This window comes from Leucoraja erinacea, chromosome 25 (genome assembly GCF_028641065.1).
Source record: "Leucoraja erinacea ecotype New England chromosome 25, Leri_hhj_1, whole genome shotgun sequence".
NCBI classification, from domain to species: Eukaryota; Metazoa; Chordata; class Chondrichthyes; order Rajiformes; family Rajidae; genus Leucoraja; species Leucoraja erinaceus.
Genome location: NC_073401.1, coordinates 4,539,355 through 4,683,533, shown reverse-complemented (window position 1 = coordinate 4,683,533; position 144,179 = coordinate 4,539,355). Strand labels below are relative to the sequence as shown.

General features: G+C 42.6%; 2 protein-coding genes across 3 annotated transcripts; one reads left to right on the top strand and one right to left on the bottom strand.

Moving 5' to 3' along the window:
• Positions 1-60,275: 60,275 nt before the first annotated feature.
• spring1 (SREBF pathway regulator in golgi 1) lies at positions 60,276-83,852 on the bottom strand. Of its 2 annotated transcripts, none has more exons than XM_055655597.1 (5): positions 83,622-83,852; positions 65,904-66,060; positions 65,523-65,674; positions 63,069-63,182; positions 60,276-61,775 (listed from the first exon to the last, which is right to left on the bottom strand). In XM_055655597.1, exons 1-5 carry the CDS (start codon positions 83,730-83,732, stop codon positions 61,692-61,694), a joined length of 618 nt encoding a protein of 205 aa, XP_055511572.1. In that variant the 5' UTR covers positions 83,733-83,852; the 3' UTR covers positions 60,276-61,691. The 2 variants fall into 2 exon arrangements, with proteins under 2 accessions (XP_055511572.1, XP_055511573.1); XM_055655598.1 differs by lacking the exon at positions 83,622-83,852 and adding an exon at positions 83,495-83,533.
• A 682-nt stretch (positions 83,853-84,534) lies between these two features.
• Positions 84,535-129,857, top strand: rnft2 (ring finger protein, transmembrane 2). The gene is made up of 10 exons (XM_055655596.1): positions 84,535-84,752; positions 84,992-85,073; positions 90,781-91,259; positions 95,131-95,207; positions 97,798-97,898; positions 103,931-104,084; positions 125,671-125,820; positions 126,457-126,522; positions 128,345-128,446; positions 129,423-129,857. The coding sequence occupies exons 1-10, from the start codon at positions 84,740-84,742 to the stop codon at positions 129,555-129,557; spliced, it is 1,359 nt and encodes a 452-aa protein (XP_055511571.1). The 5' UTR covers positions 84,535-84,739; the 3' UTR covers positions 129,558-129,857.
• The last annotated feature ends 14,322 nt before the right edge of the window (positions 129,858-144,179 follow it).

Genomic DNA, 144,179 nt, shown 5'->3' with positions numbered 1-144,179 from the left:
CTCATTGAAATAGGTGTAAGTTGTACACAAATTGTCAACAGTATTGCACATATGTTGTGCATAGTCCTGAGCAGTCCCACCAGCCAATTCATCGACTGCTGCAGAAAGACATTTATTTGTGGTGGTGAAGTGTGCACTGCTAATATGGATCTCTTCTTGAGTGGTTGCATCAAAACCCACAGTCAAATCCTTTGTTGCTAGGATCATCTCTGCTGTCTGCAACTCAGCAATAGCTCCCAATTCTCGGGCCATAACGTCAACTGCACTGTGTCGAGGAACATGATCCGGATTAAGTCCACTCCGCTTGTAGAACTGGCTTATCAGGATTGGAATGTTTTTACAAACAATATGGATAAAGTTATTAACCTCCTTTCATAGAATGTGAATGAGTTGAACCATCCCATTAAGAGGAACATTTTTTTAAAAAGTTCTTCGTAGACTAAATGCTCAGATTATCTTTGTTCAGGAAACTCATGTAAGGAAAGGCGACAATCAACAATTTTTCAAGTTTTGGAGAGGACAGCAGTTTCATTCAAATTCACAGGCTAAGGTGAAAGGAGTCTCTATTTTTATTGACTCCTCAATTTTGTTTGTTCATTATGAAACAATTTCTAATCCATATGGTAGATTTTTGATGATTACTGGTGTTCTTCATAACCAAAAAGTTGTTATGGTGAATGTTTTTGCATCTAATACTGATCACCCTGAGTTTTTTAAACAGTTAATTGTATCCTTTCCTAATTTAAATGAACACCTTTTGATAATGCACCATTGAGTATAGAAGCTGGGATGTAATGTTAAAATTGTACAAGGCATTGCTTCAGATCTAAATCTGGAGTATAAAGGTCAGTACAATTTTGGTCGCCAAATTTATACTGAAGGATGTCAACAAAATAGAGAGAGTACAGAGGAGATTTACTAGAATGTTGCCTGGGTTTCAACAAACTAAGTTACAGAGATAGGTTGAATAAGTTAGGTCTTTATTCTCTGGAGCGCAGATGGTTAAGGGGGGACCTGATAGAGGTCTTTAAAATGATGAGAGGGATAGACAGAGTTGATGTGGACAAGCTTTTCCCTTTGAGAATAGGGAAGATTCAAACAAGAGGACATCAGAATTGACTTCAGAATTAAGGGACAGAAGTTTAGGGGTAATATGAGGGGGAACTTCTTTACGCAGAGAGTGGTGGCGGTGTGGAATGAGCTCCCAGTGGAAGTGGTGGAGGCAGGTTCATTGGTATCATTTAAAAATAAATTGGATAGGCATATGGATGAGAAGGGAATGGAGGGTTATGGTACGAGTGCAGGCAGATGGGACTAAGGGGAAAAAAATTAGTTCGGCATGGACTTGTAGGGCCGAGATGGCCTGTTTCCGTGCTGTAATTGTTATATGGTTATATGGTTAATGGGTGGAGATTGTAACCGCTGTTTGAACCTCTCGATGGACAGATCTGTATCTGATCATGTGCTTCCAAATAAATCAGCTAGTTTTATCAATTCTTTTTTACTTGACTTTGGAATATTAGATGTCTGGAGATTCCTGCACCCTAATGACAAAGAATTTTCTTTTTTCTCTCATGTATATCATAGTCACTCCAGGATTGACCACTTTATAATAGATTCTCGGCTCGTTTCATCGGTCGCTGCGTGTGAGTATGATGCAATTGCTATTTCTGATCATGCACCATTGAAACTATCAATTAAACTTCCTGATTCCAAGTTTAGTACTAAACAATGGCGATTTAATACTACTTTGCTTCAAGATCTAAATTTTGTTAATTTTATTAAAGGTCAGATTGCTTTTTTCTTCTTAACAAACTCTACTGAAGAAATATCCAATGGTGTAATCTGGGATGCTTTTAAGGCATATATTCGTGGACAAATTATTTCATACTCTGCGGGATTAACAAAACAAACTGAAAAAGAAATACGCACATTGGCTGATGGAATTAAAGAAATTGTTAAAAAATATTTAAAAGCTCCTAGCCTAGAACTCTATAAGAATAGAGTTGAACCTCGATTGAGACATGATTTGTTATTAGTATCACCGATTGAGAATCAGTTACTCAAAACCAAAAGTCAATTTTATATACATGGCGATAAATCTGGCAAATTACTCGCCAATCAGTTGAAAGCTGTGTCAGCCAAACATCAGATTATTAAAGTAAGTAAACGGGATGGTACATTGACTGTAGACCATGGTGATATTAATAAATCTTTTCAGGAATTTTATTCCTCCCCATACCAATCAGAATGTCCTACTGATTCCAATATAATGCATGAGTTTTTAAAGAAATTGAACTTGCCAAATTTACCACATAATGAGTCTCTGTTGTTAGATGAACCCATCACAGAGGAAGAAATACAGAAAGCAATCCTCTCGATGAATTCTGGTAAAGCTCCTGGTTTGGATGGGGTTACAGTGGAATATATAAAGTATTGTTCGAGTTTACTGTCCCACTGGCTATGCAAGTTTTTTAAAGAAGCCTTTTTAATGAATAGATTGCCACAATTCTTTTATGAAGCATCTATTTCTTTAATTCTTAAAAAAGATAAAGACCCTACTGAAGTGACATCATATAGACCTATATCACTGTTAAATGTAGATTCCAAAATTCTTTCCAAAATATTAGCTATGAGATTGGAAAATATTTTACCGCAAATTATTTCTGAAGATCAGACAGGTTTTATTAAAAATCGTTACTCATACTGTAATCTTTGGAGATTAATGAATATTGTATATAGTGTCAAATAAAACTTCAGAATTTGTCATTTCACTTGATGCTGAGAAGGCGTTTGATAGAGTAGTATGGGAATACTTATTCAATACACTGGAAAAATTTAAGATTGGTCCAAAATGTATTTCTTGGGTCAAGCTGATATATCATATCCCTCAGGCCTCTGTACTAACAAATAATCAGAGATCCTCTTTTTTCAGGCTCTTTTGGGGTACTAGACAGGGCTGTCCTTTAAGTCCTTTACTGTTTGATGTCGCTTTGGAACCTTTGGCCACCGCTATTAGGGAATCCCCTAATATTTCTGGTATTGTCCGTGGGAATTAGACACATAAGCTATCTCTTTATGCAGATGATCTGTTATTATTCATCTCTAACCCTGAGAAATCTATTCCGGCAATAGTAGCACTACTTAATCAATTTAGTAGTTTTTCTGGTTATAAACTAAATCTTAATAAGAGTGAGCTTTTTCCATTAAGCAATCTAGTTTCGAATTATGAACAGTTTACATTTAGTCTGGCTACCGAATGTTTTATTTATTTAGGCATTAAGATTACCAAGAAACATAAGGATGTATTTAAAGCCAATTTTACGCCTCTAATTGACCATATCAAACATCAGTTTACTAAATGGTCACCAATGTCCTTATCTTTAATCGGCCAAATCAATGCTATTAAAATGTTTATCTTACCTAAATTTTTGTATTTATTTCAGACGATATCAATTTTTATTGATAAATCTTTCTTTGATATTATTGACTCCAAAATGTCTTCATATATATGGCAGAATAAAAATTCCACACTAAGTAAAAAATACTTACATAAATCAAAAAAAGACGGCGGTTTGGCACTGCCGAACCTTAGATTCTATTATTGGGCAGTTAATGTTCGCTATCTAACGTTTTGGACAAAAGATTTAGAAGATACCCAATGCCCAGGATGGATAAATCATGAACGTGAGTTCTATGCAAGGGCTATCACTGACCTCTATTCTAGGGGCCTCTTTACCTTTTACAATTAGGAGATTAGCAGATTATTATGACTAACTCAATAATAACACATACATACCGAATATGGTTTTTTGGATTGAATGATTTTATCTTATCGAGTCCTATCATATATAATTTTTTCTTCCAACCTAGTACTGATCAAGTCTTTCTGTTATGGAAGCGGAAGGGATTAGTAGCTTTTCGTGATTTGTTTTTGGTGGTTGTTTTATGTCTTTTGAACAACTCTCCAATAAACAGAATCTACCTAACTCACATTTCTTTAGATATTTACAAATTAGACATTTTTTTAGGGCTGCTTTACTCTTTTTTCCATTACCACATCAAACCAAAATCTTGGAAACAATTTTACATTTGAACCCTTATCAGAAAGGCTTAATAATGACTATTTATGAGATGAAGGGGGCACCGTCCTGTATGGTATGGCTGCCCAGCCTGCGGCTGTCCGTTTTTTCTCTCTTTTTTTTATTTTTAATTAGTTGAGTTAGATCACCAGTTGTGGAGCTCCAACCGGCGAGGCCTTGTTGGCTTCGGAAGCCGCGGTCTCCGGTAAGGGAAGCGGCCGTTCCAGGTGTCCCAAGCCGCTGTGAGGATTCTCCCGACACCATCACCCGCCGAGAACGGCCTGGAACATCGGGCCTCCATAGCGGCAACTGTGGAGGCCTCAATAGGCCCGACTATGGGTGAACTGGGGATGGGGACTGGACATTGTGCCTTCCCTCATAATGGGAACCATTGTGGGGGGATGTTTTTATGTTTAATTTTTTTAATTACGGTTATGTCTGTATTCTTTCTTTATGTGCTGCATTGGCAAGAAGCATTACACTTCACTACACCTAGGTGTATGTGACCATTAAAATAATAAAATAACCTTTGAACCTTTGATTTTGAAATTACAAATAGATACCTTTGATAAAATTAAGAATGACTGGGAAAGAGAACTCCAAATTTCTCTATCTATAGAGAAATGGGAGAGGATTCTTCAATTAGTTAATACTTCCTCTATGTGTGCAAGACATGCTTTGATACAATTCAAAGTGGTTCACAGAACTCATATGTCAAAAGATAAGTTAGCTCATTTTTATGGTCATATAAATCCTACCTGTGACAGATGTAATTCTGAAGTGGCCTCATTGACTCTGTTTTGGTCCTGCCCACTTTTGGAAAAATACTGGAAATAGATTTTTGATACTATTTCTGTAGTTTTAGGTATTGATTTGCAACCTCATCCTATTACTGCAATTTTTGGGCTTCCAATGTTAGATTCTATTCATCTGTCCCGTTCCGCCCATCGGCTGATTGCTTTTACCGCATTCATTGCCTGCCCCCGGGGGCATGAACATCGAATTCTCCCAATTTTGTTAGTCCTTGCTGTCTCCTCCCCTTCCTCAGCCCCCCTGCTGTCTCCTCCCATCCCCCAGCCTTCTGGCTACTCCTCCTTTTTCCCTTTCCTGTCCCCACCCACCCCCGCCCCCGATCAGTCTGAAGAAGGGTTTCGGCCCGAAACGTTGCCTATTTCCTTCGCTCCATAGATGCTGCTTGCACCCGCTGAGTTTCTCCAGCCTTTTTGTGTAACAATCTATTTTATTTAAATGGAATGACTCTAATCCTCTGACCACACTCCATTGGTACTCTGAAACAATGCCATGTTTAAATTTAGAAAAATATTAGGAGTGACATTTTTGAACCCTTGGTTAAATTTGATAGGGTTTGGGGAAGATTTATTCAACATTTTCATACGACATACATTGTGTCCTCTCCAACTGTTATAATAATTATTTTACCTCACACGGTGGAACGGACTTGACGACAAACAGGGACTTAAATTGTTGAAATTCTTCGCAGCCCAGATTCTGTTTTGCTTTTTTTTTCTAGTTTAGGGGAGTTTTGTTTTTTTCCTTTTTTCTCTTTTTTTCTTTTTTTTCTTTTTATCTTTTTGTTTATATATATATATATATGTTCTCTTTTAAACACTTAACTATATTTACATAGAGACCGGGAGGTCTATATTCAATGTGTATTTTGACATTGGACTCATATTTAGGTTATACCTGTTATTAATGTAATCCTGATCCCTATGTATCAATATTATTGTTATGTTTATCATTATTTTGTTGTTGTTTTGTTTTTGATTTTGAAAAACACAAATAAAAAGATTTTAAAGGAAAGAAAGGATTGGAATGTGGGAGTTTTGTTTACAATACAGTCAAACACATGCATCCTTGTTGTTGAACATTGAAAATTAAATGAAGTACAAGAGTTTCAGGATTTGCACTCAAAGCACTCAAGGGATGTCTTGAATCCAGATACCCAGAGCTGTGAGCTGCTGCACCACTGTGCTTCCCTTGCTTAGTTTAAAGATACAGCATGGAAACAGGCCCTTTGGCCCACTGAGTCCACACTGACTAGCAATCACACATACGACACACTATGTAGTAAATTGTCCCTAGTGTATGTTCTATCCTACACACTAGGGACAATTTATAGAAGCCAATTAACCTACAAAGCTGTAGATCTTTGGAATGCGGGAGGAAACCAGAGCACCCAGAGAAAACCTACACGGTCACTGGGAGAACATACAAACTCCATGCAGACAGTACCCATTGTCAGGTTCAAGCCAGCGTCTCTGGTGCTGTAAGGCAGCAACTCAATTGCTGCGCCACCGCACTGCCCGCTGTTAGTTTTATGAAAATGATCATTTAAAATTCTGGTAAAACCCTAGTCAATTTATCCTAGTGCTCCGTATATTTCACTCCATTTATATTTCATACTACATCCTGAACAACGAAATATTCATTAAAATCTATTCCCCTTCTCCAAATCCTGCTGTGATCAGACTGGTTTATAAAGCCGAACATCCAGGAACAAAGGAAGCTGTCGACCAATGCCCGGTCCATCACAGCTACTGATATCCCCATCCTCTTTGGGATCAACAGGAGGGGCTGCCTCAAAAAGGCAGTTGATATCATCAAAGACCCGCACCGTCCGGGCCATGCTGTCTCATCTTGTTACTACCACCGGGAAGAAGATACAGGAGCCTGAGAACTGTGACCTCCAAGTTCAAGGTCAACTTCCACCGAGCAATGATCAAGCTCTTAATCACTGCACAACCCTAACCATTATCTCAGCAACTAGGATCTTCAATGGACTTTGCACTATGGACATTAGCTCTGCACTATCATGGTCTACTTACCCTGTATTAACTATTACTGATTTAGTGTGTTATTTATTGTACATATTTGTGTGCATTTTGCATTAATGTAGCAAGTAAGAATTTTATTGTTCCATTGCAGTACATAGGACAATTAAACATTCTCGATTCTTAACTCATGAAATATTTTAGCAACCAGTACTTGTCAAAGACAAAACAAAATATTTTACTCACTCTGTGCATAGTTTTCAGCACTTTCAATTCCAAGCACTAGTATAATTGCAGGCATTGATCCAAACCTGATGATGATCCCAACAATAAATGCTATATCTTTAATGTAGAAATATGCACCAGAGCTCCTCACAAACAATCGACTGAGAAAAAAATAGATTTTGATGGAAGGACGTACTCGGGTGGTGAACTAAAGCCTCAGTCATTTCGATTGAGGAAATGATGACTGATCTTTGAGTAAGTAGATTATCAGCAAAAATGCAATGGAGAGGTTGAAAAAGCTGTTGGAGATACCTGGTGGGCCAAAGGGCCTGTTTCCATGCTGTTTCAATCAATCACGAAGGACCTACCTCTGATCAGATTAACAGTGCCTAATTCCCCACAGACCAAAATCAATCAATCTGATGCCTTTCTGCTCAGTATTGTTCAGTCTCAGCCTTGACTTAGGGTTCAGGAAACCTTGCAATGTAATAGAGACTTCTGTAACCCTTATCTTTTATGCAAAAGTTATGTGCCTCCTTCTTTATCGCGATGAAAGCTAAAATGCTTTTATTCAACTTAATTTCCAGTCAGGCCGAAGAGTAATGCATACTTCGATAAATGTAAAACTGAAGGTATTAGGAGGCAGAATTTGTTTTTTTCTGGCTCTCTGCTGCCATCTTCCTGGATTCCTCACTGCACAACCAATGGTTCTAGGGACCAATGTGAAAATTAAAACATATTCCATCCTATCTGCCTTTAATAAAGGCCAGGTATCTCAGCTTACCCTAAGGCATTTTATTCTTTTAATTACTTCACAGAAAAATTCACTTAAAACCGCAAATCATCAGCAGCAGACTGGGACATTTCAGTTTGGAACAGACCGACAACCTATATTACTTATGAATATTGAGTTCTCTAATTCCATCCTAGTCGTCCTACTAGTTTCACTGTCGTCCTGCTTCATTTCACTGTTCCGATCCCCTCGCTATCACCTTTTCCACAGCCAACAATGGACCATTGTTGGCTCCACCTCTCCTTGATCATCGGCGCTGGCTTTGATGTGTTCTTTATTCATTTGTTCTTTGTACCTTTTCACACCTCTAGTTTCTCTCTCCCTGAACTCTCAACCAAAAAGATCACCAATGCCTTCTCTCTAGAGATACTGCCTGACCCACTGAGCGACTCCAGCATTTCGTGTCTGTCTTCGGTGTAAACCAGCAGTTCCTTCCTACACAGAGAATAATAGTTCACAGATATCTTCAAAATTATAAAATGGTTCATCGGTTGGATACGGAGATATGGAGGAGTTTCTCATTTGCAGGCGTGCAAAAGAGGATCACATGAATCTGAGCACATGCCCCAGAGAATCAATAGCATTGATACAAAAGCTCATTTATAAAGCATTAGAAAATGGACTGTATTTTAGTTTAGTTTAGTTTAGAGTTACAGCATGGAAACAGGCCCTTTGGCCCACTGCCACGACCAGCGATCCCAGCACAAATTTACATTTAAACCAAGCCAAATAATCTACAAACCTGTATGTGTTTGGAGCGTGGGATGAAAACAAAGATCTCGGCGAAAACGCACGCGGTCACGGGGAGAACGTACAAACTCCGTACAGACAAGCTCCCGTAGACAGGATCAAACCCAGGTCTCTGGCGCTGTAAGGCTGTAGCTCTACCGCTGTACCACTGTGCTGGCCTTCATCTGACAGTCGTTGAAGGAGCGAGAATTTGGGTGGCATTTCCTTTCAATAAGACAGCTGAAAAATGGGGCCAGTATCTGATGCCATGCAGTTTAAAGTAAATATTCCTGTCAGGTAATGGAAATAATGAAATACTTTAGGTTAAGGTGAGATATCTTGAAGGGGTTGAAGCAGAAAGCATTGGCACATTTAAGGAGGGTAGGTCGGGTGCCAGATGGGAAGTCGCCCAGTCCAGTTAGACAGAAGAGCCAGTTACTATGCTGTGGATTCCTGAAACACTCTCTACCTCTTTGGTGGCCCTCGGACTATCCTTGATGGGACTTTGCTGGCTTTACCTTGCGCTAAATGTTATTCCCTTATTGTGTATCTATACACTATAAATGGATCGATTGTAATCATGTATTGTCTTTCTGCTGACTGGCTAGCACGCAACAAAAGCTTTTCACTGTACCTCGATACATGTGACTGAACTAAACCTGGAAAGACACAAGGCTTATGTTCTATGATTCACTTTGTATAATATTTGATTTGTATTAAAATCCTCATAGCAATTAGTTCAGTAATGTTTAGGCTTAAGCTAAGGTTACTATTGTCACTTGTGAAGAGGTACAGTGAAAAACTTTGTTTTGCACGCTATCCAATCAATTCAGATAATACTAGACGTCATAAAACCAGAAGGCCACAAGACATAGGATGAAATAGGCCATTCGGCCCTTCGAATCTTCTTTGCCATTTGATCATTGCTGATCTATTTTTCCTCTCAACACTATTCTCCTGCCTCCTCCCCGTAACCTTTGACACCCTTGCTAATCAAGAACCTACCAATCTTTGCTTTAAATGTACCCAAATATTCCACAGATTCACCACTCTCTGACTAAAGTAATTCTTTCTCATCTTCATTCTAAAGGTATGTCCTTTTATTCTGAGGCTGTGTCCTCTGGTTCAGAGTCTCCCACTAGTGGAAACATCCCCTCCACATCCACTCTATCCAGGCCTTTCGTTATAAAGTAGGTTGCAGACAACAATAAACTGCCTTAGAGGCTCCGACTCCAGATTTTCTTGAGGTTTACTCCTGGAGCCTTTTCTATGACTGGATATGGCCACAAGACAGTGGTGGTTTTAAATCAGAGTATTCCCTCTCCGAGATGAACTGCCTTCCCAGGCTGACGAGCCCCATCTGCCCGAGACTCGTGGGGGTGGGACTGTCTACCTTCCCGTGCAGGTCTTGGCTTAGACATTAAGGATAATGCCAATGCACTGGTGAAATCGTTGTGTGGTTTTTTTTACACCCACTGATGAGGACAGAGAGTTTAATGCCTTAAAAATTACAACAAATGTTGTCCTTAATTATTATTAAGGGTATTATGCTGATGAATGAAAATGTGTTTTATTACTGAGTGTAACATCAGGTACAACTTTGTCACATTGGTGTACCAAACACTGCTCGTTAGTTGAGAATTACAATCTCCATTAATGCTCTGCCTCTTTTTAACTGATGGTGCTAGCTTTAGTTTAGTTTAGTTTAGTTTAGTTTAGTTTAGTTTAGTTTAGTTTAGTTTAGTTTAGTTTAGTTTAGAGAAACATCACGGAAACATGCCCTTCGGCCCACCGAGTCCACGCCGAAATGCGATCCCCGCACATTTACACTATCCTGCACACACAAGGGACAATTTACACTTATACCAAGCCAATTAATCTACAAACCTGTATGGCTTTGGAGTGTGGGAGGAAACCGAAGATCTCGGAGAAAACCCACATGCTCACAGGGAGAATGGACGAACTCCATACAGACAGCACCCGTAGTCAGGTTGAAACCCGGGTCTCTGGCGCTGCGAGCGCTGTAAGGCAGCAACGCAACCGCTGCGCCACCATGCTGATCCTGCCAATTCTTCTTTGATTTTGTCTCTGCACAATGGGAGGAGCTTTCAAAGGAAATAAATTAATGTGACTTCCCTCTTGTCTTAATTCTTGGACAAAATGTAGCAACCTGTGATAGAATATTGTGAACTGTGGACTCCAACGGAATGTCACCTTTGCACACACATTCGTGCATAAATTACAGCCTGCCGCCTCTTAGACACTAAATTAAAATTCTGACTACCCTGTTGACTAGATGTATGTGATCATCGTGCATTATTTTCAAGAGTTCTTCCCCAGATACTTATCTCTCAAGCCTTATCAAAGCAGAAGGCATCACTTATAGGATGAGGCAAGTTGACCTTGGAGACAATCCTGTTATGACAATTCAGCTTTATTTTTCTCCATTCACCTTGTCCACAAAATAAAAAGCTGATGTGTGCAGTTTGCATGTGTACTAGGCGGGCAGAAAGCAACGATGGAGAGATGAGGGCAGCCCTGCTATAATACTAATTTGGCACCGCATTGTACTATGATTCTGCACCGGAACATCTGCCAACATTCACTCCCCAAAGGACTCTCTCAAAATGAAGATGTGAAAGAATAAATTAGTAAACAAGGATTTTATTATAACACTAGGATCAATACGTCTTTGTGCTCACCCAAACATTGAATTTAATTGCAATTAGCTACTGTCTGGAAACCTGCTGGCAGTGAGAACTGATGGAAGGTTCACGTATCAATATTGGAGGATGTTCAGATTGGGTTTGATCGTGATTCTTCCTCAGTCAAGAAGTCCTTCAAATCATAGAGTGCCAGCTGGCACTGGGCTGGCCAGCGGTGTCCGGACCGGCCACCATTTCCCACCTCCCCATGGTCTCAACCCGAAACGTCACCTATTGCTTTTCTCCAGAGATGCTGCCTGACCCGCTGAGATACTCCAGCTCTTCCTTCACCCAGAACATGAAAGACATGTCTCAAAACAGACTGGGCTCCAGACCACAAGTGTCCCAGACATTGTAACCCCCCCCGACTCACCTTGCAAATACCCCCTGATGAACATTGCTGTTGGCATTAGCTTTTTTAATCATTTTTAAGTCTCTGATAGTCAACGAGATTTGGAAACTGTTCAAATGTAATGCTGAGGCTCTATAAGGCACTGGTCAGGCCGTATTTGGAATATTGTGAGCAATTTTGGGCCACCACATCTGAGGAAGGATGTGCTGGCTTTTGAGAGGGTCCAGAGGAGGTTTACAAGAATAATTCCAATCAGGAATCAGTGGGTTAACATTTGATGAGTGTTTGACGGCACTGGGCCTGTACTCGTTGGAGTTTAGAAGAATGAGGGAGAACCTCATTGAAACGTACAGAACAGTGAAATTGTCCCTAATGTGTAGGGAGTGGATGCAAAAGCAGGACTGGAACTGGAACTGCTCCGTTCGATGGTCGATGGTCAGTATGGACGCGGTGAGTTGAAGGACCTGTTTCCAAGTTGTATCTTCCAATCAATCAAGATAAACTTAGAAACATTAAACTGTCAAAGTCGCTACAGCCAGATATAAAAACAACTTTTTCCCACGAGCAGTAGCTCTACTCAACAGCCAAATGTCTGTAGACTCCTTTTGCCCTGGTATTTTATTTCATTCTTCACATGTTTAAATTATAATGTTTCATTTTTAATCGTCTACTGTATATCTACTGTATGTTACTTGCGAGCAAAACACCAAGGCAGATTCCTTGTATGTATACCTACTTGGCTCATAACATTTATTCAATTTATTCAATTCAATTAAAATCAATTCAATAAAGATTTTTTTTTAATTCAATCACTTGGCTACAGTCAGTGTTTTTCTTAGAGTCAGTCCTCCTGAATGTAAAATCCACTGCCGGGCTCAATGGTGAGTCTTGTGTTAGAATGGACATGGACCATCAGAAAGGGGAGTGGGTAGACAGGACCAGTATTCCCAACACTGCTCTAATACATTAGTGAATGTGGAGTCAGAGAGAATTGCAGCACAGAAACAGGCCCTTTGGCAACCCAGCAGTATGAACATTGACTTCTCCAAACACATAACCGTTGCTTTCCCGCTCTCTACATCCCTCCCCCCTTCCCAGTTCTCCAACCAGTCCGATTGTTCCGCTGATTAAATTTTATCTCCATATGCTTCGTTTTCACCTTCTCCTAGCTAACAATAGTCCATTCTACGTTTTCCTTGATCTACATCCCCTTTGATCTCATTTTCACACCTTACACTTCCTTATCTCTGTATCTCCCTCTACCCTGACTCTCAGTCTGATGGAGGGTCTCAACCCAAAACTTTACCCATTCCTTCTATCCAGAGATGCTGCCTGTCACACTGAGTTACTCCAGTATTTTGTGTCTATCTTCAATGTAAACCAGCATCTGCAGTTCCTTCCTACACCTTTGGCCTACCAACCCCATACTGACCACCAGCCACCCACTTATATGATCTTGTGTTTGATTCTCCCTGTATTCTCATCAACAACCCTGTATTCTACCACTCACTTACACACTGGGGACAATTTACCTGTAAACCTCCTCGTCTTTGAGATGCAGAAGGGAACCAGAGCACCTAGAGGAAACCCACATGATCACAGGGAGAACGTGCCAACTCCACACAGTCAGCACCCCAAGGTTGAACCTGGTTTCGTATCTGGTACTGTGAGCTAATTGCTCTAATGGCTGCATCATTGTGTCTTCAGTCAGGACTACGTCCAAACAAATTATGGGTTCTAGCAAAAGGTTAATCGATGTGAAATATTGCCTGTTCCAACATACACTGCAGATCCATTGAGTAATTCTGTCTGAAGAAGGGTTTCGGCCCGAAACGTTGCCTATTTCCTTCGCTCCATAGATGCTGCTGCACCCGCTGAGTTTCTCCAGCTTTTCTGTGTAACCATTGAGTAATTCTACCTCTTAGAACACAAAATGCTGCACTAACTCAGCAGGTTTGGCAGCATTACTGCAGGGCATGGATATGCGATGTTTCGGGTCAGGACTCTTCTTCAGACTGAAGGAGTCTTCTGAAGAAGTCTGAAGTAGTCACAACTCGAATCAGCGCCTATTTGTATCCACCATAAATGCTGCCTGAGCCGCTGAATTACTCTGGCAGTTTGTATTCTATGTGAAATTCCAACATCTGCAGTCCTTTGTGTGTGTGCGTCTCTCTCTTAATTCTACCACTTTTGACTTTGAACTCAGTTTGAAAGTCAAACGAGGGAAATTTTCAAACATCGCTGCAGCCTGACTATCATGTTCAGCTTTAAGGGATAATGTTTTAAAAATGTTCACAGATATATTCTGAAATTGGGGAATAGAAACCATATTCATTTGAAATACTAATACCAAGGGGCAGTTCCATAATTACAGCTAAACGTGAGTGAAAAAAATGTGTTGCCTATTTTCGAGCAAGGAGTTTGGGAAATGTAATCTTTACATTCTCACATTGGTTTAACACTGCAAAGCGGCAGGAACTCAGAGGCAGCTGTGTTTATGTCATAGATGGATTAGCATTGCCTCTGAATGCCTAATTCTCAACAAACATCTGTGTGTGGTGTGGAACTACTGAACCAAGCATAAATCGCCACCTACCATGTACAACCCACGTTGGAAGAAGATGAACACTTTGGAATGTAAAACACATACTCAAGCTGCCATTTTAATATGAAGTAAGTATGTATATGTTATTAATATAGGCCTATGAACATTTTTTAATTGCACCTATTATGTCTCCCCATTCCCCACTCGGCTGTCAAGTGCACACTACTACACACTAGAAAGGAAAGCTGTTTCTGTCATTAGGCAGCCGTCGAGAATGCAGTAAAACATAATTAACAGACTAAGGAATCATTTCTTTTCACTGCACCATCTACCAGCTAACTCTTGCATGACCTTGCTCAGATATTGAAAGAATGAAGGTCTGACTATCATGTTTTATTATTAATGTCAAAATAGACACGAGGTGGATGTCCATTGCAGAATAATTAAACACAGAAGTTACATTTACATTGCACCTTTCACAATGTCACCATTCTCTACAATGCTCAATAGTCAATTAAGTGCATTTGAAACAAAGTAACTCTTGTAATGTCCAGGAAGGAACTGCAGATGCTGGTTTAAACCGATGATAGACACAAAAAACTGCAGTAACTCAGCATCTCTGGAGAGAAGGAAGGGTGTTATTTCAGATCGAGAACCCAAGTCTGACGAAGGGTCTCGACCCAAAATGTGTCCCATTCCTTCTCTCCAGAGAAGCTGCCTGTCCCGCTGAATTCTTGTGTCTATCTTCTTGTAATGTCTGCTCTGACTTCTGTTAGGGAGGAGATTACCAGAGAAAAAGGTTCAAGGACGTGTTCACAGTTTCCTTGAAAAAATGCTACCTCCCTGGTGACTCCTGGCACCCGTACACCCCTGACTGTTCTAAGTGGAAGAGGAACATTCATGATGGTCGGAAAGCCGCAGGAACTTGGCGAAGTAAGCCTGTGGTTGGAGCTGCAGCTATTGTGACACCAGAGAGGGGATAGAGAGTGTAGGAAGGAACTAAGTTCAAGTTCAAGTTCAAGTGAGTTTATTGTCATGTGTCCCTGATAGGACAATGAAATCCTTGCTTTGCTTCAGCACAACAGAACATAGTAGGCATTGACTACAAAACAGATCAGTGTGTCCATATACCATTATATATAAATATATCCACACATGAATAAATAAACTGATAAAGTGCAAATAACAGATAATGGGTTATTAATGTTCAGAGTTTTGTCCGAGCCAGGTTTAATAGCCTGATGGCTGTGGGGAAGTAGCTATTCCTCAACCTGAACTACCGAAGATAGACACAAAATGCTCAACGGGGCAGGCAGCATCTCTGGGGAGAAGGAACGGGTGATGTTTCGGGTCGAGACTGTTCTACAGACTGAGTTACTCCAGCACGTTGTGTCTATATTCATGATGGTATTCAGCACGTTGAGTCTATGCATTGGGACCACATAGAAACGTGGCTCCCTCCACAACTTCTTGATTCACTCATGCCTTCTCACACAAACCACCCCCTTCCCAGGTACTTTCCACAGCAACTGCAGGAGATGTAACATTTGTTCTTATACCACCTCCCACACCTCCATCCAAGGACCCCAGACTCTCCAGGTGAGACAGATGTCTACATGAACCTCATCTACTGCATTGAGTGTTCCCATTGTGGCCTCCTGTACATCGGCGAGCCCAAGCATAGACTTGGTGACTGTTTCGCTGAACACTTGCACTCGGTCCACCAAGGCCCACTGAATCTTCTGGTTGCTAGCCATTTCAATGCCCATTCCATATTGGGCCTCCTCCATTGCCAAAGTGAGGCAACAGGCTAACTAGCGTAAGAGGACCTCATATTCCACTTGGGTATCTTACAACCCAATGGTCTGAACATTGAATTCCCCAATTTCAGGTCACCTCTAACTAATCCCCCCCACCCCAATCCTCCTCCCTTTCCCTCCCCTGTGCTCCACCTGGAAACCCACCTAATTCTCACCTCCTCCCCCCCCCCCACCCCCCTCACATCACTACCCTCCTACTCCTTTCCCCCCTCTGGATTCACAGCCCACAACTCATCAACCCTGTCTCACACCTTCTGTTCTTATCTCTGGCCTTTGTTCCAACCTTATCGAAAAACACCCTCACCTATGTCGGCCTATTACCTTTTGTCCCGCATCTTCCCTTTTCCAGCTTTCTTCTCCCCACCCTACACTCAGTCTGGTGAAGGGTCTCAACCTGAAGCATTGCTTATCTATGTTCTCCAGACATGCTGCCTGATCTGCTTAGTTACTCCAGCACTTTGTGTCCTGTTATGTAATCTGGCTGCTTGAAATATCAGATTGTTGTTTGCTGTGGATCCATCACCTGGCAAATGTCAACCTGTCCAGGAGATGGCAGGCAATTGAGAGAGATGTGGGTAGAGAAGCTTGTGAAATAATCAGAGATGGAGCATATCATGGGCAGCTGTCTGCCAGAACTGTTAACATAAATCATCACTTTGCAGATCAGAATAAGCTTCCAATGGCTGTTTGTGGGTTTGTTTCCATAATCAGAAATGTGTCCTGGTCTCATCAAAACGAGTAAGATGAAATGGATTCTATTAAAGACTGTAACAACAAAGTGATGGGCAGACATTGACAGCTGAGCGGGGATTCCAAATGGCAAGAAATTCACACCATTGCCAAACAAAGATAACATTATCATTTGATGGATATGGAATGAACTCAATTTAGATTATTTACTAATTTTATGTATGCATTTCAAAGGAAATCTGCTATCTAGCGTGGCACGGTGGCATAGGGGTAGAGCTACTACCTTACAAGCACCAGAGACATGGGTTCAATCCTGACTACAGGTGCTTGTCTGTATGGAGTTTGTATGTTCTCCCCGTGACCTGCCTGGGTTTTCTCCGAGATCTTCGGTTTCCCCCCACATTCCAAAGACGTAGGTTAATTGGCTGGAGGTGAAATGTAAAATTGTCCCTAGTGTGTGTAGGGTAGTGTTAATGTGTGGGGATCGCTGGTTTGCGCGGACTCAGTGGGCCGAAGGATCTCTCTCCACGCGGTATCTCTAAACTAAACTAATCTAAAGCTCAAATGGTAGTCAATAGCAGTGATTATTTAATTGTTGCTTCTCCAGTACACTTTAGTTTCATGGAAGCAATAAGTGGTGTAGATTATTTTAATTTCAGTTTGTTATTGAAACTTTACGATAATATGCAATGAGGCCTTTAACTGCAGCTTCAAAAAACATTTTTCTCCACAATTCACTCAATTGCTGCTTTGATTGCAAAATACACAATTCCCCCTGTGAACCAAGAATATGTCTAGGATGCAGTGTCAGTATATTTATTTTAATCAAAAAGAAACATATTTTGGTTTTACACTTAATACGCATTCTTACTGTTCATTGCACACAGTGGATGGTGATGATGGTGTAGATAGGATTAGTGCAGCAATCTGACCTACTTCACAGCATTAGTGCCATCACATATTGTCCTGGGTTGCCATGCAGCAGATGTTGCATGTAAAATGAATTGTTAAAAATAAAACTGATTATGATCTGAAGACCATGACATCAATGTGTTACAAACTGCCCTCTTCTAAATCAGCTAAAAATAAATAAAGTTGTGTTTTTTATGTTTGTCTTTACCCATCGTCAGGAAGTCAGTGCCAATCGGTGGTTTCTGCTCGGGGAGTGATGGACCATTCCCGTGCATGGTTCCTCCACCTTCCTCAATTACATCGCCACTGTACTTGTGCGAGGCCAAGGAGCTGTGGAAAGAATGTTTCTACTAATGGGGGAATGCAAAAGCAAATGCTGAATGTAGAAATTACACTCAAAGAAATCTAGGGGAAGAAAAAATGTATCTGCTCAACAGATGGGTGACGAGGTCTGAATCACCAAATTGCATGGGGGGGGGGCACCAAGGTGATAGCATCATGCACTATTAAACAGGCCATTTAGCCCAACTTGTCCATACCAAAGAAGTGGCCATCTAAGCTGGTCCTGTTTGTCTGTGTTTGACATATCTCGCTAAATCTTACCAATCCATGTACCTGTCCAATTATCTTTTAAATGTTGTTATTACCTACCACAACCAGAGAACAGTGCTGATCTACTCTCTACCTCTTTGATGGCCTTCAAACTATCCTTGATCGAACTTTACTGGCTTTACCTTGCACTAACAGCTATTCCCTTATCATATATAGATATAGATAGATATGCCATTTATTGTCACTATACATGTACAGTGAAACTGAAAGCTGCTCGTACTCAGTGCATACATACAATTTTACACAAAAAACAAGAAACAGAAAAACAAAACAGAAGGGAGATGGGGGGGGGGGGGGAATAGGTGCACAAATTCTACGGCGCTACATACATATATACATATATACAGATGGAAGTCCGTGTTGGACGGTGTAGTCAGTGCATGTGTGGATTTGAATTTATGGTAGATATAATTCTCGGGAAGCAGCTATTCCTGAGTCTGTTTGTCCTGGATTTGATGCACCTATAGCGCCTTCCAGAGGGCAGTAGGTCGAACAGTCCAAACGCAGGATGGGAGCTGTCTTTGGTGATCTTCTTTGCCCTGCTAAGGCAGCGGGAGGTGTAGATGTCCATCAGGGAGTAGCCTTGTAGCGGCACCCAGTGGCGAGGGTGGGAAGTCAGAACCCTCGTCATTGGTCGGCACTGTCACGTGACCGCGGGGGTTAGTTCCTGGGCTTTTAGCTTCGACAGGAGCTGTACCCGTTAGCTAGATTAGGTACATGGTATTACGAGCTTTTGTTTGTGTTTTGTTAATAAAAACCATTTCGCTCAACCTGCCTGGTCTCACTGCAACCTAATCTTATAGTTCTCTTATGATGCCCTGCAAATGGATACCCTGCAAATGGATCAATTGTAATCATGTATTGGCTTTCCGCTGACTGGTTAACACTAAACAAAAGCTTTTCACTGTGCCTTGGTACACGTGACAATAAAACTAGACTGAAACTGAAACTATTGTACCTGCCTCCATCACATCGCCAGGCAGCACGTTCAATACACGCACAACCATCTGTGTTAAAACGTTATCCTTCAGATTTCAATTAATCCTTTCTCCTCTCACCTTAAACCTACGCCTTCAAGTTCTTGTACCCAGAGAAGAAAACTCTGTGCATTTACCCAATCCATGCCTCTCATGATTTTATCCTCCAAGCCTCTCGTGATTTTATCCTCCAAGAAAGATCACCCCCCCCCACACCGTCCAAGCCTGCCCTTCATATAACTCAGTGCCCCAAGTTCTGGCAACAACCTTGTAAATCTTTACTGCACTCTTTCCAGCTTAATGGCATCTTAACCCTAACAGGGGCTAAGCAGTTCAGCCTTCAATACCATAATACCGAATAAGCTCATCTCTAAACTCCTGGGTCTTGGTCTTGGGGGGCTCCAACTACGACTGGCTTCTGGACTTCCAGACCGGCAGACTTCAGTCAGTTAGAATTAGTCATAACATTCTTCTCACCCTGAACCTCCACATTGGTGTTCCTTAGAGTTGTGTGTTCAGTCCACTGCCCCACTTCTTGTACACCCATGTCAGTGTGGCTAAGTCCAGCGCCATGTTTATCTTTAAGTTGTGTAGGAAGGAACTGCAGATGATGGTTTAAACCAAACATAGACACAAAAGGCTGGAGTAACGCAATGGGTCAGACAGCATCTCTGGAGAAAAGGAATAGGTGATGTTTCGGGTTGAGTCCGAAGAAGGGTCTCGACCCGAAACGTCACCTTGTAGCGGCACCCAGTGGCGAGGGTGGGAAGTCAGAACCCTCGTCAATTGGTCGGCACTGTCACATGACCGCGGGGGTTAGTTCCTGGGCTTTTAGCTTCGACAGGAGCTGTACCCGTTAGCTAGATTAGGTACATGGTATTACGAGCTTTTGTTTGTGTTTTGTTAATAAAAACCATTTCGCTCAACCTGCCTGGTCTCACTGCAACCTAATCTTATAGTTCTCTTATGATATCACTATTGTCGGTGGGATCAATAACAACGATGAGAAGGAGGACACGAAAGAGATCGGGAATCTTGTGTCATGGTGTCAGGACACCAACTTAGCGTTTAATATCAGCAAGATCACACCACATGGTCCACAGCAGCTTAACCCTCAAAATAGAGGAGCATGAGGTGAGGCGCACCCTGCGGGCCATCAATCCGAGGAAGGCTGCTGGACCCGACGGCGTCTCTGGACGCGTGCTGAAGGACTGCGCAGATCAGCTGGCTGGAGTCTTTACGAGGATTTTCAACCAGTCTCTGGCCCAGTCCACTGTCCCACCCTGTCTGAAGTTCTCTACCATAGTCCCCTTGCCCTAAAAAACACACATCTCCAGCCTCAACGACTACCGGCCAGTCGCACTCACACCAGTGGTGATGAAGTGCTTTGAAAAACTGGTCCGGGGTCATATCACATCACTCCTGCCCCGAAGCTTTGACCCCCACCAGTTTGCGTACAGAGCGAATAGATCCACAGAGGACGCTGTAGCCACAGCCCTCCATGCTGCACTGTCCCACCTGGAGCAGCGGGGGAGCTATGTGCGGATGCTCTTTGTGGACTACAGCTCTGCTTTTAACACCATCCTTCCCCCAAACTGCTGGACAAACTGGGGACCTGGACTTCTGGGGGACTTGGGACTTCCACGGGTCGCAGCCAGAGAGTCAGAGTGGGCCATCATACATCCACGGCCCTCAGCCTCAGTACCGGCTCTCCACAGGGCTGCGTGCTGAGCCCCCTGCTTTACAAGTCAAGTCAAGTCAAGTCAAGTTTATTTGTCACATACACATACGAGATGTGCAGTGAAATGAAAGTGGCAATCTACACCATCTACACACATGACTGCACCCCCGCCCACCACAGTAACACCATTGTCAAATTCGCGGATTACACCACGGTGGTGGGGCTCATCTCTGGGGGGGATGAGTACGCCTACAGGGATGAGGTGGAGCAGCTGACAGTGTGGTGTGGAGACAATAACCTGCTCCTCAACACCTTAAAGACCAAGGAGCTCATAATAGACTACAGGAAGAAGAACACGGACATTACACCATTAATCATCAGAGGGGACTGTGTGGAGAGGGTGGCGGATTTCCGCTTCCTGGGAATCCACATTGATTGGAGCGTGAACACCTCTGCGCTGCTGAAAAAGGTCCAGCAGAGACTGCACTTCCTGAGGGTGCTCAGGAAGAACAACATCACTCAGAGACTTCAAGAAGTCTGAAGAAGGGTTTCGGCCCGAAACGTCGCCTATTTCCTTCGCTCCATAGATGCTGCTGCACCCGCTGAGTTTCTCCAGCATTTCTGTGTACCATCACTCAGAGACTGCTGCTGTCCTTTTATCGGTGCTCCATAGAGAGCATCCTAACATACTGTGTATGCGTGTGGTACACCAGCTGCACAGCGGCTCAGAGGAAAGCGCTCCAGAGGGCTATTGACAACGCCCAGAAGGTTGTCGGCTGCCCTCTCCTCACCTTGGAGGACCTACACAGTTCCCACTGTCTCAAGAAATCCCAGAACGTTATAAAGGACATTTCCCACCCCGGACACTCCCTGTTTGAACTGTTGCCGTCGGGCAGACAGTACAGATCAATGAGGACAAGGACAAGTAGACTCAAAAACAGTTTTTATCCCACAGCAATAACTACACTTAATATAGCCACCAAATGAGTGCAGGTGCACTACATACCAAAGGGATTGTGAAATCGACAGAAGAATGTATGGTTCTGTGTTTATGCTTGTTTTTCTTTCATGTTATTTATTTTAGTTGTTTATTTCAGATATTCTTTTTTACGTATCGTTAGCTTTTAGATAATGTGTGAATGGTGCACTGACTGGTTGGCATTTTTAATTTTGTTGTACATGTTTACATGTTATAATGACAATAAAGAACCTATCTAAGATGAAGGAGTTGGCTATTGACCTAAGGAAGCAGGAGAGTGAAGATAACCATCCTAAACAAAGCTGCTGTCAAGATTGGCATCTAGACTGCTTCATGGTCTGTGGCATCCATTACCCCAGCACCTTAACTGAGCCCTTTACAATGATGCAATGATCAAGGAAGCACATCAACAAATGTATTTTCTCAGGCATCTGAGAACATTTGGCCGATCCACAAGCATTCTCTCAAATGCCTACAAAGGCGCTATAGAGAGTATTTTGGCAGGATGATCTCAGCGTGGTATGGCAACTGCTCTGCTCTTGATTACCAGGGAGTGGTGAACACTGCCCAGTCCGTCACATGTTTGTCACTCTCCTCCATCTAGTCCAGCTTTGCGATGGGTTGCATCGGGAAGGCTGGAAGTCTGTCATGGATCCCTGCTACCCTGCACATCCCTTTTTCTATCTTATACCTTCTGGGAGGAGATACAGGAGCTCGCAAGCTTAGACATTCACACTTAAGTACATCTACTCCCGCACTGCTAATGGACTGCTGAACAAAGATCATAGATCACAATGAATGGTGGTGCGGGCTCGAAGGGCCGAATGGCCTCCTCCTGCACCTATATTCTATGTTTTTCTATGATCTTTGCTCCTGAACTACTGTAATCAAGTCTTTCACACCCCCTTCATGGAGGTAGTATCATGTCCTCTTACCCTCAACACTACTATGGAAGTTATATAGAAGAACACTTAATTAAGACATTTATCATAGCCAGCAGGTGTCAGCTATTTTACGTAATCAGACATCAGCTTATGTACTCACATGATTGTTAGCCATTAAATCAGCACTTAATTAAATCATTTATCTAGTAATTAAGGCGCTAAACAAGTTACTTATTTTTACTTTTGCACCTTTGTATTCTTAATAAATATCTTTGTATCTTTGTGTGTAAACTTATAACCTAATATGTAACAGCATAATATGGTGTGTGTAACCTTGGCTTTAGCTGAAACATAATGGTGGCAGGACATAGCTGAGAGATTAAAAGTTAAATTTAAGGGTGGCGAGTGAAGGAGAGATATGAGGGGAAATGTAAAGTTTAACAAGATTGAACCAAGGTCGGAAGTTAATGGTGGCGAGACAGAGAATATTAGAATTGAAGATAGATTGATGCAAAAGGAGTACAGCCATGCAAGATGATGTAGCTGAGATAGGGCTGAAGAACTGTAATAAAAACCTGCTTGGTTCTGTGGATCGGAGAGCAATTGGAGAATGGACAGGTGGTGTCCTCTCTGAATGTTCCAGCCGAATATTTGCAAATAAAGGCTTTCGGCTTCTTGAAGAATTCTTCGTGTCTGTGTCATCTTATCCAACTTTGAGCCTTAAAACCGCGACACTACCTCATTCACTTATTCTGATATTGTATTTCAGTTTTTTTTTTTTGCTCTACTTCAGATTGCAATCTGTTGACTGGCTTTTGCTGGCTTTACCTTGCACTGAATTGTATTCCCTTATCATGTATCTATGCACTGTAAATGGCTCGACTGTAATCAAGTATTGTCATTCTGCTGACTGGATAGCATGCAACAAAAGCTTTTCGCTGTACATGTGGCAATAAATTGCACTGGGAGTTGTATTTATTCATGTATTGATCATTACTAAATGTGGCCTGTGGAGTATTCACTCTGAGAGCTTCATGTCAACAAGGAATTTCATTGCACTCTGGTGCATATGACAAGAAACTGATCTGAATTTGAATCAGACATTTTGAAAATGAAAATGTGAATATTCCTTTAAAGTTGGTGTTATTAATTTTTCAGCTTCTTTTTCACACTAATGATTTTTGTTTAGAATATTCATTATTTCATGTTGGCTGTGTTCATAAACAGGTCTTAACTGCAATGTAAATTTGCATCATGAATTATTCAGAATCATTGAAATGTCTTCAACCACCAAAAATGCAATAAAATTGTTAAGCTGTTAAAATATTTTGATTTCCTGTGATTCCTGAATATTCCATTACAAACACAATCATACCTTTAACTGAAAAAATACACCAGACCATTTAATTTAGAATCTAATGGAAAAATGTATTTGTCCATTCTGGACCTCTGTGGCTTGGATCTAATTCGCAAATATATATTGCATTAATGCGGTAATTGTTGTATCAACACTCATGGAGCATTTCTATAGTTTTGCTCAAACTCTGAAACTTTATTTTGGAAGTGTGTACTTTTAAAGCCTTCTAGTGTAAAGATGCAGTTTTGAGGTTGTTATCAAAGCAGACCGCGCCACTGCCCCCTCCCCGAGCCAATCGTAAGGCCCTCTTGTCTGCAACAAGCGGCAGGGGGCAGGGGTGGTCTACCCAACTATTGCTGTTGTGCTTTGTTCGCCAACGTTATGCATTTCCATAGAACGGCCTGAGAAAAGCTACGCTCCCAAACAATGAACACGGGTGCAAAGTCAATTCTAGGAGATAAAGTGTTTTGCAAGATTCTCATGATCTTCCCTGCAGCTGGTCAATAAGAGATGCCAATTGCCACATCCGCACAGCCTTTTCGTTACCTTATTTAATCCCAACCATAATTAAATACCTGGAGATTTTTAATTTTCTTCCACACACACTGAGACTCAACAGGACGAGTTTGAAGCTGATTGACGCACTGAGTTACTCCAGCACTGTGTGTCTTTTTTATAAACCAGCAGTTCCTTGTGTCTAATTTCAACAGCGGCAGTTTCATCAATGGAGCCCAGTTTAGACAGTTACATACAATTACCCAAATACATGGCAGCATTTACTGCACCAATGGTTCACCGACTCAGCATTGTGATATTCTGGGAACACGTGATATGCAGATCAAATGTTCTCCTGTGGTTTAGTGTGGAAGCCAGAATACAAGCACGATTCCTTGGAAACATGGGTATTCCCATTCCAAATTTGGTAGAAACCCAAAGAGGGCCTTCCTCAAACTTTTGCTTTGACCTGACATGTTGATTAAATAATTTCAGTATATGCCATACAGATAACCCTTGCCACGAAAGGTTGTAAACACTGACTGAAGTGGATCTGCCACAGGTTTGAGGGTGTGACCTGGATGGTCTGGCACTCCAGCTTGGTTCCCTTGCCCTTTGTTGTCTTACATCTGTTCTTACCAGGCTAGACACAGATGATGGATTTTGCTGGCCTGATGGGGGCGCGAGAGGTCACGACTCTCAGTCAGAGCTGTGAATACCACTGAACACATGTCTACTAAACTGTGAGTCCCCTTAATGTGGTTGGTTTGAAAAAGCAAAGTAAATGTGGTAGTGGTGATTGGTTTGAAAAAGCAAAGCAAATGTGGTGGTGTTGGTTGGTTTGAAAAGGCTTAGCAAATGTGGTGGTGCTGATTGGTTTGAAAAAGCATATAATTAAAAGACTAAACTTGACCAATTCCTGTTTGTACTGTATATTGATTTTAGAAAAAATGCTACCACTTACGGGTGATTTTTGGTCATCTTACTCAGAGTCCCCCTCTGCTCATCAGGTGCCGAGGATTTTTCCATCTATTAAAAATAAAAGGGTTATTAGTGTTAAAAAAAATGTTGAGAATATCTTTCCTGTCAATCACGCCATGTAGGCCACGCCCCTTCTGGTGGGAGGGGGAGGGTCTTTAAAACCCGGAAGTGTGGGCGTGGCTCAGTCTCTGCAAGATGGGGAGAGAGAGGTCATGACTAACTGTCTGAGCTGTAAACCAACTGAAAACACTGAATGTCTACTGAACTGTGAATGTGGTTTTTATGTAGTTTTATGTGTTTTTTATGTGTTTTTTATGGTGGTTTCACCCTGTTTGAAATGGTATGAAACTGCATTTGAATTTGGTGGCCTTGCACGCAGATTGGTCTCCTGTCTTGTCATTCACCGTCGGTGCCCTCCTCGCCCAGTGTTGTCCGGCATTGCACGGCCACAGCCACAGCCGCACAGCCAGTTGGCTGGCAGCGGCTGGAGAGGACGGCCACACTCACCTTGTGAAAATAATGATGACAGCAATTGTTGTCATTTCTAACCATTTTCTGATTTAATATAAATAATAAACAGAAAGATATTAAGCAGCCGTACTTCCATGTAAGAGCCACATGAACAATTTGTGTTACTAATGTAATTACTATCAGCCATTAATTTGGATTTTTTCCTATTAAGAAGTTACTGAAACATTAACGTTTATTGAAAATAAAATGTAACTGTTTTCTAATTAGATGGTAGCTTTCCAACCAATATTTTTCAATGCATCTGTTTTGTTTTAATTCCGTGGATGTAATAAAATCTATGAACCCCACCTGAATTTCCCACATTAAAAAACATGAGTCTGAAGAAGGGTTTTGACCCAAAACATCGCCTATTCCTTTTTTCCAGAGATAATGTCTGACCATCTGAATTACTCCAGCTTTTTGTGTCTACCTTTCATGTAGAATGTACTCTGAAATATCAGCTATGTATCAATATGTATATTTTAGTCATTTATACGATGGTTCAGTAAAGCACAATTCTTGTATCACTTTCCATATTGAATTGTTAATTAGGCAACTTTTATTATCTAGGTTTCACTGATGAGGTTTCTTATCACATTGAAACTAAACCAGACTATCATTAACTTAAAGTGCCTTTCTAATTGACATTTTATTTAAATTACATTTGCCAGAATTGACCATTTATTTTGATAATTCCAAAGGATTCCTTTGCTGAATACTAATGATTTTATTTTATTCATTCAGACATTGTATTAATAATACAACTGAAAATGAATAAATGTCAAAAAATCACTTCAAATGTGTTAAATATATCTACACTAGCATTTCAGTGTAACTATCAGTAACATAGCCAAGGAAATGCTGATACTCACACTCTGCTACATGCTTGCTGTTCACAAAGTTACAACGTTTCTACATTGTAGAGGAAGTAGACACAAAATGCTGGAGTAACTCAGCGGGACAGGCAACATCTCTGGACAGAAGGAATTGGTGAAATTTCGAGTTGAGACCCTTCTTCAGATTGAGTATCAGGGGAAAGGGAGACATATTGATATAACGTAGAATAGATCATTGTTAGCTAGGGGAAGGTGACAACACGGCTTATAAAGATACAATTTAATCAGGAGGACAGTCAGACTGGTCGGAGAACTACGATGGGGATGGATGGAGAGAGAGGGAAAGCAAGGGTTACTTGCAGTTAGAGAAGTCAATTATCATACTGCTGGGTTGTAAGCTGCCCAAGCGAAATATGAGATGCTGTTCCTCCAATTATCCAAGCAGCTTAGCTAACATCTTATCAAAACTGTGCCCTAAAATAGAGGATGGCTTGATCACAGTACCAAAGTCAATGGGCACAGAATGTGATATGATATTCCATCATAAATATTGATGCATGTCAACTGACATGAACTTTGCACAGCTTTGTAGAATAGCTAATGTTTAAGGTGGTGTGTAGATAAATTGATCACCAACAAATCAATCTGAAGGTAAATACAATTTTCAGTGAATCCCATACATAGGGAACACCAATGTAAAGTAAAATATTCGTTGGTATAGTGTAGGAATATAGATTAGAATGATTAATGTCGATTTTAACTTTGAGTAATTCTGTATGACAGTTGATAGTGAGTTTGCAGTTCCATTTTACATCTCTGTTTTTTTTTTAATTCTATTGCCATCAGAGGAACTAAAGGCCAGGAGAGATACAAAATGAATGTAGCCTTGTTTTTACCCCTTCAAGATCTACCCCATTGACTAAAGCAAGTAAGTAAGTAAGTAGGTACACAAAAATGCTGGAGAAACTCAGCGGGTGCAGCAGCATCTATGGAGCGAAGGAAATAGGCAATGTTTCAAGCCGAAACCCTTCTTCAGTAAGTAAGTAAGTTTATTGGCCAAGTATTCACATACAAGGAATTTGCCTTGGTGCTCTGCCCACAAGTAACAACATGACATACAGTGACAGTTACGAATGACTCAGAAAACACTAAACATGAATAAGTGTTTGACGCAAGTATTGGCAAAACTCAGTGAGTATTTATTTGCCCTTTCTCCGGCCATTTGTTGTGTGCATTATTGTGAAGTTCCTACCAACAACACAATGATGTCAGTTTATTGTCGCATTGCAAAGGGCATTGGACCCACCGCATGATTATGTTCTGCTCATTTTGTGCTGACAAATTCTGTTTTAATTTGAATCACGTGGTAAATCCTACTCCTTTCAATCAGAAGAAATATGAAACTCCAAAGACAGAGGATGTTATGCGCTGTCCCTTACAAATGTAAACTCAAATCAGAACAAAATCAAGTGTTAATTTATAAATTTGCAGGTCCAAATGGATAAAGATCCTCTTCATTTGCTACAATTGAGTTGGTCCAGCTACACATGGATGCCTGATCAATATGTTTGTGCCTGTGATTGTGCCAGATAACAGGCTCGGGCAAAGACCAATGTCACTTGGGTCCTCTTTAATGCAATGCCTTTGCTGTCACGGTGATGGATGCCCTAGTTTGAGAATGCTGATCCAGTCTGTCCGCTGTGCCATTTTAACATAGCCCGAGCTCTAATAATAGCTTCATCTTCCCTCACCAATTAAAGAAGTTAGTTATGAATTTCAAAGTTCAGTTAAATATCATCTGTTAATTCCGAGAAAATTACATTTGAAATGATAATGTGCTTCATTTTGAGAAACGCAGACATGACAAACAAAAACATGCTGCTGAACAGATTAATCAACAGTATCAAAGAAAGATTCAATTAACCAAAGCCAGCCAACCATTTAATCTCTTCTGACAGAAACTTCATAAAGATGCCATGGATTTTAAAATACAAAATATTGTAATAAAATTATAAATGTTCTTGCTAATATCAAGCCTTTGCAATTTCTTGTTGAGCTCAATGTTTAAGTGATCAGTAACACTGAGCTTCATGATAATTATAGGGCTTTCAACTGCAAATCAGAAGGAAGAGCTAATAAATCAGCTATATGGGTATTTTAGATGCGATGTAAACATTATGAGCTAAATAAACTTTCAGATACTTTTAATGTACATTCTGACTGACATTAACCATTGAGTTCAATGGAAACATAAATGACAAGGGGTGTACAAGGTGCTGCTGCCTCATTTTACCCACTTTTATCAATTAATAACAGCCTTGAGATTATAGCAAAGTCTGTTATTTGTAAATGTATGTGTGCGAATACACTCTCACTTCTTTCAGTACCGTAGGAATTTTGTATTTCCCAATTTATCCCTCTTTATCCAAATGCATTGACCCTTGCCGCGACGTGGCTCCACAAGTGTGAATGCTGTCTCCGCCCCACATCCACTCTCCATGCGTCATTGAGCATTGGCAGGCATTTCCGAGATGAATGGTATCATCAGTAGACTTGATCCTAGACTCACTGACTTGAACACCCGTGGACTTTCCAGCAGAGGTCACTGTACAGCATTAAAGTGTGGAACCTGAACGATCGGCCTCTCTCCCTCTGGAAACAGTCGCTCCGCAGTTGCTGGCACAGTGCTTAGCAGCTAACTTATCGAGCACTATCAAACACAGAACCTTTTAAAACAAGTTTGGGTGAGAAAGAACTGCAGATGCTGGTTTATACAAAGATAGACACAAGAGATGAGACAGACACTTCAGAAGAAGGGTCTTGACCCGAAACGTCACCCATTCAATCTCTCCAGAGATGCTGCCTGTCCTGCTGAGTTACTCCAGCATTTTGTATCTACCTTTTGAAACAAGATCACCCTTACAATGTGGATATTGCAAGCGGGGCTGATATTTATCGTCCATGCCTTTGGAGCGTGTGAAGTGCTTTCTTCCTCAAATACAGCCCTGTGGCAACATTTGTAATGCTGGTGGGAAACTGGGAGAGTGGCACCTGATTGTCACTAAGATTTCACTCAGATTTATGTTAACCAATTAGAATTTAATGTCATCATCAGGTCCTGAGTCGGGAAAGCAAAACACATTTCTCACTAGATTGAGGTTAACGCAGCAGATTCATCATGAAGATAAAACCAAAGAGATCCAAGGAAAAATTACAATTGTATGGAAAACTGTTTGATTGGAAGAAAGCCAAGAAGAATGGCCAACTTGTGTTCGAATGAGTGAAGGACTGAGTGCTATGGGTTCAGGAGCCGTTTCCTCGCTGCGTGCGATATATATTAATGCTTTAATCATGGACCATACAAATATAGTTTGCAGGTGACATTAAAAAAAGGCAGCAAAGTTGACAGTGAGTTGTATGTTCTGGGCTTCATGAAGATACTGATTGAGGTCATAAAATTTTAAGAGATAAAGACAGGATAGATAGTAAGAATCATTTTCCTTTTTCGTGGGTACCAAAAACAAGAGGACGTAGGTTTAAGGTGATAGGAAAGAGTTCATGGAAAAGAAGGGAATCAGAGGGAGAATGTATTTTTTGTGCACGCACACATTCAACACAGTTGGGTTGGTTATGAGGAGAGACCAGATAGGGAGGAGTGTGTGTGTGTGTGTGTGTGTGTGTGTGTGTGTGTGTGTGTGTGTGTGTGTGTGTGTGTGTGTGTGTGTGTGTGTGTGTGTGTGTGTGTGTGTGTGTGTGTGTGTGTGTGTGTGTGTGTGTGTGTGGTTTTTTTTTTTGCTAGAGCAAAGAAGGCTGATGAATGACCTTACAAAAGTTTGTACAATTATGAGAGGCATTGATAGAGTAAAAATATGTTTTTTCCCCATGGTAGGGGTATCAATAACAAGAGCATACATTTATGATGAAAGGTATGAGCTTTGAAGATGATCTGAGAGTTAGTTTTTTTTTCCCCACACAGAATCAGATATTAAACTATGTTTATGAGAAATTTAGACAGTCACCTGGCACAGAAAGGTATTGGTCTAATGGAGGCAAATGGGATTCGTATAAATGAGCAAAATGGGTGAATAGTGGAGGGCCAAAGAGCCTGATTCCGTGCTGTACAATTCTGTGATTCTAGGAAGTGGGTGCAAAAGCAGAAATTGGAATTCAGTCCAAAGTAATGTGAGGTCATGCATCTGGGAAGAGTGAACAAGGCAAACAAATACATGAGAGATGGGAAGATTATGAGGCATGTTCAAAATCTTGCAGTGTATTGCTCAAAGTAATAGGGCAGCTAAGTAAAGTGGTTTGGAAGGCATACGGCCATTTGACTTTTTTCACTAAGGTATAGGGAGATCATGTTGGAAGTGTATGCTTTACTTGTTAATGCAGAGCCAGAGTTTTCTAGTTTCTCCATCCACAGATGCTGCTTAGACCTGCTGAATATTCCAGCATGCACTGTCATATTTCAGGTCCAGTATCTGTACTGTCTTGCTGTAAGAGTCCTTTGGACAAGAGCTTTGCAAGGTTGTTGTCAGAACTGGAAAGGAATATTTATATAGTAGAAAAGTAGAAAATGCTGGGGATACTCAGCACATCAGGCATCACCTTCGGAGAGAGAAACAATTAAATTTCAGGTTAGTGACCATTTAATGCAGGACCATGGACCTGAAATCTTAAAACTGCTTTCCGCAAGAATCAGTGCTGAACCATCACTATTTGCAATCTATTTATAATATGAGGTAGTTGAATGGACAGAGGATTTGTGGATAATACAAAGGTGGGTTAGAGATGGTCACAGAGTGTCTACAAGGGGGTATGAACAGGTCAAGTGAGAGAGTAGACACAAAAAGCTGGAGTAACTCAGTGGGACAGGCGGCATCTCTGGGAAGAAGAAATGGGTGACGTTTCGGGTCGAGGCCCTTCTTCTTCCTTCCTACTCAAGTGAGAGAGTAATTAGTTGGAATAGGGAATTGAAAGTGCGAAAAGGTGAGATTTTAGCAGACAAAAATAGATTTTTTAATATATGGATATGGAGTGAAGGCAGGAACGGGGTACTGATTGGGGATGGTCAGCCATGATCACATTGAATGGCGGTGCTGGCTCGAAGGGCCGAATGGCCTACTCCTGCACCTATTGTCTATTGTGTCCCCGATGTGGCCTCCTTTACATCTGTGACACCAAACATTGACTTGGCGACCACTTCACTGAAACCTGCATTCAGTCCACCAAGGCCTATTGGATCCCCCAGTTGCTAACCATTTTAAAATCCAGTGAGGCTACACGCAAACTGGAGAAATAGCACCTCATTTTCCGCTTGGGTACCTTGCAACTGAATGATATGAACATTGAATTCTCTAATTATGGTAACTATCCTACAAACCTTACCACCATTTTTTCCCCCAACCTTCCTCTCCTCTCTCCTCCCTGTGTCCCACCAGAACATGCACACATTTCAGACTACAGCTAAATCTTGGATAGACAAAAAAAGCTGGAGTAACTCGGCGTCTCTGGAGAAAATGAATATGTGACGTTTCGGGTCAAGATCCTTCTTCAGACTGGTGTTGTAATGGAGGCATTTCGATGAATTTACTGCCCAGTGGATTTTCCCATCCCTCTGGCCCATAAACAGTGGTACAAAGGGATAGGTACATGGTTCCCTGAAAATGGGAACACGGAAAAACAGGGTGGCAAGGAAGGCAAATGACACACTTGCCTTCATCGGCCAAGGCATTGAGTACAAGAATTGGGATTGACAAAAAACATTCACAAGGATGATGCGTGGATTGGAAGACTTGAGTTATCAGGAGAGATGAGATAACTTGGTTTACAGTGAAACAGCCTTAGAATCTGAAGAAGGGTCAGGACCTGAAACGTCATCCATTCCTTCTAACCACAGATGCTGCCTGTCCCGCTAAGTTACTCCAACATTTTGTATCTATCATCGGCGTAAACCAGCATCTCCAATTCCTTCCTACAAAGCAGCCTTAGATGTGATGAGATTGAACTACATCTATCCATCTATATAACTAAAAGTCCACTTTTAGTTGTATGGATATAACTAAATATGGACCACTTCCTGTCTGCGCTGATTTTAGAAAAACACTACCATATATTGCTATGATTTTGGGCCATCTTACTCACAGTCCTCCTCTGCTGAGGCAGCCCCGAGGATTTTTCCGAACAATGGAAAATAAAATAGTTATGAATGTTTAAAATATCTTGAGATTAGCTGATTGTTCCTCACCTGTCAATCACCACGATGAAGGTAACGCCCCTTCCTGGGGCAGGACTATAAAACCCCGGATGCCTGGACGCGAGTTAGTCACTCTGGAAGTTTATGAGGGAGAGGCCACAACTGTGATCTGCTGTGAATCTACTGAACTGTAAGTCTACTGAACTGTGAGTCTACACTTTATGTGCTTTATGTGGTTTATGTGGTTATGTGCTTTACATGGTTAACCCTTAATGTGCTTGCAATAAATGATTTGTTAGCCAGCAATGTGCTTGCAATGATTGATGATTTGTTAACCCTTAATGTGCTTGCAATAAATGATTTGTTAGTCAACAATGTGTTTGCAATGAATGATCATTTGTTAATCCTTAATGAGTTTGCAATAAATTATTTGTTGGCCCTTAACAAAATGAAATGAGTTGTTTGGCCTGCCCTGTGCTTTTGCTTTTACTTTGCATTTGCTTTGCTTGACCTCAGCTGAAATGAAAGCAAATGGATGGTATTGTTGGCTGGTCTTGCCTGTCCTGTGCTTTTGCTTTTGCTTTGCCTTTGCTTTGCTTGAGCTCACCCGAAATGAAAGCAAATGGATTGTATTGTTGGCTGGCCACACCTGCCCTGTGCTTGACTTGATTTGACTTTACTTGAAATGGATTAACTTGACATGAAATGGTTGAAAAGGATTGGTAGAGAGGTGGAATATTGCGTTGGGGGACCAGATCTCCCGTGTGAACCTGGGATCCAACGGGTCCCACTTAGTCTAGTAAAGTAATATAGGGTACAGGGTAGATTGGGCCAGTCTGTTTTCCATGATTGGGGTGTCCAAACCTGGACAGCATAGATGCAAGACTCTTGCCTCTTTTTAGCAGCGAGGATTCCCAAGGCCTGTAAGGCCAAGTCAGTATGCATTGAAAAAGGGAAACACTGAAAGTGAAAGTATGCACCTTCCTTTACAACTGACTCAGACCCTACAGATCCTTCATCATGCTTCAGTTAAAACTAGAAGAGAGTAGGATAAAAAGAAGGGTCTCAACCCAAAATGTCGCCTACTCCTTCACTCCACAGATGCTGCCTCACCCGCTGAGTTTCTCCAGCTTTTTTGTCCACCTAGGATAAAAGGTAAGCTGTGTCCGTTTCATGAGTTTATCTTTTTAAACACCTTGGCTAACCATGCAGGAGTTAAGATTACTGCAATACAGTAAGAAGCCATTTCACCTTTATCATCTGAGCTGGTTCTTCAAAAGAGATCTCTCCCCTGTTGCTTCCCCTTAGTCCTACAAAATGTTTCCTTTCCACATGCTTTTGAATACAAGTAATATTTAGAAAATAAAGACATTGACTACTTCTTCGATTAACAACAGGATGATATAATTCAATAATAAAATGAGGTAGAATTAAACATGTTGAGAGATACCGAGACTAAAACTCTGAATTATTGTGAAGCTCCAGGTCTCAAATAATAACGTAATGAAGCCAAAACATTTTGCTTTAAAAATAACCCTCAGACTGCAAAAAGGTACATATTTGCTAAGGATAGACAGAAAATGCTGGAGTAACCAACCCAGTGGGACAGGCAGCGTCTCCGGAGAGAAGGAATGGATGATGGAAATATCACCGTCCATCTCTCCAGAGATGCTGCCTGTCCCGCTGAGTTACTCCAACATTTTATGTCTATCTTTGGTGCGAATCAGCATCTGCAGTTCCTTCCTATACATATTTGCTAATATTCATTGTTTAAAGTGTTGTAAAATTATAAAGAACTAAAAGTGATTCTCTGCCCATGTCATGGGCATTAATTTGCCCCTTTCTTCATCAGACTGAATGGGAAGAAATGGCTGGTGATTAGATGTAGAGTGGCTGAACATATCTCAACATTTAGCGGTGAGCCATTAACCGTAGCAAAGTGGATTGGTCTGCAACTTTAACCTTCTGGCATCCATCACAAAACCTGCCCATATTTAATTTTGCTCTTACCTCTCCAGTTCCTCTTGACCTTACTGCAGTCCTTGTTTTGTCAAAATGAAGCCTAATCCTGATGAACTATCATCTCCTCCAGATGAATATACATGTCATCCTCACTGACAATTCTATCAAAGATCATCTTCTTCTGTTCTCCTTATTTATTGTTCTTTATAGTGTTTGGTGCATTTTGTTTGGATTAAGCCACATTGTGGCACCTTGGGGATTTTTTAAACATTAAACATATTGCGCAGTGACACGTTGTTGTTCCAAACAAACAAATAGATCGAACGCAAAAAAGGAACAACTCAATTCTCTGAGTATCACCACATACAATATGGAAACAGGCCCTTCATCCCACCGAGTGCACGATGACAATCGATCATCTGTTCACACCAGTTCTACATTATCCCACATCCCCTTCCATTCTGTACACACGGGGCATTGTACAGAAGCCAATTAACCTTCGAACCCAGTGTTTAAGAAGGAACTGCAGATGCTGGAGAATCGAAGGTTACACAAAAAAGCTGGAGAAACTCAGCGGGTGCAGCAGCATCTATGGAGCGAAGGAAATAGGCAATGTTTCGGGCCGAAACCCTTCTTCAGACTGATCGGGGGCGGGGCGGGGGTGGGCGGGGACAAGAAAGGAAAAAGGAGGAGGAGCCTGAAGGCTGGGGGATGGGAGGAGACAGCAGGGGGACTGAGGAAGGGGAGGGGACAGCAAGGACTAACAAAATTGGGAGAATTCGATGTTCATGCCCCCGGGATGCAGACTCCCCAAACGGAATATGAGGTGCTGTTCCTCCAATTTCCGGTGCTGCTCGCTGTGGCCATGGAGTAGACCCAGGACAGAGAGGTCGGAGACGGAGTGGGAGGGGGAGTTGAAGTGCTGAGCCACCAGGAGGTCAGCTTGGTTATTGCGGACCGAGCGGAGGTGTTCGGCGAAACGATCGCCCAACCTCCGCTTGGTCTCACCGATATAGATCTGCTGACATCTAGAGCAGCGGACGCAATAGATGAGGTTGGAAGAGATGCAGGTAAATCTCTGTCGCACCTGGAACGATTGCTTGGGTCCTTGAACGGAGTCGAGGGGGGAGGTAAAGGGACAAGTGTTGCACCTCTTGCGGTTGCAAGGGAAAGTGCCCGGGGAGGGGGTGGTACGAGAGGGAAGGGAAGAATTGACAAGGGAGTTATGGAGGGAGCGGTCTTTGCGGAAGGCAGATATGGGGGGAGATGGGAAGATGTGGCGAGTGGTGGGGTCACGTTGGAGGTGGCGAAACTGACGGAGGATTACTTTTTGTATGTGACCCCTGGACCATGACCCCACTGACGAGCACCAGGCCACCATCTCTAGCACCATCACCGACTTCATCCACTCCAATGCCCTACCCGACCAAGCCTCCAACCTCATCGTTCCCCAGCCCCGCACAGCCCGATTTTACCTTCTCCCTAAAATCCACAAACCTGACTGTCCCGGAAGACCCATTGTCTCTGCCTGTTCGTGCCCCACCGAACTCATTTCCAAATACCTTGACTCCATCCTATCACCCTTGGTTAAATCCCTCCCTACCTATGTTCAAGACACCTCAGACACTCTCCGTCGTCTCCGCGCATTCAATTCTCTAGGCCCTCACCCCCTCATCTTCACCATGGACGTCCAATCACTCTACACCTCCATCCCCCACCACGATGGTCTCATAGCCCTCCGGTTCTTCCTCGACCAGAGAAGCAACCTATACCCAGCCACTGACACTCTCCTCCGCCTAGCGGAGCTGGTCCTTACCCTCAATAACTTCACGTTCGACTCCTCCCATTTCCTCCAAATACAAGGCGTAGCTATGGGCACACGCATGGGCCCCAGCTATGCCTGCCTATTTGTAGGTTACGTCGAGCAATCCTTGTTCAATACATACCAGGGCCCCATCCCCGACCTCTACCTCTGCTACATCGACGACTGCTTTGGTGCCACCTTCTGCACCCGCACACAACTGACTGACTTCATCCACTTCACCACTAACTTCCATCCGGCACTCAAATACACCTGGACCATTTCCGACACTTCCCTACCATTCCTTGACCTCACTATCTCCATTGCAGGTGATAGACTTCTGACCAACATACACTATAAACCCACTGACTCCCATGGCTATCTGGACTACACTTCTTCCCACCCTGCTTCCTGTAAGGACTCCATCCCCTACTCCCAATTCCTCCGTCTACGCCGCATCTGCTCCACGGATGAGGCGTTCCACACCAGGACATCTGAAATGTCCTCATTATTCAGGGAACGGGGGTTCCCCTCCTCCACCATAAATGAGGCTCGCACCAGGGTCTCTTCCATACCCCGCAACACTGCTCTCTCTCCCCATCCCCCCACTCGCAACAAGGGTCGAGTCCCCCTAGTCCTCACCTTTCAGCCCACCAGCCGTCACATACAAAAAGTAATCCTCCGTCAGTTTCGCCACCTCCAACGTGACCCCACCACTCGCCACATCTTCCCATCTCCCCCCATATCTGCCTTCCGCAAAGACCGCTCCCTCCATAACTCCCTTGTCAATTCTTCCCTTCCCTCTCGTACCACCCCCTCCCCGGGCACTTTCCCTTGCAACCGCAAGAGATGCAACACTTGTCCCTTTACCTCCCCCCTCGACTCCGTTCAAGGACCCAAGCAATCGTTCCAGGTGCGACAGAGATTTACCTGCATCTCTTCCAACCTCATCTATTGCGTCCGCTGCTCTAGATGTCAGCAGATCTATATCGGTGAGACCAAGCGGAGGTTGGGCGATCGTTTCGCCGAACACCTCCGCTCGGTCCGCAATAACCAAGCTGACCTCCCGGTGGCTCAGCACTTCAACTCCCCCTCCCACTCCGCCTCCGACCTCTCTGTCCTGGGTCTCCTCCATGGCCACAGCGAGCAGCACCGGAAATTGGAGGAACAGCACCTCATATTCCGTTTGGGGAGTCTGCATCCCGGGGGCATGAACATCGAATTCTCCCAATTTTGTTAGTCCTTGCTGTCTCCTCCCCTTCCTCAGTCCCCCTGCTGTCTCCTCCCATCCCCCAGCCTTCGGGCTCCTCCTCCTTTTTCCTTTCTTGTCCCCGCCCACCCCCGCCCCCGATCAGTCTGAAGAAGGGTTTCGGCCCGAAACGTTGCCTATTTCCTTCGCTCCATAGATGCTGCTGCACCCGCTGAGTTTCTCCAGCTTTTTTGTGTAACCAACCTTCAAACCCACACGTCTTTGGGATGTGGGAGGAAGCAGGACCATCTTGAGGAAACCTACGCAGTCAGAGGGGGGACGTGCAAAATCCACACAGAGGTCAGGATCGAACCCAGGTCTCTGGCGCTATGAGGCAGCAGCTCCACCAGCTGCACCACTATAATTGCAATAGTAATAAATGGAATTAGATTTGCTTTTCATCAAAAAGCTATTAATGATTCAATGGGTGTTTCAATAGCATTAGAGCTTTAAAAAAGACTCAAAAGGGAAACAGTTCTGGAAATAGTGATTCAAGATTCAAGATTCAAGATTCAAGATTCAAGAGAGTTTATTGTCATGTGTCCCAGATAGGACAATTAAATTCTTGCTTTGCTTCAGCACAACAGAATATAGTAGGCATGAATAAATACAGAACAGATCAGTGTGTCCATATACTATTGAATATATATATATATATATATACACACATAAATAATCAGATAAAGTGCAATTTTAATGTTCAGAGTTTTGATTGAGTTGAGTTTAATAGCCTGATGGCTGTGGGGAAGTAGCTATTCCTGAACCTGGATGTTGCAGATTTCAGGCTCCTGTACCTTCTACCTGAAGACAGCTGGGAGATGAGTGAGTGGCCAGGATGGTGTGGATCCTTGATGATGCTAGCATCCTTTTTGAGGCAGCGACTGCGAAAGATCCCCTCGATGATAGGGAGGTCAGAGCTGATGATGAACTGGGCAGTATTTACAACTTTTTGCAGTGTTTTCTGCTCCTGGGCGCTCAAGTTGCCGAACCAAGCCATGATGCAACAGGTCAGCATGCTCTCTACTGTGCACCTGTAGAAGTTCGAGAGAGTCCTCCTTGTCATACTGACTCTCCGTAATCTTCTCAGGAAGTAGAGGCGCTGATGTGCTTTCGTTATAATTGCATCATTGTTCACGGACCAGGAGAGATCTTCAGAGATGTGCACACCCAAGAATTTGAAGCTCTTGACCCTCTCCACCATCGACCCGTTGATATAAACGGGACTATGGGTCCCCATCCTACCCCTTCCAAAGTCCACAATCAATTCCTTGGTTTTGCTGGTGTTGAGGGCCAGGTTATTGTGCTGGCACCATTTGGTCAAACGGTCGATCTCCCTTTTATACTCTGACTCAGTGATACGTCCCACAACAGTGGTGTCGTCGGCGAACTTGATGATGGAGTTCGCACTATGACCGGCTATGCAGTCATGAGTATAGAGTGAGTACAGTAGGGGGCTGAGCACGCAGCCTTGAGGTGCTCCCGTGCTGATTGTTATCGAGGCTGACACATTTCCACCAATACGGGCAGACTGTGGTCTGTGAATGAGGAAGTCGAGGATCCAATTGCAGAGAGACGCGCAGAGACCCAGTTCTGCGAGTTTGGTAACCAGCTTGGAGGTGATGATTGTATTAAATGCCGAGCTGTAGTCAATGAATAACAGCCTGACATATGAGTTTTTGTTGTCCAAGTGGTCCAGAGTGGAGTGGAGAGACAGCGAGATCGCATCCACCGTTGATCTGTTGTGGCGGTAAGCGAACTGCAGTGAGTCCAGGTTTTTGTCCAGGTAGGAGTTGATTTGTGCCATGATCAACCTCTCAAAGCATTTCATCACTGCCGGCGTTAGTGCCACTGGTCGATAGTCATTGAGGCACGTCACCTTGCTCTTCTTGGGCACCGGTATAATTGATGCCCTTTTAAAGCAGGTGGGGACCACAGACCTCAGAAGTGAGAGCTTGAAAATGTCCGTAAAAACTCCAGCTAGTTGGTCCACACAGGTTTTTAGAACACGACCGGGTATACCATCAGGTCCAGGCGCTTTCCAAGGGTTCACCCCTCTGAAGGATTTTCTGACGTCAGCCTCTGTGACTGTGACCGGAATACCATCACAGCGAATGGGGGCTCGTGAAGGCACATCAGTACTCTCCCTATCAAAGCGTGTGTAAAACGCAATGAGCTCGTCAGGGAGTGATGTTTCGCTGACATGTGTGCTGCAAGCACATGTGGAGAGAGAAAAACAGGGTAACGGTATTAGGTTAAAAACAATCTGCTCAAGGAACTCATCGTATCAGGCAGCATCAGTGGAGGGAAATGGACAGTCGATGTTTCAAGTTGAGACTCTTCTGCTGGACTGGCACTGAGACCTCACCCAAACCATCCATTTCCCTCTAGAGATGCTGCCTGACCCGCTGAGTTCCTCCAGCAGCTGATGTTTTGCTAACGATTCTGATCTTATAGAGGTGTATAACAACATGAGAGGAATAGATCGGATAGATGCACAGAGTCTCTTGCCCAGAGTAGGTGAATCGAGGACCAGAGGACATAGGTTTAAGGTGAAGGCGAAAAGATTTAATAGGAATCTGAGGAGTAACATTTTCACACAAAGGCTGGTGGGTGTATGGAACAAGCTGCCAGAGTTTTCAAGAGAGGGTTAGATTTAGCTCTTAGGGCTGAGGGAATCAAGGGATATGGGGAAAAATCCAGAGCATGGTACAGGTACTGATTTGGGATGATCAGCCATGATCATATTGAATGGCGATACTGGCTCGAAGGGTCGAATACCTTACTCCTGCACCTATTTTATACGTTTCTGTAGGAGATAGTTAAACGCAGGGACTATCCCAATGTTTAAGAAACAGTTAGACAGGTATATGGATAGGACAGGTTTGGAGGGATATAGGCCAATAACACAATCTGCATTAAAACATAAGCTGATGGAGGAACCCATCTTACTTCTTATGTTCCTAAAATAAAGTGTAAACCAATACATAAAATAATTAACAATACTTCTAAATAATGAGAAACATTAAACTAAACTCACAATTTATTCAGAGGCCTATATTACCTTGAGCCCACACAGCTGTTTCTCGCCATTCAAATAAACACAGTAGCTTTTCCCGACACGTCTCGATGGATTCCCCAGTTGGTGACTGTGGGTTTGTGCTTCACCATTGGGCTCCATGAGTTTTTAGAAGTGTGTATATTTCATTCCTTCATCAAAGGATTGAACACATAATTCACTTCTGAGAATGTTGCAGTCCGTCAGCAAGAGGAGGCAGAGAGATGCGCAAAGGCAATCTCACAGTCCAAACATGGGCCAGTGGACTACCTGGGAAAACATGGAGCATCGTAAGCTTACCTGGAAGGATCTGTGGGAGATGGAAGGAGCTTCATCATCAGAGCCACCTACGATGTTCTTCCCACACCCAAGAACCTAAACCAGTGGTTTGGAGAAGATCCATCATGTTCTCTCTCTCTGCACCAACCCCACCCCCCCCCCCCCCCCCCCTGTCCCCCGCCTCCTCATTCAAGTGACCTCAGCAGTCTTTCCAGATGCAACAGAGGTTCACCTGCACCTCCTCCAACCTCATCTATTGCATCCGCTGCTCTAGGTGTCAGCTGTTCTACATCGGTGAGACCAAGCGTAGGCTTGGCTATTGCTTCACCCAACACCTCAGCTCGGTTCGCAATAACCAACCTGATCAACCAGTGGCTCAGCACTTCAACTCCACCTCCCATTCTGAATCCGACCTTTCTGTCCTGGGCCTCCTCCATGGCCAGAGTGAGGCCTACCGTAAATTGGAGGAGCAGCACCTCATATTTCGCTTGGGCAGTTTGCACCCCAGCGGTATAAACATTGACTTCCCCAATTTTAGGTAGTCCTTGCTTTCTCCTTCTTTCCACTCCTTTTCCCAGCTCTCCCACAGTCCACTGTCTACGCCTCTTCCTTTCTTCTTCCCGCCCCCCACCCTCACATCAGTCTGAAGAAGGGTCTCGACCCGAAACGTCGCCCATTTCCTTCGCTCCACAGCTGCTGCCTCACCTGCTGAGTTTTTCCAGAATTTTAGTCTACTTACATCATCCCTGTCGATTTACATTAAAATGAACAGAATATTCTCAAATAGATATTGATTTGAATACTGTTTGCTAATGTTTGCGTTTGGCCTTTGGAACGTGTTTATTTTAGGCAATCGGCATGTAAGCAGAAAGCTAACTTTAAGACTCAAATGACCTCAGCCAGACAAGCTGGTCTGGGCCTGGTGCTCCCAGCTCATCAAAATTATTAATTAGTGTGTCAGCTGCAGTCCCTACATGCCTCGATAAACATATCTCTACATTAGTCAACGCTGTTTGGCTGGAAGCTGAAAGAAAGATAATTTGCACCTTTCCCTTAAATTCCTTCTTACAGGCAGCAAATCACAATGAGCAGATTGTTTGCCTGATGCAAAAACAATCTGTCAAATTAATGGGGATTAAAATTTGTCCCAAGTGCACGCTTCTTTATGTAGATTCTGCGCATCTCCTGGTAGTTCCATATCCAATTTGTTTTGACAAACTAGTATGATAGATACCTCCATATATTCAGGTCGTTCTGCAAGCCTGATCTCTGGTCATTTCTTTATCCTATTAACAGAAAAGAAACATTTTAGGTTATGTATCTTCCCCCAAACTATCATTGTATTCTTTTTCAAAGCAAAAAGCTGCCGGTTTTATAGCATTTTTGCCCATATACCCAGAAAATACTATTGAAAAAGATTACATATAACTAAAGAATGCGTTGAATGATAATTTACCACAAGTAGTCTCTAATAGCATTGATTCAAATCAAATTAATTTCTTACGAGGCAAATTAATATTTTCTGTCAAAAACTAGACGATCAATTTTTGAAGATTAGGCAAAAAAGCTCTAATGTTTTGAATGTCCAATACCTAGTTAAAAGACCCAAGAAACATAAGCACACTAAAAAAAGCACAATCCTATTAACTTTTTCGCTGAATTCAGGTTGCTTGAATCATTGGAAATCACAGTCACGGAGAGATCACTGTGAAAGATTGATGAGAATTAGGACTTGAATTATAGAAAATAGGTACAGGAGGAGGCCATTCGGCCCTTCGAGCCAGCGATCGTCCCCAATCAATAACCCGTGCCTGCCTTCTCCCCGTACCCTTGATTCCACTAGCCCCTTGAGCTCTATCTAACTCTCTTAAATCCATCCAGTGATTTGGCCTCCACTGTCCTCTGTGGCAGGAAATTCCACAAATTCACAACTCTCTGGGTGAAAACATTTTTTTCTCACCTCAGTCTTAAATGGCCTCCCCTTTATTCTAAGCCTGTGGCCCCTGGTTCTAAACATTGGGAACATTTTTCCCGCATCTAGCTTGTCCTGTCCTTTTAAAATGTTATATGTTTCTATAAGATTCCCCCTCATCCTTCTAAACTTTAGTGAATACAAGCCTAGTCTCTTCAATCTTTCCTCATATGACAGTCCCGCCATCCCAGGGATCAACCTACGCTGCATTACCTCAATCACAAGGATGTCCTTCCTCAAATTAGGAGACCAAAACTGTACACAATACTCCAGATGTAGTCTTACCAGAGCCCTATACAACTGCAGAAGAACTTCTATACTGAAATCCTCTTGTTATGAAGGACAACATTCCATTAGCTTTCTTCACTGCCTGCTGCACCTGCACGCCAACTTTCAGTGACTGGTGTACAAGGACACCCAGGTCTCGCTGTACTTCCCCCTTACCTAACATAACCCCATTGAGATAATAATGGGAGGTAATTGTAGTAGGTAAATATCTGTATACAATCGTAGAGTCAGTGTGATACAGTATGGAAACAGGCTTTTCAAACCACTGGCCACCAACATCCTATTTATCCTAATCCTGAAATAAACACAAAACGCTGGAGTAACTCAGCGGGACAGGCAGCGTCTTGTGGAGAGAAGGAATGGGTGACGTTTCGGGTCGAGACCCTTCTTCAGACTAAGAGTCAGGGAAAAGGGAAACGAGATATGGAAGGGTACAAAGAGAATGTGAAAAGGACAGATCAAAGCAGACGATGGTCAAGGAAATATAGAATGGTTTATTCAGACCACATTCTAACTAACTCCCTTCAGATTCTACTGCTCACCTATGTACTAGGAGTAAATTACAATGGATAATTAACATACTGACTCTCGTGTTTTGGGGATGTGACAGGAAAGTGGAGCATCCAGAAACAATCCGCACAGTCACAGGTAGAATATGTAAATTCAATACAGACAGCAAAACAGAGAGCACCTGAGGTCAGGTTTGAACCCAGCTGTCTGGTGTAGCAACACTGTGGCTCCACTAGCTGCACACCCTGCTATAATGTTAACCACATCATCTTCATCAAAGGCAATGCAGTTAGTGCCACAGTGCAAATGGGAGAAGACAAATATTAGATTGGGTAAAATATATAACATGGAACTGCTTTATGGATTGGCTTCACTCAAAGTTATTACCGTTAAGTCTTTTTGTCCAAAGGGTATATTATAGGTAGCTGAAGGAAGCCAGATTGTAAATAGCAGAAACTGCAACCACAGTCTTTCCATTGATTCTTATACAATAGTTGTACCAGAGGACTGAATGGCTGCAATGGTACACTTCTGTTGATAAGTTTAGTTTAGAGATACAGCCCGGAAACAGGCCCTTTGGCCCAACGAGTCCACACCGACCAGCGATCCCCACACATTAACACTATCCTACACACACTTGGGATAATTTGCACTTATACCAAGTCAATTAACCTACAAACTGGCACGTCCTTGGAGTATGGAGTATATAGAGAAAACCCATGCGGCCATGGGAAGAGCCTATAAATTCCATACAAACAGCACCCGTAGTCAGGATCAAACCCGGGTCTCTGGCACTGCAAGCGCTGTAAGGTTAGTAAGTTTAGCCATCTCCCATCTGCACGGTGGCCCAGCGGTAGAGATAGCTAAACTTACTAACCATAGCCAGAAAAGTACTAGTGATCAATAGTTACCGGCCAAGTTAATTCCCACCTTGAGAAGCATGGGCCTAGAAGCAGGAGCCACCATTGATGTCTTAAAGACAAATCATTCAACTAACAGATTGATTCCTCAAATGAAGTAGCATAGAGTGCTGATGGGGAAACAAGGAAGTCTCATTAAACTATCTGTTGCTAATTATTCTCAAACTCATTAAGAATATAGTACATAACTCAAGTTAGCACATTATAAGAGGAATGTCTGGAGGGTTTCGAGAAGGTTTTGTGGGGCAACACCAAGGAACGAGCGCTTCAATTTTGTGGGAAGGTTGAAGAGGTTTGATTGACGAGGAATGTTCCCCAGAATAGTTGAGGAAATGTGAGATCAAGAGTCAAGAGTTTTATTGTCATGTGTCCCAGATAGGACAATGAAATTCTTACTTGCTGCAGCACAACAGAATATTTAACATAATACAAAACACAAGATAAAAGTTCAGTGTGTCTATAAACCATAGAGCATATATACACAATAAATAAACCGATATAGTGTAATAATAATAAGAGGACTGTTATTGTTCAGAACTTATTTGATGTTGTATTTAATAGCCTGATGGCTGTAGGGTAGAAGCTGTTCCTGAACCTGGATGTTCCAGATTTCAGTCTCCTGTACCTTCTTTCCGATGGCAACGATGAGATGAGTGTGTGACGAGGTTGGTGTGAGTCTTTGATGATGTTGGCAGCCTTTTTGATGCAGCGACTGCGATAGATCCCTTCAATGGTGGGGAGGTCAGAGCCGGTGATGGACTGGGCAGTGTCACGACTTTCTGCAGTCTTTTCCGCTCCTGGACATTCAATTTGCCGAACCAGGACATGATGCAGCCAGTCAGCATGCTCTCTACTATGTACCTGTAGAGGTTCGAGAGAGTCCTCCTTGACAAACTGACTCTCCGTAATCTTCTCAGGAAGTAGAGGTGCTGATGTGCCTTCTTGATAATTGCATCAGTGTGCTGGGACCAGGAAAGATCTTCGGAAATATGCAAGCCCAGGAATTTGAATTTTTTTACCCTTTCCATCATTGTCCCGTTGATATGGGATTGTGGGTCCCTATCCTACCCCTTCCAAAGTCTACAATCAGTTCCTTGGTTTTACTGGAGTTGAGAGCCAGGTTTTTGTGCTGGCACCATTTGGTCAATCGGTCGATTTCACTTCTATACTCTGACTCATCACCATCTGTGATTCGTCCCACAACAATGGTGTCGTCGGCGAACTTGATGATGGAGATCGCACTATGTCTGGATACACAGTCATGAGTAGAGCCAGGATGTTTAGGTGCTAAAAACTCTGAAATAGGCAGGCAAACAGGCACAATAAAATTACAAAAAAGGCACGAAAAAGGTATAATAAAGCATGTATTTCCACCTTCAAAATATGATTAAAAATGATAATATAATGGTATTCTACATTAAGTGAGCAAAGTTGCCTGGTTGCACATAATTACCAGCATTTTTATCAAAGTGTTAAACTATGCTGTCTGTCAGGCAGGATATGCTTCTGTTGTGAGAAACTTCTTTCTACCGCAGCTGAGGTCACTGGTGCATACCAGAAACAAGCTACCGACTCTATATTCATGTTGATATCTTGTGCATAACAACTACCTTTGAGACTTTAGCTATGCTTTGTATTTCTTCAAGATCTTTGTTAGCTAAATTCACTTTCTCACATTTTCCTTGTACGTCTTTACCTACATCGCCAGGAATTTCACGGATATCGTCAGTTACTTTGTTGAAAACCTGCAAGTTATTCACTAATGTTTCGCCACGTTTCTCAAGGGAAGTGATAGCTTATGGGAAGTTTTCAAAATTGGAAGCAATAAACACAAGATCCCGGTGGAGGGACATTTTCTGCAGGATTTCACTGACGATCCTGACTGCAGCAGATTCTTCTTCTTCAAAACAGTTGACTATTTCTTTTATCTTTTCAAAATTTGCTGCATAATAGAGTACAGCAGGGAGTCATGCGCCTAGTCAAAATGGGCTGAGGAGCTAGTGGAATCTCGGGTGCCATTTCCTTGAACAACTGCACACGTGACAGTGCTTTGAGGAAGATGTTCTTGATATTGGAAACTAGGCGATCGACATTTGGAAACAAGCTACTTATGTGCTTGACAATTTTATGAAGTCCTTGAGCTGAGCATGTCAAATGCAACATTTTGGGGAATAAAACTTTAAGAGCACAAGCAGCTTTTTTCATGTACGGAGCAGCATCAGTCCCAAACAGAAGAACATTCTCGTGTTATGTACCTTCTGGCCAAAGTACAGCAAGCGAAGATGTAAACAACTGAGCAATAGTTCAGCTGTTTGACTTCTCCAATACTTCCGATGTCAACAAATACTCCTTTGATGGTTGACCTGCCTCCAGTGTACCAATGACCACATTGGCAACATATCTCCCCACAGCATTGGTTGTCTCATCTACTGAGATCCATATTTTGTTGCATGCAACTTCATCTCTAATTTTCTGCACAACAATGCTGAAGTTGCTGTCAACATCATTTTTCCGTAATGATGACTCACTTCGATATGTTCCTCTGTGTATTTCTCTAAAAAACCACTGAGTGATTTGTTTTCCAATTTCCACAGTGGAATTCCAGCATCAATGAATGCCTTGCACAGATCACTCAAACTCAGATTTGCGTCTGGAGCCAGCAGTAAATGTAGTGAGGAGACAAGCTTGGGTATTTGGCTTGGGTAGTCTACACCCCAGCGGTATCAACATTGACTTCTCTAATTTTAGATAATCATTGTCTTCTCCCTCACCATACCCAGCTCTCCTTCTAGTCCTACTGTTTCCGCCTCTTCCTTTCTTTTTCCTGCCCCTCCCCCCCACATCCGCCTAAAGAAGGGTCATGACCCGAAACGTCGCCTATTCCTTCTCTCCATAGATGCTGCCTCACCCGCTATCTTTCTCCAGCATTTTGTGTCTACCTTCGATTTTTCCATCATCTGCAGATCTTTCTTAAATATATCTTGGAGAAGGCTGAACCAATGGGCAGCGGCACGAACGAATGAACAACCGACGGTGGCGCACCCGGTTTCGCCCCGGTGGTGGAAGTTTTCTTGTAAGTTATACTATGTTAACACGTTAAATAATAACATTAATATTAACGTATTAACATAGAAAACATCAGTGTAATCACGGTACAATTAGAGAAAATAGCACGACCCTTTAGCAAAACGGCTTAAAAAAAGAGTGATTTTGGCACGATCGTGAAAAAGGCGGTATCTTGGTGAAATTATCAAAAAAAGGCATGAAAAGGCACATGGCATTTATGGCAAAATACTGGCCCTAGTCATGAGTATAGAATGAGTACAGCAGGGGGCTGAGAACGCAGCCTTGAGATGCTCCCGTTCTGATTGTAATCGAGGATGACATATTTCCACCAATACGGACAGACTGTGGTCTGTGGATGAGGAAGTCGAGGATCCAATTGCAGAGGGATGCACAGAGACCCAGATCCGTGAGCTTGGTAACCAGCTTGGAGGGGATGATGGTATTAAACGGCGAGCTGTAGTCTATGAACAACAGCCTGACATACAAGTTTTGTTGTCCAAGTGGTCCAGAGCAGAGTGGAGAGCCAGTGTGATCACATCCACCATTGACCTGTTGTGGCGGTAAGCAAACTGCAGTGGGTTGAGGTAGGAGTTGATATGCGCCATAATCAACCTCTCAAAGCACTTCATCACCACAGGCGTTAGTGCCACTGGTCGATAGTTGTTGAGGCACGTCACCTTGCTCTTCTTGGGCACTGGTATTATTGTTGCCCTTTTACAGCAGGTGGGAACCGCAGACCTCAGAAATGAGAGGTTGAAATTGTCTGCAAAAACTCCAGCCAGTTGGTTTGCACAGATTTTGAGAACACAACCGGGTATACCATCAGGTCCAGGCGCTTTCCGAGGGTTCAACCCTCTGAAGGATCTTCTGACGTCGTCCTCTGTCACTGTAACTGAAATCCCATCAGTGAATGGGGGCTCGGGAAGGCACATCAGTGTTCTCCCTTTTAAAGCGTGCGTAGAATGCATTGAGCTCGTCAGGGAGTGATGCTTCGCTGCCTCCTGATTTCGCATTGTAGGAGGTGATGGCATTCAAGCCCTGCCACAGTTGCCGAACATCCGTCTCATTCTCCAGCTTGGAGCAGACGTCAATTTTCGACTTTTTGATGGACTTACCAAGGTCGTATCTGGACTTCTTGTAGACCTCTGCAACGCCAGACGTGAATGCCCGGGATCTGGTCTTCAGAAGAATGCAGATCTCATGGCTCTTCCAAGGCTTCTGGTTAGGAAACACTCGGAAGGTTTTTGTTGGGCCGCAGTCTTCCACACATTTCTTTACGAAGTCTGTAACGACTGTGGCGTATTCATTCAGGTCTGTTGCCGAGTCCTTGAACATTGCCTAGTCTATAGACTTCAAGCAGTCCTGGAGTTCCTCTGCCTCTTCCGATCAGTTCTGTGCAGTCCACACCTCTGGGGGTGCTCTCTTCAGTTGCTGCCTGTAGGCAGGAAGAAGCAGCACTGCAGTATGGTCGGATTTACCGAAGTGAGGGTGATAGGTATCTTTGATGGTCGTGTAGCAGTGGTCGAAGGTGTTTGGTCCTCTGGTGCTGCAGGGGACATGTTGGTGGAAGTTAAGGAGCGATTTCTTCAGGTTGGCTTTGTTGAAATCCCCGGCAATGGTGGTAAACGCCCCGGGGTTGGCTGTCTGGTGCTTGTTGACCACGGCGTGCAGCTCCACCAGTGCCAGATGGATGTCTGCCTGGGGTGGGATGTAGACAGCGGTCAAGATGATGGAGGTGAATTCCCTCCTTAGGTAGAAGGGGCGGCACTTCACCATCAGATGTTCGAGATGTGGAGAGCAGGAGTTAGATAGGACTGCAGTTATGGTTTGTTTCACTTCAAACAGACGAAAACGCAATAAAATTAGTAATCAAGTAGTAAAATCTTTATTTTGCCAGGGGGGAGCGGTAGTAAATGCATACAGTCTGTAATACACAGACTATGGGTTCACTCTGTCCCCACACAAAGGGGTAATGTTTAATCAGATGTATTTATACCGCAATAATCAGCGATTCAGCAATACTTTATCTCACAGAGCATTGTACAGCCTCTTGCTTCTTAAGATTGACAGGTTCTTCCAAGAGAGGAAAGGTTTGCCCATATATGGTCATGATGAAGAGGCTATTTTTCTGCAGATCAAGCATTTTGTTTTTTTACTTTATTGACGCACATTATAATCTTATAGAGCAAGGGTAGGAGCCAAGCGTCTGAACATTCCCTTGATTGTTTTGCTCTATGTTAGAAACATTCAAGTATGTGCTGTTATCTCGCTGGTGTTATGGAAGAATGGCAAAAACATATTTGTTAGCTTTGCTAGTATAATAGGAGAAAGGTGAAAGCCTTTCTTTGCTTCTAATTTTACAGCTGAATCCATTTTTGTGGCTTTTAAATCTTTTAAACTTTCTCACTGCCACGTCTGAGCACCACGCAGAGTTGACTATGAGGTTGACACCCCCTCCTCTCCCTTTCCCAGTTGCCAGTGTACAGTCTATGCGATGGATGGAGAAACCTTCAGGCTGGACTGTTGAGTCTGGGGAGCTGGGGATGAGCCAGGTCTCTGTGAAACAGAACACAGAGCATCACAGATATAAAAGAGGTTTACAAAATTAGGCGTTTTAATAATGTAGGAAGAAGGTGCTTCCTTGAGCAAATGGTACAGTGGGTTAAAGGACCTGTTTCTGTGTTGTATAACTCTATGACCTGGCCAGTGGAGCTATCCAAATACAATGTCATGCACTGCGCAGTCACGCCTGTGGTATTCCAGATACACCTTTACAGTGCTTAAAGAAAGAATTATTCTAGCTGGAGTCGGAGATAGAGGAGGTTGCCTTATGCCCCTGTCCCACTTAGGAAACCTGAACGGAAACCTCTGGAGACTTTGCGCCCCACCCAAGATTTCCGTGCGGTTCCCGGAGGTTGCAGGTGGTTGCCGGAGGTTGCAGGTAGTGGAAGCAGGTAGGGAGACTGACAAAAACCTCTGGGAACAGCACGGAAACCTTGGGTGGGTGGGGCACAAAGTCTCGGGAGTTAGATGTGGCCCTTGTGGCCAAGGGGATCAGAGGGTATGGAGAAAAGGCAGGTACGGGATACTGAGGTGGATGATCATGGCGGTGCAGGCTCGAAGGGCCGAATGGCCTACTCCTGCACCTAATTTCTATGTTTCTATGTTTCTATGTTTCTCCAGAGGTTTCCGTTCAGGTTTCCTAAGTGCGACAGGGGCATAAGGATACAGAGGGAGTTAAATCTGCTGGAAAGTTGGGAATATTCAATTTAATCCAGACAAGTGAGAGATAACACACTTTGGGAAGTCAAATTCACGAAGCACATGTAGAATAAATGTCAGGGACCTTAGGAGCATTAATGTTCAGTGAGTGCAACTCCACAGCTCGCTAAAAATGACAACACAGATGGATGGTGTAGTGTAGGATTTGGTATGCTTTCCTTCATAGGCCAAAGCATGCAGTACGAGCTGGGACTTCATGTTGCATCTGTACAAAACATTGGTTACACTGCATAGAGTAATGTGCACAATTCTAGTCGTCACACCACTGGAAGATTGTGAAGAAGAGATTTATCGGGATGTTAGAAAAGGAAACAGAAAATTTGAAAAACTCAGCAGGTCAAGCAGCATCTGTGGAGGAACTAGATGGGGAGGGTATGATGGTCAGGCAGAACCAAGTGGGTGATGGGAATGGGAGGGATAACAAAAAAAAGAGAGAAGAAAGCTAAGAGACAAAAAAAAGCTGGAGTAACTCAGCAGGTCAGACAACATCTCTGGAGAAAAGGAATATGTGACGTTTTGGGTCGAGACTATGTCTGAAGAAAGGTCTCAATTGGAACTATCACCCATTTCTTCTCTCCAGAGATGCTGTCTGACCCACTGAATCGAATAGAATAGAATCTTTATTTGCCACACGACCAGGGTTGGTGGTATTTGGGTTTGGTACATGATGGTACACTGCTTTAGTCACATTAACACTAATAACAACACAGATCACAGTAATAAAGTGCATCCATACCACATCACAAATCACAAATCTCACCAACAATACATAGTGCAAAAGAACAGACAAAGACCATAGACAAGACACTGTATACATCAAAAGTCCTTAGTATTGTCTGTTATTGGAGGGAATTGAGTGTTCTTATTGCTGAGGGGAAGAAACTGTTTTTAAAACGGGTGGATTTTGTAGCAAGTGACCTGAGGCGCCTCCCTGAAGGGAGAGACTGGAAAAGGTGGTTTGCTGGATGGGAGGGGTCCGAGATGATCTTTATTGCCCGTTTTGAGGGACGTTGGAGGTAAATGGAATGGATTGAGGGGAGGGGGGAGTTGATGATCCTGGAGGCCTTGGAGATAATGCGCTGTATTCTGTGTAGTGAGTGACTGTCAGTGTTTCCGTACCAGACTGTGATTGAGGAGGTGATGATGCTTTCAATGATGGATTGATAGAAACGCACCAGGAGGTGTTTGTGGACTCTGAACTTACTCCAGCTTTTTGTGTCTATCTTCGGTTTAAATCAGCATCTGCAGTTCCTTCCCTACAAAGAGAACTAGACGGTTTTCACTCCCATACCCTCTGCCAACATGGTTCCACCTGCTCCGCATCCCCTCTCTACCTGTTTCTCCCCATCACCTATCAGCATCCAACCCACTCACCTGTCTCCACCAGGTTTCATCTACTCATCTTCTCCTCTCCACCTGCTTCTACCCATCACCTACTACATCTGTCTCAACCCACCACGTCCTGGTATATACCAGCAATCTTTCCTGTTCGCTTAGTCCTAATGCAGGGTCTTGATCTGAAATGTGGACTTATGCCTCCATAGATGATGCTTGACACAGAGTTCTTCCAACACTCTGTTTGTTGTAGATTCCAGCATCTGCAATCTATTTTGTCTTCATCGGAGATTGCAGTTATAGAGATTAAATCAACTGGATTTATTCTCTCGTTTTCCTTATCCCTAACCAGTCTGAAGAAGGGTCTCGATCCGAAATGTCACCCTTTCCTTCTCACCAGAGATGCTGCCTGTCCCGCTGAGTTACTCCAGCATTTTGTGTCTGAGATGTTATCTTTGCATTAGCACTGTAATTTTATTTGGTGCAAGTGATCAATGTTAAATATTAAATTTGGTTCATGACCAAACTTAAAGTAATAGATCATGGAAATAATTAGGAGTTTCAAAAATACAGGTTTATTAATATTATATAGAGACTACTCCCTGTGGCTTTATTAAATATGATAGTCATATTTCATTCACAAGTAATTTATGCCATCTAAAACTGTGTTAGTAAGATACTAAAAATATATGCACTCCCTGACAAATGCCATGTTATTCATGATCATTAATATTACTCGTGTTAATGGGATGGTGACAAAGTGAATTATACAATTGTTCTTTTAAGATTAACTATGATAGTTAATTTATCCATCTAATGCACTTGACAAGACAGAGGTTAAATTTTAACCAGAGTTCAATCTGGAGAATGGCAACCCAAATTTTGTTTACTTACAAATTAACAACAATATTCCAGCCACTGTCTTCTCCACAGTGGCCATTATTGGGCAGTCAAATCAGCTACTTGTGTCAAACAGTCAGTTCTCATAACTGATTTTGGTGCACAGGCACACTGTTGCGACTGGGACAGAAACTGTGCCTGGTTCATTCAGGTTTATCTGAAGTCACTGCCAAAGAACACCCTAAAGGTAAGTTGTTATTGATTTATAAGAACCAACAGCAGTATCAGAAACATTTGAAAATATGATGCCACCGTCAAGTGGGAGGGAGGCGAGGCAGAGCCCGAGGAATAAAAGCAAAGTGTTCAATTATTTAACTGTACAATAGATACTCCAAAACAAATGACCTAACAGGCAAGAGCAAAAGCTAAAGTATCAACATTAAATAAGTAAACAGATTCAGTAGGTTAAATGTATTAGTTTGAACAATGTAAGTAACTAACATGGTATTAAAATGTTGGATTTCCTTCGCTCCTTAGATGCTGCCTCACCCGCTGTGTTTCTCCAGCATTTTTGTCCACCTTCGATTTTCCAGCATCTACAGTTCCTTCTTAAACATGGTATTAAAGATGATTCAATGAGCATAATAGGTGATAAACAGTATATAAATTTATTATTTAAAAAATGTAGGTGTAGCAGGACTGCAGAATATGGCCATTTATGGATCGTGCAATTGTCCCAGATTTGGACCAAGAAACTGCCTGGACAAGCTCAGGGTCAGATTCATTGAGCTGGAGTCCTAGTTAATGAGGCTCCAAGGTGATAGTGGAACATTTGAGTATTTTATTCCAAATGAGTGATTACGGATGGAAGAAATTGGAGAAGAAAGTTCAAATTTGACCTTCAGAGTAGGAAAAAACAAATAAAAGCATTGCAGATGGTGTACGGGATATCTCAAGTTCAATCACAGCATCAGGATCAGAACATAGGTATCCGTGGTTTATGCTATCGTGTTTTCCAGATCATGAGGTTGTGGAGTCAAATACTGTGTAGGAAGGAACTGCAGATGCTGGTTTGAACCGAAGATTGACACAAAAAAGCTAGAGTAACTCAGCGGGTCAGGCAGCATCTCCGGAGAGAAGGAATAAGTGATGCTCCCATTCCTTTTCCTCAGAGATGCTGTCTGATCTGCTGAGTTACTCCAGCTTTTTTGTGTGTACCTGGAAATACCAATGCCCTGGACTCAAGATAACATTTACTGAACTCTAAACATTCTACATTTGACGTTGCAGTCTTGTAAATTCCAGTGGGATTGTTCAGTTGTCAAGTGGGAAGAAAGAAATGCAATTAGTAGGTCTGCAGGCAATGAAGAGACCAGCTGGGAAGAGTTCCGGTTAATGAGGAGAAAGAAAATGCAGGAACTCATTATAGGGGAAAATGTGGGGTGTGTGCAACAAGCATGTTGTTGGCCATGGATTCAAAGCAGTGTTTGGGAAGCTAAATAGCTTTCTGTTTTGGACCTGCAGTGGGCTGCAGATATCAGATGTGTGACCAGCCTTACCTTGCCCAGCCATTCAGAAACAATTGCATGGAGTCAGTTGGCAGGCAAGATCTTTCACAAAGGGTGAGGCTGCCAGGTGGCAGGGGAGAGAAGTGGGTCTGCAGCTGGTCAGAATAGGCCACTAATGTGTCAAATCTGAAAAGCTTAGGGGGGGGAAAAAAAGCACTTATTCCTTAGAAAACAATACATTTTGGAAGCATTCTGTTGCTTTCTATTTAAGGACTGCCAATTAATTCTCTCAACAGCCAGGTTCCACCATGCATCCTTTATACACATCCCGTTGGAGATGACTTCCAAATTCTGCAGTTATAAAACTGGTGGTCCTGGATGAGCAATCAGTTTCCATCCCAGTTATTCACACACACTTGCTTACATTCAAAGTAACTCCCTTTGCAAATTCTAATCACTTTTTTCAACTGGTTTCCATAATTAAATGGACTCCTGCCTGTTTCGGACATGGCAGGTGTATGCCCGTGAAAGTGGCTACCTGAAAGTTGCTTCAGATGTACAAATCAGATAACATCTTCAATTGCAGACACACATCTTCAAAGTGAAAATGTGCCAATTGCAAATGCTCATTTACTATGCAAATTGCTCTCTAGTTCCAGTCAAAGTATACCATGGTAAATACTACAGACGGAGTCCAACTGACACAATAACGACTGCCAAAAAGTATGTTTATGAGTCACTGAACTACCTATTTCATAATTACCCCCTCTAAGGGCAGCACGGTGGCGCAGCGGTAGAGTTACTGCCTTACAGCACTTGCTACACCAGAGACCCGGGTTCGATCCCGACTAAGAGTGCTTGTTTGTACGGAGTTTGTACGTTCTCCCCATGCCTGCGTGGGTTTTCTCCAAGCTCTTCGGTTTCCTCCCACACTCCAAAGATGTACAGGTTTGTAGGTTAATTGGCTTGGTATAACTGCAAATTGTCCTTTGTGTGTGCCGGATAGTGTTAATGTGTGGGGATCACTGGTCAAAGGACCTGCTTCCACGCTGTATCTGTAAACTAAATTAAACTTACCCACAACTCGGTCACGATAATAGGAGGTGCAAATTCAATTTCATAGGTCTGTATGTAGTAAATGTATGAATGAACAGGGTAACAAGACAATAGTAAAGGGGCTGTCCCAATGCGGCAACCTAATTGGCGAGTTTAGAAGAGTTTAGGAGAGTTTTAAAAAAGTCATGTTGAAGACCTCCTTCAACTATGTAGAAGACCTCCGTCGACCTCCTTCGACTATGTTGAAGACTAACTTCGACTAGCTTCGGGAAAATTGGACACCGAATAGTGGAGAGTGAAGACGACTTCTTTCGATCTCCTTCGACCTCCTTTCGACTATGTTGAAGACTATCTACGATTACCTTTGACTACCTTTGATTACCTTCGACTACCCTCGATTACCTACGAATAACATGCCGACCTACTATGATCTACTTCGACTAAATCTACGAGTAAAAAAATAGCGATTTTTTCCATGGCGACCTTTTTTCACTCGCGGGCAGTTTTCAGCATGTTGAAAAATACGCCGTGACCTAGCTGAGGCCTCGAGTACGCGGGGACTACTCTCGAGCATGAAGGAGAGTTACAAAGACCTCCTAAGACTGAGTGTCGACCATGCTGCGAGTATGAGTCGAGGGCAAACTCGTCGGAACTCGTGGATTAGGTCGCCGCAGTGGGACCGCCCCTTAACACAAAGCCCTCTGCCAGGTGTGATGAAAGCCCAATGTCAGCATCAGCATGCAAATGACTGTGATGTACTCACTCACTTCCCATTGTCTCGCATGTTAATGAATTATTCAGAAGCAAGCTGTTTATGATGTTAAAATAGCTGGCTCAGTCAGCATTTCAGCAGCAAACTTAAACCCTCTACATAACTTGCATTTATCTCAGAAAAAAATTAATGCATAAGTTTAACCACGCAGAAATATCATACAATTTGAGCAAAAATCCTTGCTTGGCCAAATGGCACAAATTCTGAAAGCTTTAACAAATTAGCATTCATACTCTTTCTCTTCTTCCTTCTGTGAAATTACATTTCTCAATTGACACCCAAAGATCTGAACTGAATTCAGAAAGATCATTTCAATTAAAATTTAGGCTTAATGTGAGAACAGTAGGTATGCCTCTGATCCCCTATTCAATAAGATTATGCCTTTCCCACATGTTCATCAAATTCTGACATAAGATTGCTCAAAAATCTATTGACAATGTCTTTTGATTGTTGTTATTGGTTTATTATTGGGCCATATTTCACCCCACTTCAAGTCAATGACCAGCTCCTTCGTTTTGCTGACATTTTGCTGACATTGAAGGAGAGATTATTTTATTGGCACCATGTCAAGTTTATCGTCATGTGCACGTACAGCGAGGTACAGGTACTATTAAAATCTTGCTTGTAGCTGCGTCACAGGCATAGACTCAAGACACACATACAAATTATAAAGAAATATGGTGAAAAAAGTGCAAAAAAAAAGACATCTGTGTAAAATGACACAATTAGAAAACAAGCCCAAAGTAGTATAAGAGGTCATACTTAATGGTCCATTGCTGAGGTAGGATTGGGGCTGCAGTGGTGTGGTCAAGAACTTAACAGCTGCAGGAAAGTGTTCTTGAACTGGGCAGTGGGACTTCAGTCCCTTCTGTCCAAAGCAAGAAGCAGCAAGAAGATGATGTGGCCCAGAGCTACCTTCCTTTACTTCAACTAGTCATGGTTTGAGATCGAGCCCCCTATGGTAGTGCCGCCTGCAAAAATGGAGTTTGAACAGAATTTGTAGAGCTTCCAACGCGGGCGGCGCTGACCGTCATCGTGGAGTCCTGGGGCGCCTTGCAGAGGGTCTCCAGCAGCAGGTCTCCACCCGGCGCGGCCTGCGGACTTTGGAAGCCGCAGACACCGGTAGGAGGGGGCCGACTCTGTGTCCACGCCGCTGAGGACGTCCCGCAGCCCCGACGTCGGACTTGTATCATCCCGGCGAGCGGTCCTGGACATCGGGCCGCCCATAGCTGCAACTGCGGAGGGCTTGGGGAGGCCCTGACCACGGGGAATAGTGGAGGAAGAAGACTGACTTTGGTGCCTTCCCACACAGTGGGAAACTTTGATTCTGCTGTGTGGGGATGTTTTATGTCAAATTCTATAGTGTGTTGAGTCCTGTTTATTTTTTATTGTATGGCTGTATGGGAATTCATTTCACTGTGCCATCTGGCACATGTGACAATTAAATCTATCTTGTATCTTGTATCTTGAATTTAACAGCTCAGCCGTGAGTATACAGGAAATTTAGTAATGGATGAAAATGCAGCATTGTAGGGCACCAGTATTGCGAATTATCATGGACGATGTTTTGTCAACTATCCTAACTGATTGAGGACTATGGGTCAGCAAGCCAAGGATCCAGATGCAATAGGAGGTGTATAGGAAGGAACTGCAGATGCTGGTTTATATCATAGACATAAAATGCTGGAGTAACTCAGCAGGACAGGCAGCATTAGAGAGAAGGAATGGGTGACGTTTCAGGTCGAGACCCGAGTCTGAAGAAGGGTCTCGACCCGAAGTGTCACCCATGCCTTCTCTTCAGAGATGCTGCCAGTTCCGCAATAGTTGAGTTGAGTTGTTGAGTTGTTGGTCATGGAGTTGGCTTGAAATTTATTACTTATGCCATTTAATTCAAAGAAGATAGCAAATAGAAAGCATTTAATTCAAATAGAAAGCATTTTATCAGGACGCATCACAGCTTGGTTTGAGAATAGTTCCATCCAAGACTGCATTAAATTAAATGTTGAAAAAGGCACACCTCCAGATTCAGGTAGTTTCTTCCCAGCTGTTATCAGGCAACTGAATCATCCTACCACAACCATAGAGCGGTCCTGAACTACTATCTACCTGATTGGTGATCCTCGGACTATCCTTGATCGGACTTTGCTGGCTTTACTTTGCACTAAACGTTATTCCCTTATCATGTATCTATACACTGTAAATGGCTCTATGGTAATCATGTTTTGTATTTCAGCTGATTGGATAGCACACAACAAAAGTTTTGCATGGTACATGTGACAATAAACTAAACTGGAACTGAAATGTGCTTAAATTCTAACTTTGTTAATTGAAATTATTGGATAGTGCATTTTTGGTGCAAAAAACAATCAAAACTGCCCTGCACGTCCGTGCAAATTGGACAAACAGCACAATATTTTGTTTGGGCAGTTTACAACCCATGGTGATTTATCTCATGTCAATTAAACCCTGCATCCTCTCTCTCCTCATAATAATCTCCTCCTCTTAAATATTTCATCCTCCTAAATATTTCCTCACAGTGAAATTACTTAAAGGAACAAATTTCACCCCTACCACATTTTTTTTACATTGCTTGGATATGGGTTTGAATAAATAATCTCAACACTGGAGGAAAATGACTACCATTTAGTAAAGCCTGGGAAAATGAAATACATACCTGAACACAGCCTTGAGGGATGCTTATCCATTGCAGATTTCACATTGGTTTGGTAATTTTCACTGTTGACTCTGTGGAGCAAAATAAGACACAATGGAGGCGGTATTCTTCCACCTCTAAGTATTCTACTAGCAAATCTACAAAGGCGGCGAGCGTCATTCATACATTATTTGGTTTTAACTGCTGGACATTCAGTGGATTTTAAAATAAAAACACAATTGACCTTCATTTGGACGTTTAGAGAGCAGAATTTTACTCACTTTTGGAAGAAACCCCTGTATAGTTCTCTCCTGGCCAACATAGGTAGCAATCTAACCAAGAATGTTAGTGGTGAATCATATAATCTTTTCAGATTATGCTGTCTGCCTGAAATCTGAATGGAAGCTACCTGTCTCAGGCGAGTACCTACAATGGAAGTGCACTTTTAAACATTGTAAATGAGGCTGATTTAGAATGGAAGCTTGGAGCAGGAAATGAGGTGAGCGGGTGCGGGTGTAGTCAGTGGGAGATCAAGACACAAAATAATGAGTATGGTTGCAAGTTACTGATGTCAATTCTTACAATTGTCATTTAATTGGACGTTATTCCATTGACATAAAAAAAATGGTTATACATCTTGTAGTTACATTTCCATTTAATCGCATACACTAATTAAATTAGATTACATTAAGTTAATAGAAACCTCAAATAGGAAATATAAAATAGAAGCATATGATTTGTTCTAGCCCTCAGATTGATATTCTCTACATCATACTTCAGACATAAACATATAGAATTGTCTCATTTTAGCGTTTTCTTTTTACTAATCCTTTGTAACCAGCTCATCTGCATAGAGACTCTTTCAAATTTAAAAAAAAATAACCCCTTTCAACCTCAAACAATCAATGAAAATTCATGATTTAAAAAATTGAGATTATTATAACCATAGGACGTTTTATCTATAATTCCAAAGATTTACTTTATTCCAAAGATTGTCAGGAAACTCGAACAGGTTTTTCCCCCCTTTTTTTGTTTTTATCTATATTGTAGAAAATGTCCCTCTAGACTTTTGCTTAGTCTTTCATTGATTAATGGGTTGTCACCTTGGGAGTGCTGACATTATCAGGAACATGGAAAGATTACAAATGATCTTTAGTTTGTGCAAAATGAAGTACAATATCACAGAATAGAAACTTATCCCATGTTGCTCACACTATATGTTGTAATCATACACAAAGAACTCAGCTACTGAAATTCTGTTACATTGACTTCAAATAAATTGAGTATCAGACAGAATTCAATGTGCTTTCATTACCACAATGCAAGCTACCAATACTACCAAACACAAATCTCGAACCCCATGATAATATAGAAGGTATATTGTCAATATACAATATTACCAATAAACATGATATTTATTATATCAATTGGCGATATCCTAATGTCAACAATGCCAGCACTCTCCATAGTTTGCATTCTATACATCACTAAAACATTTCAACTCTGCTGCTGCAAATATCACAGCTCACTTGGCTCCAATAAGCTAGTGTCCTTCATAAATTGGCAAGACTTAGTGACAATCAAGCAAGCAAGACGCCTGAACTGCTCATAAATCAAGTGTTGTGTACATCTTAATTTTGATAAACATATGCATATATTTACATATCTTGCACAGATTAATTTCCAAATATGCAAATAAACTGTAATTAGTGTAGCAGATGATTCTTTATTTACTGGCAGTAGTCTGCTCAGGCTGCAATGTTCAGCACAACACTAATTACAGATTTGGATGGATACTGTTTGGCATTTGGTTGTCTTGATTGCTGCAATCAAGGCAGTTCAAAAGCGACAACAAAATAAATATTAAATACTGATATAGAAAAGAAAGTTATTGTAGTTTCTTATTTTAAGAAAATCTGTATTCCTTCCACAGTGAAAGTTTGCCCAAACAAAATATGCCTTAATTATAACTACCATTTAACATAGATTACAGCGGAAGTAGTTCTGGCAGATCTTCTCCATAGCAATACTTTGCAGCAGGATCTCGGTAGTTATTTTCATGCTGAACGCTCTGCAAGGAGGACAAATACATTAGTTATATTGAAAAGGGAAAGCTTCAAGGCATTGTCATCAAATAATAATCATTGAAGACTATAATAGCAGTGCAGTCCATAACTCCAATTAGTGAAAATGTAAGCAGGTTGTAGGAATTAACATGGAAAGTAAAATAAGTGAAATTGTTTATTCTCACAGGCCTTATTGATATTCAGCCAATGAATTAGTCAACCTTTGATCAGAAACTTTTGGAAACTATTCAAATTACTTCTTTGGTCATTGCTTGGGCTTCAGAATGACCAACTTGCACTCCAACATTTAGAGATGTGCAAGAAATGTGTGCGTGATTTTCTTTAGTAAGGGATAGCCTGGGAAACTAACTACGGCCCTGACGGAACCAAATCTTGGTACACTGGTGGTGAGGTGCAAGATCACTGATGACCAGGCTCTGTTACATGGACTCCTCAGATGCATACATAGATTCACCTTGATTTGCATAACAACTGCACACACACATTCAGACACAGACACTTGCACACTCTTGCTCAAAATTGAGACTGTTCCTCCTCCTTAACCCATCTCTACTTCCATTTTCTCCTCCCTTCCAACCAGCCCCCTCCCCTTTTCTCTCACTCCTTCTCTTCCATCTGCAGTTTCACTTTTCTCTACCGCCCTCAACCACACTCCGTGTCACATAGGTTCTTATAATAGAAACATGTTTTTCTAAGCTGAAGGGGCCTTGTGGTCAAGAGATCTCTTATTGTTTTTCAATATTTTTTGTTGCAACGTCCCTGAATGGTGATATTATCCTCAGTTAGCTCAAAAGGCACTGAATTAGGTAATAGCAAATATAGAGAGGAGGAAATCGTTTCTCTTGGAGAATGTGAATCTTTTGAATTTTCCACCTCAAATATTTGTCTTCCCAGAAGTTGTGGCAGTGGGAAAATTCTGTTAGGTTTCATCAGAAATATCACACTGTTTTCAAGTCTTTGCTATACTTTCAGGTTATTTCTTCAAAATATTTTGCTATATGTGTCGATATAATAAAATTAGAAACTATTCAGTGCATTCAGACTACATAATGTTTCAAAACTAAATGCAGCCCTTTTGAAAGTTAGCCATTTGAATTGTTGTAACGGGAGGATAATTATGCCAAATAAAGATTTTGCTTACAGAATAATGATAAATTTAATTTGACAATGTATAATTATCTAAACAAAAATATAATGGTAATCATAATTAACATAGCAGGCATCTGTAATATGTATTTTTCTGATGTGCAGTCACCAGAATTCAATTAACTACATACCTGAGAAGATGTTCTGCACTTTGCCAGGCAGAGCTCAAAGTGGTCCTCAATTGCTGTAAACAGATTTTGGAAAGCTTCTGCAGCCCTGTTTAGGAAATGTTCCAATAGAGGTTGCTGAAAATGAGGAAACAACCAGATTACAAATGCAATTAGCAAAAAATATTTCAAAAACTTATCCAGAAATTAAACAGCTTTATATTCGTATGGTTAACTCAAGAAGAAATGTTGCACATGACAGAACTTTCCAATAAAGCTCATCAAATTAGCACTGAAGGAAAGAGTTCTTCGTGTAAATTCCCAGCAAAGCCAGATTATTCACTTAATAGATGAACTATTTAAATGAATGAAATATTTCTACTGTCTACTGCAAAAGTTTTAAAGTGCAATTATGATTAAGTTGAAAATCCAAGTACGTTTCAACTATGACATTTACAAAACGATACTATTTACAAAATAAACGCTAACTATTTAGCAAACGTCATTGGGACTAATAAAATAGAAACTGGTCTAATGCATGGACTTGCTGTTTCTCTGCCTCTCTGCACTTACCTGAGCCTGAAGAGTAGTCCTCATTTTTGAGAGGCTTCCAGTGTATTGTGTATAGAGTAGTCCATGGGTAATATAACATAGACATAAAATGCTGGAGTAGCTGAGCAAGACAGGCAGCATCTCTGGAGTGTAGGAACAGGTGACATTTTGGGTCGAGACCATTCTTCAGACCCTGTGTTTATAACCTTTTTTGGTTTAAACCCGCATCTGTAGTTCCTTCATACACCATGGGTAACATAGTCCCCACCCTTCCGCTCTCAAATGGCTTGTCAGCCTTTGACTGCTCACAAGGATGATGCCAGACATTGAGAGCTTGAATTACAACATTAAGACTCGATAGGCTGGGGCTGTTTTTCCTGGAGCGAATCTCAGGGATGACACTATAGAGGATTATTAGGAGAGGCATGGATGAGGTGGATGGTCACAGTCTTCTTCCCAGGGTAGCAGTATATAAAACTAGAGGATAGACACAAAATGCTGGAGAATCTTAGTAGGACAAGCATCATCTCTGGAGAGAAGGAACAAGTGTTGTTTCGGATCGAGACCCTTCTTCAGTCTGAAGAAAGGTCTCGACCCGAAACATCACCTGTTCATTCTCTTCAGAGATGATGCCTGCCCCACTGAGTTACTCCAGTAATTTGTGTCTATCTTCGGTTTAAACTAGCATCTGCAGTTTCTTCCTACATAAAACTAGAGGATATAGGCTCTGGATGAGAGGGGGGAAATATTTGATGGGGGCTTGAGGGGCAACATATTCACACAGAGCAAGGTGGGAATCTGGAACAAACTGCCAAAGAAAGTGATAGAGGCTGGGGTAATCCCAGGAACCCAGGAGTGAGTAGGATGTCATATGATGAGCGTTTGATGGCACTGGGCCTATATTTGCTGGAGTTTAGAAGAATGAGGGGGAACCTCTCTGGAGAGGAAGTTTCCACTAGTGGAAGAGTCTATTACCGGTGATGATAGCCTCAGAATTAAAGGATGCTATTTTAGGAAGGAAATGAGAAGGACTTTCTTTAATCAGAGGGTGATGAATCTGGAATTCTTTTCCACAGAAGTCTGTGGAGGCCAAGTCAGTGGATATATTTAAGGCAGAGATAGATAGATTCTTGATTAGTATAGATGTCAGAGGTTATGGGGAGAAGGCAGGAGAATGGGGTTTGGAGGGAGAGATAGATTAGCCATGATTGAATAGCAGAGTAGACGTGACGCCAAATGGCCTAATTCTACTCCTGCCACTTAATTATATGTATAACGTTTAAAGTCATTGGGACACAGATACATCAACAGGAAGGCTACAAACGGATATGGACCAAACATAGATCAGCTTAGGAAAGCACCTTGGCCAGCATAGATGAGTCGGGCTAAAGGGCCTGATTCCGTGGTGTATAAGTTCAAAGCAAGGCTTCTTCTGCAACCTTTTTTCATATAACCACAAAAGCTAAACTTTACTTCATAACTGATTTTTGAATGCTGAAACATTCAAAGGTTAACTCATAATTAGGGTGGCACGGTGGCTTAGCAGGAGAGCTACTCTGCCTGACAGTGCCGGAGAACCAAGCTCGTTTCCGACTATGGGTACTTATTTGTATGGAGTAGTAAGTTCTCCCTGCATGGGTTTTCTCCGAGATCTTCAGTTTCCTCTCACACTCTATAGGCATACAGGTTTCTATGTAAATTGGCTTGGTATAAATATAAATTGTCCCTAGTGTGTGTAGGATAGTGTTAGAATGTTGGAATCCCTGGTCGGCACGGACTCGGTAGGCTGAAGGGTCTGTTTCCGCGCTGTATCTCCAAACCAAACTAATTGTTTCGAGTTAGGATTTCAATTATATATATACACAACAACATTCAGTATTCACAATCTAACAGATATCTATATCCTGAAATAAAACATTTACTCACCTTATTTGGCTGTAGACAACAAGAAACACAATACTCATACACACTGCAGCAGTCATTAGGCAAGCAGGTGTCACATGCATGCAGTTTTGTGCTTGGTGCATTTATACTGCAGCAGCCATTTACAAGCAAGTTCTTCCTTTCACATACATAACCTACAAAAAAAAGGATAAAAAGTAAACAATGTTAAATCTCTAAACACATTTTTCGGAATGCACAGCTTGTACCAGAAAAAACTTGTTAATATGTTAAGGAATATACATTATTCAGAAGATCAGTGTTTTAAAAAAACATAATCATTCGTGCACTTTCTGGTGTATTTAAGAAAATGAGGAGGTGGACGCGATCAGTCCTTGGAAACCAGGTCCTGACGAGTTGTCTCACCTTGTTCATCTGTAATTAGCAGTTTACCCTGGACAGAATTTCGACATTGCTCATTCTGTCTGCTGCTGTTACCCAAGTTAAAACGCACTTTCCATACAATTCGTCGTTCAGGACCTCGAAGCTGCAACAAATTTCGGTCGAGTACCGTTCTTTCCTCCTGAAGGGAGAAGATACAAAAATGTCATGACACCAATCATCAGGCACGTTGGAAAAAGTGTGATGCTTTTTCCTCTTGAAGTGTCTCAAACCATTGCATCGTAACGAATTTAAATATTTTTGAAGTGTTTTGATCAGTGAAATAACGGGAATGCAAGAGCGAATTTGCGCATATCAATCTCTTTGACGAGATGAATAGTATGAGACAGTATTTTGGATACAAGTGTCAGACAACACACTGGGAGAAGTCCTCTACTCTTTTCCAATAGTCGTAACCATATGAAAGGGTCAAATAGAACTTCAGTTTAATATTTTATTTTGATAAAACAGTTCACTTCATGCTACCATGGAAATAATGAGCATGTCCTGAAGTGGAGCTTGAATCCCTGGTCTAATACAAGAGCACCCATCATTTCCTTTAAATCAATAAAAGAGAACCATATCCATAAGTTGCACCCACTCCCATCACATATGCTAAATTTTCAGCTAACGTTTTTGCGTTGATTTGAACTATTGTACCCATCAATGATAACTTTATGATATATTTTTTAACCAATTCTGTGAATAATTTTGCAATTTGGAATTTTTGTATTATATTACAAATTAAGCTACCATCATTATTTTGGTCAATTTAGTTCTACTTGCTTTAGACAATGAAATGAACTACTCAAAAATACAAAAAAATTAATATGGCTCTTAAGTGGTTGTTTCGCACACCACCAATGTGTTAACAACTCAACTAATTACCTGGACAGGATGTAGAATTTTTAACATCTGTTGCTTGTACAACAGATTATAAAAAATGTCATTATGAGTAAATGACAATTTTAATTAAAAAATCTTTCTTAAATAGATGATTAAAAGACTCATCAACAGCTTTGGCTATTACTGTGATTCATGTTTTACAAATGTTAGAGCATGTGATACATTAATTTTCACAAGTAATCTCAATGAAAGTGAAATTCAGTAAGCAGATATTCACATTTCTGCCAAAATCTTTACTCTCGTGACTCAGTTATTTTAGCTATAAACACTTCATTTTAATATTACCACCTACATTTTAAGTGTACATTATCTACTACATCTTTCATTTCATAAAGGAGAAGCTTATCTACTTTTGATGACGTTGCATTCAAGTAAAAAGCGGCAATAAATCCAATCAAAATTTAGTGACATTAAAAAGCTGGTCTCATGCCGTTTCAAGTTGTTGCTGCAAAAACCAAACATAACTAAAACCTGACTTCTAATTAATTTTACTGACTCCAATGGCTTAATCTTACAACATCCACAGTCCACGATCGTCAATGTCATAATTCCAGCTGACGCTTCCAACCACTCTCATGGCAGCTAACTGGAAATAATACATGAGCTTAAAGAGAAAACTATTTGGCTGCATTATCCTCCCACCCACCTGCAGTCTGTCCCTTTTCACAAGCAGATGTGGCACAATAACAAATGCAAGAGTCTCATTAACAGCATCTATAAAACCATTTCCAACTTTGACTGGATGGGTTAGTTTGCCTGTTTTTTTTTAACTCAGATTTCGCTTTCTGCATTTTCTCCCTGCTGACTATCTCATTAAGAATAATTCCAAAATTATTTATCTTTCTGCAAATCCATTGCTGCCAATTGGTCTGAAATCACTAATTAAAGTTCAAAGTGAATGGATTTGTTCTTCAGACAATGACACCACACAAACTCCATGTCTCATTTCACATAAAATAAACCTTTAATGAGTTCCCTTCCAAGAGTTAGGTTCACTGTTACAAGAGTCTAACTACCTCGGGCCCTTTGGAAAGATCTACTCCATAAATTATTTATTCTATTTGGAGAGGCTAAGCCAAATCTCAGTGTTTCACTATTTTGAGAACATTTGTACCCTAATATAATCAAATAAGTTAAACATCCATCTATTTTCCCATTTTGCAGCAATGTTATTTTGTTCTAGACCCAAACCGACATAATTCAATCTGACACTTCAGTGTAGTTTAGCAGGTCAGACAGCATCTCTGGAGAAAAGAATAGGTGACGTTTTGGGTCGAGACCTTTCTTCAGACATGACCCGAAACATCACCTATTCCTTTTCTCCCGAGGTGCTGCCTGACCCGCTGAGTTACTCCAGCGTTTTGTGTCTATCTTTGGTTTAAACCAGCAGTTCCTTCCGACACACTTCAGTGTTGTTTTGCAGGTGTGCTGCAACACTAGAGATTATTCTTTATACAAGATGTTATGCCTTGGATGCAATCAGATGGATTTTAAAAAAAAACTCCCCCAACATCGGGAACATTTTCCAGTGAATATGCCCAGTCGACCCATTCTTTCATCATGTCAGTCCTGCCATCCCAGGAATTAACCTGGTGAACCTACTGCACTGATTTAACAACAAGAATCTCCTTGTGGAGTCTAATAGTCCCTACATTGCTCAAAATTAATACTGTATTAATATCTTCAAGGGGAAGTTCCAAAAGAGGCTAAGTACAGAATAGCAAATAAGTAAGGAATATCAACAATAAACCAGGTAATTTATTCTTTTTCTGGTTGTTTAGTTCTTCATAATGGCGACATTGGTGGCCTGTCACTAAAACAAATATTGAATGAAAGAAATAATATTAGTGTATGACAGATTTCAAAGAATATATCATAATTTCAAACATTCGAGAAATGTATTTTGACTTTAGACAATGTTTATTTCTCTGCACACTGGCCTTAACACCATTCATAGCCTCGCTGCATTAATATGTGTGTGTGTGTGTGTGTGTGTGTGTGTGTGTGTGTGTGTGTGTGTGTGTGTCATATATTGTGTGACAGGACACCCGGCGCGGCCTGCGGACTTTGGAAGCCGGGTTGGAGGGGGCCGACTCTGGTGTCCACATCGCTGAGGACGTCCCGCAGCCCCGACGTCCGACTTACAACACCCCAGCGAGCGGTCCTGAACATCGGGCCGCCCGTAGCGGCAACTGCGAAGGGCACGGGGAGGCCCTGACCACGGGGAACAATGGAGGAAGAGACTGACTTTGGTGCCTTCCAACACAGTGGGAAACTTTGATTCTGCTGTGTGGGGATGTTTTATGTCAAACCCTATAGTGTGTTGTGTCGCTTTTTTTATTGTATGGGAATTTCATTTCACTGTGCCATCTGGCACATGTGATGAATAAATCTATGTTGTATCTTGTATCTTGTAGGACTATATTTTACAAAGTTTCCATTTGGGACTGGGGATCAGCAACATGGTCAGTATGTAGCCACACCCATTGAATGTAACCTTAATGACTAAATTGTCTAATCTCCTTTATGTCTTAATGTATAAAATTGCTTCATCTAATGCTAATCTTAGCTACTAAATAATTTAGAGGTAATTTTGTGTCATGCTCATCTAAATTTTATAAATCAACAGATGTTAGAACAAACTGAAGGTACACAAAAATGCTGGAGAAACTCAGCGGGTGCAGCAGCATCTATGGAGCGAAGGAAATAGGCGACGTTTCGAGCCGAAACCCTTCTTCAGACTGATATTGCTGTTATTTATCTTATTTTATGACCAGGTAACATGCAACAATTTGTGATAGAAGCAACCCTGGCAGTAGAAGATTTGAAAATAAACATCTGATTCACAGGCGGAGATTATTTAAAAATTCCTATTCAATTATTCTAATTGCATCGTCCCTGGGTGACTGAATTGGTCTGTCAATTTTTTTAAAATGCTATAAACACAGAACGATACAGTTTCAGTGCATTTTTGCTGCAGCATCTGCAAGGGAAGGGGTTAATGACTTGAAAGCATTATTTAACAATGAATTGCAATTTGAAAAATAACGCCAAGATCAAGATTAGGAAGACATGGCAACAAGATTGGAATTGTTAATCATCTGCCAATTGACACCTAAATTACTCGTTATTGCTACGGCCACAGTGTGTTAATGTGAGTGGTAGAAAGATTTACTGTGGCTCACTTCCAAGAGCAACTAGTTTAAAAAATAATAAAATAATAATATTTGGGGAATATGCTTACAAAATCTGGTGGCATAAGAGAGTGGTTGACCATTTAAAAAAATATTTATATCAACTAAATTGCTGTATTTATTAATTTCACTTTTACAGAACAAAATTTTTTATAAGAGAGCATTCAGCTTTTTAAAACACTGCCCCTTTTTGTGGAAGTGTTAACTTTGATATATAGTTCTATTACCACTTCTCTGGCTATTTCTAAAGAACCTTAAGAAATAATTGAGGGTCATCGATTTAACTGTGGGGCTTTTCTATTAGAGAGTTGTTCCCATGATCTCTCCACACCCATACTCAAAATGCCCCGCATATGAATAGTACTTATAACACAGAAAGGGTCTGACATTATATTACAAAGGGGCTGAAGAGGAAGACAAGAAGGACACAGAAGAAAAGAAGGTGATTAAAATCTCAGTTCAAATGCATGCTTTGTGAACACTGATAAAAGAACAAAATATCTAGCCCAGGTTTAGAATGTATGGACGATTGGCTGAATGATGGATTTAAAAAAAAGATGACCATGAAGTAAAAAGCCAGACAGCTTCAGCCATGGTTCCAAGTGTGCAAAATACAGGCAGCAGTTTATTATAGATAAGACACAAAATCCTGGAGTAACTGAGCGGAACAGACAGAATCTCTGGATAGAGGAATGGGTGACGTTTAGGGTGGAAATCCTTCTTCAGATTGAGTGTTAGGGGAGAGCGAGAAACAGAGATAAGGAAGTGTAAAGTGTGAAAACAAGACACCAAAGGGGAAGTTGCTCACGGAAAATGTAGAATAGATCATTGTTAGATAGGAGAAGCTGATAATGAAGCATACAGAGGTAAAATGTAATCAAGGGGACAGTCAGACTGGTCGGAGAACAACAAAGGGGGAGGAATGGAGAGATGGAAAGCAAGGATTACTTGAAGTTAGAGAAGTCAATATTCATACAGCTGGGGTGTAAACTGCCCAAGCGAAATAAAGCAAGTGGGAAGGAACCAGCATCTGCAGTTTCTTAAGCTGGAGGAGCACAATCTGGCTCTACGCTACACATGAGCGGTGTTTGGACCACAACAAGAAGGTAGAGATTTGATAATTGAATGCAGATGGTATTTACCATTAAACACTAATAGGAGATGTTAACAGGGTGTTTTCAAATTGGCTTAGAATTTATTTGCGGTTTATGGGACTCAGTAGATTTACCACCAAATGGAAGTTTGGATAACATCTCAGGAGAGTATGTACGGTTGCCTTTGTCCGTTCTGTTGAAAAGCTCACGTATCAGTTTGTTTCAGTTCCTTCAAATAAATACTTGGCAGGACCATCGAGTATGCAAAAAGATTTATTCAAGCATTTTGGATTGCGTGAGGTGGGGTGGAAGGTATACCATAGCACAGATAGAGAGGGAAACATCATTAACCTGGACTATTCTGACATGAGCCTATTAAAGATGAAAGCGACACATTTCCATCCCACAGCACTTTATAAAGGTTTAGCTTCCTTCATCTCCCACAACAGCAACACCTCTTAATGGTAAACTGATACTTTAATGTCACATGTTCCTAAGTACAGTTAAATGCTTTGTTTTTGCATAAAACCCAGTAAAATCATACAGCAGACCTTACACAAGAACAGTACACAAGAATCGCCCATATCTGCCGCCGACAAAGTTAGAAAACGTTAATCAAACAGCTTTATCTTCTGCTTACCAGACATGAGTACGGTTCTCATATCAGGTGTTGGTAGATTTCCATAGGAGCAGCTATATCAATCACCACCATCCCCATGTTTTTGCTCTTGATCCTTTCAGAACAATGCCCAGGGTGGAAATGTTAAATACTAGATGAGAGGGAAAAATTTAAAGGAGATTTACGAGACAAGTTTTTTTTTTGTAGAGAATTGTAGGTACCTGGAATGTGCTGCCAGGGAAAGTTATGGAAGTAAATACAATAGCAATATTTAAGATGATTTTAGACAGGCACAGAAACAGGCAAATAGAGGGAAGATGGACACAAAACGCTGGAGGAATTCAGTGGGACAGGCAGCATCTCTGGAGAGAAGGAATGGGTGACGTTTCAAGTCAAAACCCTTCTTCAGACTGGGGGTCAGGGGAAAGGGAAACGAGAGATATAAACAGAGATATAGAACAAAAGAATGAAAGATATGCAAAAAAGTTATTTTGATGATAAAGGAAACAGGCCATTATTAGCTGTTTGCTAGGTGAGAACAAGAAGCTGGTGTGACTTAGTGGGGAGGGGTGGAGAGAGGGAATGCAGGGGTTACTTGAAGTTAGAGAAATCAATATTCATACCACTGGGTTGTAAGTTGCCCAAACAAATTATGAGATGCTGTTCCTCCAATTTGCATCTGGCCTCACTCTGAAAATGGAGGTGGTCCAGGACAGGAAGGTCTGTATGGGAATGGGAATTAAAGTGTTTGGCAACCGGGAGATCAGGTTGGTCCAGGCAGACTAAGAAAATGTGTTAAGAGAAATTATCACCCAGTCTACGATTGGTCTCGCTGATGTATAAGAGTCCACACCTTGAACAGCGGATACAGTAGATGAGGTTGGAGGACGTGCAAGTGAACCTCTGCCTAACCTGAAAGGACTGTCAGGGTTCCTGGACAGAGTCGAGGGAGGAGATAAAGGGATAGGTGTTACATCATCCTGTGGTTGCAGGTGAAGGTACCTGGGTAGGGGGTGGTTTGGGTGGGATGGGATGAGTTAACCATGGAGTTGCAGATTGAACAATATCTGTGGAAGGCGGAAAGGTGTGGAGATGGGAAGCTTTGATTACTGGTGGGATCCCTTTGGAGGTGGCTAAAATGTCGGAGGATTATGTGTTGTATGCGACGGCTGATGGGGTGAAAGGTAAGGACTAGGGGGACTGTCCCTATTGCAACTCTGGGGAGGGGGAGCAAGGGTGGAGCTACAGGGTACCGAGGAGACACGTGTGAGGGCCTCATTCTAATGATGGAAGAGGGGAACCCCCGTTCCCTAAAGAAAAAGAACATCTCGGATAGAGGGATCTATACGGCGGCAGGCGCGGGCACACCGCGACGCCCTGTGTCTCCCTTTCAAGGGAGATGCTAAAAATGCATTTCGTTGTCTCTGTACTGTACACTGACAATGACAATAAATTGAATCATTTCATTTCATACCATGTGCTGGCCGATAGGATTAGTTTAAACTGGTTTCATGATTGACACGGACATTGTGGGTTGAAGTGTGTGTTCTGTGCTGAACAGTTCTATGCACTAATACAGGTCTTCTTCTTCTTCTTGCGTATGGCGTGCACAGCCTAAAGTTGTAAGGACAACTTGTTCTATTTGATCTTATTTGATTGTGCACACTAGGTTGATTGCATTCGTCGAAACAGGCGGACCACATGAAGGTTGCAATCTCCCACCCCACTAATACAGATGACATACTGAATCTACTATTCATAAATGCAAAAATCTGCTTATAAATACTAGCGATTATTTAAATTTCCCAACACGTTTGTCAGAGTGAGAAGCTAACATCTCATCTCCAGATAGTTCTCCAGCCTTATCTCCAGCACTGCATCCCCCAGACCCATGCTTGAAACTAGCATAGTGAATGGACTTTGTACAATGCAAACTTTACTTCTTCTTTCTTTTGTTTGTGATATTTTAATATTTACCAATGCATTTAATAATAAAGTAATTAAAAAGTAGATTCAGGCTTTTTGATTAGATGCTGACTTTTCTCAATATTTCTTTTATTTTACCTCTAGGAAAACATCCCAAACCCAGTTGAACCGCCCGAGTAGATTTGAATATTTGCTTTCTTCAAGCAGGTATAAATCACTCTCCTGTGGTGTGAAATCAAACTATTTATTCTTTAGCGCAAAGTTCTGCAGAAATATGGCTCAAACCCGCGAGTACCACATTATTCAAACCCAGACAAAAATTGCTGGAGTAGCTCAGCGGGACAGGCAGGATCTCTGGAGAGAAGGAATGGGTGACGTTTCAAGTCGAGACCCATTTCTGGACATGCCTGCGTCTCCATCTTTTACCTCATGGATTCCAGCTCTGGTTCCAGACATCCCAGTTCACATCCAACCCGGAATTTCTCTCCAGAGATGCTGTCTGTCCCACTGAGTGACTCCAGCATTTTGTGTCTACCTTCAATTTAAACCAGCATCTGCAGTTCTTTCCACCACATTACTCAAACTGAACTGCTGCCATCCTCAAGCAAATTGCTCTCTTTCCCAGCAGCAAGAGAAATAATGTAGGAATTAGATCATCTTGGTGCATGTTGATCATAAACATAATTCTACATTTCCTGCTGCAGCATCGACTGCCTTCAGTAATGCACTATCCTGCATTTCCAATACTTAGACATGCTGGGCTGACTCATGCTGACTGTCATCAGCAGTTCCAGTCAATCCGGCCAAATTCAGCCCCAGCCTTATGAACCCTCAGCCGTCTGGAGGGGTGGAAGATTGCAACCTTCACGTGGTCCGCCCTGTTTCGACTAATGTAATCAACTCGACATGCACAAACGGAAGATCAAATAGAACAAGTTGTCCAACAACTTTAGGCTGTGCACGCCACACGAAAGCAAAAGAAGCCGTCTGGAGAAGGGTCTCGAACCAAAACGTCACCATTCCTTGTCTCCAGAGATGCTGCCTGGCCCGCTGAGTTATTCCAGCATTTTGTGTCTATCTCCAGCCTTATGCAAATGTATAGTGAAATGCGGTGTTCTGGGACTTAGTGACAGATTTTGCCTCCATGCAGCACAACTCTGCCTTGCTAGGATTCCCCAGCATTAAAGGACAAGAGTTATATCTCCACTGATAGCCTTTAGGGCACAGATATGTGAAACACATGGGAAGGTGTCGCTTTTCACAAAAAAAAATTGCTTTTATCTCATATTTGAATTATGTTGAGGTATTCTGCATTTATAATTTACTGTGTTTAATAATGATTTCCTTCTAATTATTTATGTCAAGTTAATCGTTTTTAAATTTCTCTGAATGTTGGCTCAGGCGTGCAGAACAAGCTGCAGTGTGTATAGTACAGCTTTGGTAAGTCCAGGCGTGTAGCAACAGGAGGAGCGATTACAGGCAGCCTTTCTCCAATATTGCTTCAGGCTTATTAATATGGAACCAATGTTCTCAATTTCTCCGACCATATTTTGCTTCCCCGAATTCCCAAAGATCTCAATCATGGCTCCAGACTCACTTTTTCTTAATTAAAAATATGTTCACATCCAAACTCTTTCGATATTTTTAAGGCAGAGATAGATAGAATTTTGATTAGTACCACTGGGTCACGCCGTCAGCGATGGCAGTCTCGCCAACAGTTTGTCTGTCTTTTTTTCGTCTTTTTTGTTATATTTAGTGTGTTTTTAAAAGTTTGTGATAATGTTCTCTGGTTTTATAGGGGGGGTTCTCTGGGGGGGGGGGGGGGGGGGGGGGGAGAACTTTTTTCTTTCCATTCTCTTACCTCCAGTGGCTCTGCAGCCTAACATGATGGAGCTGGTGGCCTTGCTCGAGACTGACTTTGAGCCCCGCCACAGGGCCATGGACGTACCATCGGAGCCTGCGATCCCTTGCCTGGGATCTACGCTCCTGTGAATTTCACCATCGAGGAGCTCGCAGTTTCGAGTAGAGACTGATGTCGGGAAGCTTCAAAGTCGCAGGAGGTTCGACTAACCCCGACCCGGGTTCCGATCGCCCTACGCAGGGGAGCTGAAATTCCCCCCGATGCGGGAGCTTGATCGCCCCAACGTGGAGGGCCCAACCACCAGCTATGGGAGTCAAGATTGTCTCGTCAACGGAATGCTCGAGGCCCCCGACCACGGGAGAAGAAAGAAGGGAAGAGATTGAACTCTTTTTTCACCTTCCATCACAGTGAGGAATGTGGAGGAGTCACTGTGGTGGATGTTTATGTTAAAATGTATTTTGTGTGATTTGTTGCTTTTTATTGGTATGACTGTATAACAAATCAAATTCCTCGTATGTTGCAAAACTTACTTTGCTAATAAAGTATGATTATGATTAGTATAGGTGTCAGAGTTTATGGGGAGAAGGCAGGAGAGAGCGATAGATCAGCCACGATTGAATGGCGGAGTAGTAGACAATGGCCTAATTCTACTATCACATGACCTTATTGAATCCCACTGAATTCAATGGATAATCAGATCACGCTTTAAACATTTTCCTCCACGAACATACCACGCTCACTGGCAGAGTTTATTGATTCATATATCATTTCTCTTTGCACTGCCAGAAATAATTTTTACTATTCTTAAATATAGTTCTGGTCGACAGAAAATATAAAGTGAAATTTCCATCCTCGTTTCTTAAATTATTTTTCTGCAAGGCCTGTACCATAGTACAGTGAAAAGCTTTGCTTTGCATGCCATCCAAACAGAGCAGATGTACTATTATATGTACAATCGTCAAACGTAATTACAGGGGAAGTAATTACAGAATATAGTTCTCAGCATTTTGACCCAAAACAGCAATTATTCCTTTTTCTCCAGGGATGCTACCTGACCCACTGAGTTAGTCCAGCAATTTGTGTCTATCTTGGGCATTAGTTCTATAGACTGCCCAATGTCCACAATGGGGAACTGGTGAATCTGGCCCAGTGTATGGAAGGACCATTCAGAAGCCAAATAACACAGGGGATGATGCTGTTCCTGAGTCTGATCGTTCGCACTTTCAAGCTTTCATACCTTCCGCCGTACGGGGTTTGAAACATTAATGAATTATTTTGCTTCGCATCTTTGATTTTCCCTGATATTAAAACCCTACTCTATATGACTGAGGAATATAATTTTAGTTTTTCAGAAAATTGCTGAATGTAAATTGGCATCCACATTTTCTCTATTAGAATCACGACTACACTGCACAAACAGTACTTTGGCTGTAATAACCAGACGGATTCCTGAATCCTGGTTTAACCAGATTTGCATTTTCATTGAGAAGATTGAATGGCGATCCAATTGAAATTCATGAAATACAGATAGGGCTCAAGAGGCTCTCACCAGGGTCTCCTCTATATCCCGCAGCTCCGCTCTTACTCCCCATCCACCCACTCGTAACAAGGACAGTGGGTGGATGGTCTCCTTTGTCCTCACCTTCCATCCCATCAGCCGTCACATACAACATATAATCCTCTGACATTTTCGCCAACCCCAACGGGATCCTACCGCTGGCCACATCATCCCATCTCCTCCCTTTCTGCTTTCCGCAGAGACCATTCCCTCCGTAACTCCCTGGTCAATTCGTCCCTTCCTACCCAAACCATCTCCTCCCCGGGTACTTTCCCTTGCAACCGCAGGAAATGCTACACTTGTCGCTTTACCTCCCCCTTCCACTCCATCCAAGGACCCAATCAGTCTTTCCAGGTGAGGCAGAGGTTCACCTGCACCTCCTCCAACCTCATCTACTGCATCCGCTGATCCAGGTGTTAAGTTCTCTACATCGGCGAGACCAAGCGCAGGCTCGGCAATCGCTTCATCCAACACCTCCGCTCAGTTCGTACTAACCAACCTGATCTCCCGGTTGCTCAGCACTTCAACTCCCCCTCCCAATCTGACCTTTCTGTCCTGGGCCTCCTCCATGGCCAGAGTGAGGCCCAGCGCAAATTGGAGGAACAGGACCTCATATTTTGCTTGGCTAGTTTACACCCCAGCGGTATGAACATTGACCTCTAATTTTAGATAGCCCTTACTTTCTCCCTTCTTCCCCTCCCCCTTTACAGCCCTCCCATAAACCCACTGTCTAGTTCAAAATTCTAGAGCTGTCAATGTTGACAAAGTATTAAGAATGATGAAAATGAACCATACTTATCCTGAAAGCTGACTTTATCAATCACCTGTGACTGGTCATGCCATACAAACAGAACACCACAAGTAAAACCACCCATCACCTTTTCCTTCGCTCCATAGACGCTGCTACACCCGCTGAGTTTCTCCAGCACTTTTGTCTACCTTTTCCATCCATCTTATCCTAAAACCAAATCACTGTATTACACTCCCCAAACTATACAAATCTAAAGATGCCCCTTTCTGATTGTGTTGGGGGAATCTTAAACCAGCACAGCAAAAGATGGGGCCTTTGGGCCCACAATGTTAGAAACATAGAAAAATAGGTGCAGTGTTAGGCCATTCAGCCCTACAAGCCAGCACCGCCATTCAATAGGATAATGGCTGATCATCTAAAATCAGTACCCCGTTCCTGCTTTTTCCCCATATCCCTCGATTCCTTGAGCCCTACGAGCTAAATCTAACTCTCTCTTGAAAACATCCAGGGAATTGGCCTCCATGCCTTCTGTACCAAACGTGATACCAAGCTAAACTGATCGCATCTGTTTATACATGACCATATCCTTCTATTACCTGCACTTCCATATCAGGGCTCGAAATTAACGGTTGCCCGGGTGCCATTGACCACTCAAAGCACCGCTGGGCAACTAAACACCGAGTAATTTTGCCCGAAGATAGACAAAATAAACTGGAGTAACTCCACGGGTCATGCAGCATCTCTGGAGAAAAGGAACGCAATGTTTTGTGTCGGCGGTGACGGCTGTATTGCATGGGAAAGATACTAGGTGCGGGGTGAGGAAGAGCCGCAGCGAATGACGGGACTCGAACAGCAGCTCCATCTCCTCCTCCTCCCGCCCGCCCTGATAAGGGCCGCTGCTTGCAAACCCGCGGATAAACCCTCCCGCACGCTTTGTATTGAAAGCGCGGGTTTGCAAGCAGCGGCCCTTATCAGGGCGGGTGGGGGGCGGGAGGAGCAGTAGATGAAGCCGCTGTCGCTCGCTGATCAGCGCCCATCATTCGCTCCGACACTTCTGAAGCAGCTGCACCAAAGATACTATAGCTATAGGACCTTTGAGCTGCACCGCTCGGCCCGGTTGGCTGGTGGAGGAGGGAGGCGGTGGCGAGGAGTTCCCAATGGCCAAGGCAGCGGGGCGACGTTGTCCGAGGAGCGCTGACCCTCCTTCCTCCCCACCTCGCCCCCCTTCTCTCTCTCTCTCTCCCTTGTAAGCCCCATCCCCTTAATCCTGGGACCCCTCCTCTTCATCCAGCACTGATCTGCCCATTCAGTCCTCACTGACATCCCCTGTGCTCCCCTCCCCATCTCCCCCCCCCCCCCCATCTATTCATCCTGCGCTGATCACCCTTCTCACCTCGCATTGATTCTCCTGCCACCCCCCCCCCCCCCCCCCCCCCCCCCATCCATCCTGCACTGGTTCCCCAATTCACCCTGTACTTACCCCTTTCCCATCCATCCTGCACTTCTCCTCCATCCATCCTGTACTAATCTCCATCCATCCTGTACTACTCCACACATTCAACCCGTACTGACCCACCCTCCATTTACCCTGCACCGTCCCCTCATTCATCCTGTAGTGATCCCCCATTCATCCTGCACAGACCCTCCGATCCCCACTGTCTTGACCCCCGTTCATCCTGCGCTGATCTCCCCCCCCACCCCCATCCATCCTGTACTGATCCTCCCATTCAAGAAGAATGGGGGGAACAGCCTGAAGAAGGGTCTCGACCCGAAATGTTGCCTATTTCCTTCGCTCCATAGATGCTGCCTCACCCGCTGAGTTTCTCCAGCACTTTTGTCTTTGTCTACCCCCCCCCCCCATTCAACACTACTGGCATCCCCAGTGCTCTCCCCTCACAATTTTACCTACCCCAACAAACACGTACTAATTCACCTGCCTCAATCCATCCATTCTGCACCGACTGCCTTCTAATCCCCCTCCCCCCGCCATCTATCCACCCCGCACTGATTCACACACACCCCCCTCCCTGACCCTATTGTCCTGGAAATGTCTTCAGAGCGAACATTGACTATGTTTGATAACGGAATGCAATCAAATATGTTTTAATTCCCAATGTTATTATTTGTTTTAATCCATAAAGATGGATTAATTATATTGTGAACACGAGAAACATTAAAACCGCAGTGTCCGATTGTCACTGCTACCGTTGACACGTTATTACAGAATTCATTTTAACGGCAAATCAATGCTCTTAATATGGAATATTAATTCTTTAATGAGCAACATTCACAACTGTACGTACGCATATATGTTACCATGGTCCAGGATTTATTGACACAGGTTGATCATACGCTGAATAATTCAACCACATTTTTGTTTGGAAGTGGAAAGAACTAATAGAAATTGCATCAATTACAATGTGTAAAAAGAGTTGAGATACTGCCTTATAATTTTGCTGCATGTCATTGTGGGATACATCATGTCTTGATTGGTGAATGTTTAGTTTGTGACTTTATTTGAAGCAGAAATAATATGTGAATGCTTCAATTCTGACTGGTAACTACGCACTTCATCCGAGCACATTATCGCACGCGTCATGCAAGCCATCTTAACTGTCATTTGGCAACCTAAAAAGATGCCAAGGTTGCCCGGCTGGCAACAGGGAAACAGAGAGCCCTGCATATGCCAATCTAAAAGCTTCTAAAACACCACTATCGTATCTGCCTCTTCCACCACCCTTAGCATTGTGCTCCAGGCCTCTTCATTGTATAAAATACTAGCCCCACAAAACTTACCCCCTCTCACCTTATTGCTCTGCCCTCTAATGCTGGACAGTTCCACCTGGGAAAAAGGTTTTGACTGTCTACCCTATATATGTCACTCATAATTTTATACACTGCTATCAAATCTCCCCTCAACTTCCAACATTCCAGAGAAAACAATCGAAGTCTATCCAATGTCTTCCTGCAGCTGAAACCTTCTAATCCATGCAGCATTCTGATAAACCTTCTCTGCACTCTCTCCAAAGCTTCCACAACTTTCCTGTATTGGGGCAACCAGAACTGCATGCAACATTCCAAATGTGACCTAACCAAAGCCCTATTAAGCTGCATCATGATTTCCCGACTCTTTTATATATATATACTAGCAAGGAAGGCAAACATACCATGCCTTCTTTACCATCCAATCTACTTTAACTTTAGTGAGCTATGAACCTGCACTCTAAGATATTGCACACATTCCAACACTCTTTCTCTCCCTTCTTGCACAACGTGTCCATGGTATCGTGAATGCATTTTGTTAAGCACAGTAGGAATAGTAGTAGACTATTCGGCCTTTCATGAATGCTGCATCATTAAGATCAAGGTTAATCCTCGCATGTTTCATGTTTTCTAATTTATCCCTCAAATCCAATATCTTCCAAAATATCTCCGACTCTAAAATACATTTAAAAAAATGACCATTCAGTTTTCAATAGCCATAGAATTTCAATGGTCTACAATTGTCTGAGTGAAGAAAGTGTTACTGTCTCAGTTCTAAATGGCTAAACCTTTATCTTCAGTCCTCTGTGCTCCCCTCAAGCTACCTGGAGTACTCGAAACACATCCTGCTCCACTGCACCTGGGATTGTTGGAAGCTATGATGAGATAGGATTCACTAAATTCAAAGGTTATCAGCAACGTTATTAATCCTTTAGATTTATTTGAAAGCTATTCTATACAAGACAAGATACACCACCAACGATTTATAAGATAGCACTCAACTGTATCATGAAAACCATAAAAAATAGTCATGACATTTGCAGGCAGCTTTTCATGCGAATGTGAATGTGAAAAACAACATTTTATAATAAGCTCTGGGAGATAGGAAAACCAGTTGTCAATGAAGAATTGCATTTGAACATAACAAACACGTATAGCAGTAAGCCTTACAGCAGATCGAGCATGCTCTGTATTCAGAGCAGGGCAGATCCAAGTTGACCACTGGACCACTCTTCCCTCTCACACCCCAAGACTCCCTCATAAACTGCCTCTTGGTGTAAAGAACTCCAAAGATTCACAATCCTCAGAGAAGTCTTCTGCTCACCTCAATTTGAAATGGGTAATCTCATCTTCTGAAATCATGCTTACTAGTTCTAAATACCCCAGGATGGGAATAAGCTCCTCTGAGGACCAATCCTCGCGATCCGATTACACTGTGTGTTTGTCAATAAGACCACCTATAATTCTTCAATACACAAATGAGTATAGGCCCAAATTGATCAACCTTATTTCAAACAGCAACTAATTCATCCCAAGAATCAATCTACAGAACTTTCTCAGAGATCCCCCCCCCCCCCCCCCCCCCCCGGAAGTCCCACCTAAAATGTGGCGTCTGGGCCGGCTGAGGCCGATGATCTCGACTTCATTGGGACTTCCCCCCACGATCAGTGGATCGGACTAACCCCTGCGGCCGAGGCTCTGGAACTCTGGCCCGGCCGGAGCTGGCAAATCTGTTCCCATAGCCGACTTCCGAGGACGACTTTATGGACCGATATCCCAGAACGTTCCACATTTGCCTAGGCGACCCATTCCAGTACTGTTGGACTCCTGTCTAAAGCTGTGTCCTCTGTTGGTCCATTAAAACAGATAGTCCAGCAAGACTCTGAAACCAAGGATACCGGAAATTTGGAATTGTGGTCCTTCAACCACAATTCATCCACAATTGTTTTGTTACAAATCAAAGACCGCTAGCAAATTTGTCACACAATTTCCCTCTGATAAAACTCCTTATACTTTAAAATGCCCTGTTTTTACCTCCTCAATATTGGATTTTAGCATTTTCCCAGATAGTTGTTAAACTAACTAACTGCTGTTTTCTCTCCCTCCTATGCAACCTCTCCAGAATCCAGGTGGTTTACAACCAACATATCTACCAGTTCACAGCCTCTTCCTTTGAGATCCTAAGATGCAGACCATTAAGGGACTTAGCAACCTTTTAGCCATGTTAGTTTGTCTGGAACCTTCAACATCTCAGCTTCCTGGTACAGATAAAGAAATCATTCTGAGATTCCAAGTGTACATCCCAAATAGCAGCTGTGAGCCATATCAAAAAAAAGTTATATCTTAATGTCATTATTACTACTACTTAGAAAAATATTTCAGTACCAGTTGATTCTTATCTTTCATAAACTGAAGCGCTAAATTAAAAAAATTAGGTCCAAAGGAAACCAATAAGATGATCAGAATCTGGGAGGCACAACACAAAAGGATGGAGGTGGGGAAAGTTGGAAACTTGTGACCACTTGCAGCTCAGATGGTTGAAAGATGACGGGCTGGTTAAACCAAGTAGGGAAGGTACCTCACTTCTCTCTAGATATGCGAGAGGGAGGAACAGTGGCCTCACCTCTCTGGATATATGGGGTGGGGAGGGGATCACCTGGCACTGTGTGGATGGGGGAGGGAGGTTCCGTGGTCTAACCTGTCACTAGACACATGGGGGTGTTATGTGCAGTGGCCTCACATGTCTCTGTACACATTCAGGAGAGAGTTATAGTGGCCTCATATGTCTCTGTACAGATGGGAAAGGCACAGTGGCCTCACCTGTCACTAGACACATGGAGGAGGGAGGTTCTGTGGCCTCACCTGTCACTAGACACATGGGGGTGTTAGGTACATTGGCCTTACCTGTCTCTGTACACATGGGGGAGGGAGGTACATTGGCCTTACCTGTCTCTGTACACATGGGGGAGGGAGGTACAGTGGCCTCACCAGTCTCTGGGTGTATTGGAGGTGTCGGGTGCACTGGCCTCACCTGTCTCAAAGTGCTGCGCAAGAAATAGACGAGCGAGAGACCGAAGACCAGGGCGAGGACCCAGCGTTTCCTCAGCACCTTGCGCCACACCATAGAGATGCAGTGCACCATGAGGCGGCCAATCCCCGAGCGCTGCTACCGGCCCTAACACATCACGTCTCCGGTCAACGATGCACGATAGTCGGCCGCCAGTCCACAGCGCGCCCCCGACAGGCCGCCAGTCCACAGCGCGCCCCCCCGACAGGCCGCGCCCCCGACAGGCCGCCCACAGCGCGCCCCCGACAGGCCGCAGGCCGCGCCCCCGACAGGCCGCCAGTCCACAGCGCGCCCCCGACAGGCCGCACGCCCGCACGCCCACAGCGCGCCCCCGACAGGCCGCCAGTCCACAGCGCGCCCCCGACAGGCCGCCTGCACGCCCACAGCGCGCGCCCCCGACAGGCCGCACGCCCGCCGCCGCCCCACTGCGCGCCCCCGACAGGCCGCCTGCACGCCCACAGCGCGCCCCCCGACAGGCCGCCCGCTCGCCCGCCTCACTGCGCGCCCCCGACAGCGCGCCCCCGACAGGCCCGCGCCCCCACAGCGCGCCCCCGACAGGCCGCACGCCCGCCCACTGCGCGCCCCCGACTCAGCGCGCCCCCGACAGGCCGCACGCCCGCTCACTGCGCGCCCCCGACAGGCCGCACGCCCGCCCGCTCACTGCGCGCCCCCGACTCTGGCTCCGGCAGCAAAACAACCGCGAGCACGCCGCCGGAAGTCCCGCCCCTCCTCCAGCGCCTCTCTGCGATTGGTCCAACCTCCCCACGCCGCTGCACAAACCCCTCGCTCATTGGCGGACCCAGCTGCCGATCAACCCTCGACCGCTCACGCATAAGGCGCGGTGACGTCACGTGCGGGGCATGGGGAAAGGTGAAAGGTCAAACAACAAAGGCAGCCCCCGACAGTCAGGTGGCTACTGCTGCAGGGGATGCATGGGGTTGAATGGAGCAGAGATGCTCCCTGTACCCGGGGCTATCTGTGACAAACCGACCAAATGCAGCATAGCAGCCCCCTCCCCTTTATACAATAACCCCAAAGCCATCGCCAATGAATATTAACAGTTGAACTGGGCGTTTCCACTCATGCTGAGAAAATGTAATAATCAGAATGTTACTGTCTGCAAATTGATGCTTTATTCCAACATGATAGTAAATAGGCCTAAGACAGATGAGAAAAGGTTCAATGTAATGCTATTTGTGAAGTGTAATTTCCAGAGCTGCTCAATTTACTGCTCGTTTTATACAAAATGTTGATTTGAGTATAACATGTTGTTACATCCTTCACTATGATTAACAGCATGATTAACCTGTGTTACAAATTTCCGTTGCATTTAGATTTGTTTTTCCAATTTACGACGGACTGGAAGAAGATGCAAAGAAGGCATAGTAGTAATACAGATAACGTTCCACCGGAGAGGTAAGGCAAATCTACAGTTATTTGATTGGAAATAAGTGGTGGGGAAGGCCAAGTATCATACTTGTCAATCACATCTTAAAAAATATTTAATGAATATTCATGTATTCATTTGTATGTTGCAAATGTGAGTAGTTAGCTTTAATTATTTTACAATGGGGGAAAATTGATTTTTCAGTAACCTACCTGTTTGTAAGATATTGGCATTTGATTAAATTTGGATTTCTGTGTCATTTTAATTCTTGAGAAAGATCACAGAAGATCCACAAGTATAATCATGTTTTAAAAAAAAACATTTACTATTTTCTCAATTTAATGGTGAGCCTTTATAAAACAAAATTAAAAAATTCCTGTAGTTTACATGAACATTGTGTGTCTAAAATACAACTTCAGAGATTTAAGATTTGTAATGGTTTGAATTTGTCTATTTCCTCCACCAATTATCCTATAGTTTCTGAGTACTGCCATATTTGTACGTATGCATTATTTATTCGATCCTTCATCCGTTGAGCTCAAGGGTGGCCATGGTATCACAGGTTGGTTTGAATTCTGTGGGCACGTGGAAGGCTGCTCAGGATCATTTGTGCTTTGAACCGCACGCGGCGCATTGCAAAGGAGATTCTGCTTTGAGTTGCATGATTAACGATGAACGGGTTGCAGTTGTGAGATTATCATTGCTTTCGCTTCTGTTCTACCTTGGTTCATAAGCTCTACATTCATATCGACAGGTGGAAAGGTAAAGAGTAAGGTTCTCCCAGTTCTCTGGCATATATTAAAATGCTTCAAGGGTGATTAAAGAAACTCTTGAAATGTTTATTTTGCCATTAGCGGGAAGGCTTACTGTTCTTTACAACCTTCATTGAAGATCTCCCTTTGGTCAAGGCTTACTGTCCATGAAGATAATTCCTTTTGTTGTGACGTTGAAACTGGCGGTGTCAGGTTAAGGCATGATCAGTATTTAAACCCTTTTCTTATTGAAATAAGTGGGTTGGGGAAGGCCAAGTATCAACTTGTTTTCTAAAGCATCAATATGCAGGAGTAGTTAGCTTTAATTATTTTACATGATTTTTCAGTAACCTACCTGTTTGTAAGATATTGGCATTTGATTTAAATTGGATTTCTGTGTCATTTTAATTCTTGAGAAAGATCACAGAAGATCCACAAGTATAATCATGTTTTAAAAAAAACATTTACTATTTTCTCATTTAATGGTGATTAATGGTGAGCCTTTTAAAACAAAATTAAAAAATTCCTGTAGTTTACATGAACATTGTGTGTCTAAAATACAACTTCAGAGATTTAAGATTTGTAATGGTTTGAATTTGTCTATTTCCTCCACCAATTATCCTATAGTTTCTGAGTACTGCCATATTTGTACGTATGCATTATTTATTCGATCCTTCATCCGTTGAGCTCAAGGGTGGCCATGGTATCACAGGTTGGTTTGAATTCTGTGGGCACGTGGAAGGCTGCTCAGGATCATTTGTGCTTTGAACCGCACGCGGCGCATTGCAAAGGAGATTCTGCTTTGAGTTGCATGATTAACGATGAACGGGTTGCAGTTGTGAGATTATCATTGCTTTCGCTTCTGTTCTACCTTGGTTCATAAGCTCTACATTCACATCGACAGGTGGAAAGGTAAAGAGTAAGGTTCTCCCAGTTCTCTGGCATATATTAAAATGCTTCAAGGGTGATTAAAGAAACTCTTGAAATGTTTATTTTGCCATTAGCGGGAAGGCTTACTGTTCTTTACAACCTGTCATTGAAGATCTCCTTTGTTAGTCACCCATCTGATCAGTATTTAAACCTACCTGTGTTTCAGCATCAATATGCAGGATTTTCTCATGCCATCATATACTTCTCAGCTTCCTCTGACAGCCTATGTGAAACTGGCTCAGCTTTACTGCATGGTTACCAAGAAATTGGATGTCACCCTCCTTTGGCGTGTGAAACATGGGCTGTGTAAAGTGCTAACACCCACTCGGATTTCATAAAATAAATTTAGTGAAGATGTAGTAGGAAGGAACTGCAGATGCTGGTTTACACCAAAGATAGACACAAAATACTGGAGTAACTCAGCGGAACAGGCAGCATTTCTGTATAGAAGGAATGGATGATGTTTCAGGACGAAGCCCTTCACTCTGAGAGTCAGAGAGACACAGGTATAGAAAGGTAAGATGTGAAACAAGGCATCAAAGGAAAATTCAGCTAAAATATTTTTGACGGTAAACAAAAAATGCTGGAGAAATTCAGCGGGTGAGGCAGCATCTATGGAGAGAAGGAATAGGCGATGTTTCGGGTCGAGACCCTTCTTCAGACTGATGTCGGCGGGGGGGGGGGGGGGGGCAGGAAAACAAAAGGAAGAGGTGGAGACAGTAAGACTAATGGCAGAACTGGGAAGCGGGAGGGGAAAAAGCAAGGGCTGTCTAAAATTAGATACCGCTGGGATGTTAACTACCCGTGAACTATGAGGTGCTGTTCCTCCAATTTGCGCTGGGCTTCACTCTGGCAATGGAGGAGGCCCAGGACAGAATGGCCAGTTGACTTCTCTAGTTTTAGATAGCCCTTGCTTTTTCCCTCCTTCCTCTCCCCAGTTCTCCCATTAGTCCTACTGTCTCCGCCTCTTCCTTTCTTTTTCCCACCCCCCCCTCCCAGACATTAGACTGAAGAAGGGTCTCGACCCAAGACGACACCTATTCCTTCTCTCCATAGATGCTGCCTCACCTGCATTTTCTACCTTCCATGATCTACCTTCAATCTTTCCAGCATCTGCAGTTCTTTCTTAAGCATATAGAATATTTTTGAAGCGGCTCCCTCGAATTTTGTAGTCACATACTGAAGGAAGCTGTGTCTGGTTCCCAAAGGAAGAAAGCCACTGTTAAGGAACTCTCCCTGTGCCACACACAGCAAAATGGCAGGGAAGACTGCTTGATGAAAAAGAAAAATGTGAAAAGGGGGAGAGGAGTAGTGGGGGGAGGGGGGTTGGGTGGGGGAGTGGAGGAGGAGGAGGAGGAGGAGGAGGTATGGCATTGCTCCTGTGCATCTGACCAACCCTCGTGGCTTGATCACTTTCTCTGTCATGGATTACACAAAGCCATGGCAAGTTGTTATCCAGTTTATAAGACTTGTGTGAAAGAAGTGGCTTTGAATTTGTGAGACATTGGTACCAGTATTGGGAAAGAAGGGAACTGTTCAGACCGGACGAACTCCACCTGAACCCGACTGGAACCAGTCACCTGGTAAACCGTATAACCAGGGCTGTAGATAGAGCTTTAAACTAAATACGGGGGGGGGGGGGGGGGGGTCAGCAAATTGGAAGTATAAGGATGGAGTTAAATGGAAAAAGAGTGCAGGTAATGCTACAGAAGTCTCCCAAGAAGACGGCAAATTCAAGAAGGGATAAGAGAGTAAGGTCGGGTAAAATTGGGGCCGGTGTGAGAAAGGAGGTGAATATTTGAATGGTGTTGTATTTGAATGCAGGTAGTATAAGAAACAGTGGATGAGCTTGTAGCACAGTTAGAGATTGATAGGTATGATGTTGTGAGAATTAGAGATGTGGCTGCAAGAGGATTGGAGCTGGGAGCTAAATATTCCAGCTTATGTTCCAGGTTATACGTCATATCGGAATGATAGGAAGGTGGGCAGAGGGGATGGGGTAGATCTGTTGGTCAGGAATTAAATTTAGTCCTTAGTGAGGGGTGACATAGGATCAGAAGATGTAGAGTAATTGTGGATAGAGCTGAGAAATTATAAAGATAAAAAGAACGTAATGGGAGTTATTTATAGGCCCCCAAACAGTAACCAGGATATTGGATGCAAGTTACATCGGGGGATAAAATTGGCATGTAAAAAAGGCAATGCTACGGTGGTCATGGGAGATTTCAATATGCAGGTAGACTGGGAAAATCAGGTTGGTACTGGATCCCAAGAAAAGGAATTTGGAGAGTGCCTCCGAGATGGATTCTTAGAGCAGCTCGCCGTGGAGCCTATCAACGAAAAGGCAATTTTGAATTTAATGTTATGTAATGAACCGGATTTGATATGGGAACTCGAGGTAAAGGAACCATTAGGATGTAGCGACCACAACATAAGTTTTAATCTACAATTTGAGAGGGAGAAGGTGAAATCGGATGTGTTGGTATTGCAGCTGGGCAAAGGGGACTACAGAGGCCTGAGGGAGCTGGCCAAAGTTGATGGGAAAGGAACCCTAGTAGGGATGATGGGAATTTCTGGGAATAATCTGGAAGATGTAGGATTTTTTCATTCCAAAGAAAGAGAAAGATTCTAGGGGGAGAAAGAGGCGATCGTGGCTGACAAGAAAAGTCACGGACAGTATAAAGCTAAAAGAGAAGCCGTATAACATAGCAAAGATTAGTGGGAAGCCAGAGGATTGGAAAGCTTTTAAAGAAGCACAGAGGAAGAAAATACGGGGAGAAAAGTAGAAATATGAAGGTAAGCTAGCCAATAATATATGAGATTCTTCAGTTGTATAACAATGGCACGAAAATAGGTGATGGGGCAGGTAGTGCAGAGAAAGCAGGGACTCTGCAGAAGGACTTGGACAGGTTGGGACAGTGGACAGAGAAGTGGCAGATGGAATATAGTGTAGCAAAGTGTGGAGTCATGCATTTTGGTAGCAGGAATAAAGGCATACACTATTTTCTAAATGGTGTGAGAATCCAGAAATCAGAGGTGCAAAGGGACTTGGGTGTGCTGGTGCAGGATTCCTCAAAAAGTTAATCTGCGAGTCGAATTGGTAGTAAAGAAAGCAATGCTAGCATTTATTTCAAGAGGGCTTGTATACAAAAACAAGGATGTAATGTAAGATTGCGTTTGGAATATTGTGAGCAATTTTAGGCACCATATCTGAGGTAAGATGTGCTGGCTCTGGAGAAGGTCCAGAAGAGGTTTACAAGAATGACCCCAGGAATGAGTAGGTCAACCTATGATGAGCATTTGCCGGCACTGGGCCTGTACTCGCTGGAGTTTTGGAAGAATGAGGGGGGGAACCTCATTGAAACATACAGAATAGTGCAAAGCTTGAATAGAATGGATGTGGAAAGGATGTTTCCATTAGTGGGAGAGTCTTAACTAGCGGTCATAGCCTCAAAATTAAAAGACGTTATTTTAGGAACGAGATGAGGAGAAATTTCTTTAGTCAGAGGGTGGTGAACCTGTGGCATTCTTTGCCACGGAAGGCTCTCAGGGCCACGTCAGTGGATATTTTTAAGGCAGAGATAGATTCTTGATTAGTACAGGTGCCAGAGGTTATGGGGAGAAGGCAGGACAATGGGGTTAGGAGGGAGAGGTAGATCAGCCATGATTGAATGGTAGAGTAGACTTAATGGGCCATATGGCCTAATTCTACCTTGCATCCATGTCATGGGTTAGTGATCATACCGTGCAGCTAAGAACTGATTTGCACATTCAGGCTACATTGCATTCTTCAGAACAGACAGCAAAATGGCTTTGTAGATGTTCATTTTTGTTAATTGACTGATGCCTCTGCCCTCCTACATAACTGCATGTAGATTGCCAAAGGCTACATTTATTTTGGTAATTCTGCTGTTGAATTTTTAATCAATGTGAATTGCAAAAGTAAATGAACTTTGGTAGTTGATATATCCAACATGATATATTGCTTGTACGAGTCCAGTTTTAAACTGCAGTGTATTTTCTGAACTTGTTTTTTTTTCTTTCTGTTTTGCAGATTAAGAAGTCAGACAGTTGGTTCAGAGACCAGCGTGGATGAGAATGGTGTTTTTGAAGGGCTCAAACCTGAAAGCCCATCACCTCAGCAGATGTTTGCTGGTTTGACTGGTCTTCAGGCAGGGCCGATAAGTGCAGCTTCATTCCAATCTGGTCTAGTATTGGGATCCTCACTCGGTGCCTCAGTTGGAACTGGAGACGTGTTTATTCAGATGACCCCGCAGGAGGAAGGAGCCATTCGCACAGAGAACATGCAGTACCATCACCGCCACAGGCATCACCATTATCACCACAGCCACCACCGCTCCTCCCTGTTACATGTTTCTGGTGATCGCCATGGCAATGTGGAAGATGGTAGTGATGAGCCTGGAACGCCGGCCCCAGCACTGTCTGAGCTCAAAGCTGCCATTGCATGGCTTCAGAAGGGGCTTCCTTTTATCTTGATATTACTGGCAAAAGTTTGCTTTCAGCATAAGCTTGGTATGGGTATTTTAATGTTTTTCAAACTTACTTCTGCTAATAACAGTTTGTTGAGCTACAAATTCTGTGTTGATTATTACTGATTATTAATTACGCCATGGCAACTTTTGCAGTTAGTCTTCGGATTGCCAGAATGAATACTTGAGAGCTTCTGTGTTCACATCAAGCAATCGGGTCTCCTGTATATCTGCTCTGATTCCATTTGCAACCCTGTTATTCCAGATAGTAAACCAATCGCAGAACATGGTTTGCTTAAGTGCTACAAAGCGCATCAAACGCTCTTATTTTAACAGTCTGTTTTAGTTTAGAGATACAGCGTGGAAACAGGCCCTTTGGCCCACCGAGTCCACACTGACCAGCGATCCCTGCACATTCACACTATCCTACGCAATGTTGGCATTTATACCAAGCCAATTAACCTACAAACTTGTACATGTTTGGAGTGTGGGAGGAAACCAGAGATCCAGGAGAAAACCGGGATGATACTAAACATTCTGAAGGAAGATATCTAGGCCGAATTACATTACATTAAACAACCCTCTCGTCCCATTTAATGCATACAACCATCGTTCCTTCCCACTTGTGCTTATCCATTGTTAATTCATTCTCCCTGCATTCTCATCACCTCTCCCCGAGATTCTACCACTCAGTAACACGAGAGGCAATTTATAGTGGCCTATCAACCCACAAGTTTCTGGGATGTGGGAGGAAACCAGAGCATCTGGAGAAAAGACAGTCATTGGGAGAACACAGGAGGAACTCTTCACTAAAGTAGAGGTTAGGATTGAATTGAGGTCATTGGAGCAGTGAGGCAGCAATTCTACCAGCTTCACCACTGTGCTGTCCTACATCTGTCCTGTTATATGCTTGGGTTTTCCGGTTGTTATTGGATTTCTCCACAGTGCTTCTAACCCTCTGACCCCATCATGGTGCCCACCTGCTTGTATTGAGCTGGTCTAAGAACAGAGGATAAACTAATTAACTCTCTAATCATGAGAGCAAAGTGGAGCAGATAGCAAGAGAGCCACAGTCCTCCGGAAGTGTTACCTTAAAGGGTTTCTTTGAGTCATGCAGACCACCATAGCCATGGACCTTTAGACCACCATAGCCACGCTAACCATTCTACCTATCTATTTTAGGTCATTTTGCCTGCTCTTGGTCCATAGACTTCAATGCCTTGGTGATTCAAGTGCTTGTCATCTTAAATGACGTGAGAACACTTACTTCCATTGTGTCCTTAGAGAGCACTTTCCAGATTACAACCACTCTGTGTGAAAAAAAAATCCCCCCTCAGATCCCCTCCAAACATCCTACCTCTCACTTTATCTGTGCCCCTTTGTTTTAGACAGTCCACCAAGGGAAAAGACTCTTAAGGTCCGTCCCACTGTATGAGGTAATTCAAGAGTTCTCCCGAGTTCTCCCCTGATTCGAGCTCGTGTAATGTACGTAGGAGCTCGTGGATGTCATGTAGCGGCTCGTACGCGTAACGGTAGGTAGTCGGGAAATCCGGTCAACTCGTGACGTTTTTTCAACACTGAAAAATGTCCACGAGTACAAAAATACTCGTGATAAAAAAATGTTTTACCTTTTACTCGTACGAGCCCGTACCCGCAACGTACATTACACAAGCTCGAATCAGGGGAGAACTCGGGAGAACTCTTGAATTACCTCGTACAGTGGGACAGGCCCTTTACTATGTACACTATCTATTCCCTTTTGACAACCCTCGCCTGCCAAAAGCCACTAAACTATTTTTAAATGTCTGATAATCATAAACATTTTGAAACAATTCAATTAGATTTAAATGCAAATAAATGTAATTTTATTAATCACTTTAAATTCCTGAAAATTAATTAAAATTAAATCTAACATTAAGATTAATGTAGTATTTACTTATGGCAATGGTGCCTTTAATTTCCATGGGGTTATGCAACTTGAGTCAGCTACAGCTGGGATAAAATGAAGGGCACAGTTGCAAAGTACATCCAGTCCCTTGACTCAGAACACTGAGACTCTGCCACAGGGCATTTCTCTGGTTTCTGCATTTCCTATGCAAAATTCAGAAATGAGAATCAAATACACCACTGTAGTTCACCAACAGTTCACCATGCAACTACGAGCTGCAGAATACATCATAATATTACTACAAATGAAAACATGGCCTTTTTATAGCTTAAACCTCACCCATTTGTAACATTTGATTAGTTCTGCTTCAATGGGGTTTAAAATGGGTGGCACTCTTATAATTACAGGCCATTAATAGTTCATAGTCATAAAGCAGGAGAAGCTGGGCAGCACGGTGGCGCAGCGGTAGAGTTGCTGCCTTATAGCGCTTGCAGCGTCATAGACCCGGGTTCAAACCTGACTATGGATGCTGTCTGTACGCAGTTTATATGTTCTCCCGTGACCTGCGTGGGTTTTCTCAGAGATCTTCAGTTTCCTCCCACACTCCAAAGACGTACAGGTTTGTAGGTTAATTGGCTTGGTATAAGTGTAAATTGTCGCTAGTGTGTGTAGGATTATGTTAGTGTGATGGGATCGCTGGTTGGTGCGGACTCGGTGGGCCGAAGGGCCTGTTTCCGCGCTGTATCTCTAAACTAAACTAAATTAAAACTGTCTCTTCAACACCGTGTTCATGCTGACTCTCGACTATCTTCATATTTGTCCCAGCTCTTGGATCATAGTCTTCTGTTCCTTGTTGTATCAAGTGCTTGTCTAGACATCTTGTGAGAATACCTGCCTCTAGAATCCAACCAACTTCTATTCAATTAAGGTTGTCCTTGCATTCTCTCTAAACCCTTTATCCTAAAACTATGCACTCTAGTTCTAGAAATATTATATCTATTAAGGGGTCAGGTTTCCTACTGTCTGTCGTATTCATGCCCCTCATAATTTTGCGTACCTCTATAATGCCGTCCCTCTGCCTCCTCCGCTCCAAGGAAACTAACCCAGCCCATCCTGTCTCTTGTTAGTAGAAAACTCTATTTCAGTCTGGTGAATCTCCTCCATACCCTCTCCTCTCCATAGTGTAATGACCAGAAGTGTAATTTACCAAATGTCTACAAAGTCCACACAATATCTGGTCCCACTTAGCAATTGACAAAATGGAAACAAGGAATAAACACTTCTTCACAATGAATGTGTGACATTAAAGTTACCTGAGTTTGCCATTTCAACATCTAATATGTTTAAGCATGCTTTTAAAATAGCATTTTAAATATTAGATTGGCCAATTGTGATGGAAGATTATTGACTTGAAGAGTTAATTTTATTTCTTGTTCTAAGGTTATTGGCTGATCTATTGAATATTTCTATTCTTTACATCAAGGCTGCTTTGCTTATGATTATTGAATTGAAACTGCCTTTCAAACTAGCTTTATTCATTTTTAATTAGAAGCTGCACAGATATGCAAAAACATGTAATTTGAAAATCGGAGATCTGTCAATATTTGTCATGTTGAGTATTATTCAATAATCAATTGAGCAACTATCACTTCAGAAACTGGTTCTGGCAGTTCAATATCACCATCTCCTTGCAGCTATGTTTGAGAATGTTCCCAGTGAAACCACTTATAGGTAATCTACAACTATCCTTCAAATAAGATGATCTTCATCCTGATCAGAAGGCGGATTTGTTTTACTATTGAAACTATGTTGCTAAGTGTGCACCTCGACCATTGCTCAGAATATCTGAATTCATTCGATAAGTAACTGATTCTAATTCTATAAGACTAGGGATGATGACAATGGAGCTGGGTTTTACTAGTCAATTCGCGTATTTGTGAAGGGTTGGAAAACTGGGGTGAAATAATACCCTGAAACGTTATCTTTTGAAACCGCATACAACTGTTTTTGTTTGCATTTAATACAGGGATTGCTGTATGCATTGGAATGGCTAGTACTTTTGCTTATGCAAATTTAACAGTGAAGCACCAAGTTTCTTTGAGAGTAAGTATTTCATCCTTAATAGCATTTCTATTTTTACACCCTTCAACCAGATAGATTTTGTTTTAAAATTCCTCCCCCTTTCCAATTCCAAGTGTGAAGAAGGGTCTCGCCCGAAACGTCACCTATTCCTTCGCTCCATGACAATTAAATGTATCTTGTATCTTGTAGATGCTGCCTCACCCGCTGAGTTTCTCCAGCATTTTCGTCCACATTTGATTTTTCCAGCATCTGCAGTTCCTTCTTAAACATTCCAATTCCTTTTATTTTTTCACTCTTCTGCGGTGTTGTTCTGCAGTTGTAGAAAAACATAACCATGTTCTCCATTCATTCTTTGGACCTTTTGAATCAGTGACAGTGAGGAAGTTATGTATCTGTCCTGCTGTTCTGAACTTTAGGGTTCCTCAGATAAATTCCTTAATTGTGTGACATTATATAAATAGGGCATAGTGAGATCAGCTGGAAGCGAATCCACTTACCACCAAGTTTGTTTGAAAAAACTATATTAGTTTTAACTTTTTAATGATTTATTATCTGATTGCCATTGTATTCATTACTTGACTGCAGCTAGGTTTTGACACTTTATTTTGCCTGGGGTAAGATTGTGTTTAGGAAGGCTTCCTTTTAGTAGCTTACCCATACTGCAGTCCTTATCTGAGCCAAGGCAGTAAGTCTTGACAAGCTGTTCATCTTTTGGAAAGCGCAACAATTGAGTCCACTCTGCCCTCAATCACATCCACTCAAGCAGTTTTCAGCAGGACCACTGGACAGCTATCAAGAGTGGGAACCTTGCCTATTTTGCCTCTCATTTGTAGCTCCCTAGAGCCACGCTGCATGAGATCAACTAATTTGGCACAGACAGACTCTGTATCTCATCACACAGGTTATTACAGTTCACATTCTGTTTAGAGTTCCTACTTCTAACATTTTGCGAGGAAGAAGATTGATCATTTTGCAGTTGATTTCTGTTAATTCCTTACTGATTTATTAGTTGAGAACCTTATAGTTATTTTAACTGAGCGATGAATCCTTTAACAATTGACAGTATCACAAACAAATCGCATAAAACATCCAAGAAAATAATGTCATTCTGATTTTTAAAAAAAGGGTGAAACACAATAACATTGCTTAGTGTTGATGTATTAAAATAAGATTTCAGCACATTTTACAGTGAAGCAATCTTGCTTCCCACGTTGAGATCACTATAAATCAATTCTGATTTTTCTTTTCTCACATTTGAGGCCAGAGTGAGCTCACTGTACTTTAATTCTTCTTAAGTATTTTTGCGTATATAAAATGGAATGTCATTCAATGCATTTGCCATGTTACACTCATTTGGTACTGCACTTTCCAATTAATCTAGAGACCTGACTAATGATGTTAAAAGGAACACTTGACAGTTGACTGCTACTCCACTTATGAGTTCACCTTTGCCTTTAAAACAAAATTGTATTCAGTTGTTCTTTCAATATCCTATAAATTGTGTTTTATTTTCACACACTTAAGCCATTGCTACTTGCATCTGCCCCAGAGATGAATCTTTGGCTCTATCCCTTAGATTCCCTGCCCCTATAATTCCCAGTCCCTTTATGACCTTATATGCACATGTACATTTACAATATGTACTCAATCTCTCCACCTCCCCTCTTCATGTTTCAAGTACAGCTACATGGTTGAACATGTCGACTTGGGTGATTTGGGATTTACTGCAGCTAAGCGGGAAAGGCTAGTTATATCAACTTCAGCATCCAGCAAAAACTCCATTCACTTGTCACTGATTCCAATCTCTCTCTCTCTCTCTCTTTCTGGCTACTGTCTGAGGTTGTATAAGACTATCCGCTGTGTAATAATTATCCTAAATATTTGCTGAGCTTTTGGTCGAATTTCTTCTCCAATGCAAGGAACATTACTGACCACAGAGATGTCCAATTAAGGTTATCTACTATGAAACCCCTCATCATATCTTTAGCAACATAATATTTGACTCTGCAGTAATTTGGCTCACTGTCCTTCATCTGACAACTTTGTTTTATCTAATAATCTAAACCTGCCCCACATCAAACCCGGCCCTTCCATTCTTGTTTCCTTTCAATTCCTTGAATTTAAAATGTTCTCTTCTGATGTCTAAATTCCTTTGTTGCATTATTCAGCCTATTTTGGCAATCTCCCCTAATCCTAAATTTCCTCCGTACCTTCCGACTCATCACTTCTCCATCTTAGCCCTCTCCTGTCCTCACTTCCTTTACTCAAATATTTGGTAAATAGAACTGTGGTCACCTAGTCCTCATGTCTTATATTTCCTGTCTAAACCTTATTTTACACTCCCTGCTCCAGCATTAAATTCACCCTATATCCTTGACAAAGCCACCTCTGCTTAATAACATATAACTTTTGATGATGATTCCTTTTAAAATCGCAATGTAAATGCAGATTCACTCGTGTTTTTGGCAATCGCGTTACAGTAAAATATATAGCTATTTCTTGGAAGCCTGCTAAAGGTAAAGGCATTTTTTTGGAGACTAAAACAACCTCAAGAGCGTTTTTTGTGACAAAGATTCAATGTTTTTAATGTTAGTGTTTTTTATTCCAACAGGAGAAAAGATCAGTACTTACAGCCCTGTGGATATTGGTATTCCTCATAGGGAACACGGTGTTTTTGTATTATACTTTCAGCACCCAAGAGCTCTATAAAAGGTAAGATGTTTAAGTATAATATTTTCCTTTAAATGATATTTATTTAAACGTGTTATTTTGAAGCTTATTTGTTATTGAGAGGTTTTCCTTTTTCAGAATTAATTTTCAAAGTTGCAGAGCATTTGTCAACTTGGTATTTATTGTCCATGTTTTGACCCTTTGAAAGGATGAACTTTCCTTCTTATTATTCGATTATACTTGATAGAACATACAAGGCCACCTCCGTAGGTATTCATGTAGACACTGGTTAATATAAGAATGGTGGGTACGTTTTCCCAATGTCATCAGTTACTAGGCTTAATACTAACTGAGGTGTTAATACCTTGTGCGCATTTTGAATTCTACTTCACTGCAAACACAGACAGGAAAGCATTGATCGGCATTCAGTCATTGTTTATCCAATAATCAAACGCCCAATTAATTGGATATTAAAGATCGATAAAGCTGCAGTTCTAAAATGTAGAACAATGATGGATGTAGAAAAGTGATCCCATCAAGTTGCAATGCATTGACAACATTACTAAAGGAGCAACAATGGAAATACTCCCAAATTTCCTTGCACGAAAGAGTACTAGAGGATTGGAAATACTGCATTATTGTTTAATATTAAGGAGCGAGGTAAACCTGGCGACTTTAGCCGGTTGGCTTAATAACTGTGGTGGGAAACTCAATATTTAATCCAGGTAAATTGAATGGTACTTGAACAAGTATTATTAATATAGACAGTGCACAGATATTAGATAGATTTGCCAAAAAATAAAATCCTGCGGGGTTATGGGGGGACTCGGGTTGGTGGTGTAAAATGGGCTAAGCCATAGAAAGCAGGCAACAGTGGTGAATGGTTGTTTTTGTAGCGGAGAGACCTACGTGCCAGTATTGTTGCCAGTATTTAAGTTTGGGCCGCTGTTCTGTTTACCATCAATTAATGACTTGGACATTAATTACACAGTATACAGCATGGAATTTTAGCAGATAACAGGAACATTAATTCCTTTGATGGACCAGTGGAGGACGAGACGTTACAATATAAAGTAAAGGGGGAGAGAATTAAGAGTGATATGAAGAAAAAATTACACGATGTGTAGTTGTAATCTGAAGGTAGACACAAAATGATGGAGAAACAGCGGAACGGGCATCGTCTCTGGAGAGAAGGAATAGGTGACGTTTCAGGTTGAGACCCTTCTTCAGACTAATCTGAATGCAGGCAAACAGATTCCATTGTAGTCTTCCAGAGGGAATTGTATAGAGAGGAACATTTGTGAGGCTGTGGAGAAAGGGTAGGGTGGGGGTTCCTAGGTTGTTCTCACAGAGCTGGTTCAAACATGAAGGGCCAAGTGGCCTCCTTCTGTGCTGTACTCATTCCATGGTTCTGTTAAATTAGATAGCTGCTTCAGAGCAAGTTCTGCAGCAATTAACTAAATGGCTGCCTTTGCTCTACAATTGCAGGCAAAAATACTGAGCAATTTTACATCACTTTCCTTTGTTTTAGGAGCCGTCCTTTGTACAGATGTGGTTAGAAGAGAATCGCACATTTTTTTTAACACGATTGGAAACTTTATTTGCACAAAATTGTGGTAACCAACTATGAAGCAGAACTAGTTGTGCAGTGCAAACCAGAAGCTTTAAGTGAATGTAAATCAGTAGTCTGAGCTGAGACCAGTGCAAAAAAACCCCACCAGGATTTGGAATTTATAGTTGGAGCATAACCGGTTTGAGAAATTGTACTATTTAGAGAGTCTATTTTTACATGTTTACAGATATGCTAGAATTTTCTCAGCTTGACTGCCCAAGAAAGCTAGGTATATATGAGCACTATAAAATGTGTAGGAAGGAACTGCAGATGCTAGTTTACACCGAAGATAGACACAAAATGCTGGAATATCTCAGCGGGACAGGCCGCTTCTCTGGAGAGAAGGATTGGGTGATGTTTCGAGTCGGGACCCTTCTTCAGAACTTCTGAAGAAGAGTATTGGCCTGAAACATCACCCATTCTTTCTCGCCAGAGATGCTGCTTGTCCCGCTGAGTTACTCCAGCATTTTGTGTCTATCTTCGTTCGGTATGAGCACTATATGCATGCAGGAAAATTAATTTCCTATAATGTTTATCCCTTGGCTTTTAATAATGACAATATCAGTACAAATATTTAGGGTATAAAAAATCTAATGTGTAAGCTGCGTAATGATGTGAATATTACATTCCACTATGTCAATGATTGGGTATTAATTACAGTACAAATTTTTGTTAATTACCTTTCTTTCAATTATGTTCTCATGGAATTATTTTGGTCTTTATTTCACCCCTGCATGGCTTACAAGTTGTCATTTTGTGTTAACATTGGTTTCTTTATAGGTTTCATTTTTACAGTCAGATTTTTGAACGTTAGTTGAGCCAAGTGTTGTGTTAAACTGAATCTCTCATGCAATGTGAGTATTTGATTTTGTTTCCATAATTCATACTTCACTTTTTACTGCTCTATGTAATAGCTAAATACAGACCCAATTTATATTATGATTTTTGAATAGCCTTTGACTGTCAAGAAAACATTTCACATTTCAAAATAATTAATAGGAACAGCATTAGGGCATTCGGCCCATCATATCTATTCCACCATTCAATCATGGGTGATCTGTCTTTTCTCTCTCAACCCCATTCTCTTGCCTTCTATCCATAATCTTTGACACCCTTACTAATCCACAACCTAGCAATCTGCTTTAAAAATACCCAAAGATTTTCTCTCCACGCCTGTCTGTGGTAGTGAATTCCACAGATTCACCACCGTCTGGCTAAAGAAATTCTTCCTGATCTCCTTTCTGAAGGTACGTTCTTTTATTCTGTTTGTTCCCTCTGGTCCTAGACACTCTCACTAGTGGAAGCAACCTCTCCACATCAACTCTATCCAGGCCTTTCATTATTCGGTAAGTTTCAATGAGATCTCCCCTCATCCTTCAAAACTCCTCCGAATATAAGTTCATCCCTGCTTTTATATTCTAGTTCAATTGAATGCAAACATTGCATTTGCCTTCCTTACTACCAATTTATCCCTCAAATTAACCTTTTGGGAATCCTGCACCAGCAAAACTGACATCTCTGAATTATAATTCCTCTCCCCATTTAGAAAATAGTCTATGCTTTTATTCCTATTACCATTGTGCATGACCACACATTCCATCTGCCACTTCTTTGTCCGCTCTCCCAACCTGACCAAGTCCTTCTGCAGACTCCCTGCTTCCTTTACACTACCTGCCCCTTCACCTATCTTTGTATCATCCGCAAACATGGCTACAAAGCCATCAATTCCCTCATCCAAATCATTGATATACGTCATGAAAAGTAGCAGACCCATCATTGTTCCCTGTGGAACACTGCTAGGAAATGGCAGCCAACCAGAAAAAGCCCCCTTCATTCCCACCGTTTGCCTTTTGCCATTCCACCAATCTTATATCCATGAAAGTATCTTCCCTCTCATACTATGAGTTCTCATCATGTTTAACAGCCTCTCGCGCAACATCTTATCAAAGGCCGACTGAAAATCCAAGTAACCAACATCCCCTTACTCTCGTTTCGCTATCCAACTATTTACTTCCTCAACGAATTCCAACAGCTTTGTCAGGCAAGATCACCCCTTCACAAAATCATGCTGGTGCCCATAGCTACGCCTTGGACTTGGAGGATGCTGCCTGTCCCTCTGAGTTACTCCAGCTTTTTGTGTCTATTTTATCATGTCCTTCTAGTACTTAGAAACATTCTTAATAATGGACCCTAAAATGTTACCAACCACTGAAGTCGGGCCAACCAGCCTATAGTTTCCCCTCTTGCCATGCTCGCTTCTTGATCAGTGGAGTAACATTTGCAATTTTCCAGTCCTCTAAGACCACTTCTGTCTCTAGTGATTCATGAAAGATCGCTACTAATGCCTCCACAATCTCTAAAGCTACCTCTTTCAAAACTCTGGGGTGTAGGTCCATCTGTTCCAGGCGACCTATCAACCTTCAGACCTTTCAGCTTGGTGAACACCCAGCATGCCACATTTCTTTTGGAACTGATCCAGTAACCAGAGATTTAAAAACAAGTTTTGTTTTTAATGCAGGATTCTGAAATTGGGAGACATGTCAAGGACAAGAAATCTTATAATTGAAGCCCAAATATTATCACCCTATTTACCCTTATTCCTCCATTGGTAGTATATTCTATTTAGGAACTTCACCGTTTGTCATCCTTTGGCATTTCACAGCGACATGAACAACCAGGATAGTCACCAAAATCATTGTTGAACACGTTAGTATTGGGAAATTAAAAAAAAAAAGGATGGAAGCTGTTTATAGATGAGGGCTTCCTAAAGAGTAAGGTCAAGTCAGCTGAAGGTTCTGCCAGTAAGCAGATATGAAGGGATAATGGGGTACATGAATGTTGAAGAGAAAGAATCAAGTTATTTCCGATGGGCCCGACCAAAATATTCATAGCGTTAGAGGAGGGGAATTAAGTCCTGGGATGGTTGATGAACAAGTTTGTTAAGTTCAGGACAACTTTGAAATAAAATGTATTTATGTTGAGGTTCACAGAGCCTGTGTGAGGAGGAATAACTGGTGAATAAGATTTGTCACAGGTTAGCATGTATGGAGCGGTGATCAGAGGCAGTTAATCCAGTCTATGGTTATAAAAGAAATAGAAGTGTTGAAGTAGAAGGACAAATATTCTGGTGGAAAGTAGGTTTGGGGCTTCGAGATGTCAACTGAGGTCAAAAACAAGGTCACATAGAATCTTACAGCACAGAAACAGGCACTTTGAACCAAGTTACGAGAGAGAGAAAGAGAGAGAGGGATATGGAACTGTGATAAGGAGGCAAAGTTTGCAGGCTTCAGTTGTAGGAAGCAGTGGTTCATCCAGGGCAATATCAGGCAGACTTCCTGGCAGCACAAACGTCTGCAGAGGTGAGCTTATGACGTGGATGGAGTTGTAAAACCTTAAGTAATTTCTGCTAAGAGGCAACATTTAGGGAAGAAAATCAAGGAGAGCATCTCTGATCTTCTCCAGGGTACACAGATAGAAAGGAGGCCATCACTGGAACTATCGTGGTTCCTCTTGGATTGATAAGAATATAATCCAAAGAAGATTTTATGAAACTGAATAATTAGTAGGGACAAGACAAGTAAGGATAGATGTCCTGGAGAGAAAAGAGATGAGTGTCATCATAAGTGATGAGAATATCATTTGTAATTGTGGTTAGAGCTGGCTTGGCATTATGAATGAAAGGCTTTGCCTGGAGAGAAAGGGAGCATTGATATTCTAAATGATACAACCATGAGAATAAATGAATTTATAGGAATATGGCTTTAAATTTTATATTTGACCACAGTATATGCCAACGTAAGTCAGGAAGACCAAATATTGAATAATCTTACCTCATTAATCAATTTTAAATATAGAAATTCTGTGTTTTAATTCATTCTTGCTGTGCTTTTTTAAGTTACTGACATTTTCATGCACAGAAAATAACATTCCTCCTCTATAATACTATATTTTTAAATGTTTGAAAACTGCATCACCAAAATGTAGTCAAGACAAAGGATGGCAGCTGCGTGAGAGCTTGACAGGTAGCTTTTGTGGAGGGAAATGGACAATCAATGTTTTGGGTGGAGATGAAGATTCTGCAGTCTCTTGTGCCTCCATATTCAAAATTTAATTGGGAATCCCCAGAACCATCGGATGTGTCCTCATCCGGTGATACATATCATGTCAGTGACAGTAGTTATCAGGAGGATTTCCCTGCTGTGAAATCTTCCGGGTGGCAGATTGTGGTTGTCACTTTACATTACAAATATGCTGCTTTACCTAACTTCTCTTTTGTTTTCCATTATTTACTCAAACTATAAATGCAAAATTGTTGTACCTCTGTGCGATAACTTGTGATTTATGCCTATTGATTTATGTACGTGATTTATTGCTAAATTATCTGCACGATTGGGTATAATGGTATTTTTGAACATAATTCAAATATTTTACATGTGTCCTTGTGCTCTGTTTTTCTTTTCAGTTTGATATTTCTGAAGACTAGTGTGGAAAGCATGGATTTCTTTGATTTACTTTGGATTGCAGGAATCACAGACTTTGTCCTGAAATACATCACAATTGGTTTCAAGTGTTTGGTCCTTATTCTGCCCAGAATTATCTTAGCTTTCAAGACAAGGGTATGTTGCTCCAACTTCCTGTTCATTCCCATGCAAGGATTATTATTTTTTTTTTTATCAGTGATGCTTTAATTTGACACAATTGTAATTCCATTCTAAATGCTCTCATTTCCAAAGTCTGGACTAAACAACAGTTTGTATTATTTCAAATTGACAGAGGAACGTTTCATGATCAGCAAAATAGTGTCCAATAATCTTATTTATGGAGGCTTGGCTTCAAAATTGCTGCGGCATTGTGCAATATTTTGCACACCTTCCAGTATTATCTTTATAGATCAGGTAGATGTACAGAGTCTCTTGCCCCCGGAGTAGGAGAATCGAGGACCAGAGAAAATAGGTTTAAGGTGAAGGGGGAAACGATTTAATAGGAATCTGAAGGGTAACTTTTTTACACAAAGGGTGATGGGTGTATGGAACAAGCTGTCAGAGAAGGTAGTTGAGGCCGGGACTATCCCAACATTTAAGAAACAGTTAAACAGGTACATGGGTAGGACATGTTTGGAGCGATATGGACCAAACGTGGGAAGGTGGGACTAATGTGACTGGGACATGTTGGCCGGTGTGGGCAAGTTCGGCCGAAGGGCCTGTTTCCACGCTGTATCACTCTGACTCTTTTTTTAAAATTTGACTGTGAAATTTGATCCAATACTTTGCCAACTGCTGTACTGGCTCACCTGCTGCGATTTGACGCAGCTCCATCCAGTTATGATGCGCAGAGGTGTAAATTGCTTCTTTCGATGTCACTCTGGAGCATTGCTCACAAAGGGAGGCTTAATGGGAGGTTTGATGTTTGATAGTTACCCGGACATTGGTACATTGGCCACTGTCATGGTCTCCTTCCCAGTGAGTGCCTTCACTGTTTATAATCTACGCTACCAACCCCTCATCCCTTGCAAACTCATAATCCTTTTATAGAAAGTGCTTCCCCATCTGCCCTCCCCCCCGGCGCCCCACCCAATCATCTTCTCCCCATCCAACCCCCACTCTGTATATAGCCAAATTCAGTTGTATAAAATCTTTTGTACCACATGTGTTGCCTGGGGCTGCTTCAGGCAAATGTGTTGAGATGTTGTGCAAAACTGGATCAATACTGCTTTACCATGCACTTCAAGGCATTTTGCAATATGTAGATGCCTGGTTTTAAATTCACTGGAAAGATTAACTATGCCAGTGGATTGTACGATCACTTATCAGGATTATAATTTGAAATGACCTATTTGCTTGTCTTCTGTTGATGCACTAATCAATATTTGTGGCTGGCCGTGTATATTATGTGCATGGTGTAGCTTTTTTAAATGATTACAGCTTGACGAATGCAATCTGTACTTCAGTATTCTATGAACCTGAAGTTCCTACTTCTTTATTGTTAGTCAAGGAAATTTTATGACATGAAAGGATACCCATTGTCTCTGTGACAATCGGAAAAACCCTATCTAACCTAATTCAACCTTATAGCACCATCTCCGTAACCCCAAACGCCATGGTACAGTTTAAATGTGACCAAGGTTTCTGACTGATTTCTCTCTAAATCCTTCTATCAATTGTGTTCATGCTAAGCCTAGAACACAGAGTGCTGGAGTAACTCTGCGGGTCAGGCAGCATCTCTGGAGAACATGGATAGGAGACGTTTCAGGTTGGGACCCTTCCTGAGGGATCCTAACACAAATCATTGCTTATCCATGTACTCCTGAGATGCTGTCCAAGCTGCTGAGTTACTCCAGTGGTGTGAGCAAGATTGCAGCATCTGGAGTTCCTTGTGTCATCCACTTCTTCTTCATTCCTCTGCCAGGAGAAATAGACCCTTCCTAATTATCTAATCCACTTATAATTTTATATACCCCAATTAAGTCTCACCTTAGTTTCCCCTGTTGCAAAGTGAAACAACCTAGCTCATCCAATCTTTATCAGACCTCGTATCATCTTCGTACATCTTCTCCTACACACTTTGTAGAGCAATTACAGCTTTCCTTTAACATGCTAATCAGAACAATACTCAAGCTGCTACTTCATTATTTTCCGTACAGCTTGAGTGCAAGCTTGAGTCCTGCCCTTGTGTACTGTGCCTTAGCTAATAAAATTAAGTATTCTTTTTAAGGTATACTTTGCTTGTTTAGCTACCTTAAAAAAAATCTGTGGACAGGCACTCCGAGGTCCACCTGTTCCAATACGCCATTTAATTTCTTGTGATTTTTGTTTATTCACTTGCCCTGTTGCCACCAGCAGAACGTATTTTCTGACCATCTATGCGATGCTCCTTGACCATCCCTACCCATATCCCCCATCATCCATGGCTTCTCTGATCTGCAGTGATCCAAGGTAGAAGATGCGGCATGTTTCTTCATGCTTTCCTCAAAATTGGTGGCAAAAAGACCGCAGGCACTCTTTTATCAATAATATAAAAAGGTATCAAGAAAAACATTTTTTGCAAGACATATTTATGTGAAAATTTACTATTATAGAGTGCATGAATGCAACATGGATTAAGGAAGGTCTAAATATTGATTGACATCAACCTATGTACAATACGGCTCCATAGATAATGTTAATTTAAGTAAACATGACAAAGAATAAGTTCTGGATGGATTCCTCAGTTTTGTTAACCTTTTATTAGGCAGATTAAAGTGCAGGGAGAAAACAACAGATTGATGAACAAGTTAGCCATTGCTGAAGATAAATTGAGCTCCCCTAGTGCAGATCTTGCCCTTGTCAGATTGTCAGAATGAGTGGTTAAATTGCTATAAATCTTGCTCAGACATCACCCTTAAATTTGGGTCACTTAAACCAATGCCAGCACCACTGACTCTTGTTTTCTAAGCAGTTACTGAATCGCCCTAGAAGGCCAGTGGAGATTGCTGTGAAGTATGATGTCATTATATGGATTGAAAGATCCTTTCATGCCTCATTACCATAAGATGCTGTTGGGACATAACTTCCATGACCTGTTATTCCTGTTCCTTCAGTGTGCTCTGGGTTGAAAGATTTTGTGGTGATAGCTGCAGATTCATGCCATTATAAATTGTCACTCATATTTTAAGTAAGTTGCCAATTTGACCTCCGATTATTTAGAGGTTAATGTATTTTATGACAGAACAAAAGGCAAACCCTTTTTATTAAAGGAAGGCACAGCGCCCACTTTTTTTTCTTCACCAACCAGACATTAAATATAACAGCTTTAGTGATATCTGCTAACCAACTTAGATAATGTTCTTGAAGAGAAGAGTAAAGAAAAAAGCAGGCAGATTAATGTGATGAGAATTATTGAAAACACATAGACAATTAAGTTACCAAAGATCAATTGTGTGACTCAGCAGATAGTGGATAAAGTAGGGGTCTAGCAATTAATTACCTTTGATATTAACTCTTTCCAACAAAGGTCATTTTCCACATTCCCTTAACTTTGTTCCTATCTTTCTTCAGTTTTGGGTACATTTGGAATCCAAGTTGATTGGGAGCGTGGGTCCTGAATAAAATGGGGGATATTTGAGGATCCTAAGTAAGACATAAAAGAGGATTAAATGTTTGTGGTATTACTGAGCAAGGTAGAATAATGAACAGCTACCCGGCTCTGGCTTGTACCATATGCACATTGGATTATTGAAGAATCAATAAAAATGTGCAGCATGTAAATATTGTAAACAACAGGGAATTCACACCGATCTAAGCTGGAAATTGATCTTCCAGTTGGATACTGATAGCAAATGTTGTGATGTAATTTGAGAAATTGTTGTGCGCTGTCATGTGAGGATTTTTTTTCATACTGGATGTTTGAGCAGATTGGCTGTACACCCCATATCAATCTTTGCAAGACTCTTCTGCCAATGCTGTGGTGAAACTTGGAAATGGTGCCCTTGCTGTCATCTTAGCTAATTGATAGGTCTGAACTCAATTTCCATTATTGCACTCTTGCCTCCGTCAAATTATGCACCTTTTCCTCGATTGTATTGAGGGATGTGGGAGATTGCAACCTCATGTGGTCCACCCTGTTTAGACTAATGCAATCAACCCGACATACAGAAACAAGATCAAATAGAACATGTTGTCCTACAACTTTAGGCTGTGCACGCCATACGCAAGAAGAAGAAGAAGAAGAAGGGATATGATCTAGTTTTTTTTAAGGAGTTTTAGCATGGGAACTAATTTAGAGGAGCAGGAAGATGAGAACTGAGATTTGTCTATTTGCATATTGTAGCGGTTTGCTTATTTAAAAGTTTTGGACAATATATTGATGGTCAAACCTGTCTTTGTAATTTCTATCCCAGTGGTTAAAGTAGAAAATAGTTAGATTTTCCATTATATTGTTACATTTATGGTGGGTTTTAATTCCAAAATAAATTGATGACAAATGTATCATCCAGTAGTGATACCTTCTAAATAGAGGTATTTCATCATCGGTGAGTAAAAATAATAATACATTGGGAATTCAGTGACAAATGGGGAGGACGCTGTCCAGCAGCACCCTCACATCACGAATGGATATTAAACCTAAAATTGCCAAACCCTTCTTTGTGCAGGTAGACACAAATTGCTGGAGTAACTCAGTGGGGCAGGCAGCATCTATGGAGAGAAGGAATGGGTGACATTTCGGGTCGAGACCCTTCTTCAGAATGATGTCATGGGAGTGGGTGGTACAGAGATAGAATGTAGTCGGAGACAGTAAGACTGGTGGGAGAACTGGGGAGGGGATGGAGAGGGAGAGAGAGAAAACGAGGGCTACTTGAAGTCAGAGAAGTTGATGTTCGTGCCGTTGGGGTCTAAGCTACCCAAGCGAAATATGAGGTGCCGTGCCTCCAATTTGCGCTGGGCCTTACTCTGACAATGGAGGAGGAGGCCCAGGACAGAAAGGTCAGATTGGGAATGGGAGGGGGAGTTAAAGTACTGAGCAACTGGGAGGGCAGGTAGGTTAAGGTGGACTGAGCTGAGGTGTTCAGCAAAACGATCGCCAAGCCTGCGCTTGGTCTAGCCGATATACAGGAGTTGACCCCTGAAATAGCGGATACAGTAGATGTGGTTGGAGGAGGTGCAAGTGAACCCCTGCCTCACCTGAAAAGATGCGGCACAGATGGAGGAATTGACAGTAGGGGATAGAGTCTTTATAATCTATTATTTAGCTGACTCTATCCCAATTCCTCCGTCTACGCCGCATCTGCGCCCAGGATGAGGTTTTCCATACCAAGTTATCGGAGATCTCCTCATTCTTTATCCCCTCTTCCATTATAGATTCCGACTACATTTTTTTTCTGTACCACGCATTCCCCTGACATTAATTGAAGAAGGGTCTCGACCCGAAACGTCGCCCATTCCTTCTTTCCAGAGATGCTGCCTGTCCCGCTGAGTTACTCCAGCATTTTGTTCCTACCTTCGATTTAAACCAGCATCTGCAGTTCTTTCCTATGCCTGCTTTGTACAGAGTACATTCTTTGTCAGTGAGACAGTGCTGTATGTTGTGATGTTTTGATCATTGGATCGAAATCTGGAGAATAGTGAACTTTGGGTTAAGCAGGGGTTATCACCAGCTTTCTTGCAAGTTCTCATTTTGAGTTCTAAAGTCTGCAAACTTTACAACACAAAGACTTTACAGTCTTTATACTTAATTCACACCTGGACATCCACTGGAACAAAGCAAAGTACTTTGAAGTGTAAAGTAGGAAACAGCAGCCACTGTGCCTTGAGTATTGCCACAGAACATTAAGCATCAATGTTTAGATATCGCAGTGAGATGAATCTGCTTTCAGTGATGTTGATTGAATAAAAACGCTGGCCGTGAACACCAAGATCTCCCCCACTGCTCTTTGAATCTAAGATCTTTGCTTTGAATAGAGGTGCAGGATTTTTAATTTACACTTGAGAAGGCAAACAGGGCTGTAGGTTTAGTAGCTCGGTTGAAAGGTGGTACCTGTGGCATTGAATACCTTTCACTTTTACATTGCAATATCAGCCTAAACGTCTGCGCTGGAATCTGAACCTATGTAAATCTGTCGGAGCGCAGGGGAAGATTGCCATCACTGCACACAAAGCAGTGCAGCTCCCACTGTGAAGGGTGGAATCAGAAAATACTCAGTGATTTACAGAATCAATAATAAGTGTGTGGTTGGTGGCGAGCAGAAGGAATTAATATCATATTATAATGGTTTCATTGTTTTACAACAATTTGACTTTTCCACTCAAAATTTATTATGACAAAACATCCCATGCGTTTTTCAGGAGCATTATTAAACCAAAAAATGGCTCGGACCCATATAATAAGACAAAAGCGCACATGATTACAAAGAAAGACATTTAAGATGGCATCTTTCAGGATGGTAGAGGAGGAGTAATTTGGGGAAAGTAATCCAGAGTTTGACACTGAAGGCAGAGTTGCCAGTGGTGGAGCAACCTTGATTTGGGATGATCAAGAGGATAAAGTTAGAGGAGTGTGCAGGAAGGAACTGCTGGTTTAAGCAGAAGACAGACACAATAAGCTGAAGTAACTCAGCGGGTCAGACAGCATCTCTGGATTAAAAAAAATTTATGAAAGCTCTACGTCATGGCGGACCCGGAATTCATTGAGGTGGGGGCGGAGGGAACGAAGGTGAGGCCTCTGTTCAGGACAGACTGCTCCAAAAACTGGGTCTGAAGAAGGATCTCGATCCGAAATGTCACTATTTCTTTTCTCCAGAAATGCTGTCTGACCCGCTGAGTTGCTGCAGCTTTTTGTGTCTATCTAAAGCAAGATAGACCACTCCTTCTAAATGCAATGGGCTGACGTGTAGTATGCAACGGAGCGGAACGTGGACCTTTTTTTCCATCCATTTCAGCGACCCGACTCGCACTGTAATCAACGTTGCGGGGGAACAGTTTGTGTTAATAAATTATGATTCTGAAAATAAGGAGAAGATTTTTTTCCAAGTAACTTTTATTTTTACTAGGATGTTTCCGTAACCGGCTTCCGTCTCCGCACTAGTATCTTTGCTCCTCTACAGGATATTTGGTGCGGAGACGGAAGCCGGTTACGGAAATGGGGCCGAATATTACCCATGAATCTGCCCATGACCGTACTACGTCTTTTTCGTCGAGTGATCTATCTTGCTCGCTATAGGATCTTTGACCTAAAGTTAATGGAGCATTAATATCTTGAAGGTAAAGAGGCTGAAGGTGTGAACAAGGATAATGAAGGGTGACGCCTGAGGGCAGGGGGGGGGGATATGAAATAAGAATGAGAATTTTTATGAAGGAATGTTGCTAAGCAGAATCTGGTGCACATCTGCAGAGACAGGAACAATGAGTGAATGGGAACTGATGTAGGGCACAGTGTGGTTAGTAGAGTTCTTGATTACCAAGATATAGGGATGTAGTAACAAGGAAATAGAGATTGTTGAGTTAATAATATTTAATTCAAGTACATTGAATGTCAACTTCTTGAACGCTTTAAAGACAGTGGAGTGGATGAGTTAATGATGAGCTGGAGCTAGGTGGGATCAGTTCAGAACTTTTACTACGTTCGAAGATTGCATCATTGAGAGCCAGCTTATGAATAAGAAATATGAGGAGGCAAAGGATAGATCCTTGGGGAATGCCAGATGTAACAGCATTTGTGTGGAAGGCGGGATGGTGGCACAGCAATAGTTGCTGCCTTAGTGTCAGAGACCTGGGTTTGATCCTGACTATGGGTCATTATTTGTACGAAGTTTGTACGTGTCCCTTGTGACCGCGTGGGGTTTCTCTAGCATCTCCTGTTTCCTCCAACACTCCAAAGACCCACAGGTTTGGAGGCTAATTGGCTTCATATAATTGTAAATTGTCCCTAGTGTGTGTTGGATAATGTTAGTGTGTGAGGATCGCTGGTCTGTCGTACTCGGTGGGCCGAAGGGCCTGTTTCCATGCTGTATCACTAAACCAAAGTAAAAAGAAACCATTACTGATGAATCGGGGTCCATGATCAGATGGATATGAATGGAACAATGTGAATGTACTTGCATTTAGTTAAACCGGAAGGGAGAGATGTTAGAGGATGGTGGTGTAATCTCGCCATCATCCTCATTGACAAAAACAAAGAAGGAAGTTATCTTTATCAGAGTATTACAGAGTAGGACGTTTCTGTCCTGGGTCTCCTCCATGGCCAGAGCGAGCAACACCGGAAATTGGAGGAACAGCACCTCATATTCTGTTTGGGGAGTCTGCATCCTGGGGGCATGAACATTGAATTCTCCCAATTTTGTTAGTCCTTGCTGTCTCCTCCCCTTCCTCAGCCCTCCTGCTGTCTCCTCCCATCCCCCAGCCTTCGGGCTCCTCCTCCTTTTTCCTTCCTTCTCCCCACCCCCCCCAATCAGTCTGAAGAAGGGTTTCGGCCCGAAACGTTGCCCATTTCCTTCGCTCCATAGATGCTGCTGCACCCGCTGAGTTTCTCCAGCTTTTTTGTGTACCTAGGATTTGTGATTGTTTGGCATTGTAGCAAGGGTGGGAATTTCATTGTGGTGTTCTGTGTGTTCAAAGACATTGAAGTGGAAAGGGCATTGGACAAGAGATAGCAATTGGTAAGGCTGGAGGTGGTGTTGTTTATTTTGGAGGAAAGAAGGAAAGTCAGAGTTAACAGACTGGATGATCTTGGTCTCAGCAATTTAATAACGTCCATCAAATTCTTGATGTAATTGGGGTTAAAAGTGGAGGAGACGGAGCTGAGGGGCTTAAGAAGACAGTTTGCAGTAGAGAAGATGCCAGGGGGATCTATGAAATTTATGTTCATTGTGGAGCGCATCATGGAGCATGGAGGCCGCCCAAACCATCAAAAACCAACCTCCCGTCCAAGTTTTTGTTGCGTGCTATCCAGTCAGTGGAAGTTAGGCAAAATGTTAAAATACGGGACCTCCAGGGTATTCTTCTCCAGATGACTCCTGGTGCCACATGCTAGGAAGTATGAAGGTAGGGACAGGACGATAGGACAGATGAATGCAAAGCTGAGGAATTGGTGCAGGGGGCAGGGATTCTGGTTTTTGGACCATTGGGATCTCTTCTGTTACCAGGACTTGAGGAGCTGAACTATGGGGATAGGCTGGGCAGACCAGGACTTTCTTCATTGGAGCACAGGAAACTGAGGGATAATCTTATGAAGGTGCATAAGATCATGAGGAGAATAGATTGGGTAATTCAGAGTATTTTACCCTTGGGGAAATCAAGAACCAAATGATATATATTTGTGGTGAGTGGTGAGAATAGGAACCTGAGGGGCAATTTTTTCACACAAGTATGAAAAAGTGGGTATACTGGACAGGTGGGTATACAGGAAGAGCTGCCAGAGGAGGTAGTAGAGGCTAGTACTATAACAATATTTAAAATACATTTGGACCGGTACATGAGTAAGAAATATTTAGGATGGACCAAACGAGGGCAGGTTGGTCTGGTATAGATAGGGATCTTGGTCAGCATGAGCAAGCTGGGGCAGAGGGCCTGTTCAAGAGTCAAGCGTGTTTTATTGTCATGTGTCCCAGATATGACCAATGAAATTCTTACTTGCAGCTCTTTGATGTATAAAATATGGATACAGTGCCCTCCATAATGTTTGTGCCAAAGACCCATCATTTATTTATTTGCCTCTGTACGCCACAATTTGAGATTTGTAATAGAAAAAGTTATGTGGTTAAAGTGCACATTGTCAGATTTCATTAAAGGCCATTTTTATACATTTTGGTTTCAGCATGTAGAAATTAGAGGTAGATAAAAATGCTGGAGAAACTCAGCGGGTGCGGCAGCATCTATGGAGCGAAGGAAATGGGCAACGTTTCGGGTCGAAACCCTTCTTCAGACTGATGTAGGGTGGGGGGAGGGGTGGGGAGAAGAAAGGAAGAGGAGGAAAGCCAGTGGGCTGAGGGAGAGCTGAGAAGTGGAGGAGACAGTAAGGGCTACCTGAAATTAGAGGTCAATGTTCATGCCGCTGGGGTACAAACTGCCCAAGCGGAATATGAATATTGGAATATGCCGCTCCTCCAATTTCCGGTGGGCCTCATTCTGGCCATGGAGGAGGCCCAGGACAGAAAGGTCGGATTCGGAATAGGAGGGGAAGTTGAAGTGCTGAGCCACCGGGAGATCAGGTTGGTTATTGCGGACCGAGCGGAGGTGTTCGGCGAAGCGATCACTAAGCTTACGCTTGGTCTCACCGATGTAGAGCAGCGGATGCAATAGATGAGGTTGGAGGAGGTGCAGGTGAACCTCTGTCGCCCCTGGAACGACTGCTTGGGTCCTTGAATGGAGTCAAGGGGGGAGGTAAAGCGACAAGTGTAGCATTTCTTGTGGTTGCAAAGGAAAGTGCCCGGGGAGAGGGTGGTACGGGTGGGAAGGGACGAATTGACCAGGGAGTTACGGAGGGAGCGGTCTATGCGGAAAGCAAATGGGAGGAGATGGGAAGATGTGGCGAGTGGTGGGGTCACGTTGGAGGTGGCGTAAATGACGGAGGATAATTTGTTGTATGTGACGGCTGGTGGGGTGGAAGGTGAGGACTGGGGGACTCTGCCCTTGTTACGAGTGGGGGGGATGGGGAGAGAGAGCAGTGTTACGGGGTATCGAAGAAACCCTGGTGAAAGCCTCATCTTTGGTAGAAGAGGGGAACCCCCGTTCTCTGAAGAATGAGGACATCTCCGATGCCCTGGTGTGGAACACCTCATCTTGGGAGCAGATGCGGCGTAGACGGAGGAATTGGGAGTAGGGGATGGAGTCCTTACAGGAAGCAGGGTGGGAAGAAGTGTCCAGATAGCCATCGGAGTCAGTGGGTTTATAGTGGATGTCGGTCAGAAGTCTATCACCTGCGATGGAGATAGTGAAGTCGAGAAATGGTAGGGAAGTGTCGGAAATGGTCCAGGTGTATTTGAGTACTGGGTGGAAGTTAGTGGTGAAATTATAGCTTTGTTTATACATAGTTCCCCCCCCATTTCAGGGCACCATAATGTTTGGGACACATGGCTTCACAGGCATTTGTAATTGCTTACGTGTGTTTAATTGCCTCCTTAATGCAGATAGAAGAGAGTTCACAGCACCTAGTTTTTCCTCCAGTCTTTCCATCACATTTGGAAACATTTATCAACGTGAGGACCAAAGTTGTGCCATTGAAAGTCAAAGAAGCCATTATGAGACTGAGAACCAAAAATAAAAGAATGAGACATCAGCCAAACCTTAGGCTTACCAAAATCAATTGTTTAGAACATCATTAAGAAGAACGGTGAACTTACTAATCGCAAAGGGACTGGCGGGCCAAGGAAGACCTCCACAGCTGATGACAGAAGAATTCTCTCTACAATAAAGAAAAAACCCCAAACACCTGTCCGTCAGATCAGAAGCACTCCTCAGGAGTCAGGTGTGGATTTGTTAATGACCACTGTCTGCAGAAGACTTCATGAACAGAAGTCTACACTGCAAGATGCAAACCACTGGTTAGCCGCAAAAATAGATAGTCGGGTTAGAGTTTGCCAAGTAGTACTTAAAAGAGCAACCACAGTTCTGGAAAAAAGGTCCTCTGGACAAATTAGAATTAGATCCTTTATTTGTCATTCAGACCTTTCGGTCTGAACGAAATGTCGTTGCCTGCAACCATACATGTAATAATAAACAAAACACACAATAAACACAAATTAACATCCACCACAGTGAGTTCTCCAGGCACCTCACTGTGATGCAGGCAAAAATCTTAGGGTTACTGTCTCTTCCCTCCTCTTCTCCCTCTGCGCTGAGGCGATACCCCACCGGGCGATGGTAAGTCAGTCCCGCGGCTCACCGATCTTCGCGAATGGGCCGGTTCAAGCTCCACGGCCCGGGGGTGGTCGAAGCTGCCGCCCTCCAGTCCAGCGGACGCAGCTGTTGCCGCGGGAGCTCCGGAAAACAGGCACCAGCCTGGGACCTGCGAGCTCCCGACGATGTCGCCTGCTGGCCCGCAGCCGAGCCCCGGATTCAGGTCGCCGCAACCAGAATGCCGCCTTGGCCACCGGAGCACCGTCCCCGTGCCGGAGCACCCTCACGGGAGCGCTGTCCCAGCCCCGAGCCGGGCCGCCAGACAGCAGAGCGCCACTCCAGCCCCAAGATTAATATATCAGAGTGATGGCAAGAGCAAAGTATGGAGGAGAGAAGAAACTGCCCAAGATCCAAACCATACCACCTCATCTGTGAAACACGGTGGTGGGGGTGTTATGGGTTGGGCATGTACGGCTGCTGAAGGTACTGGCTCACTTATCTCCATAGATGAAACAACTACCGATGGTAGTAGCATAATGAATTCTGAAGTGTATAGACACATCCTATCTGCTCAAGTTCAAACAAATGCCTCTTGGTTTCTTGGTCTTCCAAAATATTCTAAATGGAATTTAAACTGGAGGTGGTACCTCATGGTGGTACCCCATCTCCCCCCTCCCCCACACCTCTCTCCTCTTCCCCTCTGCACCCGGAGCCTCGAGGTCGGTCGCAGTTGGAGACCGCCAGCTCCGCCATTAGGCCTCAGCACAGACGGAGGCAGAGCAGGGGATACAACAAGAAAAAGTTGCATTCCATTGGCCGGCGGTTCATTCTACAAGACAATGATCCCAAACATACTGCTAAAGCAACAAAGGAGTTTTTCAAAGCTAAAAAAATGGTCAATTCTTGAGTGGCCAAGTCAATCACCCGATCTGAACCCAATTAAGCATGTCTTTTATGCTGAAGAGAAAATTGAAGGGGACTAGCCCTCAAAACAAGCATAAGCTAAAGATGGCTGCAATACAGGCCTGGCAGAACATCACCAGAGAAGACACCCAGCAACTGGTGATGTCCATGAATCACAGACTTCAAGCAGTCATTGCATGCAAAGAATATGCAACAAAATACTAAACATGACAACTTCAATTTACATGGCATTGCTGTATCCCAAACAGTATGGCGCCCTGAAATGGGGGGACTATGTATAAACACTGCTGTAATTTCTACATGGTGAAACCAAAATGGATAAAAATGGCATTTATTAAAATCTAACAAAGAGCACTTTAACGACATGTGATTTTTTTTTCTCTATTACAAATCTCAAATTGTGGAGTACAGAGGCAAATCAATAACTGATGGGTCTTTGTCCCAAACATTATGGAGGGCACTGTAATTGCTGATGAATTTAAATTAATGACCACTTCCCAATTAAGTTACATGAATGAGTGAACTGTTGAAGCTTTGCTTCTTTGAATACTGCATGATGCTTATACTTGTCCTTTCATGGCAATGGAAATAAATTTAGGACAGTTTGCCAATTTGCTGTCCCCAATTGTACACAACATAATAAAGTCAAAATAATGCCATTCTGTGGCATTTAAAGAATTCAGCATGGAACACTAATTGATGCAAAGCATTCCCTTTATATGCAGTGAAATGACTTATAACCTTAAAGCACTGGTTCTGAAAAAAATTATAACATTGATGGAACCCCTTTAGTATAACAGATAGAATGCTACAGTCTGATGGATCCTAAACTTTTCTCCAGAAATAGGTTTACTGGTGGACTCCTGCAGCAAGCATCTATTGGGAGCAAAGGTAAACAACCAATACCGACCGCTTATGCAACCAGGTCCACCTTTTTGACAGCCACAGGCTTTTACCAATACGTGAGAGGACTGTTTCCATTGTGTAATGGGACCAAAACTCCCACTCACCTGATCGACTGTGAAAAAGTTACTAACGTATCCAGAGAGTATTGCCACCGCTTTTAATTATTAAATCTGTTGAAAAACCATTAACTGTAATGCTCACTTTATTTTTCTGCATATTTATTTAAACTGGAAGTACTGGTTACATCATGGAGGGATTTTGCTTTCAAGAGCTGTTGTCTTTGGAGATCTAACCATTAATCAGGAGTACTCCAATTTTAATTGTATAGTCTGATTTTAGTTCCTTTGCACCACTGGGCACAAAGATTGCTGCAGCCCAATTTATCTACATGATATCATCACTGCACTCACTTAGTAAAGAAAATATTGTTTCAAATTTAATTTTAGGAGAACATGATGTATTTAAGAGGTAACTAGATAAGTACTGAAGGAAAGAGGTGAGAAGAAAATGCTAACGGGGCTTGCACCAGGCATAAAAAAAATAGCCTTAGCCAAAATATATCTGTATTGCAAATTCAATGCAATAACTACAATTCCCATTAAATTACCAATTGCAAAAATCATTTTTTTAATCCTTTGTCCACTTTCCCCCTCTGCTTTATCCCTCCGCTCCAAGGCTGGTTAATTATATTGGAGAATGTTTCCAGGGGTGCTGGCAGGCTACTTGTCCTTTGCCCAAACGGCCATTCTTCTTGTCTGAGTCTAGTCGGTGAGTGCCAATTGGCAGATCCATCACAACCAAGCTCAGATCCTTCCTGCACCTGTCACCAGCTCAGGCTATCCAGCAGGGGTCACTGGATAGTGATCAGGACTGAGGAAACCAGGCCATTTCTGCACCCCCCCCTCCCCCCCATCCCTCCCCCCCACCACCCTCCTCTCGCTCCAAGCTTCAGGATGCACGACTAATTGTAACAACAACATTGATCTTAAATAGAACTGTTACGGTTGTTTTTTCCCACATTTGTGATGTCTGAATTAAACACCTCATCTGGAAATAGAATGAGTCATTTGGGGCCATGTCAACAAACCTTGCCTTATGTAACCAGCAAGGTTTTAGTAATTATTGTTTTAGTCCTGTTTTGTGCAAGGTGTTGCTTAGTAGTCCTGTAATTGCTTTCTTTTTAGAAGTCTCATTGTACAAAATGTTGCCAGCACTGATGGCCCCACTGGCTAATTGGAATATTAGATCTAAAACAATTGTGGTCATATATTTGTCCGAAGCTGTTAGCTATACGGACTAGAAATGAAAACTGCCCGGGCTGCTTGCTGCAGAACTGACATCACTCAATTCCCTAGAGATATGAGATCACAAAATGCCAAAGCTATGAATGATTATAATTGTTCAAAGCACAAAAGATTAGAGTGACAGCTTGTTATATGATCTCATCCCCGAGTCCCATGAGGTATCTGTGCGGTTTCATTGGGTGTTACAGTATAAAGTCTGTCCTCCAGCACCAGGCAAGGGGGAAAAGGATGACACGTGAATGTGGCGATGTCAGATTTGACTCATGGTCTGTGGACCGCAGGCAGGTGACTTTTTATTCCTGTTGCAATGACATCATGCTATCTTTGCAAGGACCCATGGTTTCTATGCCAACTGTTGTGATGCAGCTGCTCTTGGTGCAGTTTGTGTTTATACCTGAAAATGTTGCAGTCGCAACCTTTCGATCAGTCAGACGAGGAAAACTTAACCCCTGTCTCCAGGTTTTGGAGAATAAATGAATTAGAATGTCAATTTGCTAATCAGCTAGATAAAACATTTAAAAAGTGCCAGTCTCTCAACAGAACAAATTGTCAGTACCTGAAAATTAAAAAATAACTGTTCTCTTTTGGGCTGCTTACATAGAGGTACATCTGTGTACCTGCTAAGGAGCTGTTAGTTTTTTGGGAAGTAAAACTACAGTCAAGTAAGCTTTCGGAGAGTTTTGAAAAATGGAATAACAAGAATATCAGTTTTAAAGGATCTCTGAGGAAAGAGATCTGGAACTGTCAGTGAGGGAGGGGGGAGTGGGGGACAGGGGTTGGGAGGGTAGAAAGAAGGCTTGTGGCACTTGTATCTGGGAAATCAATTTTTGAGATGTCGGAATAATGTATTTCAGGCACAGAGAGACCGAGGATGGATACAAGTGTATTTGTTTTTAGCTGACATTGAGCTAAAGAAAACTTAAGTTATTTCAAGACTTCCTGTTAACATGGGCAGTGAACTAGCGTGGCACCTGCCTTGTTAGTTGGCTGAGTCTAGCATAATTGAGTGTCACCATAATATTAAAGGATTCAGTCCCTTGTTTGAGGAAATCGCTACTGAAAGGTAGCATGTAAGTGATTAATATGATGGGACAAAGATTGCAGCCATGGGGCATGTCATTCAATGGCAAAACATTCGTAGTCATTTGTCTTCTGACAGATAAGGACGGAACCAAAGGAATTTGATGTCAGTCTGTCAGAGTTATCTGAATGGTGCACTCTCGTATCTGATTTGGAAGGTCATGGGTTCAAATCCCAATCTAGAGAATTGAACTAATTTGATCTAATGCTCCCCAGCCCTCCAAAATAGAAACATTTGGGGGAAAAGCAGTGGTCTTCTCCTAATATATCAAACAGTTTGTTCTTAATTTTTCTTAAACTACATTGTTTTTTTTTAAATCTGGTAATTTAATATACTTGGTTTCAGGGACATTGTATACGGTGGCTAATGTGTTTACATTACAACAGAGACTACGTCAAAAAATACTTCAGTGACTGAAGCACTTCTGGTGTCCTGTAAACATGAAAGACACTACGAATACAGGCTTGTTGTTCACTCGGGATGGATCATAGGAAAGGCATTAGAGGAAGTGAGCAATCAAAAGTACTGCTGAGAGTGAGGCAAGCAAGTATCGAGAGACATGTCTGATTCCCAGTGATGCAAGACACTAACTTTCTATGTTGGATCCCTTGTCAGGGCAATATTTATGTTCCTTTTCGGACTTTAAAAAGTTTTCTTTGTGCTTGTAATAGGTTTCATCCAGGTCCAGGCGTTTGCAGTTTTTCTGTTCGTCAGATTGGCCTCAAATAGTCAATTAGCTGTAGTTTTGTTTTCTTTCTTTTTACTTTTACAGGCATGTGTTAATAAAGTTGTGAAATTATGGAATAGAATTAAAGACAACTACAGATTAAACTTGTGTTAAATGACTTGTGCCTTTGTGGAATACAGTAGTTCCTCACTTTGATCACTAGTTGAGCAACTAGAACAGTTTGTTTAAGAAGGAACTGCAGATGTTGGAAAATCAAAGGTAGACAAAATTGCTGGAGAAGCTCAGCGGGTGGGGCAGCATCTATGGAGCGAAGGAAATAGGCAACGTTTTGGGTCGAGACCCTTCTTCAGACTAGAAGATTAAACTAGAACAGTTTAATAGTTCAGTATTGACAACGTTCAGAATTGTAAAATAATTTTGTTTCTTTCTAACCTAAAGGTGAAGGGGAAAAGATTTAATAGGAATCTGAGGGGTAACTTTTTCACACAAAGTGTGGTGGGTGCATGGAACAAGCTGCCAGAGGAGTTGGTTGAGGCAGGGACTATCCCAAAATTTAAGAAACAGTTAGACAGGTACATGGATAGGATAGATTTGGAGGGATATGGACCAAATGCTGGCAGGTGGGACTAGTGTAGTAGTAATAATAATACACTTTATTGTCATTGTACATACATACAACATTGTACACACATCCAACATATCAGATAATAATGACAATGGAAACAAAAAAAACATCATCGTCAGAATGTGTAATATTTCACAGTATAGTGTTGTGGCAGTACAAAATATTGGCTATGGGCTGTGTTCAGTTCAGAGTGGTGATGGCCTTGGGGTAGAAACTGTTGATCTTGTGTGTGATTTGATGAACCTGTAACGCTTTCCTGCGGGCAGAAGGGCAAACAAGTGATGTGTGGGGTGAGATGAGTCCTTTAGTAAGCCTGATGCCTTCCGCAGGCAACGAGAGCTACAGATCTCTTCCAGGGCCGGCAGGTGTGTGTTGATGATCTTCTGGGCTGTATTGATGACTCTCTGCAGAGCCTTCTTGTCAGCCGCAGAACTGTTGCCATACCATGCCAGGATGCCATGAATCAGGACACTCTATGGAGAAATGTCATAGTAGAATAACACTAGCAGCTGTTGTCGCAAGTTGGCACTAGCAGCTGTTATGGCAAGTTGACTTTCCTGAGTGATCTTAGGAAGTAAAACCGTTCTTGTGCATTCTTTACCAGGGAGTGAGTGTTAGTTGATCACCTGAGATCTGCTGAGATGTATGTGGGTGCCCAGGAACCAAAGATCCTATAGCAAGCAAGATAGACCACTCTTTCTAAATGCAATGGGCTGACGTGTAGTACGCAACGGAGCGGAACGTGGGCCTTTTTTTCATCCATTTCCGTAACCCGACTCGAAGTGTAATCAGCGGAACAGTTTGTGTTGATAAATTATAATTCTGAAAATGAGGAGAAGATTTTTTCCAAATAACTTTTATTTTTACGAGGATGTTTCCGTAACCGGCTTCCGTCTCGGCACTAGTATCCTATGGGATCTTTGGTGCGGAGACGGAAGCCGGTTATGGAAATGGGGTCGGAAATTAGTCATGAACCTGCCCATGACCGTACAACATTTTTAGTCGAGTGATCTATCTTGCTTGCTATAGGATCTTTGCTGGAGACTCTGTTCACTCTGTCTCCATTGATGTGCAGTGGGGAATGGTCACCCTGCTTCCTGAAGTCAATGATGAGCTCTTTTGTTTTCTTTGTATTGTGCTAAGTTGTTCTCTGAGCACCAGCCTATTAACCTCTGTACTACCTCCTACCTGTAAGCGGACTCTTCACCCTCAGTGATCAGTCCAGCCACTGTTGTGTCGTCTGCAAATTTAATGATGGGACATGTTGGCCGGTGTGGACAGGTTGGGCCGAAGAGCATGTTTTCACACTGTATCACCCTGACTTGAACCTAAAGTGGCTCTTTATTTTCAAAAATTTTAATATTATCCAGGTAAAACAAAATATTCTCGTGGGCAGTCTTGTAATTAGACTTTTTTTCATGAACAAATACACTTGAATTCAGACCAACCTGACTCAAATGCTTTTCCTGAAGTTAAGAGCTGAGGGCATAGTTCTCCATAGCATTATACCAAATAGGATATGTCACAGAGGGAAGTTTGACTGATCTTTCAAATGCAAATTTTCACACTAATACAGTGGAGGGCATGTTGGGTGACAATCTATTTTTATTATTGTAAGATAAGCATTGCAATAGAATACTTCTGACTGATCGGCATACAATAAGAAAAACTAAATATCAGTATTAAACAAATATGATTCATTTATATTCATATTTTGTAAATACAATACAATACAATTTATTTGTCATTTGAACCCCATTGAGGTTCAAACGAAATGTTGTTTCTGCAGTCATACACCCAAGAAAGAACCAAGACACAACACAATTTACACAAACATCCATCACAGTGCATCTCCTCCTCGCTGTGATGGAAGGCAAAGACTTATCTCTCCCCTGCACTTCCCATTCCCCTCCTGATGTCAGAGTCAAAGTCAAAGCCCCCGGCGGACGATGGCAATTGGCCCGCGGCCATTAACGCCACGCCGGGTGATGCAAGGCCACGCTCCGGGTCTTTTGACATGCTAAATAACATTACCTATTAAAAATGGATAATCCTTGATATGTTATCTTAATTTTGAAGAAAAATGTTAGAGCATACTTTTCGTGATGCCTCTAGGTTGAACGCACCATGTGTTGTAAGATATTTACAGTCGGGGAAAAGCCAGGTTTGATCTGTTGTTCTTGCTGATTTAACTCCAACCAGTGTGACAGCAGGGATGCAATAACTGGTTAAGGAAATGACTGAAGGGTTTTTTTTTGGTCCTGATTACAGTTTAACTGAAAAGTGCGCATTGTGTTTACGAAGTGAGGAGCGATATGATTCAATGTTCTGTGCTCACATAAAGGATGCCTACTGTGGTGCAGGGGACGATGGCAGTGACAATAGCGATGCTGGCAGGAGGGTGAACTCGCGTGATATGTTATATTTACAGTGACAAGAAAGACCAGGACTGCATTGGGGGTGCTGTCCCATGTTGTCATGGCACACCTGCTGCGGCTCTGGCGATCTCGGGCTTTTCCCGACAGCTCTGTCCTGGTCTCGAAGGAGGAGGCTTGGCAATCTCAGGGTTCTCTCTGGTGATCATCCTTACTTCGAGAAGAGGTGCTGGCAGTCCCAGGCTTTTCCTTGCAGCTCAGCTTTGGGGCTTGAAGAGGCAGCGCTGGTGGTCTCTGGATTAGCCTGGCGGTTCAGATGTTGTGTGTGTGTGCGCATTGGCATCTCAGGTTTACCATGGCTTCAGTAGAGGTGCTGCCTGTCCAATGCTTGTTCCTGGCAACCCAGTCTTGACCACGTGGTTCCGCTGGTGATCTTGGGTTTATCCCAGAAGCCTATTCTTCCACAAATCCCATTCCTCCCATCTCTCCCCTCCTTGCTGGAATGCCTGGGTTTTATATGGAGTAGACAGACAAGGTTCAGGTGGGCTAACCCGATGTCAGCTAACTGGACCCAGCTGTTACCGATGATGCTGAGGGTTGGCCTCTCCTGGCCTCTGCCAGTGATAGAGATCAGAGCGACATGCGAGGGAAAGGATGCTGCCACTCTTCCTCATCAAATTCACCGGTGATTGGCTGTGAAGCTGTACCTTGTGGCATTTAAGAATAAAGGTGGAAAAATTGTAACTGAGGAAAAGGGGACCAGCATTTCTGAACTAATTATCATCCCTAAGCACTGAAAGTTTGACCTGTTTTCCAGGACTCGCGATATAGTGGCAAACTGACTTAATAGACGCCATTTCAGCTGTAATTAGTGACCCAAAATTAAGGAGCCAGGCAAGGCCATATACTGAAGACATCTTTTACAGCAGGGCGACAAAAATGCTGGAGAAACTCAGCGGGTGAGGCAGCATCTATGGAACGAAGGAAATAGGCAACATTTGGGGTCGTAACCCTTCTTCAGACTGATGTGAGGGTAGAGGGGGTGGGAAGAAGAAAGGAAGAGGAGGAGCCAGTGAGCTGAGAAGGGGAGGAGAAAGTAAGGACTACCTGAAATTAGAGAAGTCAATGTTCATACCATTGGGGTGCAAACTGCCCAAGCGAAATATGAGGTGCTGTTCCTCCAATTTACGGTGGGACTCACTCTGGACATGGAGGAGGCCCAGGACAGAAAGGTCGGATTCGGAATGGGAGGGGGAGTTGAAGTGCTGAGCCACCGGGAGATCAGGTTGGTTATTGCGAACCGAGCGGAGGTGTTCTAGAAGCAGGGCATTGGTATTTATGTTGTATAATCTTGACAAACGGTGGAGTTAAGAAGAAATTGTCATAGAGTGATACAGTGTGGAAACAGGCCCTTCCACCCAACTTGCCCGTACCGGCCAACATGTCCCAGTTGCACTAGTCCCACCTGCCCATATTTGGCCCATATACCTCCAAACCTGTCCTAACAGTTTCTTAAATGTTGAGATAGTCCCAGACACAACAACCTCCTCTGACAGCTTGTTCCATACACCCACCACCCTTTGTGTGAAAGATTGCGTTTGGTAAAAGAGGAGGATGGTAACAAATTAAATGAATGGATTAGATTAGAGACATTGCTGTGATGTAATTGGTGCTGGGTCACTTTGGGCAGACCTATGGGTCACCAAACGATGACAGTGATTAATTGACATTAGACCAACCAAATGGTCATTGTTTGAAAGCATCTTCATAGTTTATATGTCGAAACGAAAGGCAAGAACTAATACACCTACTCATTCTTGCTTTCCGTTTTAAATTGAATACATTGAATCAGAACAAAGTATAATTACTGGAAACAAAGTGCATGTACATAGCAGGTGTTCCAGTTCATGGAATATAAGTGTAGCATTGCTCGAATAATGAAGGTAAATTTGTCTAATTTAATGTAGAGTTAAGTATTTTAAAATTGTTTTGCAGGGATCTCTGTACCTTCTGATAGAGGAAGTGAGCCAGTTACTGAGGTCTTTGATTCCTATCCAGCTGTGGTACAAGTGCATCATGGAAGGAGAATCGACTAATAGCTATTTATTGGAAGGAACCCTCATTGTTCTGTATAGTCTTTGCAAGGTGAATAATTTTAAATAAACTGAGGACGGCTTTCTAAAAAGTTATGCTTTTAGTCTTGTGCTAACAAAAGGTTTATTGAATTTGTTATGTCCTATTGCAGCAATAACACGTGGAATCAATTTAGAGTTGATTTATAAGCTTTTAAATATTCTGAAGTTTCAAACCTTTTCATTGCTCTGCAGAAATAATCTCTTCAGGCCAACAGCTCGTTCGTTTCACTAAGTGACCACAAAACTAAGAACAAAAGTACAATTTGCAGAATTTACTTTTTTTGTGCTTTTTCAGAGAACACATACTTTGTGCTGAAGATAGGCGCAAAGTGCTGGAGTAACGCAACGGGTCAGGCAGCATTTCTGGAGAGAAAGGATGGGAGATGTTTTTGGTTTGGACCCTTCTTCAGACCCAAAATGTCACCCATCCTCTGTCTCCAGAGATGCTGCCTGTCCCGTTGAGTTGCTCCAGCACTTTGTGTCTATCTTCGGTATAAACCAGCATCAGTGAAATATATCTGCCTCAGTGATGTTGCTTTAAATAATGAAACTGGATAGGATATCACTTTATGTGCATTGTTTCTACAGTTTATCCACCATTCTTGCTTTGACCGGTAGCGCATTCTCTCTTTATAACATGCTGCAGTTCTTGGATGTCTGTGGTCGAATCGGTGGTTTGCGAAAGGCCTTGAAGATCTTGTGTAAATCACAGGTAAGTTTATTTTTGCAATATTTTCCTGGGGCATTTTTTTACAGTGAGGATGGGCATATGCAAGGGCACTTTCACTGCACAACTGATGGTCAGGTTAACACAGACATGTCAGCATGCTGACTGTTCCTATCCATCGCCAAAGGTCCAGTGGTGCCCACAGGTGATGAAATAAAGAAAATGAAATGTTTTTATGCATTCTAAATTATATTAGGTGTTTGGAAGAAATTGTGTTAAAATTATTCAGTGTTTTACAGAAGTTTGCTGGAAATGGGCGGTGCAGGCAGGATTGTGGTCAATGAACAGGTGTGCAAGCAGAGACCTGATGGAAATGAATGGGCACAGAAAGGGCTCTGGGGGTCAATGATTGGACACAGGCAGGGCTCCAGAGAAATGATTTGAACCAAGGCAGCGTAAAATGTATCCTGATGAAGGGTCTCGACACGAAACAACAGCTCCTTTTCTCAAGAGATGCTGTCTGACCCACTGAGTTACTCCAGCTATTTGTGTCTGTAAAATGTATCCTCCTGGTTTTGTGATCATTTATGCTGCTCATTTGGAACAAGTGGATACAAGTCTGGATACAAGTAGGTTGAGGATTGAAATGGAAACACGGGGTCCGGAGCTAAAATCTCATTATGAAAGTGAATCCCGTAAATCTGGTAATTTGTGAGGCTGGCAACATAACAATGGCAATGAAAGCTGACAAATTGTTGTTAAAACCCAGCTGTGGACGAATATCCTCGAGGAAAGGAAACCTGGTGTGTAGGAAGGAACTGCAGATGCTGATTTAAAGCGAAGATAGACACAAAGAGCTGGAGTAACTCCGCGAGTCAGGCAACATCTCTGGAGTCTGAAGAAGCGTCTCGACCTGAAACGTCACCTATTCCTTTTCTCCAGAGATGTTGTCTGACCCGCTGAGTTACTCCAGCTGTTTATCTTATCTCCGAAAGGAAACCTGGGCTGGATTGTTTCATGCGGCATGGGCTCTATGGGCCGAAGGGTCTCGCTTCTCTGCTGTCACCATTCTCTGCTGCTATAAACGATCTGTACCGGGACTGTTCGCAGACCACCCAGTCTCTGTGTGATTGACTCGATGCTCTCAGCAGCAGCCGAGAAAGCAATTGCCTCCAACACCTCCGAGCGATTACGGAGGGATGATAAATGGAATTGGCAAAATGCCCGCGAACAGGTCGCTCGCCGTTCCGCCTTCACAAGGACTCGGAGTGTGGTCGAGACATAATGAAGAAGAAAATAAATTTAATGTGGGAAGCCAAGGAAAAAAATTAAGTCAAGATATCTTTCATTGCAAATAAGGACGGGACTTTACAGCATAATTGATGTCAGGCTAAGAGCCGCATTAATTTTACAGCTACTGATGTAATCTACAACTCCAGAGGAGGTTGAAAGCAGCATCTGCAGTTGCTTCCTACACACTCCAGAGGGGCGACTACGTTATGGGTTTGAGTGTGAATTCTATTCTAATCAGGTTACATACTTAGCGCTGACTTCCAAATCATGGCAGGCTCTGCTCGGCGTTATAGCAACACGATTAACCTCATGTCAGCTCACTTCGTCAGATGTATTTAATATATATTATTTCTTAACTTTAACAATTGGGCTGCCTTTGTGTTCACATCACCAGCCGCCCAAATACATTGTGAATAGCCCCCCCAGAGGACAAGGCAAATGTATAAAGATACGGGAGACCTGGGATCTTAGCGTTTTACATATTAAAGCCTCGGTATTTTTTTTCTCTACATTGGGGGAATGCGGCGATGTTAAAGCTGTGCACCTCTCATTGCATTTGCCTCTCTTGTGCCAGAGCTGCGGCGTGCGTGCGACCAGCCAGCAGTGCAGCGAAGCTGGGGAGATCTGCCCGATCTGCCAGGCAGAATTTCGAGAACCTGTGATGCTGGTTTGCCAGGTAAGCGAGAGTAAAAGTAAAGGGGTTGATGCGTGTGTGTTCACGCGTGCCCGCCAGCCAATCCTCCCCTTGATAATCTGCAAATCTGGCGGCGATCTCGAGTTTCCCCGGCAGAAGCTGACGGTGTTAATCAAGGTAAGCGGTCGATATGAACATTAATAGCGGGCGAGGTCGCTAGATAATAGCCCCCTTTTTAGTGAGAACCCCATCAATTATCGCTGCGTTACATTTGAGAGTTTTCAGCCTGTAATTTTGTAAATGGTTGGAATCAGGGAAAGCCGGCAACACTCCGCGGCGGGGCAGCGGCGCGCTAGGGAGAGAAAGACCTCGAGGCTTCAAGGCCGATCAGATTTATCGACCTGAATAAAATGTTGCTACTTTGGCCTCCACGGAGGCCGGCTGACCTGTTGAATGTTGCCAGCGCCTGCCTATTTTGGTGACGAGAAAAGGGCTTGCTTTCACAGTACCGTTATGTTTTGGAAGATGCGTTAGTTCGGCAGGAGGCGAAATGTGGTTTAACAGTGCAGTGTAGAGTAGAGTCTAGAGCAGAAACGCACCGTACGTCTGGGCTACAGGTGGATCTGTGATCACCTGTATCCAGGGCAACCTGGGATTAGAAATGTAGTGTATGGGCTGTAATTGTAATGTGAATGAGCGCCAGAAATATTAATCACCTAACCCTAACCCTAACTCAATGGGTGAAGTTTTGGCAGAGAACAGAGATCTTACCCCATCCACCCCCCAAAGACCCTCTAAAACAAATCTATTTGCTGAAAAGAGAGTTAATAGTTGCGCCGTGGTCGGGAGATCAACTCAGAGGACTTCTTGGTGCATGGTTTGGGGGACTTTTGTGTTCGGTTAGCGGTACATCGCCTGCTGCAGCTTTTCATTTTGGGGAATGTTACTGACTTTCTGTCCGCTCTGCTCTCTCTCCCTCTCTCTCTCTCCTCCTCCTCCTCGCTGCTCAAAACGCCAGCACGTCTTCTGCGACGAATGCGCCTGCCTGTGGTTCGACCGGGAGAGGAGCTGTCCATTGTGCCGAACCTCTGTCACCGAAACCGTGCGCTGTTGGAAGGACGGGACCACGTCGGCGCACTTCCAGGTGTACTAAACCCCGAGTGAGATCCATGGTCGCCGCTCGCCGCCGACAACACTGAAATCTTCAGCAGCCCTGGGGAGATGCGTGGATTTGTCTGCGCGATAGCTGAAATGGAGCTTAATATTAAGCGAAGAGCCTGCTTCTAACATCTTCAAATCGATGCATAGATATCTCGAGTCATTCGCTGCTTTCTACATTTATGGTTTAAACAATCATTTTAAAGAACCAATGGAAATATTTATTCGTGCATTTCAATATTAACCTTCACCTTGCAGTTGAATGTTCCATTAAACATGTTTGGTCCCCATTTGATCGCTGTAGTTTGTAGAAGATAATCTTCCTTAAGTATCCGTTTTCACTTAAATCACATTTGTGATCATTTAAAAGGTCTTGGAGCACTTCGCTGGTTAGTAAACATTTATTTAAAGATTCAAGTGCGTTTTCAATCATTCTATTAAACAACAGTCTAAAAACATGACCCACATTGTTCACGTGTATTTACAGTAAGAACAACTTCTTAAAAACTCTTGTACACTTACAGTTGCATGCAGTAGAATCAGCGACTCTATTCAACTGGTATAAAACCCGTGGTAACAAATGTTGCACTCCACATTTTTAAAACATGCATTTTTTTTTTAATTAACTCTGATGTTCTGATCAATGGAGGCGGTGCAAATGTCTTCGGTATCTCTCCTCTGCATTTCCAGTGGTTTGTTCAGCCCGGGTGTGGGCTGCGTTTCAGTCCAGAGCAAAGCCCCGACCTTTATTGCATCGGTTGAATGACAGACACGCTACCTGTCACCTGAAAAATAGGAGGGGAGAAAAAATTACTTTGATATTGTTTACTATAATTGAATAAATGTTTCTGTCGCAAGATTTATGAAGTTTTTTTTTTCTGTAACCATGGGGGCCTGGGTGATATCACGCAACATTTCTTTCAACGAAGCGCGCGAACCCAATATTTGGAGGCTGCTTGAAATTAAAGGAAGTTCACAAAGTACAAGTAATATCTGAAGTCATTGATGGAAGGTCACTGCTCCATTGACGTACTCCACTTGGGGGAGAAGTGGGACGGTGGCGAGAAGTAGATCTTAATTATATCTTAAGTTCTAGAACATGTTGCAGGAAGTCTTTAAGTTAAACCGAACACGTTGGTCGCAAACAAAACGAGTATCCCAGAACTCAAATGTTCGTAAGTTTCACCCATCGCCTCAATTGTCCTTAATTTTATCTTCCTCTCCTTGGGAGGTAGCAAGTGCAGCGCGAGTTCCACTGGCCCACTACAGTCCTGCTGGACCCAGTTAGTGTGAGTTCAATTGGCACACTGTACAGGGCAAGTGGACCTAGTTAGAGTGAGTTCCACTGGCACACTATAGTCCAAGTGGACCCAGTCAGTGTGAGTTCCCCTGGCACACTACAGCATTGGTGGACCTAGTTAGTGTGAGCTTCACTGGTACACTGTACAGCGCAAGTGGACCCAGTTAGAGTGAGTTCCACTGGCACACTGTACAGCACTGGCGGCCCCGGTTAGTGTGAGTTCTCCTGGCACACTGTAAAGCCCAAGTGGACCCAGTTAATATGAGTTGGTAGCCGATGGGAGACAACCCAACTAAGAAGCATTGTATCGTCAGAACACATACACACATGATGCAGCTGCGCTGACTGGCTCTGAATCAAAAGGAAACCTGGCTTATTTTCACCATCAGCTCAGAGATGGCGTTGGCCAGGCCAACTGCATCATCCCCTCAACTGTCCAGCTGAGATCAGTTCCCTCAATGGAGCCCAAGACTTTCCCGATAGTGTGACTCGGTGCCACAGAGTCCGGTGAAGCAAGAGTTGGTTAAAGAGGCTCATTTAAAATAAAGCTAGATCTTTGGATGTATGCATCTTTGTCTTTCAATTAAAAGGATCAGAGACTGGTGTCAAAGCTGCAGAAACGCCATAGACCTTTTCATTTTTTTAAAAATATGAACTCAATTCTAGTTTCAAACGTTCCATTCCAAGCGGAAAGATATTTTCATTAATGTTATTATTTAAAATATAGTTTCAGCATCTCAAACCAAAAGTGATAATTCATTTAACCGAGAAGATTAAGTACTCTGGTTTGATGTGTTTAATCATAATACTGGGCGATTGAAAACGCCGTCGGCTCCGCTTACCTGTTGAAGTCAAGATCCCAGGTGTCAAACTCCCTACAGGTGTTTATTTCTGATGAGGATGAGGAGCGCTGTGACATGGACGAGCGTACAAATGGTATAGAGGTGCCTGTTGCAGACGTTTGTACAGGTCCTGTTCCTGTCGACCGCTTTCCTCTGTGCCCTTTCTTGCAAATGGTCCCCTATTATCCTCAACCTTCTGGCGACCTCTTGCACTTCGGAGCAGCGTTCGTCCGACCGGCTTGAGGCGCACAAACACACCGTCCTGTCCATATCGCCTGCTTGCTGACACATTGCTAACCAACTGCAACTACCGAAAACCTCAAAAGTCAGTGCGTCCGTCGTTAGGAGCTGTATTATTAATTAAAGCTGCCTCCAAGTGTCACATGGCGTTCCGAGGGATTTACATCATCTCTCCCCCCGTGTTCAGCTTGTGTTGGAAGGTAATTCTTAACTCTTTAGGTGCTGGACCTATTATTTAAATAGTTGTTCCTCCGGGCTTCCAGGCATTGCATTAAAGGTATAAGCTTGCTGCAATATATTCCACTTACTTTTTATATTCTGTACTCTTGGAATTGGATTCCCGGACTAATTTGTAGTTACAGATGAAAGATGTCAAAAGTTTCAGAAAATACTTTCTACCGCACATTTGCTACTTGAAGTTTTAAAATTGTGTTCATTGTGTATGCTACCAAAATTTTTTTTTAATAAAGGTTTTTCCTCTTTTCTTGACGAAGCACGGCATTTAAATTACAGGATGGAAATAAATATCGCCTCCGAAAGATGTTGGGGGCAGATGGCTAATTGTTTTCCCCTGTGGTGCATTAGGAATTTATACCTGCAAATTTGTCACATTCTCTACAGAACCCTGTTGTCAAAACTAACCAAGTGTGAAATCAAATGATGAAAGTTCCTTCACAGTTCCAATGAACATGTCTCTAAGTTTGCTTCGCGTTTTACAGCCCAGTTTATTTCAGTTCAATTGGCGACTATCTCTGGTTGGACATAAGACAATTTTCAATTAATAACTTGCGTGTTTTTAAAGATTATTGAAAGGACGAATTGATACATTGAAGGATTGATGGCCCACCTTGAAAAAAAATATTTGATTAGCGACCAACCGATTACAAAAACGACTTTGAACCAATGAATCAATTCATCCCAAGTTTCTGGAATAGGTCCACCTTTGCTTTCTTTTTCCCCATTTCTCCCAGTTCCATCTCGCAACGATATTTTATGTCTGAAGAAAGGCCCCTACCTGAAACGTCGCCTACCCATGTTCTCCAGACATGCGTGTTCGCCCGCTGAATTACTCCTGCACTTTGTCTCCTTCTTTGTAAACCAGCACCTGCAGTTCCTTGTAACAACTTTTTAAAGTTTTTATTGGTCGTACTCATTCCCCCGGGGTGGACATCTCATGATTAAAGGCAATGTCTTCCTTTTCCAAACTCGTCCTCGGAATGAAACTCTTTCTGGGCGAATGATATCTCTTTCTGTCTCCGATTGTAAAAAAACGAGGTGAAATTAGTTTGGGCGGTCCAGATCTAGTCTTTAACGTGTCTTTAACGTAGTCTTTAACATACTCACAGCACAAGGCTTCACATATGTTGATGTGCCATCTTAAACCGGCAAGCAAGAAGAACGGCAGATGACGCATTTGAGAAAAAATAGTTAGAGTAAGTTGTATAAAGAGCCAGTTAATACTGCCAACAGGATAAATATAACTGATCATTTCTAGTATTGTTGATGGTTGGGAGAAAAGACCTTCATTTGTTCAAAGCGAAGGGTGGGCTTGGTGACGAAGGGTGGTCTTGGTGGCGAAGGGTGGTCTTGGTGGCGAAGGGTGGTCTTGGTGGTGAAGGGTGGGCCGAGAAGAAACACGAAATTATTTTTGTACGTTTTAAATTCTGATCTCACTTTAAAAATGCCCACAACTACGACGGCGTCAGTAAAATGTAACAGACCTCACACGATCACATCTAAATATAATAAAACACGATAAATAATCTAAAGAAGGCTCTCGACCTGAAACGTCATCTCTTCCTTCTCCTCAGAGATGCTGCCTGTCCCGCTGAGCATTTTGTACCTAACTTCGGTATAAACCAGCACTTGCAGTTCCTTCCTACGCAAATAATCCTAAAATCTATCACCTAGGAGTTTGCGTTTGCTAAACCGGGTTGTCCAGAATTGCTTTGCCAACACATAATGACATTACACATTCTCTAAAACACTCTCACAGGGTATATTAAGATAAGTGTTTATGTAATACAGTATAATGTTTCTAATATGTTTTAATACAAGACATAACGCATACAAGTCTGAAGAAGGGTTTCGGCCCGAAACGTTGCCTATTTCCTTCGCTCCATAGATGCTGCTGCACCTGCTCGGTTTATCCAACTTTTTTGTGTACCTTCGATTTTCCAGCATCTGCAGTTCCTTCTTAAACACTAAGGCATAAAACATCGTGTACAAACACAGGAGACGGCATATGCTGTAATCCTTGGTAAAAAAAATAAACAAAGTGCTGGAGGAACTCAGCTGGTCAGGCAGCATCTGTGAAGGAAGTGTTAATGCGACATTACGGGTCAGAAGCCAGCCCTCTTCAAACTATTACCCCGTGCCTTTGCATCACGAGAATATGCTAAACACATCGTTGAAGTGCGTTCATTAATTTTTATACAAGTAAAATGATCTTACATGATCGACATGTTCTGTCCCAGAAATACTAGGGGACCGAGGATCCAGTGGGAGGGAGGAACTGAAGGGAATCCACATATGTCAGGAAATAGTGTTAGGTAAACTGGTCGGACTTAGGCAGATAAATCCCCAGGGCCTGATGGTCCGCATACCAGAGTTCTGAGGAGGTGGCCCTAGAAATCGTGGATGCATTGGTGATCATTTCCCACTGTTCTATAGACTCTGGGTCAGTTCCTGTGGACTGGAAGTTAACCACTTTGGTGTCAAGAACAGGAAGGCAGATTATTATCTGAATCTAAAATAGTAGCTGGACACTGGGAGGGAGGAACTTAATTCTCCCTCTCATTCCTACACAGACCTTTCTGTCTTCAGTCTCCTCCATTGTCAGAGTGAGGCTAAACGCAAATTGGAGGAGCAGCATCTCATATATCGTTTGGGCAGCTTACAGTGCAGTGGTATGAATATTGATTTATCTCACTTCCGGTAGCCCCAGCATTCCCTCTCTCTCTATCCCTCCCCCACCCAAGTCACACTAGCTTCTCATTTTCACCCAACAAACAGCTAACAACGGCCTCTTTCCTTTATCATCGTTACTTTTTTGCGTATCTTTCATTCATTGTTCTTTATCTCTCCACATCACCGTCTATACCACTCATTTCCCTTATCCCTAGCCAGTCTGAAGAAGGATCTTGACCAGAAATATCACCCATTCCTTCTCTCCAGCCTGTCCCATTGAGTTACTCCAGTTTTTTGTGTCCATCTTCAGTTTAAACCAGCATCTGCAGTTCCTTCTTACACATTATCTAAATGGTGTCAGATTAGGAGAAGGGGGTGCAACCAGACCTGGGTGTGCTTGCGCCAGTCACTGAAAGTAAGCATCCAGGTACAGCTCGCGGTGAAGAAAACTAAAGGCATGTTGACCTACATTGCTAATTTTTTGGAAGGATATTATTGCTATTGAGGGAGTGCAGGGTAGGTCAACAGGTTAATTCCTGGGATGATGAGACTGACATATGATGAAAGAATGGGTCGACTGGGCTTGTATTCACTGGAATATAGAAGGATGAGAGGATACCTTATAGAAACTTAAAATTCTTAAAGGATTGGACAGGCTGGATGCAGGAAAAATATTCCCGATGTTGGGGGAGTCCAGAACCAGGGGCCACAGTTTAAGATTAAGGCCATTTAGGACTGAGATGAGGAAAAACGTTTTCACCCAGAGAGTTGGCCAATTCACTGGATGCTTTCAAGATAGTTAGATTTAGCTCTTATGTCTAAAGGAATCAATGGATATGGGAAAAAAGCAAGAACGATCATCCATGAACATATTGAATGGCGATGCTGGCTCGAATGGCCTAGTCCTGCACCTATTTGTCCCTGTTTCTCTGTACATAGTAAGCTGTCACATAAAGTAAACTAGTCCTGTCGATTGGCGTCCAAGACAGCAAATAACATTAAACTCATCTGTAATGAACGTGTAGGTGATAGATGGGAGTTAGTGCATTGGGAATGGGGGCGTGGGGGGGGGGGGGGGGGGGGGGGAGGCGGAGCAAGATGGGCGCGGGGTTGAGAAGGTAACAGGGCGCCAGCTACTCAGCCTCCCTCACCACTGCACTGATACCAGTCACTCTTTGTCCGGTTCTTTATGTGGTTGAACCTCATCTTTCTGACCGAGTCAGGGAAGCCGACAACAACTCGTTATCCCAGGAAATCTTACACAGATGTCATCTGAATAACTTAAAAAACTTAAAACTTATGCCATTTACAATAATGCATGCAGGGTTTGGGATGTTATGAAGCTGCCGAGAAACCACCTGAACACTGAGAATCCACAGGGTTTTATTCCATACAGAAAATGTACATTCTATTTATATTTGATGCATTTGTTATTGCATTGGAGTGTTAGAACGTCTTGTGTAAAGTCAAGTCAAGTCAAGTTTATTTGTCACATACACATACGAGATGTGCAGTGAAATGAAAGTGGCAATGCTCGCGGACTTTTGTGCAAAAGACAAACAACAAAACAACCAAACAAATTATAAACACAATCATAACACACATATTCTTTTACATAATAAATAATGGAAGGAAAAAAACGTTCAGTAGAGTTAGTCCCTGGTGAGATAGGCGTTTACAGTCCGAATTGCCTCTGGGAAGAAACTCCTTCGGAGTGCTGGAGTAACTCAGCGAGTCAGGCGGCATCTGCGGAGGGAATGGAAGAACTTGGGTTCCGACCCGAAACTTTGCTGCCTGTCCATTCCCCCCAGAGATGCTGCCTGGCCGCTGAGTTACTCCAGCACTCTGTGTTTTACACAAGACGTTCTAACACTCCAATGCAATAACAAATGCATCAAATGTTGGTTTCATTTCAACCAACAGTTATGAATCGCGAAAGATCTTTCTCAACTACGCCAAACCAAAAAATGTTGCAGCGTTGCATGTTTTCTATCCTTATGACGATCTGCATAATTACCAGAACTGCATGAATCTTTAAAATGGAAATGTCATCATCACCCAGACCTTCTGCAATGAAGAGGGAAAATACATTCAAAATACGCACAGTGCAACTCACTTTCTGTAACAATCTTGATTTAAATCTTTTTGTTTGAATTTCACAGCAATTTGCATACATACAATGATAACAGACAGTGACAGTCAAGGCATAATTGTGCAACAGTATGTAAGCGACCCTCAAAGCCCTTACCCTTACCCACCTTCAACCCACCCGAATCAGGTCGGAACCAAACGGGGACAAACAACACTCACATACGTACACATCCACACAAATATGGTAAGATAAACAAAACAAAAAGTACTAAAAAAAAAAAAAAAAAAGGGGGGGGTCACTAATAACAGTAAATAAGTAAGTAATTAAATAAATAAGTGTGGGGAGGGGGGGGGGGGGGGGGGGGTTTAAGGGGAGAGCAGCTGCAGTAGAGCAGAACAAGGGGAGAGCACTCAGTCCTCTTCCGAGTCCGGGGACAAGTTGAGAGAGTTAACAAGTTCCAAGAAAGGGTTCCATGTATCTAGGAATGTCTTGGTAGAGCCTTTGAGAGAGAACCTACGTTTTTCAAGCTTTAAATTGTAAAGCACCTCCTTAATCCAGCAGGCGTGTGTCGGGGGACAGGTGAGCCTCCAGTTAAGCAAAATCAGTCTCTGGGCTAACAAGGTTGTAAAAGCTAGAACCCGTTTCACCGCAACAGAGAGGTTGGTGTTGGGAGGGGTACCGAAAATGGCTGACAGTGGGTTTGGAGGAATAGTCTGGCCGTAGGCTCTGCTTATCAAGTCGAAAGCACTCCTCCAAAAGGCTGCTAGCTTAGGGCAAGACCAAAACATATGGCTATGGTTGGCAGGAAATTGATTACATCTGTTGCAGGTGTCCCAAACAGCGGGGTAAATTCTAGATAATCTTGCATTTGTGTAGTGGACTTTGTGAAGGACTTTGCATTGGATAAGGCCATGACGGGCACATATGGAGGACGAATGGATCAAATCCAAGGCAGAGTCCCATTGCTGGTCTATTAGTTTTGTATTCAGCTCACCCTCCCACGCAGCTTTTAATGAGGTATGAGGTTTCAATATAACCGACCCTAACAAGTTGTACAAAACAGAGATGCATTTCTTCTGGTTGGGATCTAGAGCTAAGATGGTATCGGTCAGGGTTTCAGGGGGGCGATTTGGGAAATGGGGGAATGTCTTCTTCACAAAATCCCTAATCTGGAAAAAACGAAAAAGGTGGGAGTTTGGGAGGATGAGAGCTCCGCAAAAGACAAAAAGATGCCATCCTTGTATAGGTTTTTGATACTACTGATGCCATTGCTATACCAGGTTTTGAATGTGTGGTCTGTACTTGAAGGTTTAAAGATGTGGTTTTTAAGCAGTGGGGTCAAGATGGAAGGGCCTTGTAAACCGAAGTTTTTCCTGAGTTGACTCCATATCTTGAGCGAGAGGGACACAATTGGGCCTGCACCCACAGATGTTATAGGAAGGGGGAGTTGGGAGCATAGGACAGACCGCAACGGGAGACGTGAACTCGCCTTTTCCATGTGTACCCAGGTCGGTAGGTGGTCGCAATCATCATTCATCCAATACAGGAGTTTTTGCAAGTTAGCTGCCCAATAGTATCGCCTAAAGTCAGGAAGTGCCAAACCGCCGTCACTCTTAGGAGACTGCAGTATCGCTTTTCGGTTTCTAGCCGGTTTGCTACCCCATAAAAATTTAGATATTGTCCTTTCTAATTTATCAAAAAATGATTTAGTGATAAGTATAGGGACGTGCTGGAAAAGATACAGGAATTTGGGTAGGACGACCATCTTGACCAGATTTATCCGGCCCACGAGGGATAGCGGTAAAACTGACCAGCGGTCAAAATCTCTTTCGGCTTTCTCAACCAGAGGCAGAAAGTTTGTGCGGAACATATCAGATAAGGGTGTTGTGATAAAGACGCCGAGGTAGCGAAACCCGTCCTCTGCCCATTTGAATGAGGTTAAAGAGCGAGGGAGCTGCTTAGCCAATGAGTTAATCGGTAATAGCTCACTCTTTTGGTAGTTAAGTTTATAACCAGAATACGCGCCAAACCATTCTAAAATATTTGTAATCACAGGGAGAGAGCTGACTGGGTTTGAGATGTACAGGAGCAGGTCATCCGCATACAATGAGACTTTATGAGTTGTGTTGAACCGTGTAATACCTTTAAAGCCCTTCTCTGAGCGTAACCAGACCGCCAAGGGCTCTATCGCAACAGCAAACAGGAGTGGTGATAACGGGCAACCCTGTCTGGTACCTCTCTGAAGGGGGAAGTGGGGCGACAGTGTGCCGTTTGTTTGTACTGAGGCCACCGGGGACGAGTATAATAGACTGACCCAAAGAATAAAACTGTTACCGAGGCCAAACCTGTCCATCGCCTCATATAGGTACCTCCACTCGACCCTGTCGAAAGCTTTTTCGGCGTCGAGGGAGACCACTATCTCCGGGGTCTCACTACTCGGTGAATGGATGATGTTAAGGAGACGCCTAGTATTGTGGGAGGACTGTCGGCCTGGTATGAACCCTGTTTGGTCTAACGAGATAATAGAGGGCATCACTCGTTGAAGACGGAGCGCAAGGGCTGTAGAGAGGATTTTGAGGTCCACATTCAGGAGTGAAATTGGTCTATAGCTACTACAAAGCAGGGGATCTTTCTCCTTTTTAAGAATTAGGGAGATAGTAGCCCACAAGGTGGGCGGTAGGCGATGATGTAGAAACGCCTCATTGTACATATCTCTCAGGACTGGTGCGAGGAGAGCAGAGAAAGCTTTGTAATATTCTACAGTGAAGCCGTCAGGGCCGGGTGACTTTCAGCTTTGCAACGATGTGATGGCTGCTTGGACCTCAGCAACAGTTATGGGACCACCCAAGTCTCTCGTGGCTTCATCGTCAATTCGGGGAAACGTCATACTACTGAGCATGTCACCTGCAGTGGGAGGACAATCCGAAACGTATAGTTCAGCGTAGAATTTAGCAAATGCTTCATTAATTCTAAGAGATCAGTATGAATCTCCCCTAAACTGGATCTAATGGCTGGAATTAGCCGTGAAGTCGCCTGGGTTCTGGCCTGATGGGCCAAAAGCTTCCCAGCTTTATCCCCAGATTCAAAAAAGTGTTGCCTAGATTTAAACAGTCGTAGCTTGGCTTTATTAGTAGACGTGAGGTCAAAGTCTGTTTGTAACCTAAGGTGTTCTCTATAGAGGTTAGGGTCTGGGTCAGATGCATATTTGTCATCAATGTCCTTTATTTTTTGTAGCAGGTCTGCCGTTTGGGACGTCTCGGTTCTTTTCAGGTTGGAGACAAAAGAGATAAGTTGGCCTCTGTAACAATCTTGATTAAAACATTGCGACCTGTTTTTTTTCAGTGCTTGGTTGGAATACACGACGGTGGTTTAACCCGTCTCACAAGTGTTTAGGCAAATGTGTAACTGGAGTGCATTTGCTGCAGGAAAAGACACAGCGCGCTGGTGTAAATCCGCGGGTCAGGCAGCATGAGCGGTTGGAAAGAGGTTGTACAAGATGCCATGTACATCCGAGGTCTTTCGAAGAATGCCCAATGTATGCTGTTTACTCTGCGAATGATCCCGCAAAGCCAGCGAAGGCGTATAATAAAATACTTTAATTTAAAGCAACCTTATTCATGTGTGCTCACCGGAGGTGAAGAAGATTTGTCATGGGTAACAAATGACTCAAACTGTGTGGGGAAAAAGTAGCCATAATGCTTTCCGTTTTGGTTAAAACTTCGCTCTCCTTGGCCTTTGACGCTTGTTTCATCTGCGAACCGTATAGTGTCCGTCGCTTGATCTATTTTATTTGTAAAATATTAACCCATAAAATTGGCTGGTGATTGGAATGCGGAATTATAATTAACTATAATTAAAAATAGTAACTTGTTTTTAAAACCAAGGAGCTAATTCCCGCATGTAGATTGCATCAACTTTAATTAGACCATCAACGATCTGTAAACCAAATGCTGGATCGGGTGGCATGTCTGGAGAAATATTCAGCGGGTCAAGCAGCATCTCTGGAAAAATATTCAACGGATTAGGCAGCATATCGGGCTCTTCTCCAGAGGAGCTGCCTGACCTGCTGAGTTACTCTAGCACTCTATTTCATTTTTTGCAAACCAGCATCAGAACATTCCGTCACAGGAAATTGATTGTGTCAGCATTTACTGTTGATTAGACTGGAGAACGGTTCCACCGTTTTTAAAGTTCCGAGCTGAGGTCCACGAGCTAGCACAGTGCCGAATGCTCGAGGTGAGGCTTGAAGTCGGCGGAAGGAACAGAACTGTCCTTATCAACGTTATCGTTGTAGTGATAGCAAAGCGGATTTCATATTCAGCTTCTTGCAAACATGTAACCGAATGGCAAGGACCATTCTCAGTCAACACGTGAACAAAAGGTAAAAAACAATTGTAAGTACGCGGAGGAAAGATGCGTATAATAGAGTCTTCTTTCTCGGGATTAAAATGTAATCCTGGAATTGAAAACAAACTAATCTGCAGCATTAATAATTGACACAGACCTGAGTAAAAGTGGTAACGAGTGAGTGAGCAAAATCCTCAACTGATGGACTCCACCCACAGAAGATAATCTCCCAGACAATCCCTCAATGGCAATTTCGGAGAATCAGAATCAGAATCAGAATCACACTTTATTTGCCAAGTATGTTTTGCAACATACGAGGAATTTCATTGGCCAGGTCGGTCATACAATTAAAAGCAACAGATCACTCAAAAACATGGAACAGTACAGCATAGGAACAGTCCCTTCGGCTCAGGGCATCTGTGCCGAGCATGTTACCAATCTGAACTGCCATACTAAACTGTAAATGTGCCTGCACATGGTCGACATCCCTCTACTCCTTGTCTGTCCACGTTCCTGTCTAAGTGCTTCTTACAGCAACGTTGCTCTTGCATCTGCTCCCACCACGTCCCCGGTAGTGATTTCAAGGCACATACCACTCTGTGTGGAAAAAATGCCACGGCAACCTTCTTTACATTTTCTCTCTCTCTCTCACCTTAAAGCTATATAATGTACATCTGTCGATATTCTGCTCATAACAAACACTCTCTAATCCAGACCGACTTCACGATGAACCCTTTCTGCATCTTATTCTCAATTTACACACATTTCCTGTAACGCAGTGACCAGAACGGCACACAATGCTCCAGGTGTGAACCAAAGACCCTATAGAATCCGCTATAGGATCTTTGGTGTGAACGGATGATCGATGGTCAGCGTGGACGAGGTCGGCCAAAGGACCTGTTTACAAACTGCATCCTGTGTCTCAAGTCATAATGAAGCTTAACCAAGGTTTTATACAGCAGTAGAATGTGTTGCTATCTTTTATACTCGACGCCCCCAACCAACTGATGAAGGCAAGCATGCTCAACGCCTTATTTACCACTTCATCGTTCATGTTGCTATTTACATGGAGCTATGGATCTCTCTGCGCATCAAGGGTGCTGCCATTTGCCATATATTTCCCTCTTACATTTGATCATCCAAAGTGTAACATCTCACATTTGCCCACATTAAACTCCACCTGTCCCCACTGTCCACAACTCTGCCCATTTTTGTGACATATGCAACCTTACTAATCGATCCGACTGCATTTTCGCCCAAATTCCACATAGATGCAGGACAGAACGCCTCAGGAGACCCTTCTTCTCTGCGGCTATCAACCTTTACAACCCCTCGCCCTTGTATCGTGGGGTAGACTGAGACTGACCCCCCACCCCCAATCTTTGCACAGCCCCAATCCTTTCCACTCGTCGCTTTAATTTCATGTTTCAAGTATTTTGTATTTTATATGACTGTCGGTAGATCAATTTCCTTCCTGGGATCAATAAAGTTCTATCGCATCGTATCGTATTATTTATAACAGCAGAGGGCACACGATTGTTACATGCGGAACGCCACTGGCCAGACACCTCCAGTTAGAACATCACCGCTCCCACCACTACCCTCTGGCCTCTGTGACCAAGCCAATTTTGAATCTAATCCACCAAGTCACCTTTCATAAAGACAGTTTGCAGATTTCCGTTAGGTCTGCAATGCTACCGAGTCATTGCTTGCTGCTGTGGTCCAAACATTACCATCAAAGCATGCACACCACTGGAGCATTGGAAATACCAATAGAGCAAAGCTCACCGAAGTACCATTTCCTTTCTCCGCTTTGTTACTAAAAGTAAACTTAATATAAAATAGATGAGGTGACCATTCTTCATAATCCCGTCACCATAATACCTCTAACGTGCAGGTATGTACCTGCGAGGCGATGTGTCAATAAAAGTTGCCTAGCTCTGTACCAAAAGTTACCAGGAGAGTTGCGCAACTGCAAGTGAGAAGAGAGTGTACGATGGGACTTGGCTGTAACACCCAACACACACCGATGACTGAAGGAAGACTCGCGGTTGTAGTGCGAAATTCACGGCCCGAAAAGTTTTAAGGGCCAATGAGTACTTTGGAAGTTCAGTCAATCTGATGTGGAGACATAAAAGTAATTGGAAAAACACTGGAACGCAATAACTGCCCATAAGCACGAACTGGACATAAAACAGGACAGTTGCTGAGATGTGTTCAAGGGTCGTTTATTGTATTTCCGAAATGATGTTTCTGCATTCCCGCTGTAACTAGCCTAGCTTCGGAAGTTGCAAGGATTTCAAGTTCAAGTTCAAACAGAAGAGGGCGAGGTTTTCTAACTTATCTTAACTCCGACTGTGGTAAAGTGAGAGTACTCTCGCACAACGGGAACACAGAGGGATTGGACTTTATTCAGAGGGTAAGGACATCCTTGATTTTTTTTAATGAGCAATCTAAATGTGCAACATATGAGGCTTTTTGGAATGATGAAAAGCATCGTGTTGGCAGCTGGAAGTACGCAGGTTATACATAGTAACTGATGCAGCATAGCGCGGGACCCGGGTGCACCACTGACATCAAACGACCGACATTACTTAGATATAGGTGTGCATGTAAAAAAAAAATCAAGATTTGCTGATACGAAACATGAAATCGTGGGGAACAGTTGAAAAGATGATATAATTCTGGAGGATTCGGTGGACTGGCAGAATGGGCGGGGAAGTGGGAGGTACAATTCAGTACTTATAAGATTAAAACATGGCAGAAAGAACCAAGAAAGACAATTGAGACTACGCGGCACCGTTCTAAAGAGTATGCAGAAACACAGGGATATGCATTAAGGTTACAAAGTGACAGGACATGCTGAGAGAGCAGTTAATAAAACAT

What these genes read in the sequence shown, in the direction of transcription:
- spring1 (XM_055655597.1), bottom strand. Translation starts at nt 83,732, where the DNA reads ATGGTGCACTGCATCTCTATGGTGTGGCGCAAGGTGCTGAGGAAACGC. An exon ending in TGCGCAGCACTTTGAGACAG is followed by an intron (nt 66,061 to 83,621) that starts GTGAGGCCAGTG and finishes TTCTCCCTTCAG; the next exon opens with GAGGAAAGAACGGTACTCGA. An exon ending in GCTAATTACAGATGAACAAG is followed by an intron (nt 65,675 to 65,903) that starts GTGAGACAACTC and finishes TTTTTTTTGTAG; the next exon opens with GTTATGTATGTGAAAGGAAG.
- rnft2 (XM_055655596.1), top strand. An exon ending in ACCCAAGAGCTCTATAAAAG is followed by an intron (nt 97,899 to 103,930) that starts GTAAGATGTTTA and finishes TTTTCTTTTCAG; the next exon opens with TTTGATATTTCTGAAGACTA. An exon ending in AGATCTTGTGTAAATCACAG is followed by an intron (nt 126,523 to 128,344) that starts GTAAGTTTATTT and finishes CTCTTGTGCCAG; the next exon opens with AGCTGCGGCGTGCGTGCGAC.